The 125,116-nt window shown below is 50.6% G+C and overlaps 3 protein-coding genes and 2 pseudogenes across 15 annotated transcripts; 3 read left to right on the plus strand and 2 right to left on the minus strand.

Moving 5' to 3' along the window:
• Positions 1-2,409: 2,409 nt before the first annotated feature.
• Positions 2,410-53,125, plus strand: VDR (vitamin D receptor). Of its 3 annotated transcripts, none has more exons than XM_016124514.2 (10): positions 2,410-2,507; positions 22,293-22,374; positions 25,295-25,442; positions 34,035-34,165; positions 40,913-41,097; positions 41,343-41,463; positions 42,835-43,006; positions 48,507-48,658; positions 48,843-48,959; positions 50,291-53,125. In XM_016124514.2, exons 3-10 carry the CDS (start codon positions 25,297-25,299, stop codon positions 50,548-50,550), a joined length of 1,284 nt encoding a protein of 427 aa, XP_015980000.1. In that variant the 5' UTR covers positions 2,410-2,507; positions 22,293-22,374; positions 25,295-25,296; the 3' UTR covers positions 50,551-53,125. The 3 variants fall into 3 exon arrangements, with proteins under 3 accessions (XP_015980000.1, XP_015980003.1, XP_015980004.1); XM_016124517.2 differs by having other exon boundaries at positions 42,838-43,006; XM_016124518.2 differs by lacking the exons at positions 2,410-2,507; positions 22,293-22,374 and having other exon boundaries at positions 25,292-25,442; positions 42,838-43,006.
• A 17,001-nt stretch (positions 53,126-70,126) lies between these two features.
• Positions 70,127-70,245, plus strand: LOC118614763 (annotated as a pseudogene).
• A 2,590-nt stretch (positions 70,246-72,835) lies between these two features.
• HDAC7 (histone deacetylase 7) lies at positions 72,836-108,816 on the plus strand. 11 transcript variants are annotated; one of them, XM_036236371.1, is made up of 27 exons: positions 72,836-73,038; positions 73,364-73,479; positions 88,764-88,814; positions 92,181-92,368; positions 92,505-92,595; positions 92,909-93,020; positions 93,630-93,745; positions 93,890-94,015; positions 94,351-94,442; positions 94,633-94,743; positions 94,884-95,061; positions 95,276-95,472; positions 95,673-95,891; positions 97,109-97,322; positions 98,665-98,798; positions 98,969-99,089; positions 99,331-99,380; positions 100,645-100,752; positions 101,755-101,810; positions 101,972-102,059; positions 103,124-103,243; positions 103,472-103,569; positions 104,818-104,936; positions 105,595-105,728; positions 106,040-106,124; positions 107,333-107,471; positions 107,641-108,816. In XM_036236371.1, exons 2-27 carry the CDS (start codon positions 73,461-73,463, stop codon positions 107,684-107,686), a joined length of 3,012 nt encoding a protein of 1,003 aa, XP_036092264.1. In that variant the 5' UTR covers positions 72,836-73,038; positions 73,364-73,460; the 3' UTR covers positions 107,687-108,816. The 11 variants fall into 11 exon arrangements, with proteins under 11 accessions (XP_036092264.1, XP_036092265.1, XP_036092270.1 ...); XM_036236372.1 differs by having other exon boundaries at positions 73,375-73,479; XM_036236376.1 differs by lacking the exon at positions 72,836-73,038 and adding an exon at positions 88,094-88,180 and having other exon boundaries at positions 73,291-73,479.
• Positions 108,817-109,755: 939 nt separating this feature from the next.
• SLC48A1 (solute carrier family 48 member 1) lies at positions 109,756-117,417 on the minus strand. The gene is made up of 3 exons (XM_016124512.2): positions 117,186-117,417; positions 111,529-111,696; positions 109,756-110,910 (listed from the first exon to the last, which is right to left on the minus strand). The coding sequence occupies exons 1-3, from the start codon at positions 117,319-117,321 to the stop codon at positions 110,774-110,776; spliced, it is 441 nt and encodes a 146-aa protein (XP_015979998.1). The 5' UTR covers positions 117,322-117,417; the 3' UTR covers positions 109,756-110,773.
• LOC118614864 lies at positions 112,144-112,262 on the minus strand (annotated as a pseudogene).
• Positions 117,418-125,116: the final 7,699 nt, after the last annotated feature.

The following is a 125,116-nucleotide window of genomic DNA, read 5'->3' on the forward strand; positions in this document are numbered from 1 at the left end:
TGCTGTCTGTCATCAAAGTCTTCAAGAGAATAGGATATTGATAGCAACCTTCCTTCCCAGTCCCTAGCTAGGATGAAGCAAGTCCAGGAGACAATCAGTGATTCCAACATAACCAGAAGTGAATCTCATGTATTTTGCTTTTCTACTTTCACAAAACAGCATTCTTCTTAAGAATAAAGCTGAAGTAAAAAATCTTTGTTCAATACAAATACAAGATGGCTCGTTATAAGATGATAAATCATGCAATGCATAGAATACATACTACAAAGACCAGAGAATTGACATGTCATTTTGGCCTGGAGATGTTAGGAGAGGCCTAATGTGACAGACAGGATTGAAAGAGGAGAGGATTTAGAGAGACAGATGAGAAAGCACAGTTCAGGTATTAGGGGAAGGTAAAAAGAACTTAGCTAGAGACATAGCGATGGGGCTGATGACAGCATGTGTTGGGGACTGTGATGACATCTATAATCTTGCAAATCTGCCAAATCTAGAACTTCTGAGTTATCTTAACCGGGGTTATCTAGATCGTGATCCAACAGGTGAGAAGCCCATTGGGAAAAACTTTTTTTTGAGAGGTAGCTTTGAACAGTGGAGAGTGTAGAGAGAAGACCTGAGTTCAAGTGGCTCCATCACTCCCCAGCTGTAAGAACTTTGACAACTCTGCCAATCAATTGTACAATGGAGAGAGTATTTTCTACTCTTCCTGACTCAAAAGATCAAATGAAGAGCTGTAAAAAGAGATTAACAGTCAGTTACTAAGGAATACTTAGCATTTATCTTCTACCACTTTTTGATAAAGTTTATTTTGAGCCAGGCTCACCTGTCTGGCCAATTAAGTCACTCGGAAGTGACTTCTGAAGTGTTAACCTTTTCCAGAGGTTAGAGATTTCCTCCTGTACTTTTCTTTCTACAAGAATCACTGCTAGCTTTCCAATGATGCTTTGGGTAAGGAAATTCTTTCTTTTACTTTCATTACAAGCGAGAACTTATCCATCAGACTCGCAGGACACCCAAAGGGGCACATCCTCTCATCTATTTTTCAGAATAGATGGTCCATTTCCAAGTTCAGTGAAACAAGGTGTCTCTCTTCTACTTTTTAAAACTTTTCCAGAGAGAAAATTTCCATGATACTCCCTTAAATAAACCATTTCAAGGTTATCCCTTCTGTTTAGCCTCAATCCGTTCCTCTTGATCCAATTATTGAGAGTCTGATAGGGGCTGGTTATCATATAGTCTGGCATAGCTGTCTCGCAAGTGGTTCAGAGGCCATTGCACCAGTAGACTTGCTGTACTATAGTACTGTCCTTTATGGAATATCTGTGTGATGTTGGGCAAATCGGTTAAGGTCTGTCCCTATGTCTCAGTTTCCTACCTGCTTAGTTTGTCCCTCTGAGCCATGGTTTCCTCCTCCGTTAAATGCAATACGTTACCTCATTAAAGGAGGTCACCAACTGGTAGGCATCTATCGTAGAACAGCATGTTATAATTACTATTTATGTATACATTCTTCCACTGGACAGTGAGCTCTAAGGAGGGAACTACGTCTTTTTCATCTCTCCTCTAGCATCTAGAGCGATGTCTACCTAGCATATAGCCAAAGAAGGCGGGTAGAGTAACTTTTAGTCAAAAATTTCTAAGCCGAATTTCCCGCTTTCATATATAATCCCACGTCTCGGGATGTATTCGAACTCCTCTTTTCTCTTCACATCAATGTCAGTTGGGGTGGTGGGGGTGGAGGCTGGGGACCAGGGCCTGTGGAACTTGAGACTAAGCTTGCTTGGATGAGGTTCGCGACGGGCCAGGGACGGCGTCAGTTGGGGTCACAGCCGAGGGGACATCGAGTTGAGATGACGATGCAATTCCAGGCTCCACTTTGGCTCCGTTTTCCGTTTGCTCTTTTATTCTGGCGTATGGGGTCGGGCTCAGCTCTTTGGCTTTCTGCAGAAGTAACATAACGGCGAGCGGCGCCCGGGATTTCCCAGGACTGCATGAGAACTGTTGGTGATCGCGGTAGGCGCCCCCCAAGCTACACACAGACTACTGAGGAAGTCCTGGCGGTATCAGCCCAGGTTGGGGGTGACGCACCTGGAAGAGGCGTCCGCAGCAGGCTGGGTAGAACCACAGCAGTAGGGAGCGGGGGAATGCATCACGGATGATCGCAGGCAGAAGCGTGGATCTGTACACACATAAGTATCGAAAACTCTCACGCACGGAGGACAGAAGCATGCCTTGCCTTGTGGACGGAAGTCGTGGAGGGTTACACCGAGCAGAGTCGCCCTAGCGACAGTGCAGTGGTTGATTCCAAGTCAAGATGGTTGCAGCACCGCTGGAACTCTCGGCAAGCGAGGACGGACCTGTGGGCGGGACCAGGGGCGGGGCGGGGCCAGGGGCGGGGCCTTGCGATGAGGCGGGGCCAGGTGCTGGGCTGTCTCTGCTTGTCAAAAGGCAGCTGCCGTGCCAGAGGCGCCGGGAGCGCGGAGCAGCGTGCCCACCAGCCAGACCAGGTGCGCATCCGCGAGCCGCGGGGAAGGGGGCCCCGGGTCGGGATTGGGCTTGGAGTGGGGGCGTTGGAGGTCCAGAGTCTGAGTGCCCGAGTGCAAGCACTGGAGTCTAAGTCGCAGGGGCAAACTTGGCGACTGAGATCCGGGCTTTCGTGCCATGAGGCTGGCGCTCTGAAGAGACTGTGGTCTGAGAAAGAGCTGAAGTTCGTGCCAGGCTGGCGAGGGGGCAGTGACCTCTTCGGCGCTCAGGCTCCTTCACGCAGAAATGCTCCACTAGCACAGTACTCAGCATTTGGGCAACAAGACGCATTTGTTTGCTTACTCTGTTGGGGCGTCTTGGCATGGAGCAGAGGAATAAGAAAGGGAGAGACTGGCTATCGATAGTGCCCAGATCTCCTGCGGGTGAGGTGTACGTGGTCTTACTATCTTGTAGAAGCCAGGTATAGTCACCTGCCATGGTGTATATAGCTCGATCTTTTAAGTAAAGTATTCTTTTTTTTGACTTTAACAAACAAACAAACAAACAAACAAACAAAAACCACCAATGATTTTAGACCTCGTTGGCCCTAGGGCACTAGATTTATGTTTCACATGTCCATAGATGTCCAGCAGAACTCAGAGGCAAGCATCTAATAGAGGAGGGGGGTCAGGGAGTAGTTTCTATTTGAGCAGGGAGGGATTAGCAGATTGTGGGCAGTGGGTGAGGAGGTTTCAGGAAAGTATCTAGGAAGAAAGAGCATGCAGTCTCCAGAGAGCAGTGGACACTGCCTCCCTCCCCCACAGACCACTGAGGCTGAGTCCCAGGCGCCTGGGCTGGGAGAGCCCTGGGTCTCTGAGCCCAGTCTCTTCCCGCATCTTCTCCTCCTACTTCTTCTCCTCCTCTTCCTCCTCCTCCGTGCGGTGAGTGAGTCAGCCTTCTGTCTGGGCTCAGTTGCAGCCAGAGGGGCCAGAGCCCAGGCAAGCAGTTGGGCAGACGTTTTCCGAGCATTGCAGAAGCTCTCCTGGGCAGAGTTCAGCGATGCTCCAGCTCCCTGCTGGAAGGCCGTCTTCCTCATGGCCAGTGGTGCCCACTCCTGAAGGAGACACTCAATACAGCAATGATTATGGGATGGCTATGGTATGATTCCAGATGGAGTTGACTGTAAAGGAATTGTGGCTTTGTGGTAAAGCCACATCTCTTCTTCTAGGATCAGGAGGTGCATCCCAGCACTGCAGAAGTTTCCAGCTGCTCATTCCACTTCTGCCTAGCCATCTTGTGAGCTGTCCATCTCTGTTAGTGAGGTGGGTGTGCACAAGAAATCAAGGAGCTTCTGGGACTAGGGAAGGCATGGTGTTTGGCAAAGAAGGGTTTAAGCCAGGCTAGGAAGTGGGGGTGGTTTGCTGAGGTGGAAATGGATTATCTGGATACTGGAGCCTCAGCTCTATGAACCGAGGGTATTGTGTTTTGGGAGACCTTCCTTATCACTTCCGTGTCTAAGGAGAGGATTGCGGGTCCTTCTGGAATGGTGTTAAGTCTGGTATGGAGCCAGAATAGGAGGAAGTAAGACTGCAATTTTCCCCTTAGCTTTTGTTTTGGCTGCTTCAGATCCTTGAGCTGAAATAGAGGCCCCAGAGCCCACTGCCCCTCACTTAAGTGGCCTCTCTGGACTCATTTGAGAGAAGACTCTACAACCAGGCTGTGGGGCTAACTGAAACTGCAGAAATCTGGGGAATTCACAATCTGTGCTCCGGCTGGTCCTAGGCTTTGGTTTGGCTTGTTCTTCATCAGCCATGACCTGGACCCTTTCCGGGGTAAAGGATAAGAAAGGAAGGAAGAGAAAAAGGATAAGAAAAGAGGAGAGTGGAGTAAGGAAGAAAAGAAAGGAGAGCCAGGAAGCTTTCCTGATCCCTCACAGCTCTTCAGCTAAGGCCATGACACTTTATATAAATATCATGGAAGGTCTGATGCTGTTTGGGGTGCTCTGGTCCCAGAGGAAGCACCAAGAAGACCTCCTGGATCACATCCTTCACTCCCAGAATGAATAGTGAGTGTCCCAAACCAACATGTTTCATATTTGGAGAAAGGCCTGGGGCCCGGTGAGCCAGACCAAACGGTTACCCAAGACAGGAGAAGGCGTTCCAGTTGTTCAGTTCTTTACCTCACATCCTAAGGAGGCAGTACCATCCTGGCCAAGATCTGCCTCTGCTAGGAGCCTGCTGTCGCTAATGTCTAGCAGCCGGGTTCTGGTGGCTGGAGTCAGGACGCCCTGGAAGTCTGAGCTAGGACGGCATTCCAGTTTGTTGCAGGACAGGATGAGTTATAGGACTCCAGCTTTCTACTTACCACTGCTGCAAACCTGTTTTAGATGCAGGTAGAGGGAAGTGAGGAAATGACAGGATTTGACTAAGAGCCTCTCGTGTGCCTAACATGGTGCCAGGCCCTTTGAGGGATAACGGGAAGCAGAACCCAACAGACCAGGCCTCTTCCCTGAGACAGTCTGAGCTCAGGATCGGCAGCAGCTCTCAGGCTCTTACTCCACCACTGTCCAGTTCTGAGGGGATCCAAACGGGCAGAAGCAGCCTGGCTGTCTTTCTGGACCATCAGGGTTTTGCTTCTGATTACACTTTTCTCCAACTCTCCCTCCACACTCCTGAATCGGTGTCCTCCTGGATGTGCTAGAGAGAGCGACCATATAATTTATTGTCTCAACTGGGAGCCCTTTCAGTGAAAGGGGATGCTATTAATAGTTGTGTTAGGACAATAGACATAAACCAAAACTGTCCAGGGCAAATACAACATTTAGTTATTCTGCTGAATATCACTGCAGACCCAGCGGAGGTCACAGAGGAGAAGATGGGTAGGAATGGTTTAATGAAGAGGGGCAGATGCCGGTAGCTTAATTCTTAGGACCGCCCCAACGCCCCCACCCCCACCCCAGCCTGCTTCTCTGTGTTATCAGCCAATTCCAATCTTCTCCCTGAGGGCAGCACTGCTCCCAGACTACTGCTCACTCTTATGACTTCCCTTCACCCTTGACTTGTGACCAGCTTCACCTTTGGTTTTCCTGCCCCACCCCTACCTCAGATATGGACAGGAAGGCCTGCCAACTCCCCTTTAGCTGCCCCTAGGGAATTAGACTTAGAATGGAGCCAAGGCTCAGCCTCATGCTTCCTCTTCCCTCTTCCCTCATTTCTATAGTCTCCTCATTTTGTCTATCCAGCTTCCCAGACCTCTGGGGACCACACCATCCCACAGAAAAGTCTAGCTCTAAAGCAAGTGAACAACCAGGAAGGGAAGAAGAGTAGTCAAACTTTGTCCACGTGGAGAAAGGACACAGGTCACTTGTAATCAGATTCCAAGGAAATGGTAAGCAAATGGAAGCCAGAGCCAGAGAAAAGCTGCTTAGCAGGAGATGAGGTCAGTTCCCTTGGCCACTGAAGTCTGACTCTCCTGTCTGTTCCGACTATTGGGGAAATGGTCCAGGGTGTGGACAGACTATACTTGCTCAACCCAAGCTATAGGCATTGGTGGCATTGACTGCATCCTGCCCTAGTGATATGTGGAAGAGAAACTACCCTCCCTTCTGAGTTCTTGGTCCTCATGGTCCGGATGCTCAGGGTGGAGAGTCCCCAGAGGAACAGCATGCGAGTGACTGGGGCATCAGGTGTTGGGGGTGAAGCCTCTTTGATGACTGTGCAGTGATTCTGTCTACTCTGGCAGAAAGGAAGTCATTCTCACCACCAACAAATGACAAAGGCAGGTGGAGACCTCTTGGGAAGTCCCACCTTTTGAAGTGACTTGTGGGGAGTGGGGAGGGAAGAGACCCCCTGGGCCAGTAAAGGGAGGAGGGGAGGCAGGGGTAAATGGCAGGAGTGAGGCAGAAGCAGCAGGCTTCTGAGTGTATGTCATGCTTTTGCAAACCTGCCCTGCAGGTCCTTTGCAAAGGAATAGACCAAGTAGTGTTCCCAGAACCAGATGCCACACAAAGTCCCCATTCTGCACAGGGGAGAGTCCTGGTCCTGAGCAGGGCGTGGACTGCTGCACCAGCGGGAAAGTGGAGTTTGGGCAGGACCCAGCACCTGGTCCCTGGGAAGCTGCTGGCTCTCACTGGCTTCTGACAACAGGTTGAAGCTTTGAGGTATTATGCAAGGCGTGACATTCCAGGCACTATGGGGCACCCAGGAGGCCCAAGGCTTTGCTGGTGACACATCCAGTGTGTGCCACCTACTGGCGTTGAAGTCGTAGCTCCAGGAGCAGCTACTCACTGAGCACTCAGCTCAGTAGTACCAGGTGCTATGCTAGGTCCATGGCATGCGTGGCCTCCCAGGCCTGCCACAATCTTGTGTGATAGAACTACTATTATGTTCCTTTTACTAATGGGAAGCTGAGGCTCGGCGAAGTTGAGCAAGGTACCAAGATGACACAGTTGGTGAGTGGGAGCATCAGGACTTACACTTCGGTCAGTCTTAACCTCCCCACAACCCTACCACCTCTGCATTTATGGACAGCCACAGGGCATTCAGGGCCATGCCTTGCACATAATAGGCCTGCAATAAATATTTGAGCAGCAGGGTTAGATTCACTAACTAGTTTGAACAAGTTGACCTGGGAGCAAGCTCAGTTTGCCCAAAGGTTACTCTGGGGACAGTGGCCAATCAGAAGGAGACTCCCTCTGCCAGCACCCTCAGGCTTCCATGCCCCTCCAGCAGCCCTGGATACCTTGCCGGGGTTAAAACAGCAGCAGGCCAGTGTAAAAACGGCAGGCAGGAGCAAGAGAGGGGTAGCTCTGTGCAGAGTGATTGTGTGGGAGCAAGTAAGACTTGAATGGTCTGGAGGCAAATTAGAAACACTCTGTCAATTTCCAACAAGTCACTTTATTGATAACCTTCTATGTACTAAGTGCACCAAAGAAGAAAAGACCATTGTCCCATTGTCACCTGGGAGCTATTCTCACCTTGTTTACCTCTTCTCTTTCTGGCTACCCCTTAAGAAATATTTCTGAACCTAGCCCACCTGGAAGGAGAAGTGTGCTCTAGCCTCATCTGATAGCCTCTTCCAGGCACTGTGCCAATTACTTTACTTGTCTCCTTCCATCATCACAGCTTTTCTTTGGAGTAAGTTACTATTATTCTCTCCGGCATGCATACAGAGAAACCAAGGTTTAAAGAGAGCTCATGGCTACAAAGTTAACCTGTGACTGCTGCTCTACACTATTTATTGGTGCTGGGTCTGGCACCAACAAGTACTAGAGCCTGGACCCAGAAGTAGAAGGAGGAGAAAACCCTCAGCCTACCCACCTCAGCTGTGGTTCCCAGAGTTATTTGGTATATGGCTGAAGTTGTAGGTAGTGCTATTAGAAGCTGTGCCAGCATACTGGTGGGATGGGAGAAAAAGTGTTTGTGTTAGACACTCTTGGGTTCGAATCCTGTCTTTATAATTTCCTAGCTTGTAAACTTGGGCAAGTTTCTTAATATCTCTGAATCTCAGTTTCCTTATCTGTAAACTGGGGGTTATAATAATTCTCTTGTAGGATTGTGTGAGGATTGGAGACAATGTAAATCAAGTGCCTAGCATGAAATAGGCTCTTGAAAAAGTGTGTCTGGTCATTTGGTAGATATACTTTGAGGACCTACTGTGTGCTAGACACTATTTGAGAGACTGAGAATTTAAGAGTAAAAAGAAAAGATGCTTGCAATTGTTTTCAAATGTACTAGACCAGAAACTCATCATTGTGAGAGATGCCTTTAGAATCCAGGAATGAATGTCTTGGCACCTGGCTAAACTCTGATGAGGTAAATTGATTTCTCTTTCTGTCATAAGTTAACTGAGGAGCATGAGAAATTTATTTAGCTTCTCTGGGACGCAGACTCCTCTATTCTTTTTTTGTTTTTTTAAATTGTGAAATATATTATACACACAAGAGTACACGATAAGCTTCTGTATAGATTAAAGAATAATAATATATCCTGTACCCACCACCTAAGTTTGAAATAGAACATTTACAGTACCTTAAAACCCCCCTTTTCCTCTGCCCATTCGCATCCCCTTCCTCACTCTCAATCCCACGGTAATTAATATTTTGAATTTTGGTTATTTCCTTGCTTTTCTTTGTAAGTTATCATCTATGTACCTTTTACAAAACAGTACATTTAGTTCTACGTGTCTTTGGAGTTTACACACATGTATGTTCTCTGTGATACACTTTTTCACTCAACATCATGTTTCTGAGATTCATTCATGTTGATGTACACAGCTATAGCTCATTAGTTTTCACTGCAGTGTAGTATTCCATTGTGTGAATATGTCACATTTGTGCATCCTCCTTCTTGATGGATGTTTGGGGTGTTTCCATTTAGGGGTTATTATGATGAGATAATACTGCTTGAAATAGGTTGTGCTTGTCTCCTGGAGCATTGTAGACATTCTCTAGGGCACATACCTAGGAATGGAATTGTTAGGTGATATGGAATTCCATGGTTGGCATTATTCTACAATGCTAAAACAAACAAACAAACACACACACACACACACACACACACTCCTTTTAGCAGTGGATAAAAGTTCTCATTGTTCCCCATCCTTTCAATACTTGCTTGACACAGCCTTCATTTCTAAAATGAAAATGCTGCACTAGATGAGTTTCTAAAGTCCCTTTCATCTAAAGTCCCTTTTGACGTAAGGACCTGGTTTCTGGCTTCTGTGTGTGCCCCCCTGATATGTTGTGCTAAAGTAGCTCCCTATGTGCCACACCCTGACTGAGAGCCCTGTGGGGTGTTTCTGGGAGCAGCGGAAGTCCTTCTTTGATGGGCTTACATAAGCAGTGGGTGAGGGATCCCGCAGCTCCACATCCTCCCCACCTCTTGGTGTTCTGTTCTGTTCAACCAAGAGCCTGGTGTCAGCACTGAGCACATAGTACGTACTCAATTGGTACCCACTGAATTGCATATTTGTCAAGCGCATTCAGAGGGATTATGTTTTCTCTGGCCATCAATTTTGAGAAAAGGATATGGAAATAACAGAATCATGTGTGTGCTAGCTAATCAAAGCACATGGGCCTAGGGACAATGATGGTATTTAGGTCCATCCAGGGCTTCTTGCTCATTTTAAGGTTCTAGGTGAAGTGAACTGAAGTTTAATAGTCTCCACTGACCAATTGTTGAGAGTCTGGTCTTGTTCTTTGACCCTCTGACTTGTCCAATCTGAGAAGCAGGGAGTGGCTAGAAGATTGGGGTGGAGAGAACAGAGGTGGTGCCCTGTGGAAGGAGCAGAAGCCCACAGAGAACCCCTTCTCCTTCCAAGGGTTGAACATTACTCCTGGGGGTGCTGGATTTAAGAGATGCTAGATATACTTAGTGTCCTGGCAGCCACATAAACAGCTAGCTGCCCACCCACCCAGCCACCCACAGAACAAAAGAATGTGGCTGGCTGGGCAGTTATATGGGCCACCCCAACCCACAATCCTATAATTACTCATCTAGTCTGTGCCTGTCAGCTCCAGAGGCAGGCAAGCACCTCTGTTCTGGGACTCATCTTGGCCACCAGACCCATACTGGACTCAGTGGCAGGACCCCACCCATTCTTCAGCCATCCCCCACCCCCAACTCTGTCTCAATGCCTCTCTCGGAACCAACCTGTGACCCTTGTGAGCCTTACATATCTTATAATAGCTGGCAGTCACAATAGGCCAATGGTTATTATAACTTACTGTATTCCAAGCATTGTGTTAAATGTTTTTCATGCATTTCTCGTTTTTGCCTCTCAATAATCCTTTGAGGTAGGTAATATTGTTATCCCCATTTTACGGAAGAGAAAACTGAAGTTCAAAGAAGTTAAGTGACTAAATTTCTTGCCCAAAGCCATCAAACTCCTAAGTTTGAACCAGACTTAAATTCAGGTCTTACGAAGTCCCAAATGTAGTTTCCTTCTTCACCTGCCCGCTACTTTTCCTATGCAGTGGCCAGTCATTCAGTCCAGTTGTCTTCCCTCCCCGTCCCATCCCAGGAGCAGGAAAACAGGCAGCAGGTGGTGCTAGTGGAGGGTGAACAGGACAGTTGCAGGCCGGCCAGGATGATGCTGGAAAACACCTTCGGGGCATGGTTCTTTGTTCCAAATGGCTCTGAAGTTCCAGGCCTCTGCCAGGGGTGGGAAGTTACTTCTGCCCAGCCTATTTGGCAAGCACACCAACATCTTGGGTGCCACGATGTTAAGAAGTGGGGGATGGGCTGCCTCAGGTAAAATTCCATTATAATGAACTCCATCTAAGATCTGAACAGCTTTTTTGAAGTGGAATTTTGTTAACCTGTGTGCAGTGGAAGAAGTCCAATATGTAGCCTGAGAAAGTGGAGGTAAAATGGAGCTAATGCTCCATGGACTGTCTCTTAGCAAAGCTCTGGAAAGGCTTGGAGCCCAGAAGGATGAGTAGAGTCAGATACACCCCCAGTTTCTCCATGGATGGTTGGGGCAGGGAGGGGAACGCTTTGTGCTTAACTCTACCTGACAGGGCTGTGGCTCTTCCCCCGCTCTTCTAGAGCTGTGAGCCCCTGAGAACAGGTCTGGATCCCATCTCTCAAGCGTTACCACTCAACCCAATACCTAACCCATCACAGATACATGTAATAGATATTTATTGGATGGAAATATGTTTATAGGTAGACCAGGTGTCCTGAGCTAGAAAGGAAATTTGAAAGGCAATTGCTTTGTGTGGCTAAAACACCTTTAAAGAGCTGAGCTGCAGCTCACATAAATTCTCCCCAGTTATTGAACCAGTTATGCAAGCGCTAACCTTTACTGCACAGCGCTGTGTGCCAGGCACTGTGTAAGCACTTTACATGCATTATCCCGTTTCATCTTCACAAAGCTATGAGGCAGATATTGTTATTTTTCTTGTTTTCTAAGCAAGGGAATAGAAGCTTGGTGAGCCTAAGTTAGTGGTTCTGGTCACAACTGGTAGGGAGGGAAGGTGGGGTTTGCACCCAGGTAGGCTGCCTCCAGAGCCTATTGTCTTCACTGGGTCTCCCTGACCACAGAGCCCCGCTGTCACTGTGGGCTGATTGGAGGGGTGGGGGTTAGGGCCAGTGGGCTAATGAGTGAGGCTGGACTAATGCAAACCGTGGTGGGGTGGACCAGAGGTCACAAGCCTGGTCTAGAGGGGAAGCCCTGCCTCAGGCCAGCAGGGTTTTCACTGGAACTGCAGCCCAGTGTGGCCAAATTATCCATTCTTTTTTAATGGGAAGCTGGACATCCAGATTGTTTTCAAAAATAAAATCTCTCTATTTTTTAAACAGTGACAACTAATTTAAAAACTTATAATTACTGGTAGTGGTAGGGGTGTGGTGTTGAGCAGAACATGTCCATGGTCAGGTTTAGCTTGCAGGCCTCCGGCATGTCCTCTGGTAGTTTCTTTCATTTAAAAGGTGCCTGTTATATAGGAGGGGACCAAAAAAGCTCATGTTTATATAGAAATCCTATTAAAGACATGAATGGCCACTCTTCATGAGTATTCCTCCTGGCAGGAGATAATACTTTGTAATGCAGAGTGTTTTTTTCTGGAGAGTTATAATGAAATCTTCCAGCCTGTTGCTATTCCATGAATGAATCTTCCTCTGTCTTTCCTCCCTCTCTCCCTCTCTCCCTCCCTCCTTCCTGCCCCAGCTCTGTATCCCCAGTCGGATATTTTCCCATAGTTTTTAGAAGGAACATTCTAATAACTATGGGAACACTAACAGTGGAGAAAAGAATCTCTAGACAAAAAACAGACAAACAAACAGTGGAATGTGTCGGATCGGGCTTGGTAGGCAGTGAATGGCACCTGTCGCGCATGCTCTGTGCTTTGAGCCTCCCAGGCTGCGAGGACCTCATGTTGCAGGGGAGAGGATCACGGTCCATGTCATACTTCAGAATGTTTTCTCACAGCCTCTGCTTCATACCTGAATTTAGTCCTCCTCCTTCTCTTAAATACCTGGGAAAATAATTGTAAACTAATAACTAACATTTTTATGGAATATAACATTTTTATAACACACTCTAAGTATTTCGTCTCTGCTGATACCAGCAATCCTGTGAGAAAAGCGAGTGTGGAATCCTCTTTTGAAGCTTGGTAAAGTAGCAGTGTTTTCTTCTTCCCTCCACCCTATATGAAGCGGTAGCCATGGAGGATTGAAACCCAGTGTGCAGGGAGCCCCCAGCTCCCACAGGCCTTCCCTCACCTGCTGCCCTCACCCTTCACCTGTGGTCCACAGGTGGGGATAAGTGGGGCAGCTGGCAAGTCTGGAGCCCCTGACTAAGATCCCACCTCCCTGAAAATCTTACTCGAGGGGAAGTGCGAAGTGGCATGGGAAGGGCCCTAAACTGACTCTGGGCAGCCAACCTTCTCCCACGCCTACCCTTACTGCTTGTCACCCTGAGCGATTGTTCCCAAAGCTGGACAGAAAATAGCTCACTAGGGAATTATTTTTGTCTCTGTTAAACTTCAATCCTGGGCTACTGAAGAGCCTGGCTACAGAGTTGTTTTTCAGGTCAATGGAAGTTCTGAGAAAAGTAAGAGGTGGGGGAGCAAAGGGGAAGCAGTGGGTGGAGGGGCTGCCACCTCTCCCCACAGGGTGGCGACGGGCCACAGCCACTGGTCTCCTCCCTACCCACCGGGCTGCCTGACTGGCAGCAACTCCAGCTAACAGAGTGGAGCCTGCCCAGCCAGCTGGAGCAGAGTTTCACTCACAGTTCCTTTAATTGAGTGCAAGTCCTTAGCTGGTCCATCGAATCCTTTCTCCAGGGATGTTTGCCCCTGCTGGAAAGGACGTTGGGTGAAGGGAGGGCAGGGGGAGACGGCTGCAGACAACTGACTGCTGAGGAGTGAAAGAGGTTGCTCCTCTGGGGACACTGATTTAGCTTCTCATAAGGCAGCATTAAATGCTGCTCTGTGTAGCAAATCTGTGCCATCTTTGCCCCTGGGCAATAAAGAAAAACAAGGAAGAGGAAGATGGCCAATGGGAAGGGCTAGAGGAGTGGGTTTATAGTTTGGAGAGAGTTCATGGGTTAGGACAAAGGCAGCTAGCTATTTCCTACCACTTGGTGGCACTGGGGAAGAATCCTCCAGACAAATTAGGACATTTTGGCCTGAAACAAGGTTATCTTCAATCATGGCTCTGTGGGGAAGGCTGGGCTTATGTTACTTCCAGAGTATGGGCTGGCATGTGCCCACATGTGTAGGGGATTTTCCACACGTGTCCATGGTCCAAGTTGTTTGTTACTATTGTCTGTTTGTGGCTGATGCCCTTCCTTAGAGCGATTCCCGGCAAGGAAGTGACTTTGTTGACTGAGAGAGAGGGGTGGACCCAGTGGGTGAGTTGAGGCAGATTTGGGATCCGTCGGCTGTGTGGTAACCTGTGCCCAGCAACCATATCTGGCCACCCTGGACAGATCGATGCTTTAAATAAAGATTAAACTGGTGATATGTAGCTGAGCTGTTCGACTTCCATCTGCCTTTGTTGGACCTTTTTGTTCTTTCTTTTGTTTTTCTCTCGCAAAACATATTTTTTCCTTAATTATTCAGCTGGGCTGAAGTTTCTAGAACTCTCTCCTTTACTTCTCCCTTCCAGCTCAATTACCGATGATCCTATTCCCAGGGTGAAGGATTCTCCCTAAAGGAGGATGGAAATGGTGGCTCTGGGTATACACTACTGGGACCTCAACTATATTGCAGAATAGGCCTGCTGCTTTGCTGGCCTTGGGGGCCTTTCTAAGTAAACCAATGGGATACAGGCCCATTTTTATTTTCTTTACAATGCTCAAGGTCGGTGCAGGTTGGAATGGGAATCTGAATGGAGTATGAAAGTCTTACTTTTATTGTATTTGTATTATAGTTTGAATATGATAATAATTTCAAAATATTATTATAAGAATTTAAAATTCCTGGTATTCAAGATTCAATGGATTTACTAGAAGAAGTACTGAGTAGACGAAAGAATGGGATACATATCCTATTAAGATGAGTGTGGCAGAACATGCTCTTTTCTGCCTCAAACATGCTCTTTCTTTGGCCTCTTAGCCTTTTCACAAGTACTGTCTGCCCGGAACCCTTATTACCTTTTCCATCACTGCCACGTTAAACTACGTGATCCTCCCTGTCTCAGTTAGGGGCTGAAAAATGACTTCCTCTAAAAATCCTCCCCTGCCTTGATAACACAAGGCCAGGTGCCCTCCTGCATGCTCCTGTCACACCTGTGTTTACCTGTATCATAGTGTGGACTATACGGAGTTGTGGTTTCTGTCTGTCTCCCAGGAGAGACTGTAAGCTTCAAGAAAGCAGGGCCTGTGGTGGCTTGCCATTGTGTCTCTGACTTCTAACACAGGGCTTGCCACATAGTCGGTGCTTAAAACCAGATAGTGGTTACCATCAGCGATAAGGAATCAGATATCAGAACCAATGCCCACGGGAGTGCGAGGCCAAGAAGAAATGCAGCTTTCCTGACCCTCCAAGGGGGTCCCCAAGTAGAAATCTACACAGAAGAATGGCTGGAACCCTGACCAAACAGAAGTTCTGAAAATGCTCTTTAGAGGGGAAATCGTTCTAACCAGGGACTGAGGAGTTGCTGGAATTACCATGGGGCGACTACTCTGCCCTCTAAAGTGAGTGGGAACCTGCCTTTTGGGCCTGGGCCCTAGAAGCTTCATAAATATATAAAGAGTATCCATCCATCACTAATAACCCAGAAGATAGAAAGGATGCCTTTGGGTAAGTCAGACCTTTACGGGGCAGGAGCTGCCTAATAGAGAGTTATCTCAGCCCTGACCATCTCAGAGGACCCAGTTTCCTTCACTAATCCTGACAAAGGCTTCAGAATCTATCCCACAATATGTGAATGGCCTCCCAAAGCCTCCAAGAGCTGGGGGCAACAAGTAGTCCAGGCTTACTGAGCCAGAGCCAGCCTAGCATCTAGGTTGGGGGCCATAGTAGGACCACACTACTGACAGAGTGGCTTCAGCCCTCACTGCTGTCTCTGGGATCCAGCTCCCTGGCACCCTACTGCGGCCTTTCCCAGTGCTCTTCGCCTTCTGCTGCATGTGGTGATGGGCAGGAGTAGGGTAGGAAGTGCCACCTCCCTCATGACAGACAGGGGGACATTATGGGACTGCTGAGCTTCAGGCCCCACTGGGGGAGGGGAGGACAGATGTGTAACAGATGTAGGACAAGCCCTTGATGACAGAGGAGGTAGAAGAGAGACAACACTGGGTGAGAGAGGGAAAGTAAGGGCAATGGGCAGAGGGGGGTGGCAATCAGGGACACTTTGGGACCCACTGGTCTCATCTTCCCTCGTGGAGGAAAAGTCCAGATGTGTGAGTCAGCCACTCTGCTTCTTGGGTGACATGGGAATGATCCATTTCTCCTTACCCCTAGCAGCCAAATTTTTGGAAGCCAGACAGAGCCAGTGGGTGGGGTAGTCAGTTTCTTCTCAGTTCAGCAGAAATGTGGCTTTCCGGCAGTGTTTGTTTGGGGTAGTGGATTTGGGACCAAGAACAGGCTTCCTGCCTCCACAGTGCCTCTCTAGACCTTGCAGGTCTTCTTGTAATCCAGGCCCCGAACTCACTGACAATTGCACTAACAACAGTTACAGCTTTAATGTGAGAGCTAACTTATATAAAGCTACAGTGTACCAGGTGCCTTGCTGAGTGTGACCCAGAGATCTAAGTCCCCATGACAGCCCTGTGACCCGGGCACCATCATGTCCCAGCGATGGGCTTTGGGAGAAGTTGGACGGTGGTCGGGTAGCCAAGAGTGTCAGCTGGCTACGGTAGTTGTGAGGTAAGCAAGGGATAGGATGCCAAGGATCCTAAGTAACTCAGAGCTGGCGGGACCATGGCCTGCATACTGATCTTCACACAGCACGGGAGGAGTCTGAGTGATTTAGAGAATGCATTGGTCCCAGAAGGAAAATGAGGAAAGAAAGCTTGGCCAGGGTTGACCGTCTGAGCAGGGGTGGACTCGGGTCCAGGTGTACTTGGGCTAGAGGATGCTTAGCCTAGGTAAAGGCGGTCAGGGCACTAAAAACCAGGCTTGGGAATCGCTTGGGAGAAAGAAGCAGCTCTTATTCTGAGGCCATTGGGTTTTTGGGGAGAATTCCATTTAGCCATTGGCTGCACCAATAGCAGGAGGTCGGGTCTCCCCAAGAGAAGGCTAGACCTGTTCTCCCTGTATTCTTGGGGCTCTCCCTTTGGGCTGTTTCAGTTTCTATTCCTTTGTCTCCAAGTCCCTACACATAGAACCTCCTTGTCCCATCAACTTTGGCCTGTAGCAGACACTCCAGGGAAGAACCCACATCTTAGTATTCTAGGAAAGCCAGCCAGAGGAGGGGGAGAGAGGGCCAGGTGTATTCTACTTCCCTCTAAAATATCTTGAGTCCCCGTCCATTTCTTTAGGTCACAGAGTCTGGAGTGGAAAGCTGGAGTTGGTCAGGCAAGAGCAAGTAGGTAACCCTGGCCTACCTTTTTGTTTCTCCGTGTTGCTTATAAGGATGGAGGCTGTGTTGGTTGGTCCCACTGCAGTCTGCATCAGGACCTCTTCTGTGGCATCCCACAACTCCCCTCCCCGCCGTCCCCCCCCCCATTATAAAGAATAAAATTCGCCCTTCCTCCCGTAGTCTGTTTCTCTCTTACACCACTCCGTCCCCCTGCGAGCCGCTCGGGCTGGTGATGCGAGGTCTTGGGATTTGGTCATGGTGGAGGCAGAGAATCACTCTCCTTCACTGTATGGCTTTGGACAAGTTGCTTTCTTTTTGATGGCCTCAGTTTCTTCAGATGTAAAACCAGAGATATCAGGCTGCAGCTTGTGAATAGTTTGGTTCTGTATGCTTCACCGGCTACTGTCGCTGCCCACACTTTCCGGCAGTGACAGGGCATGACCTGCCTGTTACCTGGAGTGCAATAATCAACCTAGAAATCTTGTTGACAAAGCTGAGGGCAGAGTTTCCACTGGAAAAAAAAAAGCAGCTTGCAGGAATAATTGTTGTGATAAGAAGTGGAAATATATCTAAGTAAGCAATGTACCTCCTGCCCCATGGCCTGGGGGCTTGTGGGTTTCTGCCTCAACTCCAAGAAGCTGCCAGTGCTCCCAAGAGTGACAGAACAAGAAAAAATCCTGGTGAATGGCCTGTGGAGTGGGAGTTTATAGCCCGGTTTCTATGGAGTGACCTGCCAACCCTTGACATTGAATGGGTGTCAGCTCATGACCTTTATCAAATTCTCCAAGGTGACGTCTATTCCCCAAAGGGATGATTAAGAAACACTCTCAGGGCTAGAGTCCTTCCTGCAGCTGCTAGGCTATCACTTCATTTCCTATCATTCAGTCAGTCATTAACTAGTTAGTATACTTCACGCATTTTCTTAGAGCTGCACTGCTAGGCCAGCCTCCTCTGTTATCAACAGAACCGAAGAGGAAGGAGGTAGGCAGGCTTGGTAGAGCTTATCCAGCTGTTCGCACTCTCCCACGGAGTCCTTTTCGTGGGCTGGAAACTTTTCTCCAGGCAAAAGCCACAAAGGCAGATGCTGTTCGCACTCACCACCTCACTTACTGCCCTGTGGGAATCAAGATTATACCTGGACAGTTTATGTATTCTAAATCAAATTAAGTGTAGCCCAGGCCAGTTTCCTCTGCTTCTCGCTTGTACCCTCATTCACATAGACATTGTACATTTTTCTATTTTTTTAAGACAGTTTTTCAGAAGTGGAAGAAAGGGCCCCTTTTCTTATTTGCATAATGGCTCCCTGTGGTGGCCCTGCCAACCCCTCCTCTGGAGAAGCTGTGGGAATGGCCTTGTAGGTGCATCTCAAGTCCTTAGACGGCTGCAAAGAGCTGGTATAGCACTGGTGATTTAAGCGACAGAGGCTATGTCATCTGTGCATGATGAAGAACTTTCTAAGAATAGAGCCATCCAAAGGGAGTGGATTGCCATAGGAGATATTCTCCACCAGAAAAAAATATTCAAACGCAGGCTAGAAAAGTGGATAGGGGAGGGGATTTAAGATAATTGGACTAGGTAGTGTTAAGTTCCCTTCGTATCTTGAGATGTTCTGAGAGGACTGGTATCTATCGAGTTTTACTTTGGACATTGTAGTCTGCAGAAAATAATTTCCAACCACTCTCACCCACATTTAAAATATGGAGGATCTGGGGAGACAATAGGGACAAGAAATAGTTTGGACACGTTCTATTTATGCAGGGTACACTTCCTCTCCCCTTGCCCTCATTTTCATTCTATTTCCTCTTCAGCTTCTTCTGGGAGGTAACGCTGAGACTATTCTGGAAAAAGAATGTGGCTATATGTTGGGGTTAGCGAAGAAAGACGAAAGAGCATGATCATAGCTAGCCATTAGATTGCTGTGCCAGAGTTGCGCTAGAATAAGAAGATGACGAATAAAAAGTAAGGTAGTTCATACGGTGTGCAGCACTCTGTGGGCAGAGTTGAAAGAATGGTGAAATGAGAACAGCAGGAAAGGGTATGCACGCATGTGTGCAGTCGTGACTGGTGTCCACACAGGCCTATCTACTCCAGAGAGAGTGTGCCAATTTTAGGAAGAAGAATTTTCTTCCCCTCTGCTGGGACATCACTTAGCGATCCATATCTTTCTAGAAGAGGGGACTTTGAGCCAATGTCAACAATTGGAAAGCCCTGTTTTGTTCACACCAGTCCCAACAAGGCTGAGCAGGGCTCCCTCTCCTGGGCTCCATTCTCCAGGGGGCTCAGATAGGGTCACATCACTCATGCTCTTCCTGCCCATTAGCATCCAAGGGTGAGTGGACTTCACTTGGCGCTCACATGCACATTGGGGCTCATCTGGTTATTGGAGAGGCCAGGGAGAAAGATCAGTCAGGGAATCTCACATCCCGAGTGGTCTTATGGCCTCATCACGAGGGCAATTCCAGCCTTGGAGTCGATACTTTCAGAGCTGAAAAGGCCCTTAGAGGTCAGACCACTCTTCTACCACTTGTCCTCCCAGAGTCACAGCTAAACCACCCTCAGGACTCTGAGCAGGATCTAGTGAATGTAGTGGGGTTAACCTTAGCCCAGCGGCACTTTGATCCTTGTTTTGGGGGCTCTGCCCAGAATACCCTGCAGCTACCACCCCATGAGGCTGTCCTGGTGAGACTCTGCCCAGGGATGCCCATTTACCAGAAGCCACTGGAAGATGGGCGCCTTCTGAGCTGATAGACAGATGTGTAGGAGAGGCAGTGGTTGTGGCTTTGGTGACTGAAAGGAAATGCGTTATCTCTTCATTTCTTGTTAAGATGAGGTCTGGCCTGGGGTCAGGCTCTGGCAGGGGTTTGATGTGGGATGCAGACCCTGGGGGACTGGATGCCAGGGACTTTCTGCAGAGCTGAGTTCTGCCGCCTCTGCTTCCCTGTGGCTCTGTGCTGAGGCTTCGGGTATTTCTAAAGCAGAGGTGGGCGGGAGTTGCTCTGGGGGCAGCCCCGGCAAAACAGTGGGATGTTCTGTATACTCAAAACATGAATTGGGGGTGTGGTGGGAGGGGTTATGATATGGCAAAGGAGGCTGGTATTAAGCATTTTTTTCCACTTGTCCCCCCTTTTTTTTTTTACCCTATGTCTTTGCCCCACTTCCCATGCTGTTGGACCTATAGGCTAAATCTAAGATAATAGCTCCATCGAGGATCATCCAGTAGTGCACAGCTACATAGGGGAGGGAGGCCAGTCTGTAGAATGGGGCTTTCTAAATAAGAAGGAGAGGCTAGCAGAAAGGGGGTCCTGGCCGAGACCCGCCATCCTCTGGTCTTAGGTAGAACCTCAGTAGGAAAAGCACTGTGATATTCTTCTCTCATGGCCTGGGGATTGTTTTTCCCACTGCTCTCTGACTCAGTGGAAGTGATAGGTATCCAAGGCTTAGGGTTGGGAACATGACAGATATTTCCATTGGGAAAGGCAGCAGAGTGGAGACTTGGGATCTAAACTGCACAGGTTCGAATCTGGGCTCCAGAGACAATGAACTTCTCCGTGTCTCAGTTTTCCATGCCTAAAATGGGGATAATAACAATATTTGCCTGTGAGATTGTCGTGAGGATTAAATGAGTGATAGTGTCTGCACTGATGATTATCACTAGAATGGGAGGAGTGAGCAGGAGGCCAGGGACACACTTGAGCATGGCAGTCAGCCTGTCCTTGTTTGGCCCCCGGCACCACCACTTGCCTGACCACAGAACCTTTGGTAAGTCACTCGAAGTGCGCTGGACTTCGGTTTTGCCGTCTGTAAAATAAAGCTGCCCCTCAACTCACAAGATGGTATCAGGCTTACATGAGAGCATGTGTGCGAGCCTAGCAGGCCAGCACAGAGTCGACACCCTGCAGACTTTATTTTTCAAACTCAGGGGTGGCGGTCTACCAGAGTCTGATGTCTGACTTCTGAAAATCTTAGCGGTTGAGGACAGGAAAGCAGTGGTCCTTTCCGTTCCCCCTTGGCCCTCACCTCAGGGCTCTGAGGAACAAACAGGGGGTCTGGGAAGTGGACAAAGCCATAAGGTAGAATCCCAAAGAGTGTGATCGGCAGGGGCCTTGGGCAATACAAGTGGAGGAAACAAAGGAGAACCTGGCTGAGGGGTTGGTGACAACATGCCTGTCCCTAGTAGGTATACCTCATTCCACCCAAGGTCCTTGGGAGTGGGTTAGCCTAGCTCGGGTTACCTCAGCGCATAATCCAATGACATTTTCTTTGGATGTTCCATATAGGCTGGCAGTGACCCAGTGGCAAATGGACATAATGGGTTGGCAGTCCTAGAACTGGGCCCAAGTCTTGGAAGCCCCTTCCCTGTCTAGTTGGGCCACTAGGAGACAGAGAAACAAAAGTTAGGGGTCTAGAACTTCCCCATCTGGGGTTTGGCTTAAAGGTCTTCTCCAGGCTTCAGAGTCAGGCACCCACATATCTATATACCTTCCCAGCCACCTCCTGTTGGCATCGGTGAAGGAAGGGTGTGTGTGTGCGTGTGTGTGTGTATATCTGTCTCTATGGGCAGATAAACAGGGCTGGGTGTGGGTGGAAGTGAGGAGGGTGAAATTCTGCCAGCCCCACCTTGGTGACCCATTATGCCACTAAAACCCAGAGTCTGGGCCGCAGAGTCACCTTCAGCCCTTTCGGAAGCCCAGGGGTGTCGAGCACGTCTGGGGAAGAGCTAAAAGTGGCGGAAAACATCCTGTTTGAAAGCAGCGCATGGCCGTATGTAGCCTTTGCGGCACCGGCTCCGCCTAGACCTAGTCTCCACAGCAGGAGATCCCCAGACACCTGTCTTTGAAGCCGTCCCAACAGGCCAGGCCCCGGACCATGTCCCAGCCCTAACAGCTCCCAGCTCCCCAAGGCTCCTCTGTGTCCTGTGTGGAGCACCCATCTCCTTCCCGCCCTCGGCAGTGGGCCAGGCCACCCTGTGGCTCTGCTTCTCTGAGCACCCCTCAAATCTGGGACTGGGACCTTGGGAGTGGAGGTACCCCCTTAGAAAGAAGCCCTCCTTCCTCTCGACACCCTCTGCTGTGACAGGGGAACCTCCAGCAAGGAAGCTGTTTTCATTGCCCTCGCTGCTCCTTGCTACTCCCTGCCTCAAGGGAGGGCCACTCCTGGCTCCCGCCCCTCGCCCCTGCCAGTGATGACTCTGCACACTTGTCCTCAACAAATCACTTCCGTCAAGTTTCAGTCCGTGATGTGGGGACTGGTGTCCCTGGAAAGAGCCTCTCTCACCCGCGTATTGGGCTCCTTAGAGGACCGCCTATGGGGTCAGTATTGAGCTGTAGACAAATTGTTTCCCTTTTTTCATTTCAGAGTTCTTGTGATCGAAAGTATCCGTGAGACCTCACAGAAGGGCACCCCTCGGCTCAGTTCATCTGCCCCCCTGCTCCTTTAGGTGGGTGTTTCTAACAAAATGCCAGGGAGGTTTTTTGTTTTCCAGGGGCAGGGTGGGCCACAGACGCGTGGTGGGCAGGGGAAGGAAGAGAATACTACCCTGGGCTTTGCACATGCGGGTCAGTCTGGTGTCAGCAGAATCTGCAGCAGCCCACAGCTGAGGCCCAGAGTCCCGTGAAGTGGTGGTGAGGGTGGTGCTCGGAGGGGCTCAGGAGGGAGGGGCCTGCTGACTCCTGGGCCGGGACCCCAGAGGGCCATCCAGCATGGTGCTGTTTCCTCTCCAGCTTCCATCTCTTTCTTTCTCCTGCCCCTCAGTCTCTACCCATGTGCCATTCCTGGGACTGCTCCTGGGCTGTACACGCCAGGGCCTCTTTACTACCTCTGGACTCTGGTCCTGGGCTCTGCCTTCTTGACAGTAGCAAATAACTCCAAGCAGTGCTGTTTTCTCTCAGCTGTTCATGGTGGGCCTCTGGCTGCCGGGCCCAACTCCCTGTCCTGCGGAACACAGTGCCTGGGCCCCAGCCCCAGGCCAGGAGTCTCCCCGATGTCAAGGCGGTCCCTTGCCCCCGCTATAGGGCGTCACTGCTGCCACTCTGTGGAATCGGTTGTTCCAACTCAGTTGCATCATAATCTCTCCTGATGAGGCCATGTGATGCTGAGCAATTCTTATGCTGATTTGACTGATATTCTCCCCACCCCCACATTTGATTTTTGTTTTTCCCCACCAAATCCACCAGATATTTGGTCGCCCGGATGACACAGACTCTGTGGCAACATCACGATGACTGGGAGTTGCGACATCTCAGCTGAACTGGGGTTAAGCCACAGGCATCCTAGACAGCTTCTCCTCTTGCCCCACCGTGGTGCTAGGCCTCTGGGATCCCTGCCCACATGTTAGATGTGCGTGTGTGATGCTCTAGAAGCCTGGGCATTCTGCCTGGATCTGGGATGGGTTATAGGGATACTGTTGACAGACCCACAGGCATTTTTTCTTTTATTTTTAATTGTTTTAAAATTAAATAAAATCTGTATATATAAAATGTTTTATGTATACAGATGACATATAAAACATAAAACGTGTTTTAATAATAATAATAATAAACCATATACCTACCACTTGAGGAAATAGAATGTGACTATTAAATGATGCCTCTACCTGCCCTTCCCCATCCCCATCTTATTCTCTCAAAGGTTTCTGATAATCATTGCCTTGTTCCTTTTTTTATGTCTCTCTCTCTCTTCTCTCTATATTATATTAATATTATAGTTTAACAAATATTAACCTAGCTGTGATAGTGTCACTATTATTAAAGTTTCCAGAAAAAGAAAAGCCGAAGGAGCAAGTTAGGGGATCTGCTACATCTGTGTGTGGTCAAGGTCCCCTCTACCCCGTTGGGACTGACAATGCCATATCCTTGTCTGTCCCACTTCCTTCCCTTGGCTTGAAGCTCTTTGTGGAATTAAAAAAAAATTTAAGTGTTTGTTTTATACATGTCACAATCGTGGTTTCTAGAGATACCTCAAGATTCAGGTTTCTCTGGGCCTCACTTGTAAAGGGAGTGATAATAGCACTTAGCTCATTGAGGTAAGTTTCGTGAAGAAGAAATTAAATAAGACGTTCCTATGCTTTGATGTGCCAAACCCTGGCCCAGAGATCGTGGGCCTCATCATGGAAAAGAAGCTCAGAGCCTCCTTGGGGGTGGGGGGTGGGTTGGGGTGGGGGAGCACGTGATACCATTGGTGGGAGGGGGCAGGTGCTTATCCCCTCATTACTGTCCTCTATTATTTTTCTTCTGACCTGAGGGACCCTCCTGCCATGGGCCAAGGGGCCGCTTGTGAGGACTCAGATCAGATTGGGAGGCACCAGGGTTTGAAGCCATTTTAGGGAGGCCTGAGGTACCCCAAGAGCAGCTCTGAGCCTGACAGCAGTTGGGATCAAAGGCGGCAGGTGAAGCAGCAGCAGCAGGTAAAGCCAAGGGCCCGGTTCGCCTAATGGATAAGTTGCTTCCTGAGAAGGATTTCTCAAAGCTGTTATATTTTGTTCTCTCTATTTCTTTTCCCCTATCCACGAGTGTGAAATCTATCTCTAAATGATAATGCTTATTTATAGAAGCCATCTCTGAAAACAAAATTCGTACTCAGAAGGGTGTTCAAAACAATGTGTTAAATGTATAAGGGGTAAAAAAAGAAGGAAGAGACTTTGATTGCCCCGGTACCAGCACAGCAAGGGCACCATTCCTGTTAGTCCTGAGGAGCTGGGACTGGAATGACAAGAGCTCCGATGTGGGCATGTAAGTCCTTTATTCCCCTAGCCCTCGAGAAAAGAGGGGTTGAGGGCTTCTCTTTGGATGTGAGGTCCGAGGCTGTTGGTGGTCTTCCCTTTCCTCCTGGAGCAGGGCACTGGGCGGGGCAGAGGCTTCGGACCTGCTGCAGGTCCGCTTCTGAGGTGGAGCTGATGCCAGTGGTATGCGTATCTTCATTCACATAATCCTTCCTCATACCCTATAAAGTAAAATGCCATTCTTCTGAAGAGGGCAGTGGCACACAAAAAAACTAGTCACTTCACCCAAAGTAGCCCAGCTTGTAAGTGGCAGATGCAACCTTTGAACCCAGGCAGTTTGATTCTAAGCTATGCGATGAATGGGTTCACCACAGTGCCCCGCCCCCAGGTTGCACTCCAGACTTGGGAAAGGGAATCCTGCTTCTGCTCATGGCCAGCAGAGTGACAGGAGGATAATCTGGGAGTATGGAGAGTCATTGTAGAGAGGGCACCAAAGAAATCCTGCTCTGACCTGGGGCCTGGGGAGCTGCCCGGTTTTGCTGCACTCCCAGGCAAATGGGGGCAGGGGGGATGTAGAGGGTGCCAGCTGGCCCTGGCACTGACTCCCACTCCAGCCGTGGCCTGCTTGCTGTTGTTGCAGGGATGGAGGCGATGGCAGCCAGCACTTCCCTGTCTGACCCTGACGACTTTGACCGAAACGTGCCTCGAATCTGTGGAGTGTGCGGAGACCGAGCCACAGGCTTTCACTTCAACGCTATGACTTGTGAAGGCTGCAAAGGCTTCTTCAGGTGAGTCCTCCCCAAGAGCAAGAAGGAGAGGAAGCAAGATTCCCCATGAAGAGAACTCTTGCATTTTCTGTGTCTCCTTCTTTACCATGCCCATGGAACATGCAGCTCTCACACCCACTGGGAACGACAGGATCTTGCTGAGGGGTACCTTCTTCCTCCTCAGTCCTCATTCCAGCTGTGTCCTCTGACCCTCTCAGAAATCTTTTTCTTGAGGTCACTGTGTAGGTTTCCATCTTTCCATTACCCCATGGTCTCACAGCCCTCTGCACTAACTCATGTGTCTATCTTTCCAGCGTGAACACTCTCCCCAGTTGAGGTTAACGGCTTCCAAATTTAAGAGACAGGCATGTCCTTGGGAAATCCCAGAAACTTGGCCTCAGAGCTTGCCTTCTTGTCTAAATCAAACTGTTTCTTGGAACAAGGGAAAGTGCACTCCTGGTCGGACCTCCACACTCAATCCATGCCCATATCCTCACTTCGCTTGTCCAGGTCAGAAAGCCAACTTCGGAATGCCCAGGCTTTGTCAATCACGTGCCAGCATTCCTGTTTGGTCAGTGCCAGTTTCTCTACCCGCAACTTCTTCTCTTTTTCTGTGAGCCCAGCATTACCAGTACGAACAGTGTGGGGAAAGTACTGGAAAGGCCAAAGAAAGCAGGTTCCATCCAAGGCCAGGAAGGGAAGACGAAAAAGTGACAGGACTGGGACCCATGAAGAATTAGCATATATTGGAGGGAGAGAAGACTAGAAGTAGGCACCCAGAAAAGAGGTCTGTACAATAGTCTTGACGGGAGGTAGGTAAAGGGAAGGACAGGGCTGTAGCCATCAGGAGCGGGTTGAACAAATCAAGTCCAGAACAAGGACGTGGAGATCGACTTGGCCCTCTGAACTGAAGGGCTCTCCGCTATGAGGACACCGTGAATCTGAGGCCTGGGGACCTATGTGGTGCTCCCTCCAGTTCTCTGAACACAGGTTCCCAGCTCACTTGCCCTCTGTCCCGGGAACAAGCAGAGTTTCATTGCCTTGAGCAATCGCTGGGCATCGGCGTTTCTGTGGGTGCTAATTGCCTGTTTGGCCTGGCATGGGTTGCCAGCTTGGCTTCCTGGCACCTCACTCCCAGCTTGGGGAACCAGACCAGCAGCATCACTGGCTTCAGGTCTGTTGCCATGTCTCTTGTTCCTCTGATGTGAAGCCTACGCTTCCTACAGGGTTGGCCTTCCAGGGTCTGGGCTGTGTGTCTCAGGTGCCCCCTGAAGCCTTTCCTGCCGGGGGCCTGGGAATGGGAAGCTACTGCTGAATGATAATGGAGACAGAATCTGGGCGCACGCATCAAGGCCTGCTTCCTACTGTACATACAACCAGTCAGAAATGTGTAGGTTGTAACTGCTGGCCATGTCATTAATTAATTGTGTGTCCTTGCTCAAATCTCTTGACTGCTCTACGTTTCAGTTACTTCAACTAACCACATGGTGCATTAATATCTAATCTCTCTACTCTATTGAGTTAATTTGAGGATGGACAAAATGACATATAAACGTGTTTTGAAAAACATAAAGTACAATATAAGGATACTATTTTTGAGTCTGTTGGATCAACACTGATGTTCTTAGTAGAACTCCGCCCTAATAAAATAAACAAAAATCTCTCCAGCCATTCATGCTCCTTTCATGTTTTCTTTCCCACACTCCCTCACAGATTTTAATGAGCATCTATGATCCAGGCATTGGGCTAGCAGCTGGCAATATAGAGACTCTCACCAAAGGTCACGTCTCACCCCTCTACAAACCAAAGGCCTTCAACAGCTCTCGGAGCTGTTTGATTAATTCATGGACTCCACCCCCAAATCCGCTCTCTTCTTAGGCCACCTACCTGGGGTCAGCTCTGGAAGATGGGCCCCTTAGATGGCTGCTGGCTGGGTTCTGACACGCTGGAGGGTCAGTTCCTCACTAGAGTAGCTCTGACATCTGTGCACCTGTGCTTGCTGCCCTCAGACACACTTCTAGGCTCTGAATCCTTGGGACAGGACCATGTTAGGCATCTAGGCGGAGAGAAAGCTTCCCTCATACCCAGGGCCAAGTGTGGGAGATGGCAAATGGACAAGAATGGCACTTTGTACAACCAGGTCACCAGAGACCAACAGTGTGGCTGTTGTTTTTTCAGTGGTCACAGTAAGCTACCATAACCCACCTTAGCCCCATTCTCCAAGACCCCTTAGAGTCTGTTGCTGGCTGATGGCCACAATCCCGGTCTGCAAGGCCTGGCATTATGGATAGTAGGCTGCTTTTATCTTGTTACCCTGTCCTCGATCTACCTTGCATCTTTACTATCCCTGTCTTGATGACTGAGCCAGGCTGCATTTTCTGAAGCGCCAACATCTCTGTTGTTGTTGGGCTTGAATTTTATTTGATACACACACACACAGGCACGCACACACACACACACACACGCACACATACACACACACGCACACATACATATGCGCGCGCGCACACACACATACACACACACACAGTTGATCCTCATCTGTGATTCCGTATTTGCAAATTTACCCACCCTCTAAAATTCACTTGTAATTCCAAAATCAATACTTATAGCGTTTTTGTGGTCATTTGTGGACATGCACGGAGTGGTGAAAAATTTGAGCCTCCTGATGCACACGTTCCCAGCTGAGGCTCACCCGGATGACGTTCTGCCTTCTGCTTTAACCCTCATGCTATAAACCAGTGTCCTTTGTGCGATCTGCTTAGTGACATTTTTTTCTTTTTGCATGTTTGTACTTTTTGACAGTGATTTTACTGTTTAAGATGGCCCCCAAGCATGGTGCCAAAGTGCTGTCAAGTTTCCCTACGTGCAAGAAAGCTGTGATGTGCTTTACAGAGAAAATATAGGTGTTAGATAAGCTTTTTTCAGGCATGAACTATACTACTATTGGATGTGAGTTCAATGTTAATAAATCCATCCTACTCCCTTGTTTGTCCTTTGAACAGCTTCTGCTTCATGCTCGTGGGCTTTTGGGGGCATGATTTTGACTGCTGCTCTCTCCTGGATTGAGATCCAGTAGATTGACAGTGAGGACCGTAATGTATAAGAATACCAGAGGCTTTGAAATCCAACAGATCTTGACTCTAATCTCAGCTTTCACACTTATTAGCTGTGAGACATGAAGCAAGTGATTTAACTTCCAGTGCCTTTTCTCATCAAGTGTAAAATAGAGATGATACCTATTCAGAAAGAGTGTTGAGAGAGCGTTGGAGAGAATATGTGAATGACTGGCATAGAAGGCTCTCAGTAAGTGGTAGCAATTATCGTCCCTTTTAAATTAGTTTCTGAGAACAGATAATCCTTTCCTCTCCTCTTTCATGGGACCTGGAATGTCTGTGACCGTGACGTGTCAGAAGAGTCTCTGAGAAAAGATCCCTGAACAGAAGGAGTTAAATATCAAGTGCGGAAAAGAAAAGGCTGGGCCAGGGAGCTCTGAGAGACTTTCATGTCAGTTAGAGGCTCAGTGGGACCTGGCTGGTGCTCAGAGAAACTGGAAAATGGTCCAGAAAATTGTCGCCATAACTCGCAGAAGGGCTGTGTGTCTGGACAGCGGGAGCAACAACAAGCTACAGTATGTTTTGAGCCTCTGCCGCATGCAGAACCTGCACTAGACACCCAGAGGGCAGGTCTGAGACGTGGTGTCAGCTCCCAGGTTCTCAGCTTCTCCGTGGGGCGGTTAAACACTGCCTTCTCCAGCCACCCTTCAGCGCTCCCTCCCGCCGCCCCTCCCTGCCAGCTTCTCTCTCCCCTTTACTGAGTGCTTCCTTTGTGCCAGGTCCTGCTTCCTTTAGTTAGTTAATCCTTACAATGACCCCTTCTGTATGGTTGCTTCCATTTTACTGATGTGGAAACTGAGGCATGGGGGAATTACGTAAATTGCCCAAGGTTGTACATAGGGATTTAAACCCAAACAGATTGATCTAACCAAAGCCCATATTTTCTTTTAAATTGTTACATAGTTATAGTGGGTGGTAGATTGTGTGTGTGTGTGTGTGTGTGTGTGTGTGTGTGTGTGAATAACCCCTGTGTGTATGGTTAAAAAAGAAAAAGATGCAAACAGTTCAAAAGGGCATATGAGTGAAAAGTAAATCTCCTCAACTCAATTCTCGGGTCCTAACATCCTCCATGGAAGCCGTCACTGCTACCAGCTCCTGGTGTTCGCTTTTGGATTCTTTATATAAAAGTGTGTGTATGAGAGGGGAGGGGTGTACTTTACTCACCTTCCTGCGCCTTGCTTTTATCTCGTAAAGAACGTCTCTTCAAGCCTGTTCCCACTTCAGCGTTCTTCCTTTGTCCTGTTTGCAGTCGTCGCTTCGTGTGGCTGTACTCTGACATGATGAACCGGGAAGGCCTCCACCGATGGGCGTTTAGTTTCCATCCTCTGCTTCTCCAGGCAGTGCTGCAGAAACCACCCCACTGCGTGTTTCTTTGGGCACATGGGCTGATTTACCTACAAAATGAATTCCCGGAAGTAGACTTATCGTGTTAAAGCCTCTGTGCATTTTACATGTTGGCAGATATTGCCAAATTGTCCTCCAAAAGAAGAGACCTGTGCTCTTTACCACAGTGGTAGCCTACCTTCCTTTAAAGTTGATTTTTAAATCAAATTTGATGCCACCACATACAGATGTGCTATGTAGGTTCCATCTATCAGACCACACAGCTCCATCCATTGAGTCCTGTATCCAGACTGGGCTCTAAGATTTCTGTGACACTTGGAGCTGCAGTGGAGATGAAGCCTAGAGCTGGTACTTGGCCCCAGGCTTGGGTTTTACAAGGTGTGTCTCTGCTGGCAGAGTCGCCAACTAAAGAAGGACCCTACTGTCCCAGGCCTGAGACTTTGGCCCCAGGCCCTTCATGGTCTTATGGACTGCTTGTCTCTTGTGTTTTGATGAACTAGTCTCTGGCAATGTCCTTTTCCACCCCTGACTTTCTAGAAACTGTGTCTATATTTAGCCTGGTTGCACCACCTCTACCCCGTGTCTTAGCAGAGGTATAATTTCCAACCATTTAGAAGATGACAGTGTCCAGGCTCAGAGCAGTGGAGGCAACAGGCTCCCAGGGAAACCCAAGGCTCTTGTTTCTTGAAACCGAACGAGCTCTCAGGCAATTAGTGCTGAGAGGAGGGCAGGGCAGGGTGTGGATCTTCAGGACAAAGCACAGAGCCAGGGCTGGCCAGTCTGGCTGCCCTGACTCCTCGTGGGCAGTGGCTAGGTGACAGCCACATGGGTGGAAGTGCCCTTAGAAGGCAAGAGAACAGGGAAGAGCTAGGCCTTGGAGCCCACGGGACCTGTGTCCCGGCCAACAATCGTGCTGGCCCAGACCTGAAAGGCAGCTCTGGGATCCAGGCTCCGGGAAGAACCTGGGTCTGCCTGCTGGAGCTGGTGAGGGAGCTTTGCAACCCCCACACTCCAGAGCTGACCCACACTCCAGAGCCTGATGACGTTCTGAATGGCAGTGTTCTACAGGGCATGGATAAGCTCTGTCTTCTCAGCTGCAAGGCCGGGGCCTTTCCACTGATTCTGAATTTAGAGGAGCCTAGGAAGAGCTGCTTACTGTATTTTTTTTTTAATAATAATAATTTAAGAGCTTTGCAAGTTTACATGCTGCTTTCTGCATTGCTCAAATAATGTAGAGACACACTGCAAGGTTGGTGGACTTTGGGGCAAGGTGTGGCAAAGGGCAAAAGGCATAGGCAGCATTCTTACCACGTGTCTGGGCCCTGCTGTGAGAACCTGTCCTTGGCCAGGAGGACTTTTAACCTTTTCTTCCCCCCCTTCCCTCTTTTTCACTCTCCCTTCTTTCTTCTTCCGCCTCCTCCTCTTCCTCTTTTTCTTAATATTCTGGAGCTTCACACTACAACTATAAAGGTGGAAGCAGGAGCACAGTTTTCTCACCTGGTATTTTTTTTAGTCCAGCTCTGCATTCTTTTGGATTCTTACCTCAGCCTCGCTAGAGTCCACTCCTGTTGTCAGGCCACAATGGCTGAACAGCTGTCTCAAACTCTCCTGTGTGGGGAAGCCTGAGATTAGGCTTCAGATTTACAGGATGAGAAAGATGGCAAAGTTCCAAAATCTTTTTCCAAGCAACCTTGCAGTTGGGGGAGGTGACCACTGGTGAGGGTCAGAGGCAGGAGAGGTGGGCCTCTGAAGGACACCAGCCTCCCTTCTGGGACCTTGGAGCACTCTCAGCCCCCAGTACAGACAGGGCTGTCAAGAGGCTTTGGCTCATATGTCTAGAGGTGCCTCGTGTAGGTGCTCTCTTGGTGCCCATGGCTCTGGAGGATTAACATGAAGAGCTCTGAGCCTGACAGGACTGTGGGTAGGAGGACAGAGCAACCCCTTAGCCCCCAGGGAAAATGCCTGGTTGTTAAAAAAGGAAGGAAGGAAGGAAGGGGGGGGGAGAGAGAGGAGAGAGAGAGAAGAGAGAACGCAGAGACGAAAGAAACGAAGAACAAGAACGAAAGAAAGAAAGAAATACAAAATAAGAAAGACAGCACGAAAGCCTGTAGTCGGTAGGAAGGAAGGAAGGAAGGAAGGAAGGAAGGAAGGAAGGAAGGAGAGTTTTCTCTGAATTAAAAACTTCTGGTCTTTGAGTAGATATAGAGAATCATGGGCATTCTGGGGCCTGAGTGTTTGTGGTAACAAGTGGAGCCTCAAGATTCCTACAAAGTGGACAGGAATAAGAGGGGGAACCAATCTCACATCCTGGAGAGTACGATCTCACAGGATGTAGATAGCTACATCCTATGGTGACGATAGCATGTCATTTTGGGGTGGCAGTAACAGTGCCCAAGGTACTTCCACACTCTCCTGTCCCTCCGGAAAGCTGTAGTAGCGATATGGAGGCTCGAGGAGAAAGGCTTCTATTTCTATAAAGGCGGGTGAAAGCCTGGTATACAGTCTCTCCCTGGGAAATCACCGCAGGGGCAGGATGTGGCCTTCGGTGGACTGGACTCAGGGCTAGACCACCCCCAATAGCCTAGGCTACTTCACCTCCCTGTATAGCCCAGTCTGTGGTTGTCCCCTTTGGTAATGAGGGTTGTGAGAGGCAGGGACAGGGCCAAGATCCAAATCCAAGAGAGTTACTTCCTGGACCACCAGATTGTCCTTCGCTTTGAGCTATGCTCAAGGGCCAGTTGCCTGGAGCCGTCTGCCTGTGGACTCATCCTCACCGAGCACCTTGAGTTTCCAGCGTTGCAACAATATGTTCAATCTAGGAAGCTAAAAGCTGAGCCTCACATCTTTAAGGATCCCAAACTGGAAGCCTTCGCTTCTTGCTGAATCACCTCACTGATAAGTTTCTTTGCTTCAGTGGTACCATCCATAAAATGAAGGGGTACAGCAATGGTCTCTTGAGTCCTCTAAGGATCTCAGAGTCGAACTACCTGCCGGCAGAGCCGTTCCTCTGGCTGCTCCTCCCCATCCCATGGGTCAGGTTGTTTTGATCCCCATCTGTCCACGTCGACTGATGAATGTGTTTGTCCTGAACCCTATGTTTCTCCTTGTGAACGTGAACAGTAAGTCATTTTTTCACCAAGAAACATGAGTGTGTGGCATCTGGAGAAGACGATATCACCAGCTCATCTCAGGGAGAGGAAAAGATTTGGCCTGGGCCTTTGCTTCTAAAGCTTGGGCCTCTCCACAGCTCCTTGGAAGATGCTGCTGCTCACAAAGTGATTCTGCCACCACCTTTCCCCAGCTAAATTTTGTCACCTGTCCTAGGGCAAAAAAGTGGTGCTTCCCTTTGCCAGGACTGGAGAGAGTAGTAGGAGCCTCCAGGACATGAATGATGGGAAGCCTCTGCAGAGGGGTCCTTTATACAGCCTCTCGGCATCCCTTGTGGTGTGGCTGGCAGCAGGAGAAGAAGCCAGAATTAGGGAAATGAACTTACACACACACACTCTTTGACAGTGGATATGGAGGGTGGGGCAGCTTCTTCCTAGTTAAGAACCTTTGACAATTTTCTGTTCCTACAGAACCCATGCTTCCTTGCCGTTCAGAAAGCCTAGGCCAGACCTCAGGGCTCCCACCTACTCTTCTGGCATCTTCTCTTCCTGGGCAGGTTCTCTGGATGTTCAAAGCTATGGCTGGGCCTTTTCTCCTTTCTCCATGCACCTGTGCACATGTCTGTCCCTGGATCGGGGATGCTGTAGTCACAGATCTCTGGACTCTAGACTAGCACCCTCACCTCTCATAATGGCTCATGGATAGCAGTGAAGGCTACTTTGCAGATTTCAGTATCTTATAATGTGTTTGCTAGGCTAATTCACTCATATATTTCTTGTATAACTGAAGAAAGAGTGGGAGTAGAGTACTACAAAAGCAATGATGGCAGCCGAGCGACAGTGAAGGGGGGGGTTGTGGCTGGGGCACATGGGGGAGTGGTGGGTGGTGGTCGCTGAGAGTGGCCCAGGGGCTGGGCTGAGCCCCAGTCCTCTGTAGGGGCTTCGTGGGCATGTCCCTGGGGTCACAGCCCCTGCGGGCCATTCTCCAGCCATCAGGGCTGAGGAGCCGGAAGGTGGTGACCCAGTGGGGTGTGCTCTCTTGGCAGGCGCAGCATGAAGCGGAAGGCGCTGTTCACCTGTCCCTTCAACGGGGACTGCCACATCACCAAGGACAACCGCCGCCACTGCCAGGCCTGCCGCCTCAAGCGCTGTGTGGACATTGGCATGATGAAGGAGTGTGAGTGTCCAGGGGCCAGGCCAGGGGGTTAGGAGGAGGCTGGGACCAGAGGAGGCTCTGGCTGCTGTTAACACAGGTTTGGCCAGAGGTGTGCCCGCCCTTCCTCTGTAGCTGCCGGCATCTGGGACCAGCAGCCTGGGGAAGGTGGCCAGAACTCCAGGGTCAAAGGCACCAAGGGATCCTGAGAGCCTCTCTAGAATCTAGAATCTGAATGTGTCTCAGAGGCCCGGAAGAGCCCCTCCCAGTGTGAGGCCAGTGAGGAGGGAGAGGCCAGGCACTGCTTTCATGAGCCCCTAGGTCGATCTTCCTCTAAGATATCATCACGACAGTCACACCTCCCTGTCCCCTGGACCTGAGGAGAAAGAATGAGGCTCAAGGACCCCAGCATTCTTTAGCCTTTGGGAGAGGGAGCTGCTGTTGTTGGGGAGGGGAAAAATGGTGGGGAGAATATATGTTCAGAGCTTGGCTGGCCTCCGGGTTCTGCCCCACCCCGGCCCCCAGCCATGCTGGCAGATCTGAAGGCTGGTGCCCAGGGTAGACTAGGTGGAAAAATTATGTGAGAGGAAGCACTGGACTCAGATGACTCTCTAGATGCAGACAGAGAAAGAGAGGCAATCCTATAGGACTTCCTGTCCAGCTCTGGGGTTGGAGGAGAGGACCAACAGGGAAGTTTCACATGTTCTGGCCCCTGGACTTTGCATCTGAGCTCTAATACCAGTTACCTGGTGACCAGAGTAGCCATTGAATTCAGCAGATCCTGGGAGGGGCTAGCTAGGCCATCCAGGGGCTTGAGGCAGGGGCACTGGACCAGCCTGAGCATGAGTGTCCTCTGCACACTCAGCCCCTGCTCTGCCCCTTGCTCACTTCTTTCTGTAGTCTGTACCCTGACCTCCTCCTCGGCCCTGGGCCTGGGCCTAGGCCCTGCTAAGCTGTGCGCCTGAGGAGACTCACTCAGTAGGGGTGCTCAGATCAGGCACTCCTGGCTACCAGGCTGTTTTTTCATTTGTTTCGTTTGGTTTGTTTGTTTGTTTGTTTGTTTGTTTGTTTGAAGGGGAGAGAGTGCAGGAATGGGGAGGATGTGTCTGGAACAAGGGAAACGTCATGGGATAGAGCTGAGGGCATGGGAAGTTTCTTCCTTGATGGAAAAAAATTCTCTGTTGTTGGGAAACAGAGGCAGAGTGGAGGCCTTCTCCTGAGGCCTTGTCCTTGGGCCTCGACAGGCCACCCTCTGGTGGGTCTCGGCCCCTCATGCCTGATTCCAGCCCCTTAGCCAACACCGGCAGCCCTGGAAGACGTTTCCAGGCTGTGTTCCTCCTCGCCCCCACGCAAGTGTGCAGGCCCAGACACGCTGATCGCTCCATGCCCCATCCCCTGCCCCACCCGACTTCTGTGTTTATCCTGGAGTGGTGGAGTCTCAAGGCCTGGGTGCCTCCTGGAGCTTCTCACACGTTGGCTTAATGAGGCCTGCTCCTTGTGAGGCGCTAGGTTGGACACAAACCAGATGCAGGGCACACAGTCCCTGTTCCTGTCCTCGCAGAGTGCATGGCCTCCAAGGGGCAGAGAGCCTGGGTTCTCCAGCCAACCAAGAATGGTATAGAATAACACCACTGGGATTCACTAAGGCCACAGGAGTTCTGGCCAGGGCCAGCCTCACTGATGTCCCAGAGGCCCCTCTCCTGTGTCTCAGGAGAAAAGAGATGTTCTGTCAACCTAGAACAAGAAGAACACTTAGAAATCATCTGAGACCCAGAAAGGTGAACATATCAGGACTGGAATAAGAAAGCAAGGTGAGAGGAGAATCCAACTCCATGTACCCTCCTAGACCCCTCCTGGAGCCCTCAGAGAGCACCGCATCCCTGGTGATGAGCAGACCTTGAGTGTATCAGGGTGCCCCTGCCCCAGAAACACCATGTTGTGGGGGGCTAGCCATCCAGAAGTGGATGCCCAGCCCCCAGCCCCCAATCAGGTTTGTGCCTCAGCCACCCCAACCCCAGCCTCAGTCGTACCTAGCAGAGCCCCGTGTCCCCTGTCTTGCTATATGCCTAGTACAGCCCCATGCCCACCTCTCTCCAGATGTCAGTGCAAGGAGCTGTACTGAATTAAGGTTGGGCCCCAGAGCTCCAGTTAAAATATAAACTTTGGTCCAGCACTAAGCTCTTGGTCCACTGCCCTGAAGAGAAGGTCTTCCAGGTCAGCCCAGCTTTGGGAGGCCTGTCAGTGTGTCTGGGCCTGGAGCTCCTGGCTCATATCCCTAGGATCACTGCTCATTTATCCCCTCGGCTGGCTGTTGTCCCCCAGGCCTAGCCTCCTAGAGACAACTGAGTGTTAGCATTTGTAAACCAGGAGATACGACACCCAGGGCTTCCTATGAAGGGAGCTGCAAACCCAGGGCCTTTCCGTGAGGCAGGGAGCTGGTCCCTTCCTGGAGACAGTATGGGAGGGGGAAGGGATGAGCCTAGGAGGGAACGTTTATTGACCAGCTACTGAGTGCCAGATGTGTGTGAGGCCCATGTATTTTCTTGTTAAATTCTTACAACATTCCCTAAATATGTAAATACTTTAAAAAATCCTCCTGAAGAAACTCAGAAGAGTTAAAATATCATGCCCCTAAGCTAGTAAGATAATGGTACCAGCATTCTTACCTAGGCCTGTCTGTTGCCAAAGAGCAGGCCTGTGGGCTGCACCCCAGCATAGCCCCTCAGGCACCCGCAGTGGGCCAGAGCTCCTCCATCGTGCATTTATAGGCACTGCCTGGGCCTCACAGGATCAGACCTTTGTTCCCTTTGAAGTCTCCCTTTCCCTTTCAAATCCTACTTGACTTTATGTCCTTAGGGCCCCAAAATTTCATAATTGAGCTCTTTCTTCTCTAGACCTGTTCTGTGCAGAACCACCTATATATTAACTTGTTTTAACAGATGTGCATCTTTTTTACCCAGGCTCAGCACAGCACATGGCACATAGTAGGTGCTCAATAAATGTGTTGAATGATGGAATAGTAGCTCCTCATTATGCATCTTTGTATGTCTACATCTTCCACTGGTCTATAGCTCAGGAAGATCCCTCAAACCATGCACTTCATTCATCAGAGAAGAGAGCCCATCAAATGCTCTTTCAGAACCTGTTTGCTCATATTCTAGGTCAGCGGCTTCTAACTTTAAAACCTGTGTCCTCCTATACGATAGTAATGGCACTTTTAATAGCAATTCATTGAGAAAATGATTTAAAAAGTCTCCTATGAAATTAATAACCCCTTTAAGTAAATGACTTATTTCATAAATCACAACATCTGTATAGTGAGAGACTTATGACTTATTCGGTCCCCACACAGTGTGTCCTGGCAGGAGGCCGATGGGTTAGTTGGTGGCCCCTGTTCGAAATCAGTAGATCCCAGCAGGTCGCTATCTGATACAAGTGATCCAGGGGAAGTGTCACAAGGTTAACCTTGAATCTTCTTAACTTTGTCCTTTCAAAGGAAATCATTTACAAGCTTTGCTACTTTATTTAATTTTTCACACTCTTTGAAAGAATTGGAACACTATGTGTTCCACGCTGAGGATGCAGGGTCCTACTGAACAGTCACAGCCAATTCTAATCAAAGGCAGTATGGGGTCATGGTTACTACCCTGGACTCTAGAACCTACTACCTAGGCTGCAATACCGGCTCCACCACTTGTTAGCTCTGTGACTTTGAGCAAGGGCTTCTGGGCCTCAGTTTTCTTATCTGCAAAATGAGGATAATAGCACCTGCTTTTAATGGTTGCTATGAGGACTAAATATATGTATGTTAGTATAGCAGAAGCACTTAGAATCGTGCTTGATACATAAAAATCTCTATGCTTTTTACCTATTTTTATTAACACTATTTTTTAAATTACGTAACATTTGATCTCCAGCATTTCCAGCTCCAACAGATTTGAAGTAACTCTGTTAGAGGAGAGAAAGGCACACGTTTAGGGACAGGCACCACAACACACGGCTTAATGGAGTGAGGGAGACCGAAAGCCATGAAAGTAGCACGAGAACTCAAAATCATAGCTGGCTGAGTCACGTAGTGCAGGAAAACAGCCCCGTATAATTCTGAGGTCATAACCTTGTTCCTGCAAAGTCCAGTAACTGTTCCGAATGATACTTCTGAATCATCAAGAAAAGGTTACATAATGTTACAGGTGTTCCGTTACAGATATTCTGTCTTTAAAGTATTTTAATAACATTATTTTAAATTAATTATTTAAATTAAATTATTTAAATTAAAAATTGTTTAAACTTAAATTTAGTTATATAAATCAAATTAAAGTATTGCAATAACAATTATTTAAATTAAATTAAACAATTATTTAAATTAAATTAACTGAGCTCGGCTCAGTTAGCTGGTGGACCGGCATTCAGTGTGTGCCATTACTGACACTGTAGGGTACATGCAGTATTGGCATACTTCTTGCTGTCCTTTCCTGAGCTTAGGACAATGACGAGTGAGTGTGTAGTAGGTACAAGAAGTGTTGATGTGTTAAGTGTCTAATCTATCAGGCTATTGAGCAAGCACCATGGCCAGGAAGCCCCAGTGGCCTGGCTTATGTGGGGGAAACACAGGAATTTTAAGAAGTGACCTCTGCCCTTACATGGCCACAGTTCTAGTGAAGGATACCTTGAACTTCTTAGGCTCTCTCAATACAAGCATTCATTGAAAACTGTATTAATCATTAATATTACAGAGTGGAAGACAGTTGGTTACCAATATGTATAGGGAAAACTAGACATCCCATGGAAATAAGAAACGAGAGGTCAGTGCAGCTCAAGGTGATAAAAGACAACCGGCTGTAAACTGGGTGCTGAAGAATAGATAGAACTTGCACAGCTATTGGGGAGAGAAGAGCCAGCTGCACAGGTATCCAGCACAAGTGGAAATGTGGTAGCTAGAGTGCAGGTCATGTTCACAGATCAGCAATCTCAACATGACTAAAGCAGAAGTTGCATCCAGAGGCACTGAAAAAAATGAAGTTGAAAAGTTAGGAGGAAGCAAAATCATGGAGAATCTTGACTTTAGTTTGGTCACGGTAAGTGATACGGATCCAGGAAAAGTTTCTGAGCTGGAGAGCGACGTCACAGAACCACAAGAGGCAGTTCACGCCTGTGGATAGCTGTGGTGTCACTGGCAGAGCCAGCCCCCTCTAGCCCCAGTCTCATCACCAATTCTGCTCAGACCCTTGGGTGAGCAGGAAAAACCAGACACCTAATCTTGAGTTCTCCAGGCCAGCGCCTTGCACTCTGCCTTGATTGGAATGCTCCCCGCTCCTTCCTCTCCCACCCACCCCACTTGACCTTTTGGGGTCTGAACAGGGACTTCTGTGGGAGGAGGGTTTGCAGCAATTTGGGCATGTGAGTCAGTAACCTGGGTGTGGCCTCCTGCCAGTCTACCTCTTGGTATGGCTTACTTCAGCCGTGGAGGGAACAGGCCATCTTTTACTGTAGGCTTCCTTTTCCTGCTGTGACTGAGGCTCTGCTTGCCCATTCCTACTCCCATAGGCTCTTCCCCAAGCTCTATCAACTTCTCTGGTCCTCCTCACTGAGCACCCAGGCCAGTGGGCCTTTCTTGAAGCCTGGAACCCACCCGCTCTGAGGTTCTGGTTCCTTTCCCTGCTCTTGTGAAACTCCTCACTTCTGTGGGCAGAGGCCCTGGCAATACCAACACAGAGCAAGTATCTACAGGCCGAGGGCCCCAGTGCCCACTCCTGCCGTCAGCTCTGTGCAAGCCCCAGCCAGGAGGTCTGTTTGCCTGGCTTCTGTGCCAGGCATCCCTGCTCCCAGCCCCGCCCTCCTGGGCAGCTGCCCCAGCACCACCCAAAGGCCCTGCACCACATGAAGGGGGCTTAAGGTCTTCTCGTCTTCAGACACCTGGCTAGCAGCTGAAGAGAACTTCCCAGATTAAAGCTGTGAGTTGTGATCATCAGGGACTTCCAGAAAACTCGAAAACTTCCTTGGGCAGAAATGTCAAGACTGGACAGGCTGGAGGAGGTGTTGTTTTGTAGGGAACCAAAGAGGAAAAGTCTTCCTTTGTTGGTCAGAATAGATCAGAGGCTTGAGTTCCACGCCTGGAAACTTGGACGTGGGAATGGCTGTGTAGAGGGGTCTTCTCAGCATCTCCTATCTTCCCACACTGAGACTATCCACACAGTGACTCTTTCTCTCTCTCTTCCCCCTGATGTCTCCCTCAGAGTCAGGGAATATGGGGAGGGCGGAGAAGAGGCAAGAATTAATGTTGAATGAGCTGCTGCTCCATGCTAGGCATGCGCTGCATTCAGTTCTCCAGTCAGTCCATCTTTCGAGTAGGTGTTACCACTCTGTCGCCCCACATTCACACACTTTATATGAGGAAGGAACAAAAAAGGGGCCTTTGAAGAGATTATATGGTCCAACCTTCTCATTTCATAAACAAGAAAACAAAAGCCCAGAGAGTTCAGTTTGCCCAGAGTCACACAACATGTGTGTGAGAACGCAGCCTCCCTAATGCCTAGACCATCCACGTCTCAAATCCTCTTCTTTCTCCTCTGTCATACACCTGCCTTTTCGACATAGTAAATCCAATTTTTCTACCTATAGAGTGAGCTCGGAGTCCCCTGAGGCAGGAAAGCCCCCCGTGAGCTCTGAGTGTTGGGGGCACAGCCCTCCTACCTTATGCCTTTAGTGCTTAGAGGAATGTTTCTTGGAGGAGCCGCCAGCCCAGCCCTCCTGATGCCCCCTTCCTGCCTGCAGTCATCCTGACAGATGAGGAGGTGCAGCGGAAGCGGGAAATGATCCTCAAGCGGAAGGAGGAGGAGGCTTTGAAGGACAGTTTGCGGCCCCGGCTATCTGAGGAACAGCAGCGCATCATTACCATCCTGCTGGAAGCCCACCACAAGACCTTTGACCCCACCTATTCCGACTTTAGCCAGTTCCGGGTAGGTCTGCCGGCTGGACAAGAGGATGAACCACAACGGGAGCCAAGGCAGGGGGAGTGGGACAGAGGGCCAGGGCATCCAGGCACAGAACCAGGAAGGGACAGAGGCTTCTCTGTCCCTCTCACTGCAGGGAGGCCTCCCCTTCCCATGGGACTTCCTTGAAGCCACGCCTGTCAGAGATCAGGACCAAGGTAAGAAGGTGGCCCTGAAATGTGAGCTTCTGATACTCCATCTTTCCCTTCCAGCCTCCAGTTCGCGGAGATGAGAGTGGAGACAGCCATTTGCTAAACCCCTCCTCGAAACACATGACCAGCTTCCCTGGTGACTCGTCCTCATCCTGCTCAGATCACTACACCTCCACCCCAGGTAAGTGGGACTGCAGGGCCCCCTCCCTAGGCAGCAGGGGAGAGCAGCCCAGAGCTTTCCCATTCTAGGCTACGGAGGAGAGGATGGCACTTACACACTGTGGGTGACACTAAGTCCTTAGAACTCCTTTTTACAGAAGTGGTGGAACTTGCCCGAGCACCCGTACTGGGGAAGAGGCCAAACCGGGGTTCCAGGCAGGGTCTGCCTTCAGCGCCTCTGCTCCCTCTAAGCCAGATTTCTGCCCCTGGTTCCCTGCCTGGAAGTGCCCTGGTTCCTCTAAAGGGTATTTTGAGCCTGGGCCCTTTGGGAGTTTTATTTGTTTGCTTTTTCCAGTTTTATTGAGATATAATTGACAGATAGTGTTGTATAAATTTAAGGTGTACGACATAATGACTTGATATATGTATATGTTGCAAAATGAACACTCATCGTTTCACACGGTTACAAGGATTTTTTTTCTTTGTGATGAGAATTTTGAACAATTTTCAAATAGACAAAACAGTATGAGAGTCTGAGCCCTTTGGAAGGGGAAATTTGGCGTGGAAGGAGAACATGGGGATCCCACTGCAGCTTGCCGTACCCTGGAGCCCTGGAGGACCACTAAGGCCCTCTAGCTTATCCTTGCTTTTCTTCTGCTGCATCTCTTCTACCTTCCTCTTCATCTTCCTGCCGCATCCTCCTCCTACCCTTGTCTTTCATCCATCTACCTGTCACCCAACCCCAACCTTGCTGCCCTCTGCTTGGGGCCTCCCCTCCCCTTTGGGGAACTATAACCCTCAGATATGGTACTTCTAGACTCATTGATGGATCTGCGCCCAGATCCAGAATAGGTGGCAGGGGTCCCAGTGCCAACTGGACAGAGACAGCAGTGGAGCCAGACACTGTGTCTCCCCACCTGCAGTGACCACTGCATGGATTAACTGACCCTCCAAACCTCTCACCTGGGGAATCTCTCCCTGTATTAATTTTCTCATTTGATGGTGTATTCACTTGCATCAATAAGGATCAATCTGCATATTATACATTGGTCTGTACTTGAGCTTTTAATAATAAACCCATATTATTTAGGAGTTTGGATACCTGGGATCATTAGGAATGACATGTGGGGACATAAAATCATGGCTTGAGGGAGTCTCATTTTTTGGAACATCTCTGATCTCTGATTTTACTACCCCACTCTGCTGAAAGAAGAGACAGGGGAATCTTAGAGAAAAGCTTGGGCTGAAGGGTGACCTTGGAAAGAGGCCATCATTGTGGGATTTCCAGCTGGCCCAGCTGCCAGGGTGTAGGCAGTCTTCACGGGGCCGAGGATGAAGATGCCTGGCTCAAGTGTCCTTAAGTAGTTCCTTCTCTTACCTCATTCTTCTCCAGTAGTGATGGAGCCGACCAGTTTCTCCAACCTGGATCCAAGGAAAGAAGCCTTGGATGATCCTTCTGTGACGCTGGACCTGTCCCAACTCTCCATGCTGCCCCACCTGGCTGACCTGGTCAGTTATAGCATCCAAAAGGTCATTGGCTTTGCCAAGATGATTCCAGGGTTCAGGTAAGAAGTTTCTGGGACATCTGGGGATCAGAATCAGAATCTTAGAGTGAGCCGGAGAAGGCTCAGAGATCATCAATCCACTGCTTCCCGAAAGAGAGAGTCAAGCCCTACCTCAGACCTCCTAAATCAGAATCTCTGGGCTAGGCCCATGAATCTATTTTAGGAAGTGCGCCCATCCAGCATTACTGGGAGGGCTAGCTCTAGAGAGCTATTCATTCCTCACACTTTCTAGATGATGAAACAAAAGCCCAGAAAGGTTTAATGGCCAATGCCAGGATTTCTAATGTTGGAGCTAGTGTGTCAGAGCCGGGTCTGGAACTTTTAGTTTACTTCCGTGTTCATTCCAACTGGCTTGGATTGAATCCTCATGTGATGCCTTTATAATAAACCTACATTAATCCTCCATGCTCAATTCTAAAACCAGGATGAAGCAGTGAATGGGGAGAAAGGGTTGGGCATGAAGACTTGTAAAGTCATTTAGGAGCCCTAGAGGGAGACAGGTTTACTGACATCCTTCACCCAATTTACCCTTCACCCAAGGCCATTTACTAACTATGTTGAGACTTTTTTGCCCAAATGGATAAGTATAAGAAGTGGAGATCCTCTGTTATGGAGTTATTTATACAAATATTATTTATTCACTCAAATATTTCATTGTTTTGGTAATAATGGCACGTATAATATTTAAAGAGTCAAGTGGTGTCAAATAGTCTTAAAATAGTTAAAAGTTGACACTTTAAGTAGGTATGTTGGGAAGTAGTTATATCTATAATATGTATCTTTCTATCCTTATTCTTTCTAAAAGTTCATTTGGAACATTGCCATAAAATACATATACAATGTAGTTGAGCAATTGAAAGAAATAAATCAGTATCAAGCAATATTATCATTTCAAGTAGTGGCAATAGTTGCAATTATAGCAGCAGGAGCAGAGTGCTTCCTAGATACTGATGCTCAGATTCAGTGCTGGAATTCAGTTTTAGGAGCCAGAAAACAATTTGACATTGGCCGGCTTTGGATGGAAGCTAATACGAGTTGTCATTATTGTTTTGTAAATCTCTCTGCTGTGTAGGGAAGCCATCAGTTACTATCTAAATTACCACATAACCAGCTAAATAATGGTAATTCACAGAGCTAAACCCAGCAGTTCACAGTTTTTCTGCTCCGAGAAAGCCGACTCTGTATTATTTTATGCCTCTCACCAGCTCAAATACCAGGGCCTCTCCAATGCTCTTCCCCTGGAATTAATGTGAAAACTGTAAAAAAGAGAAAAACATCAAACAGAGATGAGATGCTTACTGCATTGTACATTTTGGTTGCAGCAAAAGGAGTAGGGGCCACTCCGGTGGGCAGGCAGGAGCAAGATCTGAATGTCCATTGCACTGGACCTGTGATTTACCTTCTAGAGCCTTTCCTTAGAGTGGACAACACATTCCACTTAACACAAGTTCCAATTTACTCCTCAGCTCTTCATGTTACTATTTGCAAACTCTATGTGTCCCTAAGTCTTATTTTACATAAAAAGCTGGACAAAAAAAACCACTTTGAGGTGCTTGTGGACACACGGTAGCACTCAGCTTCCATCCCAATTCCAGGGCACAGTCCTCATCTATGCAGGTCCATCCTTCCCTTCCTAGTGGGGAGTTGGATGAGAGGGCAGCTGACGCCCTGTCCGCATGCTAAGGTTTGGTGACTCTACGTGGTGGTTGGGATTACACATGAGGGAAAACTGTCCTAAAAGAAAAAAAAAAAAAAAGTCACTCATTTAACCAGATTACCCCATTGCAGCCTCCTCCATTAAGTAACTCAAGCCCCCAATTTTCTCCCAAGTCCTCAGCCCCTACCCCTTACCTTTGACACATATACCCTGACACAGATAACACTACTAGCTCTTCAGTTTCTCTCCCCAAGGATGAGCTGAAGTCTGTCCCCTTCCTTCCCTTTCAAGCCTCATTTCTCTAGTCTATCTAGCCCTGCAATCATGCCCAAAGTGACATGTATATAAGTAGGTACTGGAGCTGCCCAGTTATTGATGCAAAATCGCTTCGGTTGGCCACTCTCTCTTCCGCATGATTTGAGAAGTCCTGGAGCAGAATGATCTAGTAAAAATGGTACAGGCCTTGGCAAGAGCTCTTGTGGGAAGACAGATGTGGACACTCTCTGTGACCAGACAGAGGTGATGTTGAGCCTGGACTGGGGCCAGAGCCTGGGGTCCGGTGAGATCCAGGCAGAGCCAGCCCGTCAGCCCTCTGGTTCTGCCAGTTTCTGCACTTAGGGGTTTTGTTTTTCCAAAAAGTAAAAGAACAGTTGCTGTGTCCCTGGTGGCTTCGATCCTGCTGACTGTAGGCGGGGTGGAGGGTGTGGGGAGGGCAGGATGTGGGAGAGAGAGGGGTGGGGGAAATAGGATGAGACTGCAATGCAGGCAAAGGACCAAAATGGGGCAGGACTGGATGGAGGATGCTGGGTGTGAACTGCACTGTGGCGTGACCTGGGCCTTGCTCCCGACTCCTGTCTCCTGTCCCTCAGACTCTCCAGTCTGCACCCTACAAATTTCCCTCCCTCAGTGCTACAAAAGAAATGCATGGAGGAACCGGGGCCAGGAGCAGCATCTAAATGGCCAGGAGCAGTCTTGGGTCTAAGAACTAAGGACCACAGGTTTCACTTCCAAAAGAGGTGCACAGGGGCACCAGGCCAAATCGCCTGGAGCCCAGCCCTCTGGGCTAAATCCTTTCAACCTCACTGCCATTTCCATTCCCAGGGGCTCCTTCCTGGGCCAGAGGCCTGAGTCAAAGGCCTGCTTCCTTCTATCCATTCCCTTTCCTCTGTATTCACTTGTCCATCTATCTAATCAACCACTTTCTTACACAAACTATGAGGAACAAAAGTTAACAAGGACACAGTCTCTGGTCTCCAGGGTTTAGTGCCTGTTGGAAGAGATGGACATGTGAGTAACTGTTGTCAAGAGATAAGAGCTCTAAGAGAGGCCTGCTAGAGGACCGTGGGAATGTAGATGGGGAGGGGCTGACGTCTGCCTGGGGAGATGGGAAAGTTGAGACAGGTACACGTTTCCAGAGCACATCACAACTGCCCAGAAGTGGCCATAGGTGTGAAAACTTATCAGAGTATAAATATTTCACAGATCCAGGAAGGAGGACAGAGCTAGAGCTGAAACAACGTCTCTTGTGGGCTTCTCCATCTCTACCCCCACCCCCCACCAATCTCAGTTCTGGCTGTGAGCTGCACTTAGAAATTCCCCATATTTCCAGTCCATGGGTGATAATTCAAGGTTGCTCAAGATTTGCTTTCATAGAAACAGTGCGTTTGGATCACGATAGGCAGTGCTCCTCTGAAATCTCTTTCGCCAAGCACTCATTTTGAACAAAGGGTTATGTACAAGGGTAATCCTCACAAAATTACTTATAATAGCAGAAATTAGAAGCAACCAAAATTTCCCAAAATAGGTGTATAGGAGATTGATTATATAACTTATAATATGTTGATACGATGTAACATTATGCAACTCTCTATAAACTGGGATAAAAAGTTTTTAATGCTGTAAGAAGTGGGACAGAATTACTATGAATTTGAGTATGTTTAAAAAGAAAAAATTTTCATAGAAAAAAGATAAGAAGGAAATACACCAAAATGTTTATTGTGGTTGTGAGTAATTCTTTTTTGCTTTTATGTTTTCTATATTTTCCAAAGATTTAATGATGAACATGTTTCACTTGTATAATGAATTAAACCCCAAATGAGAGTGACATTATTTTTTGTTTTTTAAAATGTGGGTTGAACGTCTAGAGAAAAGTGACCAGGATGATGGGGCATCTAGACACTGTTTATCCTGGAAAAGATGCAAGAGGTGTATAGTAGCTTTCTTTGGCTAATGGAGAGGTCTGGTTCTGTGTTCCTCGAGAGGACAGAAGTACAAACAATGGCTAAGTGTGTCACTGCGTAGGTTTTAGCTCAGTAGCAGAAGAGGCTGTTATCTAAGACCTAACAATTTCACGGCTGTATCCAGAGACCATGAGCTCCTTGGCATTGGGAGAATCCTGCAGAGGCTGTGGGAGAGCCATGTGTCAGGAATGCTGAAGAAGGAAGTGGACCATAGAACCTCTAAGGGGGGCCCTCCAACTCTAGCACTTGGTGATTTTTTTTTCCCAAAGCAGACCCTTTTCTGTTCATCCTGATCATCTCTTTATGAACCAAAGAGCAACCACAGAGAAGATGACAGAATATCCAGGCAGCAATATACAGTCAGGAAGAGAAGGAGGGAAAACCAGAAGCCGGTTGATCTGCGGGCCCTGCTTTTTCCTTGCCATTGTTCAGACAGGCCCAGCTCATGACTCAGAATAGTGGAATAGTCATTGGCTTTTTGACTCATCAGAACATATTTATTGACCCTCTCGCTAAGTGATCAGTGTGTGGCAACACTAAAGAAATTAGTGGGTGGTGCTGGCCCTCACATAGCTTACAGTTGAGGTCCATAGCAAGTATATAAAAAACAAAGCTGAAGAGGAAAGAGTAAAATAGTAGTATAAGCAATGTCCATTGGGTTGTAACGAAATGGCTCTAATTCTGCTGAAGAGAATTGAAGGCTCGGGGGCTCCAAAGGAAACCTCATCAAATTCAGGACCAGAAAGACAACATAGATGAGAAGAAGAAAGGCATTCTTGGCTGCAGCTGTTGCAAATTCAAAGGCATGGTGACATGAGAACATAGCATCTGAATGTGACGTAGTCCATAGTTGCTAGAATGAGAGTTGGTGAAGTTTGCAATGGGAAGAGGGGCTGGAAAAGATGCAAGAGGTGGCATCCGACCTGCATCTCAGGTTGGAGCCAAGTAATGGAATAGGGGCTTGATCCTCGGGCGTTTGATAATCAGTAAGGATTTCTGAGAACACAAGTGTTATTCTTCTCTGCAGCAGCAATAAGAAAGATGAATGAGAGACCTGGGAGGCTTGACTCCAGGGTTCTAGTAGGAGGCAATTGAAAAAGATGATGGAGCTCTGAACCAGAGAAGTCCTGATGGGAGTGAGAGTGAGATCAAGGATTCCAGAGATGTCCCAGAGACGGAGCTGGCTGAGCCTTAGGAGGAGGAAGAGGGAAAAAGAGCATGAGAGCTGTTGAAGATGACTCTGGCCATACCTTTTGTAGACCACCACATTCATGCCATAACCCTGGAAACTTCCTCAGGCTCTGTCTTCCTGTCCCTAATACAGCTCTGGCTGCTTAGGCCAGAGAGACCTTGGCAAATCACTGGGTTTCCCTTGCCTTAGTGGTTGAGCTACTTCACTTCTCACCTTGACATACAGTCCTGAGTTGTTCTCCCTCAAGAAATAGTCTTGTTCTTTCCAACCAGACTGCAAGCTTCTCAGTGGAGGATCCGGGGCGCATACTGGTCACCTGGTAGTTTTAGACCTGTCAACACACTACACTGATTTGCATGACTTGAAGGTCTTGACTGATAACCTGACCCTCACTCCTGCTCTCCCTGGCAGAGACCTCACCTCTGAGGACCAGATTGTACTGCTGAAGTCAAGTGCCATTGAGGTCATCATGTTGCGCTCCAACCAGTCTTTCACCATGGACGACATGTCCTGGACCTGTGGCCATGAGGACTATAAGTACCGCATCAGTGATGTGGCCAAAGGTGCGTCTGGGCTCTGCCTCCACCCTGTGCAGCTCCCAGACACTGGCTGGACCACCGTCCCCAGGGTTATTGGCCCCAATCAGGCAGCAACAGGAAGAGAAGAGCAAGAGTCAGGCCTGGTCAGGGTTGGCGGCAGGGTGGGTGATCGGGGGACTTCTCAGCATCTGGCCTTTCTCTCTTGTAGCTGGACACAGCCTGGAGCTGATTGAGCCACTCATCAAGTTCCAGGTGGGGCTGAAGAAGCTGGATTTGCATGAAGAGGAGCATGTCCTGCTCATGGCCATCTGCATTGTCTCCCCAGGTATGGGGTCTAGCAGTGAGGGACTTGAGGATATGGACATGGGGAGTAGAAAGGATGAAGCCCTGCTGAGGGCCAGCAGGGAAGGCTGGAAGAAGGAGTGAAGAAAAAGACAGATGGACCAGGAAACACTCACTTGGCTGGGTTTGCACAGCCCACATGGCATATGTATACTGAGAGGTCCCCCACTACCCTTGGCCTTCCCTATTGAAGCCATTGGTGATTCGTAGGTGGGATTCTTAGGAGCCGGAGAAATGGGATTTCTCAGGTCACAGACAGGCCTGGATATTGACAATGTTTAAGCTTTGCTCTTGTGTGAATTGAACTGAATTTTCCCGATACTTGAGGTACCCTGGGGGAGGGGGTGGGCAGGATAAACTCTCTGAGGCCTGAGGAATGGTTCTGCCTAGACAGTTTACCTGACTAAATTTGGAGGCAGTGTGCTGTGACTTATGAGCTCTTCTGCCTGTTTGGGGTGTGAAGAGAAAAAGGCTGAGGAGGAGCTTATTACATCTTGGGGATGTTATGTTAGTGATGAGGGCCAAAGTCGGCAGCCCTGTCTCAGCCTGGACTATGCTCAGGGAACAACTGAGTGTGCTTTACCCAGAGACGCTTTGCTAGCCTGGAGACCCAAGGAAGGGACGTGGGCTCTCCTCCCCTTTCCAGCTGGCATTTACTTAATTCCTTCATACATATTCTCAGTAATGATTTACTGAGCACCTGCTGGCACTGTGCTAGGCATAGCGATTCAGCAGCAAACAGGACTTCTCTCTCATGAAGTGTAAGAGGAGACATTAAACAAATATTATTTAATAACTAATTTCTAATATGAGAGTTAAAAAAAAAAGTATGTGATACTATAGCAGGGTATAACAGAAGGAGGAAACCTGATGTAGTCTGGGGCACTGAGGTAGAGAATCATCAGGAACGGCCTTCTTGAGGAAGGTCTTTTAAGCTCTTACCTAAAGAATCAGTAAGAGTCAGGCAAAGATAAACTTCTGAATTCTAGGCAGAGGGAAAATAATGTAAATCTGGAGGCCAGAGAACATAGTGCATCAGGATCCTAATGGAAAGATGGAGTGTAGAGACAGAGGGAAAGAGGCGAGGTGCGGGCAGTGTCAGATGGGTCTACAAAAGAACCTGGGGCTTCATCCTAAATGACGGAGTAGTGGTTGAGAGGCTTTAAGGAGGACTGTGATGTCACAGGGGTGACTTAGGAGGTGCTGAGGTTGGGTATCTGTCTATGTGGACCGCAGAGTGGTGGGGAGATTGAACAGTAAGGAACTCAGCTTGGAGCTCCTTTGCCTCCTCCTCCCACCTCCCTCTGCCCACAGACCGCCCTGGGGTGCAGGACGCGGCACTGATTGAGGCCATCCAGGACCGCCTGTCCAACACGCTGCAGACCTATATCCGCTGCCGCCACCCTCCACCCGGCAGCCACCTGCTCTACGCCAAGATGATCCAGAAGCTGGCTGACCTGCGCAGCCTCAACGAGGAGCACTCCAAGCAGTACCGCTGTCTCTCCTTCCAGCCTGAGTGCAGCACGAAGCTCACGCCCCTCGTGCTTGAGGTGTTTGGCAATGAGATCTCCTGATGAGGGCAGCCTGCCGTGGCACCTGGGTGGGGCTGCTCCTGTGGGGCCATGTGCCCAAGACAGGGGCTGGCTGCTAGCCAGCAGCCCTTCCCACCCTCTATCAAGTTCAAGCCCTGCTCTCCCACTTCTCCTCCCTGCCTGGCCCATTCTCTCTCCTACCCAACCTAAGACCAGGTCCCTACTCCCTGCAGGCCACAGGCTGCCCCCCAGTCCCTCAAGACCACAATCACGAGGAGTTGCTGTTTATTTGATGTAGAAACTCAAGTAGGGGCAGAGGGCAGAGGCAGAAGGTGGGGCCTCACCCGGGGATGCCCCCACCGCTCCAGAAGTGGCTTCTGGTTGGTGCCCAGGGAACAGGCAGGCGGGAGAAATGCACCCATTCCTCAGGGACAGATACCCATACCTCCCCCTGCTCCAGGCCCACATGTCCAGAGCCTGGTGGGGATCTCCCCGTCCCATCCCACCCACAATAAATAACTGGCCACAACCCCCCCCCCCACCCCCATCTCATCCTGCCACCAGTCTGTGCTGTTCTGTCCCAGGGCAGCACGCGATAATCCAGCCTTCTCCCTCTGCCTTCCCACCCCTGGCCTGTCTGGGTTACTCACTGCCAAGGATGACCAAAGACAAGGTCACCAAGGTCACAACTCCCCCTTCACCCACCTCTGTTTGCCAAGGGTACTTGCCTAACCCCTCAGTGCCCACCTTTATCTCATTACCATGGTAACATTCTCCTTGGAAGTAGCCATGGTGAGATGGGCTTTCTCCCCATGGCTGGGGCTGCTGGCCCAGAACCCACCTGCTGAGAGACCCAAGGAGGGAAAAAAGCATGGCCCAGGCAGTGGGGGACAGGCAAACCCACCTCATGGAAGAATAGTGGATGGTGGCCACAGCTGTCCCTGTCACCAAGCCCATGGCTCCTTGGCCTGGGTCTAAGGAGTTAGTTGAAGCAGGAGCTCTCTTTCCAATGATCCACATGTCAGGAGTGAACTGCCCCCAGGTTGTAGAAAAGCACCGGGCACTGTCTTCACCTTCCCTTGCCAGTGAATGCCTTACCGCCCTCCCCGGAGAGAGAACCTGCCATGGGCTCCAGAGCCCTCCCATTGCAGCCTCAGGCACTGGGGGTGCCTCACCTAGGATGGCCAAACATGATGCAGAGATCGGCCCACTCTCCCAACCACCTCACTGTCTAGAGAAGCAATGCCCACTCTGCTTACCGGTGGGGCCACATCTTTTCTACCGGGTAGGGTGAAAGGGAGGTGAAGAACTCTCAGACTCTAACAGCCTAAGTCACGCCCTCCCTGCCCACCTAGGTGTAGTTCTAAGATGGCTGTTCCCCCAGGAGACCCAGGAGCTGGTGCTCTGAGACTTCAGGGTGTATGTAGGTGGAGGGAGAGTGGTCAGCCTCTGATGGCAAATCAGAGAGCATTTAGGGACAGAGTCATGTGGAGCTGGTTCCCTTCTTATTCTCACCTCACCACCCTGGAGTTAGAAGGGGCCTAGGAACAGGGTGGAGTGAGGTATATAACTTCAAACTCCGTATTCTTGTCCATAGCCAGACCAGCCTAGGAGGTGGGACTCTCTATCCATTTACTCTGGGATGGGGTTCCTTGGTGAGTTAGTCGTAAGTGTTGTGGGACCAACACACAGAGGATCCTTTCATATCATTACTTGAGTTTGGGGAACATGACTGCATTCGATGTCTCAAAACAGAGGAGTTCGCGTCGGTAGGATACCCCCTCCACCTGCATCCGCTGTCCCCTGAAAACTCTAGAAGCAATCTGACTTAACCACTGCCAGAGCTGTCATGTCCACCTGGCCCAGTGTTTCTTCAGGTGGAAAAATATCTGACGGCCATGTTCCTTATTGCAGAATACCATCCTTATGGCTGAATCTTATGTTTATTAGATGAGTTGTTTTTAGAATCAGACTCCATTTTGTACTATGTTCTAATATAGCGGGTAGTAGGCACCACTGATTAATTGATATTTATGGGGCGGGACTTATATTGTGAAAATTCTATACATTAATTATTATTATCATTGTTGTTATTTTATAAATTAGGAAGAGACCTTAGTTATTTGATTTTAGCTGCAGAACACATTGGTCCAGCTTGCTATTCAGTGGGAGAAAAAGCTTGAAAAATCACTAAACTCATTCAACTCCCTTGTTAAAGAAAACAGATGCTTAGAGGAGGGCGCGACTCACTCAGACCCATATAACACGTTGTGAGTAGCGCCAGGACTGGACCCAGGCTTTGGACTTTCGGACCGGTGCTCTTTTCACTATACCACGCTTGAGCTCAGACCCCACTTCCCATCCCCCAGTGGCTGACCTAATCCCTTGGGGAAATTGCTGGATTTGAAACAGAGAAAGTCTAGATCACAAACCCCTGCCTTCCTTCTCTGAGTTGTCACCCTGCTGACCCATTAGGAGGATAAGGGACACCTGAGCCTGTGTCTCAATGTGAATCACACCCCCACCCCCAATGTGGCCCTGGCCGGATGGGGTCTCTGCCTCAGCCCTGTATAATGCTGTTGCCTTATCAATAAAGTGCATTTGTCTTTGTAATGTCTCCATTTTCCCAGCACTCTCTCTCCCTGGCCCTGCCTTCTCCAGGGCCAGAACACACGGAGAACACCAGTTCCTCAGCCCTGGGGCCCACGACAACCCTCCCAAAGGGAGTCTAGGAGCTGGGGCGGGGAGGAGGGAGGGTGGAGAGGAAAAGTGAGGTTTCGTGGCGGCCAAATTGGGAAAAAATGTGGTTATCATCTGTTCTGCTTGAGAATGAGAGAAGGTGACAGTAGACATTTATAAATTAAAACATTTTAAGTGTATTATTGGAAACTCTGGAAAGTGCATGTAGCAAAATGCCAAATAACCATCCATGATCCTGAGAGATAAGAAGACCCTTCTGCTGCCTAACTGGAAACAAGTGGGAGAATCCAAGTGAGGCCAATGGAGGAGTTTGGAATGTACAGAAGAGCCGGTGGAAGCAGCCAAAGCAGGCTTTAAAGAGTACCTCTTGGGTTATTTCCAAGGAGAAAAAAAAGTTTGCCAGAAGTTTGTCATATAAACCAGTGAAAAAAGCTTTGCTTATGGTAATAAAAATGGCTCATACTTACATAGCACTTACTTTGTGGCAAGTATTGCCTGTAAATAAATGCTTTATGCAAACCAACTTGCTTTATCCTCATAAGGACCCCAGGGGACAGGGACTACTACTACCCTCATTGACAGAGGACAGTGCCTAAAGCTACATGGGTGGAGAGATGAGATTTGAACCTTGACAGCTGGCTCCAGAAGCCATTAACGAAGTGCTACACTACACTGCTTCCCGCTGAGTGGAGCGGCCTGACAAGTGACAGTCTTGCCAGCTCTCTACTAACGAGGATGTAAGGGAGGTTCCCATTCCTAAAGTAGGCCCCGAGATGGGAGAATTGCAGGGACTGGATCAACCAGTGCTTGACTTGGTCACATGTGCTGGGTTCCATCAGGTGTGGCACTTACCTGAGAATCTCAAGAAAGAAAACCAGGCAACTGTTGACAAAATGTGTCTTGTATGCTAAATGGCTGCTGGGCCAGTGACAGAGAATTGCAAATAACTCTTGTTCATACACAGGACTCTCAGGGGATCCAGAGGAGCCAATGCACCCCACTCCGTTTCCCAAGGAAGTGAGGTTTATGACAACGGGCAGCATTTCTAAACACAGCAAGTGAAAATAGCCCACCACAGACACAACATGGTAATCTGCAAATGGGAAAATTATGCCCAACTAATGATTTTATTTAGGATAAGTTGGCCTGGGAACTTGTGGATGTGATTTACTTTAACTTTTCAGAAGTATTTGAAAAGGTTGCAAACCAAATGTGTCCCTGGGGGATGGGATGGGAGTAGAAGAATTGAAGATGGAGCTTGAGGGCTATTTTGTTATGAAAAATGAATGGACTTAGAGAAGGGAAATCAATAGCTGCTTAAATGTGCATGTCTCTGGCTGGAGAAGTGTGAGGATGAAGTTCTTAGAAACTGTTAGGAGAATCTTACGAAGCATTCTGTAGATGGTCTAGAGGAACAGAAAACGTCCAAGGCTGTGTGTTACAATAAACCTTTCCAGGTAAACTGAGAAGAATGCACCCAGAAAGATGTCGGGATAAAGCAATTTTAAGTTTTCACATTTTAAACTTCTGTTCTACACGTGTGTAGCCGCATGTGACTATTTCGATTGATTCAAATTTTAAAAAGCAACCAGTTAACTCTTCAGCTACACCAGCCACATCTCCCGCACTCAGTAGCCCCAGGGCTACCTGAATGGACAGCACAGACACAGAATATTGCTGTCAGAGAGTTCTGTTGGACAGTAGTGGTCTAAAAAATCCATTCTCATCTGGTACTAGTAGTGGATGACAGGCTTCTGTTGGTCTGTTGGGACAGACAGCCACTGAACTGCTCGACATCATATAGGAGATATATACGCTGTTACTGGGCTACTGCGAACAGACCTGCCCCTCGAAAGAGACATAAAGGAAAAACATCTCACAGGCTGTGGGGTTGAAAGGCTCAGAGCTTCACGTGGCAGAAATAGGTCAGCGGTGTTCTGGGAAATCTTGATTCTTTCAGTCCTGGGGGCAAGCGAATAGGGCCTGCCTGGAGCAGACAGAGCCCTCAGGTTAGTGTCTCTGCTTCTGCTAGGATTCCTTGGAGGCCGACTATGCAGTGTGGGGGTCTGTCTGCCTCCCCCATGGCCACATGGACCCTGAGTGACATCTGGCATTCTGAGCGCAGCCAAAGGGATGCCTCATCATGTGGACAGCCTATTGGCAACTAGCACTCATTGTAAACAAGAAGCCAGTGAGGCTCCTGAAGAAGTCTCTGCTTCAAGTGACCAAGAAGCACAGGGGAGTGTGGAGCAGTGGTTGGTGGTGGTGGTGGAGGGGAGAATCCAGGAGGTGAGGGTCCTGTTCCAGACAGCTGCTCTGAATCTCTGTATTCGGACATGTCATTCATAAATGATACATGAGATAGTACTGCACGACGGGTTCCAGGGCAGCTGACTCTGAAATGTAGGTTGCAGTGCAGGGAGCTTACAGGGGAGAGGTTTCAGGGTCAACAGCCTTGGAGGCAGAGAAGGAAGTAGGATCAGGTAGAGGGAAAAGTTGAGCTGCAGTGGAGTCTCCACAGAGTCTCAACCAAACCTCAAGGGAGCTCTGAAACTGGGATGGCCTTTGCCGGGTTTTTATATTCCTTCGTTGGTTAATCATTGGATGCTGGCTGTCCCCAAGAAGGGGGTATGACCTTGATGTGACCTTGAGCTAGGCAGCTCTTTTCAGCCAATGGCATGTGGGACAGGTGACTGTTTCTTCACACTTTGTACAACCAGGTGAGCCCTTTCAACATGGTTTGCTCTGCCCTAGAGAGGGGCGGGAAGGCTTCCAGGCCATTTCCTTGGGATCTAGGTAATGAGAGAGGAACAGTCTCTGGTGCTCCCTCCAGAGGAGAGTGTTCGTATCTTCTCCCTAGCTCTGGGCTGATATTTTCCTAACGCATCTTGAGGTTTACCACTAGGTGGTGCTATTGCCCTACAGGGACAGGTTTGGCTGTGGACAACCCCTCCCTTTCCGTGAAGCTGACAGTCACTGTTACTGCAGACACCTGGTGGCGTTCATCTGTCCTCACACCAGCAACCAAGCAAAACACATAAGGGATCTGCTCTCTGGCTTTCCAGGCCACCTCTGGAGTCATAGCCATTGAAGAATCTAACACACCTTAGATAAGGGCTCTCTGAGGCTTAGCTCTGGTGCCCGGTGCTCTGAGCTCTTTCCATGCTGGCCCTAGGTTTCCTCTGAGGTCCCGCCTGATTCTGCAGTCCTTCCAGTGTTTCCAAACACACACACAGTACTGAACTCAGGGCTGGTAATACAGTGATGAATAAGACAGTCATTGCTTCCGAGAAAGGCACAGGCCAGTGGGAAAAGACAGATCTACAAACAGACCACCACCAAGCAATAAAAACAGAAGCTGCGAAGTATTAACTTTTAACAGTATAAAGTGGGTGTCTGTCCTGGCTCTGCTACTTGCTGTCTGTATGATCTTAAACATATTGCTTAATATTTTTGAACATCAGAGTCTTCATCTATAAAATAAAATAAAAGTACCTACTTTCATGTTCACTGGTGTGATATAAGCTGTGTAAAGCATTTATCACACTATCTGGACGTAGCTATGACTCATAAATGTTGGCTAGCATCATTATTACGTCACAGGATGGAGGGATGGTCAAAAAAATTTTCATCGGGAGTTGATATTGCTCCCATCCTCTGACCACTGATCCTTGCTGGGCCTGTCCCCTAGATCTCAGCCTCTGGAGCTGTGGGCTCCTGCTCCACGGATATATACTGGAGCTGGAGCAAAGTGTGCCATCGGCCACCAGGGGGCAGGTGTACAACTTAATAAGCCAAAAGGGCCTCAACTGAAAGAAACAGCCAGGCCTGGAGAGAAGTGGTAAAGATGGGAAGGTAGGCACATAAATCTGAAACACATGGAACTCTAGTTAATGCTATCCCCAACTTCCTTCAGTTATGGCCTTTCTTTGCCAAGTTTGCTACCCCAACGACCACTGCCACACAACCTCACTGCAAACATAACCGACCCATAATTAACGTCAGTATTCTCTGGTAAGAAGTAGCTTATACCCAGAGAAGGGGAATCAAAATGAGCTTCAAGAAACAGGTTCGTTCCATGTATTTGTTGTGTCATTGTTTCGAATTCGTTTACCCCAGCACTTAATGGACCCTTGCTCCTTTGGAGAAGTACGAAGCCCACTATAATTGGGTCTGTCTGCCTCTTCAGGGTCATGTATCACTGTCCAGATGTTGAAACTCAAGCCACTGCCACTTTTAATCACTTGCAGCTCTCCAACTGTGTGTCTCGGTGGCCTGTTTCCACTCCAGCAGTTCTCAGATGTTTTGGTCTTAGGACCCTTTACAACATTAAAAATAGAAAACCCTGAAGAGCTTTTGTTTCTGTGGGTTATAGTCATCAATATTTATCATGCTAGAAATATAAATAGAAACATTTAAAAAATGTTTACTAAAATGTTTAAATAACAATGCATAATAAGTTAACAAATAACAATTTTTATTAAAACAACCCTTTCCAAAGCAGAACAAATTTAGTGATAAAAGAGTATGATTTTACAGTCTTGCAAACCTCTTTAATCTCTGGCTTACTTAGAAGTCAGCTAGATTCTCATATCTGGTTCTGCATTCCATCTGTTAGCATAACACACATCATGGAACCTCTGGAAAACTCCTCTGTACATAAGTGAGAGAATGAGTGTAAAAAAGGCAAATAATGTCTTAGTATTACTGTGAAAGTAGTTTTAACCTTGCAGAGCCTCTAAACGGAGCTCAGGGATGCAAAGGGGACCCCAGATGACACTTTGAGACCTACACTGTACACCTTTTTATGCATTGTTCCCTTGGCCTGACATGCCCTCCCCTTGTTCTCTATCCACCAGTTTTCTCAACTGTGTAAACTCCTACTGCTCCTTCGAGTTCCAGCTCAGGCTTCATGTCTTTCATAAATTCTTCCTCGAACTTTACCATGCCGTACCACTTCCTCCCCCTGCCCCGCTTGCCCCCAGGTAGAATTGTGCACCCACTCTTTTGTAGAATGAAATATGCGTTGTAGTGAGTTTTAAATTTGTGTTTTGCCTTTGGGGCTCCCTTCCAGACTGGAACAAAAGAGGGAGGGATTCCATAAATGTAGCTAAAAATATAGGTGAATGAAAATGCGAGGCCATGTGCCACCCACTTCTGTTAGCATTGAAAAGATCTGATCTTCACAAGGGATGTCAAGTTAAAAAACATTCCGTCTGGGTCCCTGCTAGAAAATGAGATGCAAACAGACTTATGCAAATTTAAACACCTTCCCTTGAACTTTGGAAACTGAGAAGTTAAGTCCCTGTGGCTTTAGAACCCACATACTAACTACCTCTCCCAAATCATCTGCCACATCTCCCTCATTCTGTATGTGGACAATTTGATTTCTGGACCAAAATGCAGAATTATCAGCATTAATCCCTATTCAATTTATCTGATTTGATTGATCCGACCTCTTAGCCTGCTAAATTTTTGAATCCTTATTTTGTCATCCAATGTTCTGACCATCCCTCCTGAACTTGCACCTTCCAAAACTTAGATCTGCTGACCATGCACAGAGGTGACTGAGACAAGCCGTGACTGTGCCCTCCTGCAGGCTGATGTCAGTGCATTTTGGTTCAGGACCTCACTGGGAGCTGGGGAAGGGGATGTGGAACGAGAGACTGAATTTCAGAAGAGAGTAGTTAGAAAGACCCATGGGAATTTGGGGGACTCGTCAATGCTTCCGCAACCTCTCCCTCCTCTGGACCCAACAGTCTCACCCTGTCTGGACAGGTACTTATGGAAGGAGACCAGATCTGAACGAAGGATCAGGGATCCAGGGATATCTGATATAGGGGATGCAGGAAGAGGTGGATCAAGTATCAAATTCCAAGCCGGATTGTTTTGCAAATTCTGTCTGAGCTGGACTCAGGAAAGAAAAGCGTATAGTCTCTCAGATACTGGTTGCTGAGAGAAGGAAGGCAGTGAGCAGTGGGCATAACTCTCCTTAGGCATCCATACCTTGGTGGAGAATGGAGAAATCACACATAGCCCACTTGGTTACCCCTTACTTAGCCTCTCCACTGCCATCTTCACTTGGACTCAGAATCCTACTGGGCATCTGGAAAGACCTGTGCCATCTGACCTAACCCTATCTAATTAAAAATCCTGTAGATGCCTGTGAACATCTGTGGCAGTTGGTGTGGGGCTAGGGTGAGGAGAGGGCAGGGGCCCCAACTAGGTCTTTGTCTGGTTCCTGTTTCTCCATCTGCCTACCAGATCGAGAAGACCATCACCAAAGGCTCAGCCTACGGCAGCCCACCAGCCTGAGCGTGGGAGACTGTGCCAGGGAAACCTCTTCCTCGCATCCCCTGTCTTTTCTCCGCCCCCGCAGACCCACTCCCAGTTCCACTGATTTAAATTCTTTTCCACTCTCCCACCCGGGAGCCCCAGGGGGAGTGCCAGGGAGGGGATGGTGAAAGAGCCCTGCGTGATAAAGTGGGGATGGGGAGAAGTGATAAAGGGGATGGGAGAAAAGCCAGCCCTACTTCCTCTCTGATAGGGACCCCACCCTAAGGGGCTCCCTGCCTTCTGCTGTGTTGACAGGAAGGCCTCGAGGTGGTAAAGGAGTGGGTGGGTGGGGAGGGAACACTATCAGAGGGCAGGATATAACTGGCCTCGGAAGATGACCATTCACCCCGCCACGGGCCAGCATGGTGCTAGGTGTGAGGGCTGCAAAGGCGGATGGAGCTCAGCTGCTCTCCCACCCCCTCTCCCCGCCACTCCCAACCTTGAGGGAAGCAACTAAGGTAGTGAATAAAAGTATGGACTTCATAAGTAGGTTGTCCTGAATCCTGGTCATGTCTCTCACTAGCCATGCAAGCCGGGGAAAATGACTTGAGTTCCCTGGGCCTCGGTTTCCTCTGTGGATGGGGACATAGAGTCTTTGCGAAGATAACACGAAGGAAAGCTTGCAGCACGGTGGGTGCCTGGCAGGGCCTCATCTAGGGGAGCAGGTGAGAACAGCAGAAACAGCACTGAGGAGGAGCGGGATCGGAACCCGCCGTGGGCCTGCTGGCAAACAGTGCTTGTTCTATCTTTCTTCGGTAAAGTGAAGGTTATAATGGTACCTACTTCATAGGAGTTGTGAGGACTACGTGAATTGTGCCTGGCAAGTAGTAAGTGCTTGATAACTATTAGCCTTTATTATTATTTTCATTACTGTCTGGGGATCCTGCCCTCTAACTAGACATCCTCTTCTTTATAAGGAGCACCCTACCCCAAACGTACACGCATCCCAAGTCAAGGCTGGAGGAGACGGAAGTTGGAACTCAAAGGTGGGTCTTCTTGCGAAGGACCAAGCTGGCACCCCAGCGGTGCTCACAGCTCTGCTCCACGTGCCTCGGGCAGCTTCTGTGTTAGCTGGGGCCGCAGGAGGCAGGAGGAGCTGGTAGGGCAGAGTTGGTTGAGAGGTGCCTGGCCCTAGGGCCCCCTGTTCCAGGCCAGGGCTCTGCTCCACCCCATTATCTCCTCCTGCAAAGCCTCCTCCACCCGTCAACCCCCAACCGAGATTATAGACCCTCAACTGCCTCCAACTGCTCTGATTCCAGGATAAGCTAGACCCTCTGCCCCACTCCGCACAGCTCTTGGCCACCCCCACCTCTGCCACTAGTGTTGAAGGGGGACTGTCTGCTTCTCTGGGAGCTGGGGAGCTGGAGGAGCAGGTGTCCCAGGGGCTAGGGGACCATGGACAGGGTGGCCAAGAGGACACCGTCCACCACCCATGGGTGGCCTGTAGAGTTGTCCAGGAGAAAAGCCAGTCTCTGATGGGGAGAGATCTCGAAGTCTCTTTGGCGCCCTTCTTGATTCAGTGCCATTCAGTCTTTCTCGTCTTTGCTTCTCTGTGTCTACAGGCTGCTTCTGCAGTTTCTGCCTCTCTCTCTCAGGCGGCTCTTTCCCCACCCCCAGAGCACACCTGGCTCCTCACATCAGATAACACAACCACAGCAGCTCCCCTCTCCCCAACCCTGCTTCCAGCAGCCCCCTCCTCGCCCCTTGCCCTCTTCCTCCCCCTCCTCCCCCACCATGCAGCTCTCAGGTTCACCTAGATTCCCCTGAGGAGGGCTGGGGGCCCCCAAACCTTACAGCTTTACTGGGTAATGAGGGTGTGAAAGACAACTCTTCTTACTACACACACACACACACACACACACACACACACACACACACACACACACTGTAGAAACTCTATACCCCTGTGCACTGTAGGAAAGAGAGTGAGGGGGAGGGACCCAGGGACCAGCCCTGAAGTATGAGGAAAATCCAGCCTGAGGAAGTGAGGGGGTGGAGGGGAGTTGCAAAAAAGGGCTGCCTCTGGGGCTGGGGGTTCCACAGCTTCCTGCTTCTAGGCAAAGAGAGGCTTCTTCCCTTTTCCAGGGCTTCCTGCATGCATGAGGTCATCTTGGGCCCTAGGGCTAGAAGCCTTCCTCAGGCCAGAGGCTAAGCTGGGACGTAGATGGATGTGAGGGGAGCCATTCGCAGCCTCAGCCCCTGTCTTTGACTCCTCAACAAAGGCCAAGTAGGGAGGAGCTGGGGGTTGAGGCACTAGTGGAAGAAGAAGTGCCTAGACTGGGGTGTGGTAAAGGAGAGAGCTAGGCAAGACATGGTGGGAGAGAGAGCGGCGGGACACAGGGGGGAGTGGGACAGAAACTGGTGGGTGCCTGGGAGCTGGGGCTGAAGGTTTTAATGCCTCTTGACAACAAATGAATCATAGGCAAATTATGTGGAAATGATGGCGTAAATAAAGACGTGTTATTTCAAGGCCCCAGTGTGTCGTTGTAGGAAGAGAGCTAAGGGGGGAGGAGCAGGAGGCTGCCCAGGCCGGATGGTGCCCGTAGGTGGGGGCCCAGGTAGAGTTCCTGTGGCAGGTGGTGAAGGTGATGGCCCACTTGCATCTCCTGTCACCTTCAGGGTGATGTGAATGGCAGGTGGTGGACCACAGCCCGCCAACCCCGCCCTGAGAACAGAGCAGCCCTCACATCCCCTGGGCTCCTTGATGATACCCCCCAATCCTCCTCTAACCTCACTAGGCTGCTGCTACCCACAACTTTTCCCAGTACCTGCTCTTGACTGTTCTGGGTCCTAGTCTCTGGGGGGTGTCCTTCCAGGCCCAAGAAAAAGTCTTGCCCCCAGCAGTGGCACAGCAGCCAGTCAGAGCACCCCTGGAACCCAGACAGAAAATCTGGACTCTCCATCAGGACAGTACTGAGCTAAATGCCCACAGGGACAGTGCCTGGCACATGGATGGAGCCCAGCAGGCCCCCCTATCTGCTAGCTAAAGGAATACATAACCTCTATGAAGTTGTCAAAGCCTCCTGGTAGCCCAATCTAGACTTCTGGTCAACCCTCATCCCTGCTCCCCACAGCTCTTTATAGTGTTGACAATTATTAAATAACTAGGAAAATGTGTATACTCATACCACCTTACATAATCATTATCTATTGCATAAAGTTCCTCTGATTCTTTTTCTCCCTGCTTATGTTTTTAATGCAGTTGCTATCACAGAGCGTGCACAAATCTATATTCTCTTGTGATGCTATCTTGCATTCATATACATCTTTTTACCAGCTTCATAATTTCCTATTAAGTGGAAATATAATTTACTTCATAATTTTCCCATTGTAGGTGTTCAAATCATTTCTAATTTTCCATATTACCAATATCATTGTGGTGAACATCATTATGCATATATTTCACTACTCGGTCCCTGAATTTGGGCTATAGAAATCTAGTCTAGGGTATATTGGGTGGGATTATTAAACCACAGAGTAAAAACATTTTATAACTCTTACTATATATTGCCAAATCCATTTCAAAAGAGATTACACCAACAACAACATGTACATTTCACCACACTCTCGCTGATGTCTGAAAGTGGTGTCTACATCTATCGTGTTTTAATTGGCATCGCTTTGAACATTTTCCTACCTTTGTTCACTGGCTGTGTTTCCTCTTTCCCTGAAGAGTGGGTTCTGTGCTTTGAACTTTAGTCTAACACTGTTTCACTGTTTCTTATTAATGCCTGTGAGCTCTCTCTGTAAGACCGATTGGAAAGCATCGTCAATTACAATGGAGGGCAAATCTCTCCTTCATGACAGTCTCTCACACTTTGGATTTATACACGGCACTTCCTCTTGCTTCACTTAAATCTCTCAGCCTGCTTCACAGGCTGCCACCCCTCTGCCCACCCAAAATCTTTGTTCTCTCAAGTGTCTGTATTTAGCCATTTTCCAGGTTGCCCTTCTCTCCTCTCATCTCCCCGGCTCTGGTGGCCTCATCTAGTCCTACCTACAACTCCAGCTCTTACTGATGATCCTAGATCTTTACTTGTCCTTCCCCCTTGTTCAGAGCTTTAGAGAGCAATTGTCCATGCGACCCACCCTCGACTGTCCCACCAGCACCTCAGCTCCACCCGTCCACAGCTTGACTCTGTATTCCTTTTCAAATTTGCTTCTCCTGTATTCCCTACCTCTGCTGCCCAAATACCTTTGGGTTTGGAGTTGCGTTTGGACGGGAAAGGAGGAGGGTAGGGGCTAGCAACCTTAAAGAGGAAATGACATTCTACCAACTTTCAGCTTAGAGGGAGAAGCTTAGGAAGAGAAGACCAGTTGTCTAAGAAGATGCTGCTCTGTGACCTGCTTATCTATATTCTTGTCTGCTCAAGTATCCCTGCTTGTCTATATACTAGGACTGGTTCCAGGTCTAGAGATAGATGCTTCAAAGTCAAAGTAGGGAGCCATCCTCCTAGAGCAAAGTGACCTTTAACATTGACCTCACTGGCCTCCTCCTCTACTTCTCGAGCCCCATCCCCAGCAAGGGACTAGAAGGGCTGAAAAAGAGGTTAAGCTACAAGTCTTCTAAGCCTGTGCTGTTCAATACAGTAACCACTAGCCACATGTGCTACTGAACACTTGAAATATGCCTGGTCAGAACTGAAATGTGCTGTAAGTGTAAAATCCGAACTAGATTTCAAAGACTTAGTCTGAAAAAAGGATGTAAAATATTAATAATTTTTTGTTTTGATTACATGATAAAATGATAATATTTTACAGGCATTAGGTTAAATAAATATACTATTAAAATGAATGTTACCTATGTATTTTTACTTTTTTTTTTTTTTTTTAAGAAAATTTAGTTATGTATGTGGCTCACATTCTCTTTCTATTGGACGATGCTGGTCTGGACCATCCCTGCAGGCAAAACGCAGAGCTGAGAGGTAGTGACAGATCATGACAGATACAGATACAGATACAGACCCCACTGGAGATATCACCAGCTAGTCGGACACTGCAGGACAGCCTCAGTGGCTCAGTGGCCCAAGCATGGCAAAATGTCCTAGGTAACTCCTTTAATCCTGGAATTCACAAGGCCCTCTGAGCCTGGGCTTGGCTTTTCAGAGCTTGTACCTCGTTACTCCAGAAAAAGTCACCCAGAACCACCCAGAGCTTTGGTTCTCTTCACCTCCATAGTCCATGGGGACATTCTCCATCATTCATTAGGCCCTGGGCTTCTCCCCAGAAGCCCAGAGCATCCTTCCCACAGTCTAGAGTCCTCTCTCCCACTCACCTGGGCTCAGGCTCAGCCCACCTGGGGACTGGGAGAGCATGAGAGAGAAAGTCTGGCTTGATGCCACCCTGGGCCCCGAGATACATTGGCTGGGTCAGCAGATGTATTTTACGCTTCATTTCTAATGTCTGTCCTTCCTGTTGTCCCACTGATAGGGGAACAGAAAGGGAACAGGAGAGAGCCAGGAGGGCAGGCACGGACTGGGGGCTGCCCTGCTCTATGTCGGTCACCCGTGCCCAGGCCCCAGCAGAGCCATAGGAGGGCACTGGGAACTGGGGCCACAGACTGTGTGGGTCTGCCCCTCCCTCTCCTGCCTAGATGACTCCACCTCTCCCAGGTCCTGGCTGGGATCCGAAGGCCCCAGGCAAGTGGGGGAAGGGGAACCACTCCCACTTTCCCAGCAGCTGCTGCTGCCTCTTCCTGTTTTGCTAAAATTCTGGCTCTGGACCCAAGGGGGTGGGGGAAGTTGCCAGCCACTCTTGCGCCCCCCCCCCCAAAGGTCACCTCCTCCCCCTCATCCTCTTAGCTGTTATTTATAGCCCCCCCAGGCCCTGGCCGAGGAGCAAGATCTCTCTTCCCTCAAATGTCAGCAGCTGTGACCATTGCCCTAGGGATGCAGCCAGATGTGCTGCAGATTACTCCAGATGTGCGTTGCCAAGATTGGGGAGAGGAGGCGAGGCCCTTTCTGCAGTCAGTCTGGGCATTCCCTGCAGCTAGGTCCAGACCCCCCTCAGCTCTGAGGCAACACCAGAGCACCTCAGGAGGGTTGGGAAGGTTCCCGATAGTGTCCCCATCCCCATAGCCCGGCCAAGCTACCTTGCATACCCCAGAGGGGTCAGCTTGGACTAGAGATCTGTTTGGATGTCTTTGCATAAATTAGATCAATATCACCGGGCTAAATTTTCTAGGAGAAATTTTGTAGGAGAAAACTGCGGCTTACCGGGATAAAGAGACAGGACACTGTCTTCTGTTACTAATGTCAGCATCAAGCTCCATCCCTAACAGAGCCCAGTGTGCGTCAGGCTCTGTGCTCAGCACTTCATGTCCTGATCTCAGGAGTTCTCACAACAACCCTAATATGGTAGGCACTCCATACCCCAGTTTGCAGATGAGGAAACTGGGCCTCCGAGAGGTCAAATAACGTGCTTAAGATCAGTCAGTGGTTAAGTGACAAACTCCAGCCCAAGCCTCCAGATTCCACAGTCTCTCTTTTGACCATGGTACAACTCTGCCTTCCTTTAGGCGTTCCTCCACAGGTTTTTAAATGGTTCTTTAAAAACTCAGGGTAGAGGAGAGTGTACGCCATCCTCAGGGTCTGCTTAAGGAGAGAGTGGCGTTGTCTCTCTGCCTCCCATACCCTCTTAGCCCTAGCTACTCCAGCCAAGCTAGAGTGATTTAGAATCACTGTCCAGGCACAGAAGGGGCAGGTCAGAGCAGGACCACTGCTGCAGCCTACAAGGACCTGGTGACTAATTAGGTTCTTTTCAACATGGAACTTTGGTGACTGTGTGAACCTAGCGCCTCCTTTGCAGCATAAGTTGTTGGGGTCCCCCTTGTCTGACAGTTCTCTCCACTCCAGGCTCTTTTCCTCATCTGCATCCTGCTCTCCAGGAGATGGTGAATTCCTCCATGATAGGAACTGTGGCTTCTTTTGCTTCTGTGCCCAAGAACCTGGCACAGAGTAGGCACTCAATAAACAAGAAATTATACTCAATGGAAAGGAGTGCAGTAGTGGTCATATGTGGGTGGGGTACTTCAAGGTCTTAGTAAGGGTACTCCCACTCACCCCCTGCATAGCCATCACCCCATTTCACCCTCACCCCGGCTCATCACTCCTTCCCTGTCTCTGCAACCCCGACATGCAGGGGCATAGTCCAAACCCACCCTAAAAGCCACTGCTGGGGAAGAGAGGTGAGTGTCCTCAGGCCAGGACCTCCTCAGCATCTTCCCCAGAGATTCCAGGGCTGGAGGTAAATGGCGTCCAAAGGGGAACCATTAAAAGGGGATCCTCCTGGGGGTATGTAGCAAGGCTGAAGCCCTGGGCCGGCCAGTCCATGGACCACAGTGTCACCGCAGGGGTCCACTAGAGCGAGTAATCATGAGCTGACTGCAGAAAAACATTTTGCAACTCAGACGAATTTCTTCTTGCTCATAATTAGAGTATGGCCCAGTGGCTGCCTCTTTGACCATAATCTCTGCTGGCACAGGCATCTCCCGGGCTGGGCAGTGCGGGTTGTAGAAAGAATGTTGACCTAGAAGCTGGGATGCCTGCTTTCTCTGCCTGCCCACTGTCGCTGATTAATCATGTCATCTCCAGCAAGTTATTTCCCCATTGGGTCCTCAGTTTCCTCATCTGTAAAAAGACTGGTTTGGATTTGGTCAGAGTATCCCGAATCTAACCACACTTTAGAATTTCCTGAGAGCTGCACATTACTGGGTACCCCATACCCTAAAGAATCTGATCGGGTCTTTGAGGAGGCCCATGAATCTATTTTCACAGGTTCTTCGAAGTGATTTTGATATAAAATCAGGTTTGGGGAATCCTATAGACTAGATAATCTTATAAATCACATGCAGAGTAAAGTAAATGGAACGGTCATATCAAGAGGTTTTGGTGCTACGAAGTTTTGTCAGAGGGTAAGTGAGGAGTAGTTTATTTCATCATCATCATCGTCATCACTATTATTATTATTATTATTATTATTATTATTATTATTATTATTTTGTTGCTGGTACTACTGTTATGGAGGGAGGTGGCAGTGGCTCCATCTATTTGTTCCATTACTAAAGAGGCTCTGGCTCCAGGGGGCCCTCCCTTACCTCCAGGTTGGGACTGGGAGAGAAGAGGAGGGAGAAATGGGCCTTCCCTAGTGGGTGGGGTTTCTTGGCAAGGGAACCTTTCTTTCCCTCTTTTCTGGGTGGAGTTTGGCCGAATGGGCTTTGGCACCGAACTCTGGAGCTAAGAGTGTCTTCTCACCCATATTTTCCCCCTACTTTTGTGTCACCTGCCTCAGCCCTGGGGACTGCTGCCTCCTTCTCCTCCTCTGGTCTGACTTCCTCCCCAGGCTCCCTCAGTCCTCACCACCCTCATTCCTGAGCCTGCTAATCTGTTTGCCACCCCTCTGCTTCCTTGCCTCGCCCTAGCACATGCCTTTCTCTTTACCTGGAATGTCACCCCCTCCCCCCACACTGATTCACATTTCTGGGCTCCTGCAAAACCCAGCTGCACAAGCTGCCTACTTCATTTCGGCCAGGATTTGCTCAGGTTTTTCATTTTTGCTATGTACCCATTTATACTTGGAGCAACAGAATCAGAAAACTTCTTTAGACTCAGAAAAATAAGTAGAGATGATCTAAACCATCCTCCTCATTTGACAGATGAGAAAACTGAGGCCCAGAGAGGTTGTGACTTGGCCAAGATCACACAGATAGTGAGATTCTTAAAATAGTTGGCTTCCCAAGAGGCTTTCAAGTATTTTATGTGTTTGTTTTGTTTCCTCAACATACTATGATCTATATGAGGGTAAAGGCTATGTTTTTGTTTTTGCCTTTAACGTTCTTTATCTGTACTGGGGTGCGTGGGGGGTTGGGGAGAGGGTGGCGTATCCAGAGCTAGAGTAGGCAAGTATAACATTTCTTATGCTATCAAAACAATAATTCTAAAGCTCACAGCGGTCCAAACCTTCACGTATATTATTCATATGATCTCAGACCAGCCCAGTGAGGTAGGTAGCCAATTTATTGCTCTTTTACAGAGCAGGAAACTAAGACTTAGAAAGGCGTGACCCAGGAAGTTAATGGCAGAACCAGGCCTAGAATTCAAGTTCCCTGACTCCTAGTCCCAGCCCAGGGCCCAGATACCCACACGCCTTTCTTTGAGCTCTCTCTCTTGATGTTCCTGGCTGGGCACCTGGAGTTGCAAAGGGGGTGACCTCTGCCATCTTGTGCATTCATTATGCCTTCTTCATTCTAGGATTGAAGACACCCTGTCTTTGGCTTCCTGCCCCTCCCCATCCTGTCCCACTGCTTTCTCCTCGTATCCCCCCACGGCATTGTTGGCACATAGACGCATAAACTTATACTCAGAACTGCAGGTGTCTAGGGCAACAGACCACAGGGGAAACCACATCACCTTTGTTGACATTGGCGGGAGGTAAGGGTATGGGGGAAGGGACTTGCTTAGTTCTCTCCACCTACCTTAGTCCCCAAGGTCATCTGGCCTCCTAACCAGAGTCATGTGGACTTGTAGCTGTATCCCATCTCTTCCTGATTTATCCATCCAATTCTGGTCCAGGAGGATGTATCACTTCTCTCAGATCCTGAAATCCCCGATGGGGATCTACCCGGCTGCACCCTAAAGCTATACAATATCCCCCCAATCCACCCAGAATACTTATGTATCTCCCCTAATCCTGCCTGTACAGAGAAAGGTAGGAACCAAAGATGAGACCACAGGGCTGGGGTCAGTGAAGGAGAAAATTGGCATCTAGAATGCCACACATAGGTCAGATGGGGCCTTAAATAACCGGGTTTTCATGGGGCAGGAGATCTGGCATCAACTTCTCCATTGTTTTGACCTGCTAGAAGAAATTGCACAGGGTCTGAATCAGACACACTTAGGATTAAGCAATTTACTGGGTCTGTGGCCTTGGGCAAATCATTTTGTTTTTCTGAGCTTTAATTTGCTCACTAAAACAATGGGGATAGTAATGAGATATAAGTGAAAGGGCCTTGAACAGCATATGACACAAAGGAGAAGCTTAATAAATCCTGTCTTCCCTCCTTTCCTCCCTCCTTCCCTCCCTTCCTTCCTGCCTTCCACTTGTTATAAGGGGTCCCACGAAATCCTTTATTTGGAGTTGGGGCCCTACCTTCCCTATTTAATTTGCAAGTCCAAAACCCTGTGAATTGGCATTTGATTCCAGGTTCAGAAACTGGAAGGTGAGGCCCAACCCAACCCAATGAGATGGCTGTCCTCTGAGAGCTCACCTGGCCTTGGGGACTGAGTGTTTTCTGATTGGCTTTGCAGAGTATGTGTGAAAAGTGCTGGGTAGGGGAGAGATTGTGGCTTTGGCTACCACATTTAGAAGGCTGAGACAGAAGCGGTCTCAAAACCCTGAAGCTTAGACCAGATGACTTTCTGAAGCTTTGAATCCTGTCACAAGATGGGCACCCAATAATATTTGTTGAATGAATGGCCCTATCACTTACTAGTTGTGTAACTTTGGCCAGATTTCTTAACGTCTATGGACCATACTTTAATCATGAACATAACAAGGATTATTGTTAAGAATAAATAAATGATCTGTCTATGGACATGCCACCCTGAACATGCCTGATCTCGTCTAATCTCGGAAGCTAGGTAGGGTTGGGCCTGGTTAGTACTTGAATGGGAGACCACCTAGGAATACCGGGTGCTGTAGGCATTAAAAAAAAAAAGAAGAAATGATCTAATATTTGCTGAGGGAATAGTAGAGGGCTGCTACCTGGTAAATAATCAGCAAAAAATAGCTAAGCAAGGGAAGGAGAAGAGAAAGAGAAAGAGGAGGTCAAGTAGGCCCAGAATCCTGAAGAGAAGCAGAAAAGAGTATACTTGGGCTTTGCACTGGCCAGAGACCCAAAGAAGGCTCTGGAGAAACAAACCAGGTCCTGTGGGGTTAATCTCTTCTCAGTGTTTAGCTGATCAGTCTGTGAGAGACCTGGACTCAAGAGTCCTTAAAAAAAAACTTACCATGGTTACCAGGGTAGAGGAGAGAGAGGTAAGCTGCACTTTTCTGCTTTATGGCTCTTACGGTTCCCGGAAGCTCCCTAACAAATTCCAGAAAGGGACCTGTGACTTAGAAACAAACTTAAGACTCTGTCATGGAGGGTGGTGGTGGTGAAGGATTGGTAAGTAAAGCAGGCAGCAGAGGCACGGGCACAGTGCAGCTTCCCAGATGCAGATCTCACATGCTGTCTTTCTCTCTGTCTGTACTTTGGGGGCAGCGAATCCTGGTGTGTGGAGAAAGCCATGTGCTGGGTACCATAGGGAAGGACACAGGCAAGGGGAGTTACATTTTTTGCTCAAATCCCTCAGAACTCATTGATTAGGTCAAAAAGAAAAAGAAAGCATGCAAATACCTGAATGATGTGCATGGTAGACATGAGCAAACAAGGGGCAGATTTCAGTCCAGAAATAACTGCAGGAGTCTTGGGAGGATTAGGAATGGGCATTGGAGGCTAAAGGAGAGAGACAGCAGGGGAGAAGCCAGGTGTCTGAAGTAACCAAGTAATTTTTTTGGGTACTGTGTGTGCATGGAGGAAGCATTTATATGGAGGGTGGTCTGGTTTAGAAGTGAGGGCTGGGAAGAACACACCTGAGGTGGAAGAATAAGAGTCTTGCAGAGTCAGCATGGGAAGCCATGGAAAAAAAGGGTGTGTTTGGGGGCCTCCTGCGGGGGGATGGTCCTTGAAGGCCATGAACATCTGTCCCAATTCAACAAATAACCCAAAGGAAGCTTGAATTTTGTGCAAGGCACTTAGCAATACACTACCAGAAATACAGCCATGACTAAGGCAATAGCTGGGCCCAGGGATATCTACTCTTGAACTTCTTCCTGAGAAGAAGGAGAGTTGAGACAACTAGACCAGGTGGATGAAGGTCAATGTAGAGAGAAAACTGACAACATGGAGTGGGGTCCTTTAATGAAAGGAAAAATCCCTTTGGTTATGGGAATCAGAGACAGGTTCCTGGAGAAGGTGGTATAGACTGGAGGATTGGAAAGATTTCAACAGGAGGAGAAAGGGACTATGAGGACATTCATTTTTGGAGGGAACACAATGAGCCAAGGTAAGAGTGGGAAAGAATGAGGCCACGATGGGGAGAGCCAGCAGCCCACTTTGGCTAAAATAATAATAGTAATAATAGCAACTAACATTATTGAGCACTATGTACCAGGAGGCACTGGGCAGAATAGCAAGGGGAAAAAAGATGTGTGTGGTGTGGCACTACGTTGCAGGAAGGCTTGGATGCCAGGAAAAGACTTAGCGAGGATAAATTAACAAGTGCACTCACTGCCTGCAGAGTGATTGCTGGGACAAGGTAAGGGACTAAAGCAGTAAGTCAGCTGCTAAAAATCCCAGGTAGCAGCAACAAATGCTGAGGCTGAAGCTGTGCTTGTGGGAACCAAGAGTCTATGGTCAGAAGTTGGACCTCGGTGTGGCTAGCCTGCCTAGTCCACTGTGGACTCTAGCTAGCTAGTTTCCCATCTGACTTGGCTCTGCCTTTGGCTCAGCCTCAATTTCTCCTTCAGTAGAATTGTGATACTCTTGGGGTTCCTAGGATTGAGGGAGGATGGGGTCAGATGGAAGCTCAGCCCTGCCTTCCAGCCATGACAGCTCACAGAACAGGAGAACCTACTGTTTCAGATTGTGGACCTTTCCCCTTCCCAGGAGCCCCGTGTCTCTGACCCAGCCGATTGCCAGAGGCGACAGGGCTGATAGGCCAGACTGGGAAGCAGAGTGGTGAGGTCCTCAGCCGCTGACCCCTGAATCTGACCTCCTGCTAAAAGAGGAGGCAGGCAGGGAGGGCCGCTGCGCAAAACCGGCCAGAAGCTGAGTTTATTAGCTGAGGGAGGGCTGGAGGCGGCTGCATTCCGACTCACAGACTGGAACATTTCTGTGATCCGCTGTAATGCACTGGGAGACACTGGGCACATTGCTGAAGTTTGACTCATAGGGACCGGGAGAGGGTTAGGGGGAGGGTTGTGGGGGGAGAGGAACAGGGGAAAGAAAGGAAGAGTAGAGGAGGGAAGGAAATCCCTTGAGAAATTTCTTTAAAAAAAGAAAACTTTCAAAATCCTCACCACCGCCACCTCCTTTTTCTTTTAATAGGAACAGGCTGGACCCTCTGTTCCCCTCAGCAGGCGTTGCAGAGTTGGGGGGGGGGGTGTGCAGAGAGGGAGGACTGGGCAGTGATTCAAATCAGATCCTGGAACTTTCCTTCGGCAAGTCGTGCGGGGGGGGGGCCGGGGGTGTCCGTCTGGGAGTCCTTGCACGGGACTTGGGACTCCACGCGTGTCCCACTGTGCCTACGTGTGGCAGTTTGCTCGTGGACTGTACGTGTCTGCGCCTGTGCGCGCGGGGGTCCTTCCCTGAAGGGTGTCTGGGCGCTTGATTCCGGCCCTCCGTAAACATGGATGAACGTGCCGCGTCGTGTATGCAAGGCTGCGGGCGCTCAGGTAGCCGGGTTTCCGGGAATTGTGCGCAGGTCGGTGCGCCGCGGCTGCAGCGGCGGCCGCGCGCGGCTCGAGGCCGCGTCCCGCGTTCCGGGTCCGGCGTCGCCTCCCGGGCCGCGCGGTGCGCCCGCCGCCGCGCAGTGCAGCGTTCGCCGGGGTGGTGTGTCCCAGGGCCGCGAGCGCCGTCCCCCTCCCTCCCCTCCCCTCCCCCTTGGCCCGCTCTCAGCCTCAGATAAAGCATTTCCTTCCATTGTCATCCTACCCGGCCGGCCGGGCTGCCAGGGCCCTCCCCCTCCCGGCCCCCTCCCTTCCTCTCGCCGTCTCACAGTCTTTCTGCAGCCTCCGGCGACTGGGGGGATGTGAGGCCGGCGCCCCAGCCCCCCGCCGCGCCATGAGCCCCCCGCTCTGAGGGCCCCGGCCCCTGGATGCACAGCCCCGGAGCTGGTGAGTACCGGGCTGCCGCCCCTCGCCCTGCCCGCCCCGCCCTGCGCGGTCCCCAGCGCCTCCCGCCCCGGCTGGGGCTCCGGCTCGGGCTCCGGCTCGGGCTCCGGCTCGGGCTCCGGCTCGGGCTCCGGGTCCGGGTGCCCCGCGGTCCGGGCGGGCGTGCGCCCCCGACTGCGTCTGCCCTGCCCCGCTTCGCGGGGCTCTAGCAGGCTCCTGGCTGGGGCTGGTTCCGGGGCCGGAGGGCTCAGGCCTCCCGCGGGGCGCCCACATCCGCCCGCCCTGGGGTAGCGACAGGCCCCAGGGAGGGAGTTGGAAGCCCTGGGCTGCCGGTGTACGGGCCCAGGGTCCCATCACCCCTATTACTGGGAGGACTGATTAGGGGACTGGGGAGGGAGTGACGGCCGCCGCGGCCCCAGGAGGGGGCGGTGCTCTGGGGCGGAAGGTTTGGAAGCGTGAGGGCAAAGGGCAGGACCCACTGAGTTGGGGCTGGACTCCTGGGTCTGGACATCAGCGACCCCATCTTACGGGTTCTGTCAGGGCCATACTCCGACCCCTTCGCTGGGGTAAAGTGATCCCCTGGAGGGAGGTTTCTCTGGGCACTGCCTTCCCCCCACCCCCTCATTCCCATCAGAGTAGACACCTGTACCCAAGTGAGCTGTGGAGGGCCCGGCAGGAGTGGGGACCGCAGGCTTTGTACTGAGTGCTGGGGAACAGGATGTGTGGCCCCCAGGCCTAGGGTCTGTTGGTGCTGGGGAGTGTGAGAGCAGGCGTCAAATCTGGCAGCTGGGCTGTGCTCTGACACCCGGAGTTTCTAGGCCTGTGGGCTGGTAGAGAGCCCTCTGGGGCCTGCAGGCCAGCGGGCTCCCCTCACCCCCATTCCTTCCCTCTGTCTGCCCATTTGGATCTGACCTTGCCTGCCACCTCTGCTTCTCCCAAGTCCAGGCCATTCCCTTGTCCCTGCTGGCTGCCCTGCATACCCAGAGGCCTCTGCCTGCATCTGGACATTGGCTGTGTTGCTGCTGCCTATTCCTCTCCTCACATCAATGCAACATCTGCTTGAGGTCCAGCTCTGCCTGCCAGTTTTTAGGGTGAGAATGGGGCTTTAGTGGCCCTAATGGGGACTCAACATCTGGACTCTTCAGCCTGTTCCCAGAACTTGCACCTAGACTCAGGGGGACCTTCCTCAAGATCCTGCCCAGCCACTGGGCTGAAAGAAGGGAGACTGTAACTCAGCTCCCTACCCCTTAATGGGGCACCTAGGCAGCCTATTTCTTCCCAACAGGACCCCATAGGCCAGGTCCCTGAAGTGGCCTAGGCAGCCACACACACTTCTCTCCTTATGCCAACCCTCTTAGACTTCCCAGGCTCCTTTTCCAGTATCTGCAAGCCATCACTTAGCTCCTCATTGCTTAGCATCTCATTTTCCTTCTCTGCTCTAGGTTACCTCTACCCATCTCAATTAATAAGTAATTTTCCTCTCTTCTGCAGTCCCATCTGAGTGAAACTAAGACACAAAGCAGGCCCACTGTGTTGTACTCAGTGAAACAAGACTGGAACCAGGTCCTGGACCTGCTGGGACTTCTCACTGCCTTTAGTCCCCTGATATTCCTCTTACCTGGCAGAGCCAAGCTCAGAGGCAGACTCAGAGCTGCCTCTTGGTGTTACATCTGGAATGGCCTGGGGCAGTGTTCTCCTGAGGCCTCTGTGTTTCTTAGCTTGAGCCCATGGGTGGGTGTCCTCTTTGACCACCAGGTCTTAAGTTGGAATCCTGAGGCTGGAAAGTTGCATTCAGGTTTTCCACTGACTCTTCCAAAAATCTAACCTGGTCACTCTGCTTTGACACTGAAGTTCAGTTTTCCCATCAATAAAATGGGGAGAAAATTTTAGGTGCACTTCCCAGAGCACAGAGGAGGAAAGGTTGACTATAAAGAGATGGATCAGTGTCCAGTGTGGGGACTATTATGACCGCCCCCACACATACACACTTCCTTCAGGGATGATGGACCCTAGTTTTCATTGTTGGTGGTTTCTGGGAATGAGAGTTGAAACTTTCCCTTCTTCCATCCCCTCCTCAATCCTGATGATGGGAGTGAGAAACTCATTTATGATGATGGGGTGGGGACTGGAGACCCTCTCATGGCTGTAGGCATGTTTTCCCAAGATCCCAGAAAGCAAAAGCCTGTGTAACCCTCACCTCCTCTTTGTCTTCTTTCTCCTGCCCTTTCATTAAGAGCTGGTAATTTAGAAGTTGGCAAGGACCTGAGAGAAAATGAGCTAATACAAGGCCCAGGGTCACCCAGTCGGGAATGGCAGACTGAGTGGGGCTGCAACCAGACCTAACTCTGCCCATGTCCATTCTCCTGGCCTGGCTCAGGTCCTGCTTGTGCCCTCTTTTCACACCTTGGCCCTGGCCTGTCTCAGACCTGAGACTAGGGCCTGTAGTGGGTTGGAAGCAGGGCTGGAGTGAGGCCTGCGACCTGGGGGGAGGGCATCTGTCCTCCCTGAGGCTCCAGGACTGTACATTTGTGTGTGTTGGATTTGTTCACTAGATGGGGCACTTCCTCTGGGGCAGGAAGCTTTGATTTCCTGTGGTGGGGGTGTTGGTAGGATTAGGAGTGGGGGGCTCAGCTGTGGGGGCCCCCTGATCTTGTTTGGAACCACTGAGGGGCAGAGTTTTTGTATAAGGCTGCATGCCCCAACCCAGAAGAAGCAGGAGGGAAGAAAGCTTTGGTGTGGAGGCCCAGGCTGAGTCTGGAGAAGGAGGCTCTGAGGCCACTGAGATGAGGGGGGTGGTGGGCAACACAGCAGGAAGCCTGGTCAGCAGGTGACCCTGCCGGGTATTGTGTTTCCCTGTGATATTTCCCCCCCGTTTCTGTGGTAACCTTCCCTGGGGGACCCAGGCCTTCAGGCTGCAGGAAGGTGCCCCCAGACAGCCCTTTCCTTAGAGGCCTGAGTATTAGGAGGAGTCCCTAGATCTGGCCACCTCCCTAACCCTTTTGGCTGCTAGGACCAGAGCCTGGGAATCTAGGAGTGAGCAGAGTGAGCACTGGGGGTGGGGGGAGAGTATCTGGATAGAGGCCCTTTTGCATCTCCTTGGGATGGGGGGAAGGTGAAGACAGGGGCCTCTGCGCTTCCTTCACCCCATCTCCGCCCTCTTCCAGCAGTACCCCCTTACAAGGGGGAGGTAGATAGCATGCTGCCTGGGGCAAGGGGTAAGGGTGGAGGTGGCAGAGGTGGGAGGGATGTTTTCATCAGCGGAGCATAGCTCCTTTGGTCCTGGATCAGTTCCCAGAGGCAAAATAAATTCAGGATAGCATCTGTTTCGTGTGGGTCAACATGTGATGGGTGTGTGTGCACACTGGGTGTATAGTGGGGGCCTGTGTGTGTGCCCCAGGCTGTGTATGTAGATGTTTTGGTTCCTTGGCAATTTGTGATCTGTGTGGTGGCTTTATGTTGGGTGTTTTAAGAGTATGTATACATGTAGTACAGATGTATGTCATCTATGTGGGGCATATGTTCATGATTTGGGGGACGTATACCTGTGCAGGAATGATTTTCTAATAGAAGTCCAGATGTTGGCTGGAAAGCACCATCTAATACGAGGTCCTCAAATGCCAGTTTCTAGACCATTTGCTTCAGAGTAACCTGGGAGTATGTTTAAAATAAATCCTCAGGCCCCATCCAGACAGGCTCAGACTCTGCAGGGGCAGGGCCCAGGAATCTGGATTTTAACATGTGCTTCAGGCGATTTGATTCTGGTACAAAGCTGTGTTTGAGGACCACCAATTGGGGCCAACCTCTTCATTTTTTCTTTTGAGGAACCAGACTTTTAGAAGGTATGTGTTTGTCAAGGACACAAGGATATTAAGAGGAAGAACCAGGGCTTAGCCTTGCATCCTCTGTATGTGCAAGCGTGCACATGTCCGCATTCGGTGTGATGAAGGGGACCACATGGGGCTGGTGTACATGCTAACTGGGCCTTGACCTTTCCTCTGGGGTCCCAGGCTTCCTGACCTTGCTCTTGCTGTTACATCCCACTTCCTCCTCCCTGGGGAAATCCTGGAACTATTGAGCGTCGACCCTAAAGGTGATGTTGGCAACCAGGAGGCCCCATTTACTGAACCAGTCACTCATCATTCCCTGGATACTTACTGAGCCCTGTTCCAGGCACTGAGCACCGATATGCAGTGACACATAGGCAGAGAGAGCATCTGACCTCAGGGAACTTCCACTCTAGTGGAGGAGACACAGTAGAAAGTAAGCAAGTAAAGAAATTAGTATTTACCTTTAGTTACATATTGTTATAAACCTTAAGAAGGAAATGAACTGGGTGCAGCAATGAGAATAACAAGGTGGGACTTCCTTAGAGAGGGTGGCCAGGGGAGGCCTGCCAGAGAAGGTGACATTGACACCTTTGCCCTCCCTAGACTGGAAGGGAGCCCTTAAGAGTCTTCTCAGAAGGTTTGGGAACTTCCTGGGTCCAGGTAGGGGTCCTGAACTAGCAGCCTCTTGCTTGGCATGGAATACAGCAGGGTCTCCCCTCCTTAAGCAGCCCCCAGAGGCTGGCCAAGGAGGAGAGAAAGAGGGGAGTCTGGACAGGACCGACATCGAGGCTACTCTGTGGTTTGGAGGAATAGCCTTTTCTTCGTGGTGCTGAGTCCAGGGCCCTGTGGACATGCTGGGTGTTGGGAAGGTGGCAGCCTCTCTCCAGGAGCTCTCAAGTGTCGCCTCATTCCTGACTCTCCTGTCTCACCTTCCTCCCACCTCCTTTCTTCCCTCTCCACCTGGGAACTCCTGTGCCAAGTCCCTCCCCTCTGGGTCAAGCCTGGCTGCCTCAGTGGCCACTGGGATTTATTTACCTGGCTCAGGAATCACTGAGAGGGGGTGGGGGTGGGGGTCAAGGCTGAGAGAGGACCTGGGCCCTGGAAGAGAGGACAGAACCAGAAAAAGAAGGGCCGGGGCAGGGCCCAGAGGACAGAGCAAAGAGAAGGCCGAGGCAGGATGAACAGGGAACCAGGACAGGAGAGAGGGTGTAGAGGACACCTTTGGCGGGGCTCTCCAGAGCCTTGCTTGCGCCCTTGGAATCTGCACCCCAAACTGGGTGAGACTCTCAGCCCAGGGGGGCAGATATCAGCTACGAGGCATTGCCCCCGTGGATCCCCCTGCTGTCCTATCCCTTCCATCTCTCAGGGGGTTAAACTTTTTTACATCAGCAAGCAGCCTCAGACCCTTCACCTCTAACCTCTTCTGGTAGGTTTTCCCAAGGGTTTGGGCTGCAGGAAGGTGCAGCCCTTGTCTTAGAGAGAGCTGAGTATTAAAGTAGTCCTCATTTAAGAGAAGAGTCCCTCTCTGTCCCTGCCTTGGCTGGCATTCCACCCTGGGCCACCTTTAGGCGGCTCAGTGCACAGACCCCCTGGATTTGTGTGCCACCTCAACCCTAGCCCTTTCTCAAGCCCCACGGTAGGGTAAGGAGGGGACTTCTCCTAATGAGGAGGGCCCTGGGCTAAACTCACCATCCCCACCCCCCTGCCCTGTCTCCAGCCACTTCCTTTTTTCCGCCTGTTGCCTGCAGGGATTGGAAGCCCTGGTGGTTATGAGAGACCTTGGGCCTTCTGGGCGAGCCTGTGCCCTCCAGAGTACAAGGCATATCCTATTCTCCTTCGGGAGTCCAGCTAAGTCCCCTGCAGAGCCCTTCCAGGGAGCGCAGCTTTGGCTTCTGCAGCAACCCCCGGCCCTCAAAGTCCCATTCCTCCCTCCCCCAGCTCCCAGGATGACAGGGAGAAGCGGGGCAGGCTGGGAGCCACAGGGTCGGAAAGAGCCCAGGGTGGGGGAATTCGGCAACTAGGCTGAAACTGGCTTGTTTTGCTTGCCCTACAAACCTGCATGGGCATCCGCTGCGCCCTCTGGGGCGTTCAAATTGTAGAACTGCTCTCAGAATGACAGGCTGATGGCACCCAGTTGGGGCAGGGGGTGGGGGTTGGGTGAAGGCGGGGAGCCCCAGGCAAGGGGGAGCTGGAGGGTTAAAAATAGCAGCAGCCGGGTTTCAGTTAGCAAATGTGGAGGCGGGGAGCTGGAGGCGGGGCGGGTGGCTGGCAGTGTTTGCCCACAGCGCAGGGCTGTGTTTCCCCTGGGTCCCAGGAGTGAGTCACGGTGGAGCCTCTGAGGAGGTGCTGGCACCTCAGCACCCCCTGCCCGCCCCGGAATAGGGTAGAGCGCAGGCTTCATCTCTGGGTTGTAGAGGTTGTACATCTTCCTTCCAGGCCTTCAAGGTTGTCTTAAGAATTAGACCAGGGGGATTGTGTGTTAGAGGGCAAGAAATGTGCCATTCTGAAGCCAAAGACCTGGGTTTGAATCCCAGCCGAATGGCTGCAGGACCTCGTTCAAGGTTGCCAAGGGTTTTGTTTGGTTTTCTAGTCTTGGTTTTCTAGTCTTTCAAGTGCAGATTTTCTCACTTGCATGTGTAAGCATTTGGTGGATTTTAAAGCACCTCACAGATGTTAATTATCATCTTAGATCTGCTGTGCTGGGCCCATTGCAAAGCGTGGCAGGAGGTCCTTTCTGTAATGACACGGAAAGAGAAGCACAGATGACCTTTGCAGAGTCCTTAATTCTCCTGCAAATAGCTAAGTGTAACCTAAGTGTGCCTCAGTTTCTCCACCTGTAATGTAAAAATAAGAATAGTTTTAGCCCCATGAAGTTGCTATGGAGACTAAAGTAAGTAACGTTAGCACCGAGCCTGGTATGAAGTCAGTGCATACAGAATATTCATCATCATTATTAATGTTATTGTTCATGTTTCTGAAGGTCAGGGATAGGGAATGGGAAAGACATGAAGAACAGAAACTGGACCCAGCCCCAGTTCACAGAAAAAAACCGGCCAGATTCACCATTCCAGATTCCTCCACCCATAAGGGCCTGGAGCAGCAAGGCTTCTGGAGCCAGAAGTCACAGGGTGGACCCCTTGTCTCTTTCACTTCACTGCCCCCAGCCTCCTTCAGTGAGGCAGGACACTGGGGGGCCCAAGGGCCTTGAAGCCAGCTGGCACTGGGGAGGGTCTGGGACGGGCTGCCCCTGATGGCCCTGATGTGGATACCTTGCCAGCATCTGCTGGGGTGACCTTTATTTTAGCTCCTCCCTGGCAGCTCTTAAGAGGAACATGAGGCAGAGAGATGGGAAGGTCAGTGATGTCAGTAGTGAGTATTCCCAGCACAGCGGCCCTGGAAGAGGCAGGAGGCATTTCTCTCAGGAAATGATCATTATTCAGCCTGCAGGCATTCATTGAGTAAGTCCTGACTTTGTGCCCAGCCCCATGCAAGGTTCTCTGCATGATTCAGGAGAGGCAGAGGACGCTGGGATATAGATCACGCAGAACCTCAGAAGGTATGGGGTCCAAGAATCCAATCTGTGGAGTTGACTCAAGCCCTGTGACCTAGGTCTCTGGGAACCAGAGGTTGCATCTTGACTTCACTACCATTTGTGGTGCCATCTTTATATTTATGTGTGTGTGTGATATACATATATATTGTTTTATTATTACTGAGGCAGTTGGTGTGCATTGTAGATAATCAAACAACACAGACAAGTGAAAATTTAAAAATGCCACAATCCCAGCAGTCAGAGATCACTGCTATGATACCTCAGTGCATACCTTCCCATTTCCTGACATGCTTTTTATACATTGTACTTTTTACCAAAATGAGATCACACTGTGTCTGCTGTTTTTTCAGTGCTCTCCACCTTCCACTATGGTAAATTTTCATCTCATCATCAAGTTCCCAGTTGGCCAGGAATTGTCCTTCACAGATGGTTTGTCTAAATCAGTACCCAGGACCATGCGTCTGGCTATTGGGTTCCCTGAGGCTGTGTAAGCACCCTGGTCTGGATCTGTGATCTGGAAAAACCTAGTCCACCAGGTCTTAATGGCAGCCCTAGCCGCAAAGGGAATCACGTCACCTGGAGAATATGCTCAGCAGACCTCTGCCATCTTCCAAAAGTAACAGGCAAAATGAGGGAGATACCCCATCATAAGTGGAATGGTGATCTCGGGGGGGGGGGGGGGGTGGGGGTGGGTATTTACTGTCATTAATATTAATGTGGCTCCCTCTGAGTGCCAGCATTCATAACTTGTTGCTATTCACAGACTCATATCCATGATGCCCCCAGGCCATGGAGCAAGCCAGGGGCCCCATAGTGGCCTCTGCCTTTCCCTGCCCCATGTCCAAGGGTGTCAATGGCCCTTTGATTGTGTTCTTAGTCCCCAGGAGCCTACCCTGAAGATGGGTACTCCCTCCTGCTAGTGGGTGCTCCATCACTTCCACATGCCCACGGAGTCACTGTGCTTCTTTGTGTGTGTGTGTGTGTGTGTGTGTGTGTGTGTGTGTGTGTGTGGCCTGAGAGAGAGAGTTGAGCAAGAGAGCATCTCCTCCCAAGGGAATATGCTTACTATGACAGGCGACTTGCTCTGGTTTTATATAGGCCTGCATTTATATAGGCCTGACAGTTTCCAGAGTGTTTTCACACAGAGTGTGATCTTCCCCTGCAGCCTTGGGAGGTTTGCTTGGTTAGTTAAACCCTGCTGGAGGCAGCTTACAGGAAACAATAAAATGTTAACATGTACACTGAAAAAGCAAGGAAAATAAAAGATGAAAAAGGAAGTGAAGATGGAGTTGAGGAGTGTCTACTGGAGACAAAAATCATGTGAAGAACACAGGCGGAGATTGTTCTGTTTTTGTTTTTATCGTTGTTGATGTTTTCCGGACGGAGAACTAGCACACTGTGGGGCCATGCCCTCACTGGAGCCACCCTCGGGCCTTCAGATACTGGGCCTCCACGTTGTCCTGTAGCCCTTCAGTGGAGGTGGGTGGAACTAGTTGCACACATCAGTGTAACGATTAAGAGTTTAGATTCTTGGGCCTCAGAAGCCCCACTTGCCATCAGGTGACTTTTGCAAGTTTCTTAACCTTTCTGAGCCTCAGTTTCTTCCTTTGTAAAAGGAGGACAATAACAGTAACTACCTTATAGGACTGTTGTGAAGGTCAAATGAGATAAATGAAATAGTACAAGTGAGATGTTTAGTACAGTATCCAGCACACAGTAAGCATTTAATACATGGTTGTTGCTCACTACTAATATTAATTAATAATTATATATGATAATAATATTATAAGCTAAAATTTTCCTTGGCAGTCTCTGGAGTAGCTGAGTGGTCTCACAGGTGGTACAGGTGAGAGGATCAGAGGAAGGCACAGCTCCTGGTTCACTGCAGCAGGGAGAAGCAGATGGGCTGGCGAGCAGGAGTGGGGCACACAGGCAGGGATCCAGGTCTGGTTGAGGAGGGCTCAGAAGCTGAGGGAATAATAAGGAGGGCAAGGGAATGAATATGAGACCTCCGAGGGAGAAGGAGAGGCCCAGAGGCAGCCCTGGGGGCAGTGACCGTGCTTCCTGTTGGGGCAAGCACTGGCCCTTGAGAAAGACTAGACGGCCTGGCTGCTAGAGCAGCTGGTTGAAGTGGGGCACCAAGGAGTGGGGGAAGGGGAGAGAAAGGCAGAAACTGACAGAACCTCAACTCCTCTCCCCATATTACATATGGGGCCCCCATCTTGACTGCTCAGGACGTTTTGCTTATGATAGGAAAGATGGTGGTTAGACATCATGGTAAACTTCCCATCTCAGGGATTGAAGCTACTGGAGCAGGGAAGTGAGAGTAAGTGGAAACTTTTGTTTTTGAATACTTTTGGGACCTGAGAAACCTTAGGGTAGTCTAGACCAGGGTGCTGGGAAAGGGGAAGCCTGCCTGCTCAGGAATAAGTGGGCAGGGCAGGCCTCCCCTGCTGTAAGGAGAAGGCTATGGGTGACGGAAAGTGGATGCTGGCTACCTGGAGCAAGTAACTCTGCTCTTTCCTTCATACAAAGGGCAGGAAGGGAAGACTAAGAGGTGGGTCTAAGATGCCCTGGGAGGCCAGCAGGGCTTGGAGGAAACCCCCATTTTTCTTTGCCAGAGGACAATGATTCTCTCCAGAGAGCACCAGCCCCAGGAACTGACAGCTGCACACACAATTGACCAATTCCCCCACCTCACGGTTCAGGAGTCTCCATCCATGAAGAGAGGCACTGAGTGGAATAGAGGACCTGGAGCAGGGGCAGGGATCCAGGGAAGGCTCTTTTCCCACCCTCAGGAGCTCTCGCTGCCGCTGCCATGGTTACGTCTGCTTCCTGTTTGATTCATCTCAAACAGCAGAATGGGGGGGGGAGGTGGATGGCGGCAAGGCTCCCAGCTTGGCCACCGCTGCGTGGGGCTGTTTACAACAGCCGCGTGTGGGATTCCCAGAAAGAGACTCCAAACCGGACATCCTGCGGCTGCAAAATACCCAGGTGTCAAGAGCTAAAAATAGCTGCCACCGGGTCCCAGCAGGGTTGGGGGGGGGGGTTGGGGGATGGTTAGGGCCATGCTTACAGCTGAGGCAGCAGAAGGAGGCTAGAGGCCAACTTCGCTTCGTCGCCCTGACATCCAGCCTCCTGCTTGGTGCACAGTTGCTGATCCTGCAAAGCTTCAGCCTCCTCCCTTGGACTGACGGAATGCCTTTGTTAGGGGCAGGTCCAAGCCCCAGGCCACTCACTTGGGAGCCCAGCCTCTGGCCCTGGTCCCCCTAGATAGAGGGGAGCTTACTTTGAGATGCTGATGAGAGAGCTTCAGAGGGACTTGGAAGCTTCTAGAAAAAGGATTTGGCAGGTCACCCAAGAGCAGGGAAAATGATGCCCATGGACTTCAACCTGTCATCAGCCCCTTGTTCAGACATGTAGTCTGAAATCATTGTGTGGAATTTGCGAAGCCGACGGTTGCTATCTAGAAGTGATTCATCAGGATTGTCTTCATGGGGGCCCAAAGACGAAATAGGCAGCTTCTGCCCTCCAGTCTGCAGTAGGGCCAGGGTTTGCTTGTAAGGGTCTTTGTGGGGCTATGTGATTTTTTTATCTTTCTCTCTGCCCAGCTAGGTCCTGTATTTGCTCTCTCCCTGCTGGCTTGTGGGGAGTGGAAGTGCTAGGGAGGAGTAGGGGAGCATATTGGTTGAGAACATGGATTCTGGAGCCTGATTGCCTGGCTCAAGTCCCGGGTCAGCCACTTGCATGTTATGTGACTTCAGACAAGTTATTTAACATTGCTGGGCCTCGGTCTACTGATCTGCATAATGGGGATAAAGCAGTAACTGTCTCATTGGTTTGTCATGAGGGTTAAATGAACTAGCACATGTAAGGATCTTAGAACAACTCTTGGCACATAGTAAAGTATTAGTTTACAAAAGTCCAGATGGAAGAGAAAGGGAAGAGACTATAGTTGAGAGAGGCAGTGGGTAAGAGATGGGGCCTGAGAATTCATCTGGGAGAAAGTGGACTGCGGTAGAGGAGGGGAGGATGCAGTTGGGACCAGACACTGAAATGCTTATGCCAGAGGGGGGCTGCAGATAAGTTCAGGGGTAAGCAGTGTTAATCGTGATCACTGAGGCAGTACCTACCATGTGCTAGGCGTTTCATACGATCTCGTAACTGCTTCCAAGCAGATATTCATATTCTCTTATGGATGAAGCAGCCTGACCAGGTCACATTGTATCACTGGCTCTCCCTGCTGGTCACTGAGGGAGTCGGAGTTTGAACCCAGGTCCATCTGACCTCAAAGCCAATTTCCTCTATGTTGTGGATAACTTCCATAACTTCATGTGACAGGAATTTCTAGCCAGCTTGCAGGCCCCTGGATTCAGCTTAATGTCAAGAAAATGAGTAAGAATTCCTGGAAGAAGTACCCACGAAACTATTAGAAAGGGTTAATTCTAGGGAAATTCTAGGGAGTTAGATGAGTAAGAAACTTTGTTGTATTCTTTTTGGGGCTCTGATTTTTTTAGTATCTGTAAGTAGTACGCTTTTTAATTTTTTAAAAAATTCTGAGTTTATTTTAAACTCCTCGAAAGTGAGAACTAGGTTTCATTCTTATTTCCATCCATTCAACCCCTGGATGAGTGAGCTCACAATGAAGGTGCTTAGTACCTGCATTTGGGGTCGACATTTTGGGTTACCCCTGCACTGATCTGGTCTGGCCTGGCAGTACCACTGACCTGCCAGGTGACCATGACCTCTGTCTTCCCTCTTCTGTGAAGTGAGTGAGCAACCTCTAAAGTTTCTTTAGTTCTAATATCCTCAGATTCTGTGACCTGAGTGCCTTCGAGTAGGCGCTCTCCTCTGTTCTCAGTCCTCACTCTGTGTCACAGAGGCCTGGCAACCATGATGTTCTTTCTTAGGTTTATTTATTCTTGGATCTTCCTGAGGCCTTAGCTTTCCTCTTTTCTGCCAGCATTGTCCTTCCTGTGTCAGGGAAATAGAACCAGAGCTGCAGCGTGGGGTGTGGGATGTGGAGTGTGGAGGGGATCAGCCCTGAACCCAGCACTTGGCCTCCTGTTGCTGCCTGCTTTCCTCCAGCTGCTGGGGCTTGGATCTTCCTGCCCCTCCTTTTAGCTGGTCAGGAGACCAAGCAGGTGAAACAGCTTCAAAAAAGACATCAGAGGCATTGGGAGAGGGCTTCTGGGTGGCGGTGCTCCTGGGGAAGCCATCTCCCTGACAAAGAGCCTGCTGCACCTGGGAGAGCAGGTGGTCAGGCAGGGCTCAGGTTTCTCTGGGCAGGTAAGGGCCCGGGGCAACAAGGTAAGTGGGGAGAACAGCTTGTACAGGTGCTCAGGTGATGGAAGAGTGGCCTTTGTGTCTGCTCTGGAGGTTGTTGAGGGCTGAGGTCGACCCAGTGGGGCAGGATTTCTGGGGCTCTTTGGTTCTGAATGAGATCAGGTATTCTGGTTTCAGGAGATGATTTGGTAGGCCAGGTGCCTCAGTGCCAAATAAACTGTCTCTTCAGCCTGACCACAGTTGCTTCCCAAGAAGGTAGAAGTGGGGGGTAGAGCTAGGACTCCAAAAAGGAGACGTCTCCCCTCTGTTCCAGATCTGTGTGAGAAGGGTCCAGCCCTACATAGCATTCTCCACCCCTTGGGCCCGTTCACTCTTGGTGCTATTTCAGTTTGACTCCAAATTAGTGGTACCAGTGCTCTTAGAGGGGCCATTGGGAAGAGGGACCCCCAAGTTTATCCCCAGGTCTGGGATGCAGGATGTTCACTTTCTGGTTTCAGTTTACCCACTGACTGGGTACCTTTCAGTACCTTTCCACACTCTGGGACACTGGAGAGCTGTTCCTCAGGTCTTATCTCTGTTGTTCTGGGTTTTTCGGAAATTAAAGGCTGGCAGCCCAGAGCTGGGGAGTTAGGGGAGAAGCCAAACTTTTTCTAGGAATTGCTTTTGGAAACAGCCCCTGTTAGCAGCACAAATGCGCACACACATGCGTACATGCAGCTTTTCTGAACAGAGTTTATATCATCGATCAGCTTCACAAAACATCCCTTTTAGGCCTGGTAATAAACACTATGGAGTTCAGGGCCATTAGTTTTTCTCCTATCCAGAGAGTCCACGGTGTCCAGAATCTGTGGTTACCAGGAGAGTGGGGCACAGAGAGCTGGCTCTGTTCCCAAGCGGGAATGCTGCTGACCAGTCCTCAGGGACCAGGGAGGTAGGAGAGAATTCTCTGTAGTCAGGGACTCTAGGCCCAACACAGCCTCTGGGAGTGTACCTGGGAAACTGATTCAGAAACCTTTTTTGGGGGACCAGGTCCTGCAGAAGAAAGAGGTCCTAAGAAAGCCCATAATGGGGAGGTAGTGGGGCGGGGTTACCACATCCTGGGGCGGAGAGGCTGCCTCCCGCCCCAGTGTTCCTCGTGGCTCACAAACCTTGAGAAATATTCATGCCATGTCCTGGGCAGGAAGCCAGAAGAGATGCATTGTGTTCAGTTCACCAGTTCCTAACTTAGCCTGCCATGTGCCCACCAAAGTGTTAGGTAGAGATGGACATGGCTTACAGATGAAACCCCAGACACCATGATTAATGGAATATCTAGGTGGTGGACACAGAGTGGGTGCTCTGGGAAGTGAAGAGAGGAGAGGTCAGGGGGAGCTTCCTGGGGAGGTGGGCTTGGATTGGACTTCAAAGGACGGGCAGAATTTGAATAGGTGGAGCCACGTTTCCCTACCAAACATTGTCATCAGAAGCGTGGGACCTGAGTGTTCGAGGGCAGTTGGTGGGAGTCTCTCTGGGCCCAGAGTTGCCCCATCCCCCAGCGGTGTCTGCCTGCAGGGAGTTCTTCTTTTTCTGCTCTGGAAGAGGAACTATGGCTGCCCCTTAGAGATCCAAAGAGTATCACCTGCCAATTTTCTTCCAGAAAATACTTTTTCTACCCCAGGTCTGGCCTAAAGAGGGCTTCTGTGTGTCCACTAAATGCCCCCTCCAGATGGCTTTCCAGTCCCTGGCCTCCTATTCCCTTGGCTCTGAACTGGGATAGCAGGAGGGAAAGGTGTCCATCCCACTCAGCCCACTCAGCCTCTGGGTTCCTAGGGCCTCTCTGCTTCTGACCACCTCTGGCCCTACCCTTGGGTTTCATGGGCTCTGAATGGCATAGAGTTTCTGGGTTGAGCTTAGGAGCCTGAGAGAGGTGACCATTTCCTAAAGGAAAGACTTCTATTTCATGTTATTCTAGAACAAGACTGAGTGGTTCTCTTCCCTGGGGGAGCAGGCCGCAGGACACAGGATGGAGCAGCAGGAGGAAAGGAGTTCCTACCATGAGGTCCTTGGGCTATGTATTCCAGACACCTCATGTTACAGCTCCCACCAGATCTAACTTGACCTCCAGGCCATAACCCAGTCCCTCTCCCACTGTGGAAGCATCCGAGTGGGCCCCAGTTCCTTTTCTCCGGGCCCCATTTCCCCTGTCCATCACCCTCCTGGCGTCTTTGGTGTAGTCTCAGCAGCCATGCTGTCCCACCTCACCTCCTAACCCTTTTCTTCTTCCCCTTTGGGCTATGGGAACCCAAGCACATCAGGAGGGCTGAGGGCATTGTTGGGTGAACTGGCACCTCCTTGGGTTCTTGTTGTGGACTGAGCTCCAGCAGGGTGAGCAATCTGAGTCACTCAGTAGATCGGAAGAGGAAGAAGGAGGCAAGGACTGCTGTCATCCAGCATGGGGATTTGAGGAAAGGAGTGGGGTGGAGTCTTCTCTTTTGGGTTAGCTTCTGGTAGAGGTGCACGGTTTCGGAGGGCTCGAGCTGGCTGGGTGGAGGCCTCCTGGAGTGGCAAGGAGCCTGCGTGGCTTGGCTCTCCTTGTGCCGCCTCCCTGCAGCCCCTATTCTCCATCTCTCTTCTCTCTACAGATGGGACCCAGGTGAACCCGGGTGCCCACTGTCCCAGTCCCCCTGGCACAGGTAAGCATCGGTCCTGAGGGAGACTGTGGTGGGGAGTGGAAGATGAGGATGGAAAGGACATGAGAAGGGTGACGAGCTAAACAGTGCTTGGGCAGGGTAGCTGGCTGATCAGCCAGGGAATTTGGGAGGTTGGGGTTCCAGGGGAGAGGAGTAAAGAATGAGGATAAGGTGGCAACTCTGGATCCAGGCTGGCCCCAGTACTAGGAAACACAACAGGAAGAGGAAAGGCAGGATGCTCTTTTTGTCCCTTGCTGGGTGCAGTGAAACAGGAAAGCGAGTAGGAAGCTACTGTTTATTCTCAGGCCCCTGCCTCATATCAGGCTCTGGGCAGGGCGGCATGTTCTCGATTGTTGGCTCTTTGAGTCCTCACACCAGCCCTGCAAGGTGGGCATGGCAGCCCTTGCAGGATGGAACGATGCATTGTGCTACTTGGGTGGGAAGAGAGGGACCCTTCTTCCTGCTTCTCTCACCTTCCTTCCCTCCTGTTAGACTGCACTGGGCAAGGAGGTGAGTGGAGTTCCTGCAGCTGCTCTGCTTCAGGACATGCCTGCAGGGCTGGGGTTGGGGTTGGGGTTGTGGCTGGATGAGGGGCTGCCCCTTCCTTAACTTCAGCCAATATCCACCAAGGGCCTATTTGGATGCAAGGTATATACCTGATGCCTAATAGTTACATATGGCAGGAAGGAATGAAGGCCAGGTACCTTCTTTGCTTCCATTCTAGGTGTCCAAAAGCTTATAGGCAGGTTGGGGAGATAGCACCCATAAACAAAAAGAGAAATAATAGTAGAATGCAGTATGTGACCATTGCCAAATGAGGGGACAGCTGATTAATGTGTTCATCCAGTCATTCAAGAAACATTAAGTCTACCACCTATTATTATTTAGTCTTCCTAGGTGTGTAATTTCCTAAAAATTAAATACAGAAATTAGACAAAGAAACATTAATGAATCCCATTTCTGTGCCGGGGCGCCTTCCTAGGCATTTTTTGGGGACATAGAGATTTATTCATGGATTCAACCAGCATTTATTGGATGCTATCAAGTGCTGGGTACTGTTCTAGGTGCTGAGTTAGGGAGCAGTGCACAAAACCAAGTCCCAGCCCTTGGAGCTTAACTTAGACATGGCCCCTGCCCACATGGTACTTATACGGCACAGAACCGCCAATGTGATTGAAATCCAGAGGAAGGAAGGACAAGGGGAAGCTGGGCTGGGTCCAGAGAAGAGCGAAGTCTGCAGTTGGTCTTGGAAGAAAGGGTAGGATCTGGAAGAGTAGAATCAAGCAGTGAGTATAGCACCAGCAGAGGGATGTTGTGAGCAAAGGCTCAGAGGACAAAAGGCACATGGACAAGATGGGAGCTGATGGCTTAAATGGAGGGTTTGAGTTCAGATGTAGGAGACAAGGTTGAGAGAAGCCAGGTTAGCACCATATTCTTCAGACCCCTAAATGCTAAATCACCTTAAGAGATGTTCCCAGGGTTGCAGGCAGAGCCCCTCCCACATTCCCAGAAGCCTTCTGTTCTGGAGGCCGTGGCAGGGCTGGGCGTTTGCATGTGGCTAAAGCCACGAGCCACAAGTGCAGTGGCCTGCCTTGGGTCCCCGAGGTCCTACTTGCATCATCAGGGAAGTAACCCCAGGAAGCTAGTACACCGGATGTTGGAAGGACTGAGACTCTTCCTGGGGCAGGAGTGTATTGGCATCTGAGCCCCAGAATGAAACTCTGGTTTCTCTGCATGGACGCATAGGGGAACAAGGGGTGGGGGGAACAAAGCTGCGCATTGCCTGTCGTGGGCTGCTTCTGGGTACACAGCTCTTCCCTCCTGTCTCCTGACAGCCAGACAGTTGTGTGGGCTTCTCCTTCCTCTGCTCCTTTTTTGTCTCCATCTCATGGTCAGAGAATATTAGAAGAGATATGCTCCATAGCTGCAACTTGCTGTAGGCTCCTCTTCTTTACTCAGTGAGAAACTCCCATGAGGGGTGGTGACTTCTTTTTTTTTTTTTCTTGCCTGTTTGACCCCATCAAGGTGAGCAATAGTTTGGGGACCCTGGATTTTCAGCTTTTGAGCTGCAATGGGGAGGTGACTACTTGAGAGTCAATGGGAAAACAGAGCCAAGCCCTGTCTTCAGCAGGACTAGAACCTGTGCTCACTCTGCCCCGAGCTGGGTGGCCCTTACCTTAGCCTCAGTTTCCTCGTTTGGGATGACAGAATAGTAACAGCTACCTCCCATGGCCTATGGGGGTAATGATGTGAGAAGATTTTGCAGCCACATGTGCACGTGTGCTAGAGATGTTAAGAAAATGACTAGTTATGGTTGAGTTGGGCCTGGAGGCCGAGTTTCCTGACTCCCCAGCTGGAGCTTTGCCTAGTGCCTTCCAGTTCCCCTCAGTCTCAGGCCCCAAGGACAGCCTGTGGCTGCCCTGATGGAGATTGTTCAGCATTGAATGAGCTGATGGAGGCCTCACCAGAAGGATTTTTGTGCTTGTGTGCTCTCTTTGAAGGCACCTACTTCCACCCCTACCTGCTTCCCCTTCTTCAGGATAATCGCCCAGTGGCAGCTCCATCTCTGAACATCTTCCGCTGCTCAGCCTGGCCTGGTCCAGCTGGCTGTGCTGGTGGAGAACCTGGTCTGGCAGCTAGGTATAAATAGTCACTGCACCCACAGCTTTGGCAGTGTGTCCCTGGCATGGGTGCAGAGGACACTCAAGAAGAGGCAACTGTCGTTACTATTGCAGGCCTAGAGCTGGCGTGAGGGTAACCGAGAGCAGGCTCCATGGGCATGTGGGCTGTGCAGGCCTGAGGTGGCAGGCAGGGCTTGGCTGTAAGTTTTGAGGTGCTGCTTCTTTATCCTATGGCCTGGAATAGAGTAGGGAGGGTGGCAACTGAGATGCTTATGAGGCCCTTTGGGGTTGGAAGCTGAATAAAGGGGACTGTCTGCCTGTCTGATCACTGTCATTAGGGGCAGCGGGACCAAACCCAATTTCCAGAGGGAAAGAAGGGAAAGAAAAGGCAGGACCCAGAATGTACCACCGAAGGGCTTTTGGCCCATCTTCAAATCTCCACAGTCCTAGCTTCCAGCTTAGAGAAGCAACATATTTAGTGGGAAAGTGGTATGCTCATAGTCAGAAGGCTCAATTTGGACCCCACCAGCGACAGATTATGTACAGTTTCTATCACCTCCTTTCTCATGGGTGAAATAGAATTGAAAATACCTACTTGGAGGGACCATGGTGAGGATGAAGTGAGAAAAGGCCCCTCAAACATGTTTTGTCATTTTGAGTCACATGAGCCTGAAGGAGGCTGATGAGGCTGTAACCATGGACCTGCAGACAAACCTTCTGGCTGCCCTCGCTCTCTCTGTGTCCCCAGGCTGCCCCAGGCCCCGTGTAGACACGCCAGGCCCTCAGCCCCAGCCCATGGACCTGCGGGTGGGCCAGCGGCCCCCGGTGGAACCCCCACCGGAGCCCGCGCTGCTGGCCCTGCAGCACCCCCAGCACCTGCACCACCGCCTCTTCCTGGCAGGCCTGCAGCCGCAGCGCTCGGTGGAGCCCATGAGGGTAAAGACAGAGCTCCCTGCACACATGGCAGCCTTGAGCCCAGCCCCGAGGCCCCCTCCCTCCCTTTGGCCCCACCCGACACTTGTCTCAGTCCTCAACTCCTTGCCCCTTCCTGGGCGGCTGGCCCTGCCCACAGCTCTCAATGGACGCGCCGATGCCCGAGTTGCCGGTGGGGCAGCAGGAGCAAGAGCTGCGGCAGCTTCTCAATAAGGACAAGAGCAAGCGAAGTAAGATGGAGCCCCCATCCCATCCCACTCCCGGCTGGCCGGTGTCCATGGCCCGCCTGTGTGGGCCCGTGAGGGCTGGGGTGGGAGTGACGCCAGCCCAGATATCCCTCTGCTTCCTGCGCTCTGCCTGTGAATGCAGGTGGGGGCGGGTATTGGGGGAGGGTTGAGGTGAGGCCGCGAACTTGGTTCTTACCTGAGGCGTCCCTAGGACACCTTATATGGGGGCAGTGGATGGGGCAGCAGGCAGAGAATGTACCAGGGTGGCCTCCTGTCTACCCATCCCAAACCCTCTCATGGTCGTCTGCCTCTGCAGGTGCCGTGGCCAGCAGTGTGGTCAAGCAGAAGCTGGCGGAGGTGATTCTAAAGAAACAGCAGGCAGCCTTAGAGAGAACAGTCCATCCCAGTAGCCCCAGCATTCCCTACAGGTAACTCCCTCTGTTGCCTGCTCCCTTATGTCCCTGCCATGCCCTCTCATCCCGATAATTCCATCTGTGAGCACTCACATACCCTCCCCTTCCTCCCCACTGCCCATCGTCTGATCCTTATCCTTCACCTCCTAAAGTAATATACATCCCCCGTCCCCTCTCCCAACTGATATCTGCCCTCTTCTCTCCTTTAATTATCTCTCCCCACCCCCCACCTGAGGCCCTTCTCCTTTGTGCACGTGCATGCACACACGAACACACACCACCCCATCGGTCGTCTTCCACATAATTTCCTTTCTCTTTATGTCGCTTCTAAGCACAAATCTATTCTGATTCCTAGAGCAGGTTCTTCCCACCTGAGTCAGAGTTCCCAGTGTGTCTGGGACCCTGGCTCCTCTGCCAAGATCAGAGTTTTGCATGTGAGGATGGGAGGCCCAATGCTGCTGTGGCCCCTATTCCTGTCAGCCCCATGTTGCCCACCCTGCCGGCTGCCATTCCCCTGGCAGGACCCATGCCCATGCTCAGGAAAGAGCCCCTGTGGAACGAGGTGGCTTCCAGGCCTCTGGGCATCCCCGCTCCTCTGAAGCAGCCTTGGCACTCGTTCCCTAGAACTCTCGAGCCCTTGGAGACGGAAGGAGCTGCCCGCTCCATGCTTAGCAGCTTTCTGCCTCCTGTTCCCACCCTGCCCAGTGACCCCCCAGAACACTTCCCTCTGCGTAAGACAGGTGAGTGGTACGGGGCAGGTGGAGACCCAACAGAGGAGTTAAGGGGGAGGGCCTTGGCCGTGGGATGACTGGGGGGGGGGGAGGGCTAACAGGCAGAGGGGAGGAGGGCGGGTGTGGGGCTGAGTAATGCTGGTGCTCCCACAGTCTCTGAGCCCAACCTGAAGCTGCGCTACAAGCCTAAGAAGTCCCTGGAGCAGAGGAAGAATCCACTACTCAGAAAGGAGAGCGCCCCTCCCAGTCTCCGGCGGCGGCCTGCAGAGACCCTCGGAGGTGAGGACCAACAACGCGGGCGGGGTTGGCTGATCTCGTCCCTTTGGGCCAGGTCCCACCGAGGCAGGGGTCCCCTCCTCAGGGCTATCATGGGTAGTTGGTTGTACAGCATATGTCCTACACTCTTGCAAGGGGGCAGGTTGGGACTAAAAGCCAATCCCTGCTCTCTCTGCCCAGAAGAAGGGGTGCCTTTCAAAAAAAATGTCCAAAGACCCTGGAGACTAATGGTGGTCTGCTTTCTTCCTATCCTTCTGGGAGGAAAGTGGGAAGCAGAGGCCACCCTTCTGGCTACCGCCTGGTCTCTGACTATGCCTCCCTCCCTCTCCAATCCTCAGACTCCTCCCCCAGTAGTAGCAGCACACCTGCATCAGGGTGCAGCTCCCCCAACGACAGTGAGCACGGCCCCTACCCTGTCCTGGGCTCAAAGGTAAGGCCTTGCTGGCTGGACTCTCTAGGGCAGTTCTGAGGCTCAGCCTTCCTCTCGACAAGCGACTTTAACCAGGCTGGGGCCACAGGGTCTGGGCAGCCCCACCTGAGCCTTCTGGGTGTTCTGGGGAGGGCATGCCCAGTGGGTGGAGGTCTGGGACCAGTGACCCCTGCCCTGCTCCCCATGGCAGGCGCTCTTGGGCCAGCGGCTGCGGCGGCAGGAGACTTCTCTGGCCCCGTTCGCCTTGCCGACAGTGTCCTTGCTGCCCGCAATTACACTGGGGCTGCCCGCCCCTGCCAGGGTGAGTGGCTGAGGCGCCCTCCCCCATGCCAAGCTCCCCAGCTTCTTTTATTCCCTTCTCCTGCCATCTCACCCCACTGCCTTCACTGCTCTTTCTGCCGGAACCTGCTCCCCTGTGACTCCTCCCCACCTCCTCCCCAGGCTGATGGTGACCGCAGGACACATCCAACAATGGGCCCTCGGGGGCCTGTCCTGGGGAGCCCCCATGCACCCCTATTTCCTCCCCATGGCCTGGAGCCTGAAACTGGTGGCCCCATGCCCTCTCGCCTACAGCCCATTTTCCTGGATCCTTCAGTTTCTCATGCCCCCCTGCAGACTGGTAAGTACTGCTGCTCCTCTAGGGGAGGGGCTGGGTCCTGGCACCCTGCTAAGGGCCAAGCTTGGGACTGATCCCATCCTTCCTGCCCCCTCTGCCACCCTGCCATCCTTCTCTGTGTCTCCCTGCTGAGTCCCTGCCCCCCACTCCATGTCCTTGCTTTCTTCCATTCATCCCCATGGTTCCCTCTTTATGCGCCCCCACCCCTTCTTTCCAGGGCCTGGGCTTGGGCCCCTGCTCTTCCACTTGGCCCAGTCCTTACTGACCACCGAGCGGCTCCCTGGGTCAGGCCTCCACTGGCCACTGAGCTGGACCCGCTCAGAGCCCCTGCCCCCAAGCACCACCGCCTCCCCACCGCTGGGCCCCCTGCAGCCTGGCATGGGGCAGCTCAAACCTCATGTCCAGCTGATCAAGGTGAGAGGAACTGGGTAGGGGAGGTGATGAGGGGTTGCTTAACTGGGACCTTGGGAGCCGAAAGAAGAAGGGAGGCTCTGGAAGGGCAGGGACCTAGAGGGCTAGAGTGAGGAAGTGGCTCCTGGAGACAAAGAGCTGCATGGCCACAGGAGTTCCAGTCAGATGAGTGGCCACCAAACCCACCATGTCCCGCCCCACAGCCCACACTCCAGCATGACTTCTCTGCGGGCATCTCCCCTCTCCAGAGGCCAGCCAAGCCAAGTGAGAAGCCCCGACTGTGGCAGATACCCTCAGCTGAGGACCTGGAGACGGATGGTGGAGGAGTGGGGCCACTGGGAGATGACAGTCGGGAACACAGGGAGTCGAGCCATGGGCAGCATGAGGCCAGAGGCCCTATTCCTTTCCAGCAGCACCAGCAGGTATGGCAGTGCCCAAGTGCCCCCTGGAAGGTGTAGGTGGGAGATGCTGGGCTCTGGCATAGATGGAAGGGAGGGAGATAGGATATGAGTGCAAGAAATAGCTCTGGAAACCGTGTTTGCCCTGCCAGATCCATACCAAGGTGCAGATGGATACACACACACACACACACCCCCTAAACCCATACCCATGCACACTTACACTTACGTGCACACTGCAACAGCCTGCCAGGCTCGGTGTGAAGCCATGCCCCTTTTCCAGTAGTGAGGCTGGCCTCTCATGGAGCCATACACGCTCCTACTCTAGTACTTCTCCCTATGACCAGTTGTACTGTCTCTGGGAAAGTGGCTAGGGCAAGAGGTGGGGCAGAGCTGGCTCAAGTGCTTTATCCAGAGCACTCTCACCATGTTAGTCAAGCCGCGGGGTATTAGTTTGCTAGGGCTGCTGTAACAAGTACTGTAAACTGGGTGGTTTAAACAACAGAAATTTATTTCCTCACAGTTCTGGAGGCCGAAAGACTGAGATCGAGGTGTTGGCAGGGTTGTTTCCTTCTGAGGGCTGTGAGGGAAGGAGCTGTTCCAGGTCTTTCTCCTCGGCTTGTAGATGGCTGTCTTCTCCTTGTGTCTTCGCGTTGTCTTCCTTCTGTCCATGTCTGTGTCCAAATTTCCCCTCTTTATAAGGACAGGAGTCATATTGGATTATGGCTCTTTCTGATGACCTCATTTTAACTTGATTACCTCTGTAAAGACCCTATTTCCAATTAAGGTCACATTCCAAAGTACTAGGGATTAGGATTTCCTTCAAATATGAAGTGGGAGAGGGACACAATTCAGCCCGTAACACGTGGTAGCAGTCCACACACATGCAGTGGCTTGTGCAGGTCCCCATGTCCTTGGGTGGCTGCACAGTCCTTGAAGAAGAGGAGATCCTGGTCAGAGCTGGGCTTGAGGTCCCTCACTTGGGTTTTGGCTTTGGAGCCCCAAAGGCCCAGGGAGCTCTGGGGGAATGGGGTGGTCAGTCTGGGATATAGACCTTTGGGGGCTTGTTGGGGTAGGAAGCTCAGAGTCAAAGGCCAGAACCTGGCTGGGAGGCGGGGCTAGAGACATCTTGGAATCTCTCCCAAAGGGAGGCCTGTGTGGAGGTTTCCAAGGCCTTGGGCAGAAGCACATAGAACAGGATCCTGAGAGACTGGAGACTGAGGCCCCCCTGTGTCCCTCAGGTGTTCCTCTGGGAGCAGCAGCGACTGGCTGGGCGGCTCCCTCGCGTAGGCACAGGCGACTCCATGCATCTTCCGCTGGCTCAGGGTGGTCACCGGCCCCTGTCCCGGACTCAGTCGTCCCCAGCTGCCTCACTGTCAATCCTGGAGCCTACCAGCCAGGCCCATGTCCTGCCCAGCTCAGAAACCCCTTCCAGGACCCTACCCTTCACCACAGGTAAGACTCATGTTAGAGTGGGGCAGGAGGAAGGGCCTGGGGAACACAGAGGCTCGGGCACGGGTCTCTGTCTGTATCATGATGCCACTTAGGACAGTTTTTGAGGCCACAGAGCACTTTCTTGGTCTTTTGAGGTCCACACAGCATCCATGAAGCAGGAGGACTAGGTGGTGGATCTCATTTACACATGAGGAGACCTAGGCTCAGAAACTCTAAGGTGACAAGTTTGTCAGACAGCAAGCTGGCAGTCAGACCAGGCTAAGAATTGTCAGGATCTCTTAACAACTAGTTTAGGCCTTTCAGAAATGGAATTTTTTTGTGCTGCACTGCTTGTAAAAAGAGCTCAAAAGCATTTTAGAAATTTTGAAAATTGCAGAAAAGCATAAGAATAGAATAAAAATCTATTATCCCGCCGTCCAGAGGCAACCACTCTTAAATGCTCCTATGTTCTGACCAGTCTTTGTTCCAGCCGTATGCACATGTACAAACACTGTATGTGCCATATTTAGGTACCAACACAAGTGCTATATGCACATTCTACCCTGCTTTATTTAGTTAACATACTATGAATGTTTCATGATATAATTAATCCTTAGAAATGAGATTTTTATAGTAGTTCATCGCAGTATTTTATTTTTACTTAAAGATTTCTACCTAGTTGTGCAGTTAGATGGTTACTCATTTTTCCTCATTTGGATTTCCTTGTCCATAAACCTTTACTCATCCCCAGAGCTGTTTACCAAGGGTTGCTCTTAGGGAGTGGTGTTTCTGGTTCAAATAGTGTGAGCATTTTGAAGGTCCCTGATGTCATGACAGTTACCCTCCTACTGGCAATGCACAGGGCCCTCCTCTAGGTGTCCCACTGGTCAGGCTGAAACAGTCACTTCCCCAAAACTGTATCTGTCTTGTCACATAGCCCAGTATCACTGTGGGCCTCCCAGCTCCTGGTTTTGGGGTTCCTGAGGAATTCTTTCTCCTCTTGCTCCCCCGTGGCAGCCTATTTGGGTCATGACATTCAGTGTGAGGCCCTGACATTAGGCCTCCCTTTGTTAGCCTCTGAGTTCTTGAGTTCATGGTCCATGTATCAGGCCATATGAGGCGGGTCAGTGTGTTGGGAAGGCAGTGGCTGTGTGGCAGTCTTGTTGGCTTGGGCTGTGTTGGTGTGTGTGTGAGGCGGTTAGGATAACAGGGTAAGCAGCTGGGGGTGTAAGTCTGGGTGTAAAGGGTCAAAGTTCAGGATGGCATGTGGGGAGTGTGTGTGCCAGGCCTGGCTCCATGGCGGGAGGGCGAGCAGGCAGTGAGGACTCCCTGGGGTCCTGGCCCTGACCCCTGCTCCGGATAGGGCTGGTCTATGACTCAGTCATGCTGAAGCACCAGTGCTCCTGTGGAGACAACAGCAGGCATCCAGAGCACGCAGGCCGCATCCAGAGCATCTGGTCTCGCCTGCAGGAGCGGGGGCTCCGGAGCCAGTGTGAGGTGAGGAGGTGGGGTGGGGGCTGTGGAACTGAGGAGGTAAGAGTGATAGAAGGGGAGGGGGTGGAGGTGGAGGCGCTGGAGCCAGCATGAGATGAGGAGGCAGGCGGGGTGGTGGTAATGGCAGGGAAGGGCGTGAGCAGGGCTCAGGAGCTCTGTGGGTCCTTCCTTAGTGTCTCCGGGGCCGGAAGGCCTCCCTGGAGGAGCTGCAGTCGGTGCACTCTGAACGGCACGTGCTCCTCTACGGCACCAACCCACTCAGCAACCTCAAACTGGACAACGGGAAGCTGGCAGGTAGGGGCCCAGTAGCATCTGGGGTCCCCGTACCTCCCCTGGCTCACCCAGCCTACCCATCCCCTATCTCACTCATCCCAGCTCTGCCCAGCCTGTCTCCCATGTTGCCCCTAGTCCCTCTGCTGCCCACCCCCACCTTGCCCTGTACACCTGCCCTGGCTCTCTTTTCAGGGCCTCCCTGCTCCTGGCGAGGCCAGAGGCTGAGAGGATTCGGCTCACATATACTGGCCTCTCTCCACAGGGCTCATGGCACAGCGGATGTTTGTATTGCTATCCTGTGGTGAGGTTGGGGTAAGTGTGCCCAGGGGTCTCAAATAGGCATTGCCATGGGCTCTGGGATCTCCTCCCTTCTGTTTCCCCAGGCTCAGCCCCTATCTGCTTGTTCTCGTGGTTTTACCAAACCTGGCAGGCCAGGGGCTTTCCCATAATGTCCTGCTGGCTAGAAGCTCCTTGTGGACAGGTGTGTCCTTGGCCTACCAGTGTCTCCTGAGTGTGGAGCCTTGTGCCTCACACTTAGAAGGTGTTTGGTAAATGTGGAGTGAGGCTCAAAGAGCAGGGCCAAGATCATCTCCCTTCATTAGCCCCAGTGGTCAGAACTGGCCATTCCATGCCAGCCTCCGGGCTGTTCGGCCTCCCTGGAGCAGGTCTCCAGGCAGAACTGGGGCTGTTGAGGGGTGCCTCCAGTATCCTTAGAGACTCAGGCACTTCCCTCCCACTCCCCAGCTTTCCTTCCTCCCTCTTTACCCTACTTGGGGGACTTCCTGCCTCCTTAGCAGTGTTCTCTTTGCCTAAAAAGGTCCCCGCAGTGGTTCTCCAGCCAGGTGTGTGGAGGCAGGGGACAGAGGCCTAGTTCTGGAGGGAAGTAGGAGCTGTAGCTGGGGATGCTGTTTGGGAGCCAGTCAGTGCCCTGTTCACAACTTCCCATTTCTTGCCACTTTCTGATTTTTCCAACTGTTGTTACTTCTGTTTTCTCCTCCCTCCTCTCCCTTTCTCTCTCTCTCTCTCTCTTTCTCCAGCCTTCCTCTCTGCCTTCCTCGCCTCTCTTGGTCCGCCTCGCCCTCCCCATCTCCCCATCATGCCCCCCGGCCCCTCCCTAGCCTTGAGGCCCAGGGACAGGGTTTGGGGGGCCTCCCAGCCTGGGCTAGGGGCCCTGAGTGGAAGACAGTGGTGCAGACGGCCCCTCGAGCTCCGACCATCCCGCAGGGCCTGAGCAGAGCCAGCTGGGGCTTAAAACCCGCTCCCGGCCCAAACCCCAAGTCCCACCCAGGTAACGCCATGCCCCCTACTCTGACCGGGGAGGCAGGCGCGATGCTGCCGGCAGAGTGCTGGCCAGATAATGGGCTTGGTGATATGGACCGAAGCTGGGAAGGAGACATCATGCTGGGACTGGGGGATACAGGAGGCCTTGCCTTTGGGTGGTGGGGCACTGGGGAGGCAGCGCTGTCTGTCCAGCAACCTGCCCCTGGGGTCCTGCCCCTGGGGTGGGTACCACCCATGGGCCCTGGCTCCTGTGGGAAGCCTTGGATGATACGTGCTCTGACTCTGGCCCCCACAGGTGGATACTGACACCATCTGGAATGAGATGCACTCCTCCAATGCAGCCCGCTGGGCTGCCGGCAGTGTTATCGACCTGGCCTTCAAAGTGGCTTCCCGCGAGCTAAAGGTAGGAGGTCTGGGTTGAAGGTGGGCAAGCCGCAGAGAAGGCAGCAGGATGAGGTAGTAGAGAAGGCCAGGTCTAGAACCCCACACATCTCATTTCTCTAGGATAGGACCACAGGGTTTTAGAAAGGAAATTGAGAACTCTGGGAACGAAAATGAAATGTGAACCTTGGGCTCACGTTATTTGGTGGGGAATCAAGCCACTGTGACCCTGGGCCTTTGGTCTGTAAGAGACCAGGGGTCGTGATCATCCAGGATCATTTAATACAGGCCGCTGTGTGACCACAGGCAAGTGGCAGACTGTCCCTGGATCACTGTGCATTGGCAAATTGGTTCTTCGCAGTGATGAGGTATTATGGACTAAATTGGTGCTCCAGGCCAGGCACCTTACAGAGACTTGTCCTGAAGTCCACACCCCCACATTGTTTAGGAGCTCAATTCAAGACGGTCAAGGTGTCCCTCAGTGTCTTAGCCCCTTGGTGGAGTTTTACAGCTAAGGGCACAGCCCTGGGGTTAAAGCCCTGGCTTCACCATTTACAACCAGGCAACTTCGCACAAGTTGCTTAACCTGCCTAAGCTTGAGATTTCTTCTCCTAAGCTTGAGATTTCTCCTCATCTGTAAACTAGAGATAATAATAATGTTTATCTTTTGGAGATGTTGTGAGAATTAGATAACATTTACCTCAGAGAGATGTTGTGAGGGTAAAATCCAGTGTTTACAGAGTGTTCAGCACAGGGCCAGGCTCAGTGCTTTTGGCCTAACAAACAGTAGCTATTGTTAATACACAGTGCTAACGGCCAGGGAGGGGGATTCTGTGTGAATGTCCAGCGTGAAAGCAGAGGCCGCTGGCCTGGGGACTGAGTACTGGGGCACTTCAGATCCATCCTGGATACAGTCAGCTGTTGCCCCACGGCTACTTCTCTGGGGAGGAGTCTGGGACTAGGGGTAGTTTCATGGACCAGGGGGGCTGGCCATTTGGCTGATAAGCATTCTTTCTGTTTCCAGAATGGTTTTGCTGTGGTTCGGCCCCCAGGACATCATGCAGACCATTCCACAGCCATGTAAGGCCTGGGAGAAGCCTGGGTGGGGTGAGATGGGAGACGTTTCCTACTTCCCCTGGGTTTTTTGGTGTTGGGCCAGGCCATGATCCTGTGGAGAGAGGAAGCTGGAGAGGTGGAGACATGGGAGGGAATGGGCTGGTAGGACCTCTCTCTCCTCCCAGGGGCTTCTGCTTCTTCAACTCAGTGGCCATCGCCTGCCGGCAGCTGCAACAACAGGGCAAGGCCAGCAGGATCCTCATTGTGGACTGGGTAGGTCTTGGTCCCTATTGCCTTCAGACCTGACAGCCTTGTGGAAAGAGCCCTGAGCCTGGCATCAGAAGATGTGGGTTATGTCTTGGTTCTGCATTGGCCTCCTAAGCCTCAGTTTACCCCTGTGTAAAATGCGGGTGAAGATAACACCCACATTACGGGAGCTGTTGGGGGCCCAGAGAAGATGGTGTATGGGAAGGTGTTCAGCCACAACAAACTCCCACAATGGGAGGAGCCATTCGAGTGCTGTCTTTTGGCCTCTGTTGGCGTCTTTCTGCACATCTAATTTCTGCATTTCCCCTACAGGTAGTGACAATAACAGCAGATAACATCAACATACCACTAATTTCATATGATGTATTTAATCCTGACTATAACCTGGTTTTCAGATGAGGAAAGTGAACACAGAGAGGTTAAGTAACTTACACACAGCCACACACCAAGTACATCCTGAGACAGGAATTTGAAGCCAAGTGGTTAGCTCTAGAGTATATGCATCTTAACTACTAAGCTATCTCACTCTGCATTGACCTCTGTGAATGGGACATTCCTACGCAGAAGCCGAGGATAGTGGAGGAACTTTCCACACTTGCACCCGTGCGTGGTCCTGTGAGTTACCAATCTCAGGGCCACAGCTCTTTCTAGGACGGATGGCACCGGGCCCCCTATACCTGCCCCTCTGTAACTGAGCTTGGTCTCTGATCACCTGCATCACTCCATGACCTTGGGCTAGACACAGTCGTGAGGGTTCCTGGACTCTTCCTCCTGCCACTAATCTACCCCCACATACCCTATCACTGGCAGGCCTGCCCTTGCCATGCCTCCTCCCCTTCAGGATCTCATATTTTAGCCACCCCCATCCAGAATACATGGAGAGAGACTGAAGCTCAGAGAGGACCCATGGTTCCATTCTACAGTTTAGCTCTAGGGACCCCAGTTCCCTCACCTCCAGTCTAGAATCCTGATCCTCTACGGTCACTGGCCTCAAACCCTTCCAGCCTGTTCCAGCTTCCATGTCCTTTCTTTCAGACCTTCCCTAATCCACTGCCCATCTCCCCACACAGGATGTTCACCATGGCAATGGAACCCAGCAGACCTTCTACCAGGACCCCAGTGTGCTCTACATTTCCCTGCATCGCCATGACGATGGCAACTTCTTCCCAGGCAGTGGGGCTGTGGATGAGGTAACCACATGTCGGGTCCACCCCTTCCAATCCCATGGACTCTCCCTCATGGTCCTTACTCTGCCTTTGTCAAAACTAGCTGTGTGATCCTGGGTAGATAATTTAGCCTCTCTGTTTCTCCATCTGGAAGTGAAGAGGGTAGAAAAGCCGATCTTGCAGTACTAACATCCTGGGGTTCCCCTCCTGGGACTCTGCTCTTATCATGTCTCTCTTCATCCTGTTTTCCAGGTGGGAGCTGGCAGCGGTGAAGGCTTCAACGTCAATGTGGCCTGGGCCGGTGGTCTGGACCCCCCAATGGGGGACCCTGAGTACCTGGCTGCCTTTAGGTAAGTGCTCTGGGGGCCCAGAGGAGGCCCCACCTAGCAAGACCATCCTCTCCTGCCCCTTTTCCTAATAGCTCCAACTTGGAGGTGATCAGTTGACTTGTCAGCCTGTCCTCATCCAATTAGTAGAAATTACAAGCCAGCCCTGGAACCAAGGCAAATGAAAGGCACTGTTTCACTGGCCTCTAGTAGCCCCCACTCCTGATGGGAAGACAGGAAACAGAATGAAAAAATCAAAGGGTCCTTTATAAAGTCACACATTACCAAGAGCCAGTGTTGAAAGGAGTGCTGAGAGATGAGCAGGTTAGAGTGAGTGGAGCTCTGACCTTCAGTCAAAGAAATCTGCCTGGAGGAGGTGGGTTTTGTGCAGGAGATAAGAAAGATAAATGGTGGAGAAAGAGGGAAAATAGATGATGTCCGTATTGGGGGAGTTGCTTGAGAAAAGCCTTATTAGAAGAGCAGCTTTGGGCTCTGTTCAGGAGCCCTTATATATTTCACTCTGGGGTCCCTGTACTCCATTTGGGAAAAGGAATCCTGAAAGTAGTTCTCCAAATACTTTTCTGGAGATAATCTCCATGAGAGCTGATTCTATAGGAGGCCTTGGCTGGGTTTCTCGGTATCTGTGTGCCCAGAGCCTGGGGCCTTGGAAGATATAAAAATGGACCCCAGAGGTGGTCAGGGATGCAGGGTGGCATCTGGGGACAGGCGGGGGGACAGCAAGGCCTGAGGGGAAAAGAACGGATTTGGGTGGCCGAAGACTTCAGAGTCTAGTCACCCTGGTCAACTTTTAGGTGGCAGGTGGTAAGGTGTGGTTAACTCAGTCCAAAGTGGATAGCAACTAAGTACAGAGTATTTCTAGTCCCTGAGGCTTAGTAACCTGCCCCATTTCCGGGGTCCTGCCTGCTGCACTCTGCGTATGCATGTGCGCGCCGGCGCGCGTGTGTGCGCGCGCGCGCATACACACACACACTATCCTTTTCATTCCTTCTGATGTCCCATCCTTGGCTCCTTCCTGCCTTGTGCTACTTAAGAGCACTGAGTAGCTGAGTCTTTAGGCTATGCTATGGATATGGGTAGCCAGCCAAGGTCAAAGAAGTCAGAAGGATCCACTAATCCTGCTGCGAGATTGGTTGTCTTGGAGGCCTAAGAACACGGTGCCCCACAGTGAAGTTGGTAGACAGGGCCCCTTGGCCTCTGTTCCCACAGACCTGCACAGTATGGTAAGCCCCCCTTCTCCTCACACCCTCACAGGATAGTTGTGATGCCCATCGCCCGAGAGTTCTCTCCGGACCTGGTCCTGGTGTCAGCTGGGTTTGATGCTGCCGAGGGTCACCCAGCCCCACTGGGTGGCTACCATGTTTCTGCCAGATGTAAGAAGGGGCCAGCCTTGCGGGGCAGGGTGTAGGGAATGAAGGCTAGGCTGGGAGGGGAGGACTGGCCAAGGTGGCGATGGCTGGTCCAGGGCCATGAGTGTGAGGACTGGGGTATGGCAGCTGACCTTGGAATTCCCTGGATTCTCCTAGCCTAGTACATCCTAGGGCCTCTTCTCATGACTAAGTCTGTTCACTGAGTCACACTGTGAGGACTTAATGTCTGACAGACAGGAAGTTCAGCCATACGACTCTCACCACCCCAATTGCGTCATTCCCAGGCTGGGCTGGCAGCTTCTCCTGAAGGAAGATGGAGGGGAACAGTGTTTTCAGAATAAAGGGGGCCCATTTGGCCTACTGGCCCACAGGACCTAGAAGACAGAAAGAAGATGGTGTGGCTCAGTGAAAAAGATACTGGCTGAATTCGGCACTCCCATTTCCACTGTGGGCCCTTGTGCAAGTCCCTTAACCTCTCTGAGCCTTGAGTGAGGCATAACAATTGGTCTTTCGTGGCATTCCATGAGAAAGCACTTAGGAAAATAGAGAGCCATGTGTCTGCATCATTATAAGGGAAGAAGCAAGCGGAGAAATAATAGGTAGAAAGGGCCCGCCGCTCCCCTACCCCCACCCCTCCCACACTTCCCCTCTGGCCATGTAGGTTTTGGGTACATGACACAGCAGCTGATGAGCCTGGCAGGAGGTGCAGTGGTGCTGGCCTTGGAGGGTGGCCATGACCTCACAGCCATCTGTGACGCCTCCGAGGCCTGTGTGGCTGCTCTTCTGGGCAACAAGGTGAGCTGCCTGTCCCCCTGTCCACGCCCCCATGGGGCAAGGAGCCCGGCCCTCCCAGGACTGCTCTAAAGAGCCAGGCAGATGGAGTGCCTTCCTGGGGACTCAGAAAAGGGTGGGGTTGGCTAGGCTTGGAATGAAGGAGATGGAGTGGATGCCTCTTCCCCAGGTCAGGTCAAGAGCCAGCACTGCCTACCCTAGGCAGAGCCAGGAGCACATACCTGTTTGTGCACCGAAAGCCAGGGCCCTTGGGGTGGGAGAGAGCTGGGCTGTGGGTGCCAAGACTGATGGCTGATGTAGTATTTTCTTCTTAGGTGGACCCCCTCTCAGAAGAAGGCTGGAAGCAGAAACCCAACCTCAACGCCATCCGTTCTCTGGACGCTGTGATCCGGGTGCACAGTGAGTATGGGGAAAGGACACTTGCTGACCCCAGACTTGGGAGAATCCAAGGGGTCTGACATCCCAAGCTTCTGCCACCAGCCAGGCTGGGGACCCTGGAGCTGCTTAAGAGTAGGCTTCTTATAAGTTACCCCAGCTGAAATGGTGGGATGGCACCCCCAGGAGTGGATATCCATGGAGCCCTCCAGGTGGACCCAACAAAGTCCACCAGACAGTTGTCTCCTCAAGGCTAGACTGGCCTCCCATCTCCAGTCACAGCCCTAGGCCAGGACCAGGTCAACAGTGATACTTGGGCCTTGTTTGCTGAAAGCGCAGTTCCCACCTTGACCCTCAGTCCTGGCCGCAGGAGTGTGAGAAGCTCTGTTCACTCTAGGGGCTGGGTCTTAGGATAACGCTACATTGGGAAAGCACTTTAAATTTTCAGCTTCAACTCAGCATCTGTGGAGCACTTATAAAGACCCATGATCTATTCTAGGGATGCAAAGATGAATAAAATAGATTTCCTCACATCTAGGCTCAGTCAGGAAGCACATGTAACAAACATGAAGATGCTGCTGGTGCTTTGTATGGAGCCCTCGTGTTGGGCTGGGCTCTGGGTGTATTCCCAGGACTTGACAGGGTGGAGGCAGCAGTAGGCAGGGTGGTCACGTCCATGATCTGGGTGAGGCAGTGGTTGCCCAGGGTGGGTGAGTGGCTTGCCGATAGCCACCCATAGCAACCCGGGTGACAGTCGGCTTTCCTGGTGCTGTGTTCTTCCCTCCTCCTTCTCGCTCCTGTCCTTTTTGCTGGGCTGAGCATTGCTGGGGGCTGACGTGAGTGGGACCCTGTGTTCCAGGAGGCCAGGGCTTGGGATCCGAGGTTACTCTGATATGGATCCCGTCTTCAGAAAAGTGAGCCCTACTGGTACTCTTCAGAATTCCACACCTATGGGAAGGGGTAGGATAATGGCTTGAGCACCTACTAGGCCACCTCATAGCCATGCCGAATCTGCTCTGCTCGCCCTTTCATGGTTGCAGGGGTCAAGCCAGGGAAGGCATTGTATTGAGGGTAGAGGCAGGTGAGAGCCGACCCCACAGCAAGGACATGCCCAGTACTCTTGGGCCCTTGGCCTGAGGTGTTTGGTCTCAGTATCAGTTTCAGATGTGTAGTATGGCAGGGGACAGGGGCTTGTTTTCTGCAACCCTTTCTGACTCAGCTTCTTGTCCCAGGTAAATATTGGGCCTGCATGCAACGCCTGGCCTCCTGTCCGGAGCCCTGGGTGCCCAGGATGCCAGGGGCTGACGCAGAAGAAGTGGAGGCAGTGACCGCACTGGCATCCCTCTCCGTGGGCATCCTGGCTGAAGAGAGGTGATGCCAGATCCCTGCCTGCAGCCTCTCCATCCCTCAGGCCCTCCCAGCTGGAGGATCCCAGATCCCAGCACAGCCACCCAGCCTTCTCAGGCTTCCTGGGGAGCTGGGATGAGGCCCTTCCTGGAGTCACATGGCCTCCAATAACCCCATGCTTGTCCTCCCCCAGGCCCTCAGAGCAGCTGGTGGAGGAAGAAGAACCTATGAATCTCTAAGGCTTCGGAATGAATCTACTCGCCCACCCTGCCCTTTGGACCTGGTTCTCTTCTCATGTCTGGCAACAATACCTGTTCCCAGGGTCTTCAGAGAGCCTCTGGGCAGGTGATTGGGGCCAGAGAATAGCCCCTTGATAGTCAACCCAAGGAGCCTGGGAAGGCCCCTGGATCTAGGATAGGGACCAAAGAGGACCCAGAGGAGGCAGGCCGGGCAGCTGGCCAGACCCCAGTAGGGCTCTCCCAAGAACAGTCTGCCCCTGTGGGGTCCAGGCCCCTGCTGGGCCCCCAATTCCTCAGGACTGCACAGAGGAGGACTGGCTCAGTTGGGCCCACCCATAACCACTATTCTTGGCTCTGTAGACCCTGGACTTTGCACACAGCCCCAGGCTCCACACAGAAATGTGAACTTGGCCTTAGCCAGTGTGGCCCTTCCTAGGCTCCAAGGTCTGGAGTGGGGGAGTAGATAGGAAGAGCCAAGGGGTCATATACCCGTAAGTACAGTGGGAGTCCCTCCTCTTGCTTGCTTACTCAGATGACTCTGGAAACTACCCCCTGCCCCACCACCACCACCACTGGAGCAGTGAGACAAAGCTCCCTCAAGAGCGGTCATCAGCAGGCCTTCCATCTGGCCCTTGTCTTTGCCCTACATCAACCATCTCTGTCCTGGTGGAGCAGATGGGTGCTCTTGGAGTTCTGTGCTTCCTGATCTAATGGTGCCAAACCTTCATCTCCCCTGAGAAGCACAGTGTGACCCCCAGGTATCCCTTAGTCACTGCCCTGCTCCAGGAGCCTTCTTTTTCTGGGGTCTTCCCTATGCTAGTTCTGACTCCTGCTCCACATAGGTCTAGCTTGGCTGAGGAAAAAGGGGGTGGGAGAGTGGATGCAAGACATGGGAGAGGGGAGACTGCCCTGGTTTCTGGGGTCCAGGCCTGAGGCCAAGAAGGAAAGTATTTTGAGTGTGTGTGAATGTGCGTATGTGTGTGTGTGTGTGTGTGTGAGAGAGAGAGACAGTGAGTGTGTGTGTCTTCCCTAGGACCACCATACCTTGTGTATGTATGCATGTTTTTGTAAAAAAGGAAAGAAAAAAAATGGAAAAAAATCTGAATAAATGTTTTATTTGCTTTAAAGCATGTGAAAGGGCCTCCTGGGGATGAGGGGTGTGTGGTGGGCACAGAGCTGCGCAGCACACTGTGTCTCCGGTTTGATGTGGAGGGGAAGGGACTGGGTGGGGCTGAGGGGCTGCCCTACTCCAGCTCCAAGCCTTTCCATGGCAGCTGCCCTGCAGGGAGAATCCATTCTGAACATGCCCTTGCTGCCCTGCCCGCCCCACCTGGGGTAATAAAGAGGTAGCAGTGGTGAGCTGAGTCCGTAGACAGAGTGGGAGAAGTGGGTTATATAGACATTCAGACCTGGCTCATAAAAGCATCTCCAGAGTTGTGAATCAGACCTACCTGAGTTCCAGTCCCAACTGGGAGCTCAGGTAAATCACATCACCTCCTGGGGCCTGTTTATCAGTTAAAGGCTCCAGAAACAACTGTTTATGGTTCCTACTCTAATGCACCGTGAGTTAAGCATATACTGAACATAGGAGAGAGAATGGGTGAGGCAACAGGCCCTGACAGGTTTGCCCAGTATAAGCAGAATGGATGGCGCCAGGGCTGCCAGTGCCTGTCTTTTCGGTTCTGAGTGGGCCCGGCTTCTCTAGCCAGCAGGAATAGCAGCCTCGTTACCTCAGACCTGGCCCCAGTCCCTCACAGTTTGGGAGAAGGGAAGCAGGTTTGTCCCCTTCCCATCCGTCCTGGCCTCTTAGGTGATGCATACTAAATCCCACAGAGGCAGCTGAGACTGTGCCCATGGGCATCCTCGCCCTGGCCAGAGGTGTGCTGAGGGCCAGAGGAGGAAAGCTAAGCAGTGGGTTCCCCCATGCCAAGGGACACTGACCTCCTCCCCTGCCCACCAGCGCACAATGTGAGCTGAGGAAATGGTTTAATGAGAGAACTGGGAACCCAGCACTACTAGCCTTCCAGCCCACTGCGTCCAGTCACCCCTCAAGAAACAACCAGAGGCAGTCTGATAAAATGGCCGCTGTATTTCTGCTAAAGTGACAGTGACACAGATAAGGCAAAGAGATGAGGGGCTGGACACAGGTGGGAAAGGGGTAGACCATGCAAAATGGCAACCTGACATAAAAAGATACATGTACCAGTAGCCCCTTCAGAGTCAGGTGAGCCCTTGGGCCAGTGTATGGGCAGAGAGCAGATTTTGTCCTCCAGAAGGGAGATTTTAAAAGATATAAGCTCTAGATGGAAGGTAGTGATAAGGGGCAGAAGTGGGGGGGTATCATGGTGGGGGCTCATCTGGGTGATCTGGGTGTGATGGGCAGGTGTGAGTAGAGTGGAAATGCAGGGCTTGGGGTGTGGGCACGGGTGTGAGGCCCTTCCATGCTGCCCCTTCCCCGAAGCCCTTCAGGGGGCAAGAGCACCTTCCCCGTGACTCTTAGTATGGCCTGGTCTGGAGAGTCCTGCTCTGGGGAGTGTGGTACATGTAAGAGGGACAATTTCAGGTGAGAAGAAGATAACTGGCTCTGGCACACTCATGGGAGACCAGCTCTGGGTGGGACAGGGACACCAAACTCTCCACTCGAGTCCCCACTCCCCTTAGGGGAACAACAGAATGGGGTGCCAGAGTTAAGAGTTGAGAGGTTTCTACTAGAGACCCCTTAGTTGACCTGACCTCCCCAGGTTCCCACCCCGGCCTGAGGGAGAGTCGCTGGGACAACAGGGACCAAACCACCTGCTGTCTGGCCCTGCTTACAAAGATTCCTTACTGAGTGCTAAGGAAATAGATCCATTTGAAAAGCTGCCCTCCAGCCAGGCTGTTGAGGAGCAACATGGCAGGATCCCTTCCCACCGCATCCAGGTCTCCCCAAAGGGCATGGATCAGCGTTCCTGGAGACTAAGGTCCTTCTGCTGTGTATTTTCTGCCATAGTTCTGGGGTCCCTAGAGGGTGGTGCAGGCCCACCAGATGTCTCAGAGACTGAGTCCAGGTCCTGAGGACCCCAGGGTACAGAGACCTCAACCCCTGGGTCAGAAATCGCTGAGGATGCTGAGGTCGGCAAAGTCAGCCCGGTAGCGGTGAGCGTAGAGGCTGAGCAGGAAGGCCCACTTGAAGGCAATGAAGCTCCAGACGCAGGACAGGTAGTAGCTGTTGGGGTCTGTGAGGCCTGCAGGGGAGAGGAGCCCAACAGTGACTCAAGAGGGCTTTGCCCTTTGCCTCAGCCGCTGTGCCACAAGCCCATTGGCCACCCCTCCCTACCACCTCCAATAGTGGCTGAACTAATCCTACAGAGAGATTAAGCGTGATAGTCAGGGTCTGCGGGAGGAGGCAGTGGGGATGAAGGAAGGTCAGGGCTGGCCAATCATAGGTCTGTATCATCTACTCTGTTTTTGTGATTTTGATCCTAGGCCACTTCCAACCAGCTTTAACATCATACCTCCTAGGGCCCGGGACGAGGGCCTTTGGCACCTTGCTGGTTGCAGCCACCAGAGGGCACTCCGATCTCACTTCATGGTACTACAATTAACTAACCATCCTGGGTGCTGACCAGCAGCGTGCACTGTACTTAACACTTCCTTTCCATGCACTCATTGAACCCTTCCAACCCCAGGAGTGGGTACTCTCATTCTCTCTACTTTAACAGTTAGAAACTCCAGGTATAAGAGTTTAAGTGATCTGCCCAGTCCCTTGGATGTAGGCTGTGGAACCAGGACCAGGATCCCAGGTCTACTCCTGAGCCCCCCACTGGCCCTCCCACGCCCTCTCCTCCCAGACCAGCCCTCACTTTGGTGTCTGGTGATTGCCAGCACGAGAAAGGTGCAGAAGGTGGCGATGGAGACAGCCGAGAAGAGGACACCCACGAAGAAGAAGCCACGCAGCCCCTTTAGCCAGGTCCTCCAGTAATCCTGCATGTACATCACGTGTGTCACCAGGACCCACAGCGCCAGCACACCTGCAAGACAGACTGGGTCAGCCGGACAGAGGCTGCGGTTCCCCTCCTTACCCTGCCTCCAGCCAGCGACCCTGGCAACTCCCAGGGCCTTTTGGGTTCCATCGGCCAGACATAGTTGCATAATAATACTAAGATAATGTTGGCCTTTTCATTCTCGTTTCCTCATGACTGCAGAGTGGAGTTTTCCGGAGGTTGCAAGGCCTGTGCTATCTCGAGGAACTGAATGCAAAAGCAGATAAGAGAATCTAGCTGCCTTCTATTAAGTCACAGATTCAAAGAGATTGGCAAAAATTAAAACCACACCATTCTTCTCCCTAATTTCTTTTCTTTTCTTTTTTTTTTTTTTGGAAAACGACTATTTCTTATACACAAAATTGTTACTTAACTCAATGTTATTTATTTATTTATTTATTTATTTATTTATTTATTTATTTATTTATTTTTTAATGCTTACAGCACCTGGTCTTCCTAGGCAGTCTCCCATCCAAATACTAACCAGGTCCAACCCTGCTTAGCTTCCGAGATCAGACAGAATTGGGCACGTTCAGGGTGGCATGGCCATAGATTCAATATTATTTTCAATATTACTTTAAAATATTCTCAGTGTTAATTTCGAATATGGTACATATTGACAGATATAACCCACATAAATTTCCTTGGGGTTTCACAACTTTTCAAGAATGTAAAAGGGTCCCAAAATCAAAAAACTTGAGGACTGCCATGGTCCAGCCTCCTTTCCAGGGACTTCCCACTACCTACCCTGAGGGCCACAGATGTGAGAAGCCGTCGGTCCACCCTGTTGCTCCTCCTCCACTTGGCCTGCAGGGGCCACAACCTTAAAGTTTCAAGACTTTCTTGTTCATGGCCAGACTCCAATCTGCAGCCTTTCCTGAGGCTGCCTACTGGGCCTGTCTGGGCACTTCCCCTACAATGCCAGCTGCCACTCAGCCAGTACAATGAGTTTCCTCTGTGCCAGGCCGTGCCTTCCTCGCAGCCCAAAGAGTGGAACAAATATCAATCCCATTGGCAAGTGTCTGGAGCAGGGAAGCAGGGTCCCCGCAAGGGAGGAATGAGGAACGAGGCAGAGACAGCTGCAAACCTGGCAGATGTGGGCTTCACAGGCTGGGGATCCTGAGTCTAGAGACCTGTGAACACATGCACAGGAAGGATGGGCATCTGTTTGGGGAAAGTGGTTATCTGTGGCAAGAAAGAAAGGGAAGTTGATAAGGAAGTGGGGGTGGGAGAGCACTTTGACTGGATCTATGATATTTTATTTCTTAGGCTGGGTGGCGAATGTAAGGAGTTTGTGAAATCATCTATCTTTTTTCATATGCTGGAAATATTTCATTTTTTTTTTTTTTTTTTTAAGTTAAGAAAAACAAAAGGCAGAGGGAGGCGTCATCACTGAGCTATGTTCTGGTTACCAGCTCACAAGCTGTCACAATTCAGGCAGCTTGGCGAGGGACAGAAACTATGAGAGTGCAAGCCAAGAAGCCTGGGGCCTGGCACTGCTGTGCTACCCGTGACCTCTCAGATCCTTGGTGTTTTACATCTAAAAATGGGTGGACCCAAAGGTCTTGCCAGCCTGGAAACTTGGCGACTCCAGCGTTCCAGCCTAGTGAGGACGCAGCCCTGCCAATCCCTGCAGCTTCCCCTGCCACTGTTTCAACCCCATTCTCCCAGCTCTGGCCCTGCTCGCTCCCAACCTTCCTCAGGGTTTGGGGCCTGTAAAGTGGGTCCCTCTACCCCTGAGATCAGGGTGAGCCAGGACAAGCATTTCTCAGTCCTGGCACAGGCAGGAAGTGGGAGCAGGCCAGAGGTGGACAGAATAGCAATCCCACGGCTTTAGCTTCTATCTTATGTGATTTAAATTGTGTGCCAGCCAACCTTCCCAGAGTCTTTCCCAATCATCTCACGTGCCTCCTAAGTGTTCATTTGGGCAGCTGTTTGGTTTCTTAAAGGGCCCTAGAAAGGGGGTTTATTGTCACCGAGCATATTCAAGGAAGAGTCGGATGGGCACCTGTCTAGAACGGCCCTACTTGCCCTCTATCTTCTCACTATGCCATGAAGGTGCTGGAGTAGATGAGCTCTAAGATCCTGTACCACTCAAAGATTATGGAAGCCAGCTCAGGAGAAAAATAAGGTCAGGCAATTCCTCTGTGACTCAGCAATTTCTGGGTTAGAAAAATGCTGAAATGGGGGCTTATGGAAACACCATCTCTTAGTCCACTGGCCATGTTCCAGTGGTGACCTCAAAACACCTACCCCCACATACACCCACATACCAAAAAGGGCTGAGCAGGAGGAAAAGAAAGATGGCCATTTGGGTGTTCCAGGTCCCAGTTGTTCATTAACGAGTAGGTACAACCTTCCCCTCTCACTCCTCCTGCACACAGGCCTCACCTCCAGATAAACACAAGCCAAGTCTGGAAGCAGGCCCATTCTCATCCACCCTGGCTCCCACTGCTTTCTGTGGAAAAGGGACCTCCCTCACCAACTCCATCCAAGGTGGTCAGTGAAGGGAGGAGCAGGAGCCCCCATTGGTCCCTTCCCACACCACAGGCAGGAGGCAATTGTCCCTGAGCCCTGCTCCCTTCCCTCTGGGCTCCAGGAAGCCTGGTCTGCACAATTCAAGGCAGAATGAACAGGTTCCCAGCCCCACCTGGCTGCATGTCCACGCTAGACCTCACTCCTCACTCTATCCCACTTGCTTCAAGGAGCAGGACCCCTGTTCCACTCGGGGTTCACAGTTGACAGATCAAGGGCAAGGAAGGCACAGAATTGGTCATGCAAGTATCCTCAGTGGCTGGGTTGGATGTGAGGTGACAAGAGGAGCCCAGGAGAGCCAAGAGGGAAATGTAAATAAGTGGGACCCTGGGCCTGGACCCTGCTATGTTCTGGTACACCTGCCCTGGGGAAAAGCAAAGCCCAGAGCATAGTGCTCCTCTGGCTCATAGCTCCTGCTGTTTAGAAGAATAGAACCGTTTAGACTCCTCGGGCAATTTTTCTATTCTTTCTCTCTTCCCTTGTCTGTTAGACATAGAGCAGAAGTTTATGGGTTTTTCCAGGGTTCCCAGAGCAAAACTATTTTTTCTGCAATTGTCTTTCCTTCAAGCCTCTTCTTCCCAGACACTGTCAGGATGGGAGAGTATGGGTCTCCACCAGTGAATGCTCTTCACATTGGACCTAGGGGCTCCAGGCTGATGCTGCCCCAGAAACCAGCACAGCCATGGGCCCCTGTCTGGTACACAGGGGAAGCACACTGGGGCTGCTCTCTGGTGACTCGGCAGTTTCTGAGCTGGAAAATGCAAAGTCAGAAGTGGGGTGCTCACAAGTCAGTAAATCTGCTGATGCTTTGACCCCAAAAGAGGAAGAAGGCTGACTGACTACAGACTCTCTCAGAACCCATTCAGGGTGGAGAGGGCACGTGCATGGCCCTGGTCTGGCAAGCCCTCCACTGCACCATACCACCACACCACCAGACCACTACCACCACCGGGCAGCTTTGGCTCTTCCATAGCCACCTCCTGGTTGTCAAAGGCCAGACTGTCAGGGAGGCACCAGGACTCCTGCTCCAGCTGGTCGCCGCCCTAGTGCCTCTCCCCTGCAGACAGCTCCACAGCTGGCCTGCCTCAGAGGGAAGCCTGCGGGGAGGGAGAGAGGGCAGAGTTTGGGTCAGAGGGAAACCCCAGGAGTCCCTGGCGCATAAACCACAGGACCTATTCCTGGCCTTCCAACCAGCAGCTATGAGAAATGAGAAAAGACACAAAATTGCAACATTTCAGACCTGAAGGGGGCATCTCAGAGATCATTTATTCCGTGGCATCTCCTCCCATTCCTCACAAATGAGGAAACTCGGGCCCAGGAGGCACTGATGGGCCCAAGTTCCCACAGCTAGCTAGGGCTCACTCCACCATGCCAGGCTCTAACACACTCAGCTCTGATCCCAGCAATGGCCCTCTCTCCTCCTCGCCCCGAACCAGGCCCTCATCTCAGGTCTTATCAGCACAACCACAGGGCCTGACCTGAAGATAACACCTTCCTGAGTGGAAAGCAGCAGCGCTGACAAGAAACAAGAAAAAACTGTAAGGAGAGAACCAGGAGAAACAGGATAAATGGTGGGGGTGCAGGGAAGAAGGAGCCAGGGGTCTGTTGATAACTGTGCAGAAATGACCTGGCTGCCCTCAGGGAGGACAGGAAGCCACAGGTGGTGGGGCAGGCAGGCAGCCATGAGAGCAGCTCAGCCAGTGCGTCCACTGTCCTTCCTTGGTGATCCCCAGCATTCTGCTTGGCATTGCTTAGACTGTGGCTATGTATGCCCCTCTTATAAGGCAGAACCCTCACCTCTCATTCCTTCTCTACCCAGCGATGGCACTCAGTAAGCTCACAGAGCAATAAGTAACTCTAGTTTTTTTCATTAGTCCATTTAGGGCTCTTTAGGCAGAGGATTTTAGTAATGGAATAAGATCATCATATGTAAAAGAGTTATCCTTACATGTTTTTCCCCAAAAGTTATTTTCCCACACATATTATTTCATATAGCAGTGTAACCTGGGGCCAGCTATTTTATTTACTCCAAGCCTCAGTTTAAGCCTTGTCTGTAACATAGGCACAATAATAATGGCTACTTCACAGGACTAATGTGAGGATTAAATGAGACGACTGAAGCAGATTGCATAACACAGTGCCTGGCACATAGAAAGCATTTTTTAAAAAGCAAGTAGAAATAATATGTTTCATCTTTACACCGATTCTACAACACAGAGAGGTTAATGGCATGTCGGAACAGTGCACTGTGAGCAGAGCACGGGTGAGCACAGGGCCCCCGCTGGTGCACTGACGTTCTGACTCTAATACGTGCCTCCCTTTCCAGCGGGGTTTAGCAGACCTTGGTGGAGGAGCCACCGAACAAGGGTGGCAAAGAGGCATCAACGTGGCTGAAAGAAAAAAAATTCAGTTTCTACCTGATCCCCAGCTCGGTCCTCCAGATCTCCGCGGAGGACTCTGCTGGGGTGGGGTGCACACTGGAAGGAGGCAGGTGGGCTTTCCTAGGAACCCCTGACATCCTTTCCACTTATCCCTTCTCTGCCCTCGCCTATCTCAAAAAGCAGGTGTGTGTGTTTGGGAGTCTTCACGCCTAGACTTGTGACAGCCGTGTGAAGGAGGTGGCGAGCCAAGCAGGCGCACAGGCAGGACGCTGTCATCCGGCAGCCGGGCGAAGGGGCCTCCAGCTAACCCGCTTAGCCGCGGCCGCGCGGCACACTTGGGCAGCAGGGGTCGCGCCTGGGTTCAGCGGGCATCGGGTCCCGGTGGCACCCAGATAATGCCTGGGCCGCATGGGGCCTGCGCTGCCACGGGTGTTTTTTGGATAAACAACCCACCCGCTCCCTGGGGAAGCGCCGCCCGCAAGGAGCCTCCGGAGCAACTGACAGCGCCTTCCGGCTCACGCCCGAAGCCGGGCCCCAGCGCCCCTCCGCGTCCCGGGGTACCTGCGAGTCCCCCCATAGCCGCTGTCCCAGGCTGGCTGTAGACCACCGTCCAGACGAGGAAGATGGAGAAGCCGGCCACTGAACTGAGGCCGGAGTAGGCGGCGCGGAGGCCGAGCTGCAGGCGAGATGGAGCCATGGGCTGCGGGCGCCGGGTGGGAGGGCAAGCGCCACCGAGTGTCACAGGTGCAGGGCCCAGAGCCGGAGCTGGAGCCGAAGCCGGGAGCCGCCGGCCGCCCTGCGCTCCGCCCCGGCCCGCCCCCAGCACAGCCGGCACAGCGCCCTCCCCGGCCGGAGGCCGCCCGCGCCCGGAGCCGCGGACCGCGCGTCCAGAGCTCGGCACAATGAGGTCCCTGAGCCTTCTGACCCGCAGGGAATACTTGTTATAAAGGCAGGTCCCAGGTTCATCCTCGGACCTACCGTATCAGGATATTTGGGCCTTGGTGGGGCTCGGCAATTCACGTTTATACAAGCCAGCTGCGGCGACGGGTTTTAAAATTTAATCTCTGAACAGGAAGCACATTCTCGTTTAAAATTTAAATTTCTCGTTAAAATTAAAATATAAAAATTAAGAAATATAAAAATACTCAGTGAATATGCTTCCTTCCACCATACCCCTAACAGTCAGGTTCCCTCCCAAAACTTTCTTTTATACATCTCAGAAGATGCTTCACAGTGATGTTTGAGAACTGCCGCTATCACCTTCTTACCTCAAACCTCTGACCCTCACGGACACCACTCATATTCTTTCATCTCCACAACCCTCATCCCCACACCCTCAAATCCCTACCAATCATCACCTTCCTCCTCAGAATCAGACAATTCTAGAGAGACTGGAATCTATAGCAGGAGTGCATTAAGCTCCCTTCTGTAGACCCAGCTTCCTCTCCAGAGCTGGGAGGGAAAACAGAGCCCTCAAACACTTCAAATCTACATACATACTTACCTGTACAGAATAAGCTGCCGGGATCCCTTGTATTCATTTCCTTTGGCTGTTATAACAAATTACCACGAATTCAATGGCTTAAAACCAAACACATTTGTGATCTTACAGGAGTCCAAAAATGGGTCTCGCTGTGCTGAAGTGAAAGAGATGGCAGGTCTGCTCTCCTTCTGGAAGCTCAAGAGGAAAATTCATTTCCTTGCCTTTTCCAACTTCTAGAGCCACTCACATTCCTTGACTCAGGGCCTTCTTCCTTCATCTGCAAAGCTAACAATCCCATTACTCTGACATCTGCTTCTGTTGTCACATCTCTCTTGTTGACTCTGCTGCCTCCCTCTTTTCCCTTATAAAGACCCTGGCCATTAAGAACCTGGATAATCCAAAATAATTTCCCCTTCTCAAGATCCTTAATCACATCAGCAAAATCTCTTTTGATGTGTAAAGTAACATATTCACAAGTTCTGGGAAATTAGGACATGGGTATCTTGGGGGAGCCATTATTCTGTCTACCCTATGCTTCTGGAATGTAAGCTACATGAGGACTGTACCACTTTTGTTCACACCAACACCTAGATGAGTGCCTGGCAAACAGTAACCCCTTAATAAACATTTGTTGAATAAACGAATGTGAGAAAATGAAGGCAAGCATTAAATAATGATTATGAAGAAGAAATCTAGGCAGGACATTAATTAATTGCCACATGAGAGATGTAAACCAGTGTAAACCACATTTGTCTCACTTCAGAATAGTCTGGGAGCTTCTTAAAAAAGAAAAAGACCCCAGAATCCACTCCTTGAATCTTGGTAGTATATTTTTTAATGAGAAGTGCTTTTAATGCGTTGAGCTCAGCACCCAGCCCTGCTCTTGGAGCTGCTGATGGAGAGAGTTAGAGCTGTATGTTCAGAGGAGGGAGTGAGCCCCATGGTTCAGAGCACACTGCCATAGATGGCTTGAGCTGGCTGGGTGGAATAACACTCCAGGCAGTGAGAACAGCATGTGTATAACTCAGAGAGAATAACATGGTAGGTTGGGAAACTATAAGTAGTTTGTAGTCTGTGGGTGTAGTGGTGGGTTCTGAGTTTAGACACGTTCTGATTATAAAGGACCTCGTGTGTTCTGCTAAGAAATTTGTCCCCTCCCCTCCCTGTGTATCCCAGGGAGGGAAGGAAGTAACCGTTCTATGTTCTAGAAATGTGGCCAGGGTAATAGTATGAGGGTGAAGTACCTATGAAAAGACTAGAAAGAGAGAAATCATTGGGACGAGTCCCTTACCTCCCTGTGCTTTAGTTACCCTGACTGTAAAGTGGGGACAGCAGTGATATCTACTTCAAGTGATGTGATGAGGACTCAGTGCTTAGAAGTGTGCCTAGCACATAAATGTCCACAAGTATGATTAGCACAGCATAACTGCTGTCATGGCAAGAGAAAATGAGGGGAGTCTGAAAGATTGTTTGGGCTGAGGACACAAAGGTCAGATAGGAATTAATTAGCTGGGCAGACAGAAAGAAGAAAAGCGAAACTATTATGAGTGGACATATTAGGAATATTGAGGAGTAGGGAGCTTGTTATTCTGGAGCATGAGATTGTGTAAGAAACTAATGAGGAAATAATTATGTAAATAATTATGTAACAGTAGCTTGAGCCCAGGTTGTACAAAAACGTTAAGAGCAGGCTGAAACTTCTTCTTAATATTGTGGAAGGAATAAGGAGCTGTTGAAGAAACTCACATGCAGATAGAGTCTCCATTTATTCTGTGACCCTGGGCCGGTTCCCCTAATTCAACAGAACCCTCTTGCCAAGAAGAAAATTTTCTATATCTGCTCTCTCCAAAATGGTAGCTACTAGTCCCATGTAGCTATTGAGTATTCGATATGTGGCTAGCTGAAGTTCTGATCGTTTTGAATTTTAATTTAAATAACCAAACATGGCTAGTGGCTACCGTCTTAGCACAGGCAACTCTCAGGACCCCTATTGCTCCAGCTGTATAATGAGAATGATGACGATACCTCACAGGCTTGTTATAACGGTTACGGTATATTGAGATTCTGCAGTTAAAGCACTCAACACGGTAATTCAACAAATTTTTTTTATTGCTGTTGTTGAAATTGTTGCTATTGTTTTTATTGAACAAGAGTAGTATGACAAAAGCCATGTCTTGAGAAAATTAGTTAGGCTGTGATATCCAGGTTATATTTGATGGGAAAAAATTATAGAAGAGAAAGCATTCACAAGGCTATTTCAGTAGTGAGATGTGGGTTCATTAAGGTCTTACCTGGAGAAAGGCCATGAAAATGGGAAAGAATAAAAGGATTATTTGTATGCTACAAAGCATACAGGTGTGCACCATACATACACTTCTTCCCATATCAATTTTCTTTCCAAGGTACTTTCAGAAAGCTCACTCCCATCCCAATCCAAGATAGACACCACTACCCACTCTACCCCTCGAGTCAGATGACCACACTCCCTGCCTCACTCTCTGCCTGCAACAGAGACTGCTAACACTCACCACTAGCCACTCTCCTTCTGGCACATGACCTACTAAATTTGAACTCTGAATATTTTCAAGCTTCCTTGCAGTTAAATTGATGCCATGGGATCAAGTTCTGAGCAATGGAATCAAAGCAGAAGCAACATGTGTCATTTCTGGGTTGGACCCATAAAAATATCTCACGCATCCTCTATTCTCTCTTCCCATTCTCTGATGATCTTAAAGGCCACATATTGAAGACAGAAGCATCAAACGGTGGAAAGAGCCTGAGACCCTTGAATGAATGAATGAATGAATGGAGCAGAACCACTCCCACCACCCCCCAAACCCTCATTGGACTGTAACATGAGTGAGAAATACATTTTTGTTGTTCTAAGCCACTGAGATTTCAGCGTTGTTTGTTACAGATAAACTTGCCCTAATACACCATCCCTCATTCTATCTCAGGTCATGTAAACATATCTTATATAACTAACCTGTCTGAACTATCAATCCTTCTCAAGTCAGACTCATAAACCCCGTCTGCAGAGACCTTGCCTCCAAAGACATTTCTTCATTACTCGCCCAAAGCAGGCACATTCCAGACATATATCTCCTCCCATAATGCTACGTCAGGGTTACCCCCACTGAGCTATATTTCAGTTGATTGAATTCATTGGACTTGTCAGGGCTTCCTCCTCTCTGCTCCTTAGTCCCCACACATGTCCTTGTTTACTATGGCTCCAGCCCCAAACTGTCATTACTGAGTCCTCCCTTTCCTTCACCTTCTACATCCAATTCATTAGCAAGTACAGTTGGGTCTGCCCTGTTCTTTCTTTCCATTCCCCTGCTACCACTCTAGTCCAATCATCATCATCACCTCCATCGCCCCTTGCAGCAGCCTCCTAACTGATCTTCCTCTGCTCATTCATTCCCCTCCAATCCATTCTCTACCTAGCAGCTGCCACAATCTTTAAAAATAACAACCAAAACATGATACCCTCTTGCTTTGGTCCCTCCAATACCTTCCCATAGCTCTTAGGGTGAACCAACTCCAACGAGTCTCAGCCCTGCTCATTTCATTTCTGGCACACTGGCCTTCTTTCCGTTTCTCAAATGTGCCCAGTTTGTACCTTGGAGTCTTTGTACTTTGCTTGGAAAGCTCTTCTCTGAGTAGTCATAAGATCGATCCCTCATCACTGTAATCTCAGCTCAAACATTATGTTCTCAGAGAGGCAATCCTGTTCTCCTTATCTAAATTACAACCCTTACCTGTTTTATTTCCCACAGTGCTTATACTATGTGACATTATCTTATGTATTTGTTTGTTCTTTCTGCCCATGCCCCTCTTACTCCATCAGAATATAACCTCTCTCAGGGCAGGGGCTTTATCTGTTAGTGACCAACTTCTCTTGGTTTGTCCAGGGTTGTCCTAGATTTACCACTAAAAGTCTCATATCCCAGGAAACACCTTAGTCTAGGAAAAACCATGATGGTTAGTTACCCTATTTCCTGTTTTGATTCTTCTTCATTCCCAGTACCTAGTCTAACACCAGGTGCATAGGTAGGAACTCAATAAATTCTTGTACAATGAATAAAGGAAAAAATGGCTGGCTGTCCATGAAGAATTCTTTGATCACGGCTCTAGGGGGCAGCCTTCCCCAACCTTGTGTCTTGAGACCCAGCTTTGCAAAGAAGGCTAAAATTGGTGTATGAATTTAGGTTTTGAGTTCCACAAGATTCTCCCCTGACCTTATGAGGTCCCGTTGCTCACTCCCAACTCTTGTGGAGTTCAAGGCTGAGGACCCTGGTTAAGGCAGCCCTAGGCTATGCTTGACACAGAGGTGAAACCCCTGCCCCCACAAAAACTGCCCCCCCCGCCCGCCCCCGCAGCTTCATCTTCCTCCTGAGGTCAGGCTTTTAGAGACCACAGATCAGAAAGGACTCTTCTAGAGAGAGTGAGATTCACTGCAGGGAAAAGCTGGCCGCATCATGAGCATCCTTGCTGTCCAGGCCACAGGTAAGCATCTCAAATTGAGGGCTCAGATCTGAGGGTCACCTTGGCCTGTCAGTGCTGCTCCCCGGGGCTGTGGCTGCCTTTTGCCCCTTCTCAGGGCTAAAGTGAAACTGTTTAGAGTTTGGCTTCTTGCTGAGACCCACTTCCTCTACCTACCCACTAACAGCTGGGAGGTCCACGCAGAGGGCAGGATGCTGAGTGAAAAGATGCCGAGCAGAAGCAACAGGTCTCAGAGCTCAAGAACTTAACGAGCATCTGAGGCAGGGCAAGAGACAGCAAGGTGGGAAGAGGGGAAATGTGTGAGCAGTTTCACACCTGCAGTAGCATTTGAGAGGGCAGCATGGAGGGGCCCAGGCCTGCTCACCAATCCTAGCGTTCTCTGGTGACCTCCATCTCCTGACCTGAACACCCCGATCAAGGTACCAACTCCAACTCTCTTTTTCCTTTCACTTTGTCTTTGTTGTTGGGTTGGGTGGGGGCAGGGCAGGGAGTAAAGCCTGTAGTTAACCTCTACATGGCCTTGCACCTGGTACAGTGGGAAAGGAGAGAGTACTAAGGCTGAGAGAAGTAGCGGAGGATATTAACTCTTCCTAAAGGACAAAGCCTGGCACAGGGATTAGTACACATTTCCCTTTTAGATTTGAACTTGGGGATTAGGTTTATTGAATGAGAAACTCACCACGGAGGCTTAATCAATACACGTGGATCCTCCTTTCGTCCAGCTGCAAGGGCACTAAGTGAAGTAAAGGGACTAGAAATAAGGCTGTCATCTGTGCTCAGTCCAGAGCATGGGGCCCAAGAACAGCACCCCAGAGAAGTTCAAGTGGCCATATCTGAGGTGCTTCCTGGAGGAGGAAGAAGATGGACTGAGGCAGTGTGAGGAACAGAGACTGGTCAAAAACTGGGTGGAAATGTACCAGGAAGAAGGACAGGTCTGGGAGAGCCATGAAGGAGGTGTTTTGTTTACCTATTTATTTATCTCAAGGGATCTCTCTTGTGGGCCTTCTGTGTCCAAAGCCCTGACTGCGCAAGCCATGCAGGCTTGAGTAAAGTAAAGCTAATTCCTGCTCTCTGAAAACTTATATTTTCTTAAAGGAGGGATCGCTGATAATAATTAGGCAATGATTTAATTCCAGTTGTGAGTGCCAGATATTTGGCAGGGAAATAGGGGAGAACCCTGGCACAGGCTGGGGCTCTATTGGTGAAGAACAAGGATGGGCCGCCACTCCTTCGTCTGGCTGCCAGGGGTCCAGCAGGCACCCTCAGCTAAGGCCTGAGGAACTTGGGACTTGGGGGTGGTGGTGAGGGGAAACGAAGCCTCAGGGAAGATAATATAGGGATTCAGGCTTCTCAAGGGCTCTGCTAGGAGGAGCAGCCAAGAACTGGAAGGACTTCCCAGAGCCCTGGGGTGGGACATCCCAGCCTCTCTATCACTGAGAGAAAGACTGACAGCAGGAGAAGAGGGAGTGAACTTGACTCTCTCCTGCTCTCTTTAAGTCAGAACTACAGACTTCTCTTTCTTTTTCCATTTCTCTCCCTGGACCCCTTTTCTCTCTGCTTCCTGCTCTGGACCCCATCTTTGCAGCCTCCCCTGGGCTTTCAGTGTGTCCTCTCTGGAGGGAAGAAATGGGCAGTGGGTCTGGTGCCCCCAAATCTCTGGATGTTCAGCTTCCTTTGTGGCCCCAGCACTTCCTGAGTGGGATTTGAGGACAGGATGGGCGTCTGCCCTGATGCTAGGAAGGGAATTCTCTCCCTGGGTTGCTGGCCTGATTACTCACATTCTTTCCCCCTCCTCAGCCAGTGCTCTGGATCCAGACAGAACCAGGCATCTATGAGCAGGGGTTAAGGCTCTACTAAGGCCCCTCGTTTGGGCCCCTGCAGCTGCCCTGCCAAGTCTCTGAAACATGAGGGGAGAGGGGGCACAGAGTTTGAGTCTGGAACAAAAACCATGGCTCATGATGGGTTAGAAGGTGGAAGTGTTTGAGACTTGGGTTTGGGAAGGCCAGGAATGTTGGGAAGAGGGAAGGGGGAGGAGGTAGTGTGGGTGGTCAGCCAAGGGGAGGCTAGGGAGTGGTGTAGTCGGGATAAGGTAAGTGCAGACTGGAAGCTGGGCCAGAGGTGCAGGAGTAAGGGAAAAAGGGAGACGCTCCGAGCCTGAGGGAAAGTGGCCACAACTGGACTGGAGCTACCATTTTAGAACGCAAGGTCAGATGCAGTGACTCCTGGTATTTGGAACACACACATCCACTCCCACACACCCACATCTTGAAAAGCAGCAGCTGGAGGGAGAAATCGCTATTAATTTCTGTATATTCGTTTAACATCCAACTGGCCTGGTAGGCAGGCTGTTCCCCTCCCTTAAGCACAGCTCCAGGCTACCCCTGCCTTCTCTCCGGCTCTCCCGGCCTCTCCTTGCTTACGGCCACCACCGTCACCACCACAGGCCTGTCACACATAGGTAGTTTGAGCACCAGCCAGAAGAATGTGCCTCCAGGAAATGGTA

This window comes from Rousettus aegyptiacus, unplaced genomic scaffold (assembly GCF_014176215.1).
Source record: "Rousettus aegyptiacus isolate mRouAeg1 unplaced genomic scaffold, mRouAeg1.p scaffold_m13_p_2, whole genome shotgun sequence".
Taxonomy (NCBI): domain Eukaryota; kingdom Metazoa; phylum Chordata; class Mammalia; order Chiroptera; family Pteropodidae; genus Rousettus; species Rousettus aegyptiacus.

Coding starts and splice junctions, on each gene's coding strand:
- VDR (XM_016124514.2), top strand. CDS start 25,297: ATGGAGGCGATGGCAGCCAGCACTTCCCTGTCTGACCCTGACGACTTT. Junction 25,443..34,034: donor GGCTGCAAAGGCTTCTTCAG/GTGAGTCCTCCC, acceptor CTCTCTTGGCAG/GCGCAGCATGAAGCGGAAGG. Junction 43,007..48,506: donor AAGATGATTCCAGGGTTCAG/GTAAGAAGTTTC, acceptor TCTCCCTGGCAG/AGACCTCACCTCTGAGGACC.
- HDAC7 (XM_036236371.1), top strand. Junction 93,021..93,629: donor AGCCCCAGCATTCCCTACAG/GTAACTCCCTCT, acceptor CTCGTTCCCTAG/AACTCTCGAGCCCTTGGAGA. Junction 95,473..95,672: donor CTCATGTCCAGCTGATCAAG/GTGAGAGGAACT, acceptor CCCGCCCCACAG/CCCACACTCCAGCATGACTT.
- SLC48A1 (XM_016124512.2), bottom strand. CDS start 117,321: ATGGCTCCATCTCGCCTGCAGCTCGGCCTCCGCGCCGCCTACTCCGGC. Junction 111,697..117,185: donor GGCTATGGGGGGACTCGCAG/GTACCCCGGGAC, acceptor TCTGTCTTGCAG/GTGTGCTGGCGCTGTGGGTC. Junction 110,911..111,528: donor GGCAATCACCAGACACCAAA/GTGAGGGCTGGT, acceptor TCTCCCCTGCAG/GCCTCACAGACCCCAACAGC.